The sequence below is a fragment of the Lepeophtheirus salmonis genome, chromosome 6, assembly GCF_016086655.4.
Source record: "Lepeophtheirus salmonis chromosome 6, UVic_Lsal_1.4, whole genome shotgun sequence".
Classification (NCBI taxonomy): domain Eukaryota; kingdom Metazoa; phylum Arthropoda; class Copepoda; order Siphonostomatoida; family Caligidae; genus Lepeophtheirus; species Lepeophtheirus salmonis.
Genome location: NC_052136.2, coordinates 7727266 through 7871444, shown reverse-complemented (window position 1 = coordinate 7871444; position 144179 = coordinate 7727266). Strand labels below are relative to the sequence as shown.

Sequence of the window (144179 nt, the reverse complement as noted above, 5' to 3'; positions counted from 1 at the left end):
TAACGCTAAAGATTTGTTGTTGAGTTATATGTCGTGATGAAAATCGTCTGCATTTTTTAACTCGCCTCTTTGTTTTTTTTGAATTTTTGATCTGAAACGTATAAAAATGAGCTGTTGTTATAAATATTTAACTCTTGAGTCGTGACCTAAATTCATTTATATTCAAAAGCTGATGAAAAATTCGTGCGAACTCATAAAAGACTTTGGCGATTTGTTGCAGAGTTAATATTGTAATCTCTGTTAGACTCTGTGTAGAATTGATGATCGATATTGGAGTAATTAATTAATCCTTGTTTATTTTCTTCTCTCCCTCTTCTCTTGTCACAGAGAAGTTGTAAGTGATCTCATGAAACGTCTTGACCTTTATTCTTTCTCTCCTACAAATATTCTTCAAATTGTCAGGGTTACCATGTTAATTTTACCTTGTTTCTTTTTAATAGCCCAAAATACACTAAATTTTCATCATTAGTTATAAGTGCAATTTCCTAATAAACTAACAGTAGATTTTGGGTCTATTTTTATTTTTCATACCGGCCACTCTTTTCACCGTAAAAATTGTTTGATTCCTTTTTATAAGGTTTCCTCAACTAATAATGCCTGCAACGTATGATATACAATCTGGGTTTTTATGAATTTTTGTTCATGTACAGCTAGGTAATACATATAAGTATGTAAGCCGATTAATAGAACTTGATTATCCTCATAGAACAACAAAATAAATTACTTATTTTACATGCAACCTTTTTTTTTATTAGTTCTCACGTCAATATTTAATTATATTAAGAAAAAACAGGTTTGAATAATATATTTATGGGAATTTATGTCCAATATGAGTATTTGATAGATTAGGTCAGATATGAAATAGGAAGATAGTCTAGGTGGTTGGTGCACTTTTGAATTTTTGGAATATTAGTCAGCTTGTATATTAGGGTGGGTAGTTTTGAGGAGGTATTGATGAACTTTTCGAATTTTGAAATCAGAGTATGGGCAAATGCTGCGCGTATGGGTACAAAAATAGTTTTTGTGAAACATAATCTTGAGAGAGTTGGTTCAGAGCCCCCCCCCCCTAACTTTATATATGCATTTTAAAATGTATATAGTTTAATATAGTTGATTTTTGTTAAGGATGACTAATTCACTCGATCATAAAGATCAGATTAATCTACTCATTTTTATGAGAAGTAACTATTTTATGGGGATAGATAATTAAATAATTATTATGTTAGAAAAAATAGACTATTATTGTTTCACTCTAGATGAATAAGTGAAAAAATAAAACAATATTTACAAAAAATACAAAAACCCCCAAAAAAAAACCAACCCCATTTATACTTATGGTTTAAAAATCGCTGTCAAATTTCTCCAAGAATACCATATCTAACCATAATTGGTAATAATGAAAAAAATATTAAACAAATCCACTAAATATGTATAAATAAGATATAAACTCCCCCTCCTATTTAAAAAAAAAATCATTATATAGATTGTAACATCTATTTAGCAACCAATACGGTTTCTAAAAAAATAGATTTAATCTAGATTGATCATCTGGTTAGACTAAATACCAATTCCAAAGGAAACTTAATATAAATTTTTTTATCATTTCCCCCTTTTAGCAAAATAACGACCTCGCATTGACCACAGAAAAGGAGAGCAGGTCTTGATGACAGTCTCCTGTGGTATTTTCAGGAACTCCTCCTGGATTCCAGTCGTCACATAGGATTTTTATTGCAGGAGGATCACTTGTTGTGTGGCACCCTACACAAAGAAGTGCAAAACACTCAGTCTCAAACACTGTGTCCAACAAAGTAAAAAAAAAAAAAAGAACTCATTTTGTGATCAGAACGCTTTGCTATTGATACATAATCTTCTTCCAGCTCCTTCCTGACTATCCAGACAAAGGACTTGTCCAGGTTTAAGAAGTGTGTCTGTTCTGGCGCAGATCAAAACAAGGATAATCAGCCTATTCCAATTGATCGCTGCCAATTAATTTTTAACTGCCGTTAAACACTTGTGTTTAGCTGGTAAAATAACAAAAAACATCATACTAACGCATATGCAGCTGTCGCAGGCGCTCAAAGTTCGTTGTTAAACAACGGCCTCACGCTCTATAAATATTTTTTGAACCTATTTATACTATTGTGTTTTATTATTTTTGGGGCTAAACCTCCCCTCCCCAATGATGAAAACTAGCAACACCCCTATTATTTTTAGCTATACAAAGACGTAATGTTGGGATCTGGGTTGTTGTTTGTTCTTGCAAAATTTAAAACAATTTGTAACTTTTGCACCAATTACATACTTCAGCTTATATATCAATTTTAATGTTGGCAACTCTAGTGATTATCGATAAATAATATTGGAAATCAATAGTGTTATGATTAATAGATTGCTATGAAGAGGAAGGGTTATAAATATAACAAGTAGAGAAAGGGGCAAACAAGTAAGGTTGATAACCACTGTTCTACTTACGTATATGGTCCGTCAACACAAAGGTAAGATAGAATGCTTTTTCCCAAAATAGAGTGTGGATTATACATGTATTCTTCTTCGAATACGCGTTAAATTATATTCACAAAGTAATCTTATTAATTCTTTGGAGTCGTTACAAAAATAGAATGAGAAATGAACCGATTTTATTTGAAAGACCATACTGGGGACAAATTAAGTATCTTTAATCAAACAAAGGTTTGAAACTATAGATAAAATTCTTGAGTATCCTAACGCATCCGACATATTTAAATATATATTGGCCATAACTGACACACATATGTTTATGAAACATTGGGATGAAGTAATACGGACAGTTGGCACAAGAAATGCAGTTGAGTGACGTCATCAAGGACCGAACTTACTCAGTTTTAGGACGGATATGCATGACTAAACTGGACTGGAGTGAGACTAAACTGGACTGCAGTCTTCAGTCCTAAATAAGGACTGACACATCACTAGATGTATGAATATTTTATAGAACGTGCCAACTGTGATTATTTACCAGTTTTAACACAATACATTTTCTGTCAAAAGTCGACTTTTTCCTGAAGTCTAACTTTCAGGTGGTTGACGGACACAGATGGTTTTCTACCAGCTCCTGAAGAGTGACTGATGACCTTTCCCACTTTTAACTGGATGGTGACATTATAAATCGTCCTCTTCGATACCCCAGTCGGCTCTCAGATGGCCGTCTCGGACAATCCAGCTCGGAAGAGCGCTGCAATTCCAATCTCTTTCTCGTAGTGGATGCTCATGGTGGCGACTATGATAATGTTTTTCTTTGCAATCGACAGCTAATTATGTGTTCTACAACATAGCTCATAGAAACATTGTAGAAAAGTGAATCTTAAACGTTCAAAATTTGCATAATAGAGATGAGTACATAATAACCATTGGCCCGATATATATTTATCGCAGGTAAACACTTAAATCCATTTATTTGTCAGTTTCATTTTGTCATCCAAATAAACGAAAATAATTGAGGATTTTTCATAATCAAAATGAATAAGAGCTTTTATTCCTGGAAATATTGGGTTATTATTACATTCGAAATCAATGATTTCAGAATGATGACACTTGAAAACACTCTAAATTGATAATAAATACACTTGTATATAAAAAAAAAAAAAAAAAAAAACAGTACTCGGCTGTAGACAAAGAAAAAAGCCAAGTTATTGCATACATAACAACATATTATATTTACTATTGGTGAGGGACTATTAGCAATCTCTTTGCATAGAACATTCAATTCTTTAATGGTTCAGTTAAGTCTTTATTGGAATGTTTTATTTTTTTTTAAAACTTGATCATAAATTCCAAATAATAGGTTGAATCTGCTTAAATATATATATTTTTTATTGCATATCTTAAATGCGGGTATATATACCTCTGTACATTGGTTCACTAACAAATTAATTAGTTCTCATTTCTGTTAACTATATATTAACAAATTCAATTTGCATAAAACAAAGAATACAAACGCACCTCGAATACATTGGTCCCGAAGGATTCGGATTTTTAAGTGACTAAGTTGATTTTTTTGGGTCATTAATCTATTAATAAATGATTAATTAGTCGATTTTTATTTTAAAAATATTTTTAAAGTCTCATAAAAATAAGGAAAGAAAAGTTTGAGCATGCCATTTGAACCATTCTATAGGAACCTTGACCTCGCCAGATACCCGTTGAGTACATCCAGTCGATCCGTTTGTTTTTATTTTGAGTTAGCTGTCGAGATGGAGAAGCTTAGAGAAAACACGATCGCCTAATTATTACACACGGGCCACAAAAATAAGCTCCTCCATCAGCAAGGCTATCAAAAGCATGGGTTGTACTCATAAAAGAGGTCCAAGGCCCACCTCTTGATATCGGCTATAAAGCATTTAAAAAAGGATATTGAAAAGCTTAAAGTCGATTTCAAAGCCAAATCTAAAATTCTTCGCAGATGAGAATTTTTTTATTGTTGATGGTTCCAGTAATCGACAAAATGACTGTTGGCTGGCCAATAAGAAGGAAAACGTCCCAGCAATCCGTAGGACCTTACACAACAGCGTGAATTCCCTCAAGGCCGCCATCAAGCGCGTAGCTACAATGCTTTCCTCTCCACATATCATCAAAGCCTGCATTATGTGGGAGAATTGAAAAATTAATTGAGGCCATTGGAGGTCATATTGCAAATTAATGTGCTTTTACCATCTATGCTTTTCAAAAAAAAAAAAAAAAAATCAAATGTCCCAATGCTTTTGTTCAGGATCAACTCTAGACAAATAGAACAATCACGCATGTAGCTTAGCTTGTTACTTCCACTCTTGAAGGAATAAAGTAAACAATAGGCTGACTCTTTTTTTTCAACCAATCACCACTCCCTTTATACTCTCCCTATGTGTGGGAGTTAAAAAATCTTCAGGATTATTATAGGTCTTCAATTCAAAACTGTAAAGGTAATACGTGAAAATAAGTCCAAAATTATTCTATTGATAATTTTGAAACTGTGGGTTAACCCGTCTTCCCTTAGAACATAAATTATCATTTGGTCTCGCATTGAGCAACACATTTCCTCATGTGGATTGGTTCTTTTTCTGTGCACCATTTTTGTTATACTTTTAAGCCTTTTAAACTTTGTACATAACATCATTTTGAAATAGAGCCAGTCTCGTATTTTATGTCTCCCACTCAATAACATAATTAATTTATAGTGATTTTAAAAAGTGACTGCCATAAAAAAATCTTTTTATTTTTAATTAAGTTTGAGATAGTCTTCTAATATTATAATATACATAGAGATAAAAATCAAAAATTGTTATTAAAGATCAATACGATTTTGTAAGTTTAAGCTCATCCATTTTCTAGCCTTAGTGACTACTTTAGCGTTTAAAGAAGTCCGATTATCCTCTATTCCTCCATTTGTTCCATACTCAATCCCAATCACTACAACCTTGTTGTTTACAGGGAAACTGACAATGGCCATACAATCAATAGGAAACCATACCCCAATAGGCAGTCCAGTAGTCTTTTTAACGTTTAAGCTGATCCCTGATTTCATCGTAAACTTGCTGAAATAGGACAAGCTGCAATTACGAATTAGCCTCTTTATACAGTGTGCCATCATCTGCATAAAAATTGGTTAAATGTTTAGACTCAATAAAATTAATCCTAAATTCACAATATTTAAGGGTCATTTGGTAAATTTGGAGATTGAAGCTCTCTCAAAAAATATCTAAACTATCAATAACATAACTGATAGCTCTGTTTTCAATTGTGTCGGTTTTTATTTCCTCCGACAAAGTATTCGTGTTCTTATATATTGCCAATGGCCTGGCACTTGAAAATGGAATATCTGGCAGCAGACGTTGATGAGGCGAGGAAATTTGCAACAGATTTTTAGATGCACTTGTGCTAATGGAGTCTTGGCAAGTCGAATTTATAGCAGATGGTAAGAAGTTCACGGACGAATTTCAAATATCTTCTAGGTGTATTTATTTCATATAAACGTGGGGGTAATTAGGAGGAATTCTCATTTCTACAGCTGCTTGCTATACTGTTTTTACAGTTAAAATTTCACAATGATAATATATCAGCTTGGAAGTTTGCTGGAGATCTAATAAAATTACATCCATCTTTCTTAGTAAGATACTTGGTGGTTTTTGTGTTACATCATTTGTAATTTTAAAAAGTTAAAATCTTTTAGTTTCAATCCCCGCGTTATTTTAGTCATTTTTTGTTAATTTTATCGTTGTTTTTTCAACTTTCAAAAACTTGTTCTTGGCTTAAGTCGAAGTAGTTAGTCTAAGTTTTAAACGTGTGTTGGAGTGCATTGATGTATTTTGTATTTCGTTGTTCTTTTTTTCTAGGAAAGTAATTTTAAACTGGAAATGTTTATTTATATCTGTATGATGCAACTTTTCTAGATGAATAAAAAAAATAGTTATTTACAGTTTTGATTATCTTTTCACAATCCAACTTTTGCTACTCATATTATAGTCGGGTAATTTATTTTTAGAAAGGAAATTTTAGATCATTTTTGAGTTATAATTTACAAATAATTTCCTGGCACGGAACTTTCTGTTAATACAAAAGTATTGTTATAATTTTTAAGAAAATGCTATGAATAGCTTACAATTTCTATTTAACATTATAATTTTTTGTATTTTTTATATTTGATGAGGGGAGTTTTATTTTTTTTTAGGTTTTGGCATTTTACAATGAATGATGATGCGTGAATAGATGGGTCTACGCGATTACTTCCTTTTATTCTTAAATACAGTCAGTTTATGCAATACAAGTGAGAAAAAATGGTTTTTAAAAGAAAACCAAGGGAAAATAACATAATCAATCTTCATCCCGATTCTTTTTTTATTTAGATTTAGTGAACATAGATCCCCATATATACAATATACCTATATACTTAATTTGAAAGGAAGGGAGATGAATATGATTATAAAGAGATATGGGTAAAGAATGGATTAGAATGGAAATAATTATAATCTAACCACAAATGCTTTAAAAAAACTTTTTAAATTTTATGTATAAAAATGTGGATTGACGAAATTAACAGCCACATAGCTCTGGCTTTTTAATGACTGAAATGGCAAATGATAAATTTTGGTTAAAAGGAAGTATCAATTCCCTCATATACTTTATTTTTTGTAAACGAATTTATGCTAAAAGCAATTGTCAAAAGGGAAAACTCATAACTCAAAGTCTTTCGTAAAAAAAATTCAATACGTAACTACTTCAATAATGATTTGGCTATAATTTGCTTTCTCTTGTTTTCATGAGTTGACTTTACTACGATTTAAAGCAGCTGGTTCTACTTATTATGAGCTCAAAAATGGCATTATATATTTATTTATTTCGACCTGCAAGGTTAGTAAAATTTTATAATGGGCGATTTATTGTTAGTATGAGTAAAATCTTATAATGTTCGACTTATTATTAGTGAAAGAAATACATATATATAAGGTAAGAATATAAAGATTCATAACAACCCAGTAAAAGTATAAAAACAATATAATAATATCAATAATATACCCGTATAAAAGAGTATAAATATGTCAAATAAAAAAGAATTAACAAGAAATCGCTTCAGGTCAGCCACACTTCCCTGACAAAAGTATAGAGGTATGGAGTTTCAGAGACTAGCCAAATCTATTATACAAGCTTTGCTTGAAAATGGCTTTATTTGTTTTTGTTTTTTGGGAGGTAGATGGTGTTGGGATTAAAGAGTCTTGTTATGTGGAAGAAGTTGCCTTTGTTTAGGATAGAGCAGTGATGTCTATGCACCGAATTGCTACTGGAAATATTTCAATGGCTGGAAAACCTATTAAATTAAATCTAATGATAAAGTAAAGTAGCTTGGTCCGGCGTTACCCTGGATATTAAACAATTAAAATTAATAAAGAATTCTTCCACTCTATATAAAAACAAAAAATAAACACCGACAAATTTAAATAATTATTCTCGCTACATTTTGGTATTGTTATGTATCTTTGTTTAATTTTTTTATAAGAAGATAGATTAGGTTTGCCTGGTGTTGTCCGGTACATTAAGAAATTAAGAACTTGAAATTTCATTAATTATTCTCGCTGTATGTTTTTTTTTTCTTCTTGATAAGACAGTGTCATCGGTGCTTCTCTGTCTCCATGGCACTCAATGAGGAAGGGGTTGCTCTGTTCTGAGTCAGACGCCGACCACGCAGTCTCGTGCCGCTTCAAGCCCGTGTCAATTTAATTTTCTCCCCCGTCACTTCCCTTAGCATCAAAGAACCCTTCTAATACCCCAATATACAACCCGAGCACCAAGTTGTGCAGGTGAAGTACTGAACCTCAAAAAATTATTACCAAAACTGTTTCTGGACCCTTAAGAACCAACATACAAAATTTCAGTAAAATCCCTCGATTAGTTTTTATTGCAAACTTGTACATTATCAGAATAATCTGAGAGGATTTTGGGATATTATTAGGGTTTCTTGTTGATCAGGTAGGGGCAGCAAATAAATTTAACTTGCTTTGGGCCCAGCAGTTGACCTGCACAAACCGTGGGTGGGGGGTGTATTATAGAATATTAGAAAGGTTCCTTGGTGCCTACAAAAACAGCAGTGGTAGAGTTATTACTTTATTTTGGCCCAGCACTTCACCTGTACAACAATATTGACGGTGTTTATTTTGGATGTTGGAAGTGTACTTTGATGCTCAGGAAACGGCGGTAGAAGAATTTCACCTCTCCCAGGAAAAGCAATTGGTTCTATGAGCATGAGTATACTAATATCCAAAATATATCCCGACCCTCAGGTTGTATAGGTGAAGTACTGGACCAAAATAAAGTTTAAACTCTACCGCCGCTGCATTTTAAGTTTTCAAACCTTCTCGACCTTGAATATCAATCAGCTCAGGTTAGTATTTGTCTGGCGCTTTATCACACTGAAATGAAAATGAATCACTGAATAATTTTAACACAATTTCTATCTTTTGGAATTCGGAAAATGTAAATGTAAAAGCTTAAAGCAAATCTTTACATAACTTACTGTACAGAACATTTTTGCTCTCTTATTTTTTTAATGGGCAATTTGCCAAACAGACATTTCGCCGATGGACCATTTGGCTGAAAAATGATATTTAAAATGATATTATGATAAATAATTAGTGTTTATTTTCTATAAATGTCATATAAGGTAAATTAATGAGTTGTATTTTGCAGAAAAATATTTTTTTTACTAATGATCCTTACATAAGGACAATAATATGGTATGTGGTTCAAATGTAGTTCAAATATTTACCATTGTAGTACTTAAAATAAATTTATTAATAGACACATGAAAGCGGTTCGAATGGAAGGAGTATTCATCACTTTTCTGTTATCAATGAACTATCATGCAACATAATGGATTTCCATATTGGAAAATAATCATGGATTGACGAAGAAGCATGATGAAGTGAAGATATTATGATTGTTTGTCAATCCAGGATAATGAAATCACTAAAAAAATATTTTTCTGCAAAAGTACACTCATAAATTTACTTTACATGACATATGCCTACAGTTTATGAACATTGAACAATATCTATTTATCATAATATCTTTTTAAGTTGAATTTACAATCGTATATATCAATATTTTAAATCTCTTTTTTCAGCCAAATGTATCAAATTTTCCTCTGGCAAAATGCCCGTTCGCCAAATTGTCCTTCGCAATTTTTTTTTCTGCCAATTGTCCTAAAATCCAAATTAACATTGCAAATTCCCTTCTGTAACTTTGCTGGGATAAGTGTATATATTTAAAAGAAGACTATGTTGAAAAATAAAAAATAAGTTGTAATGACCGCACATAGATAAGTAGTCTTTCAGTTACCCCTCAATATCCTCAACCAAATCATTAATTTTTCTACCAATTGTCTGATGTGATGGACTCGTTTCTTTCAATAAATTCACCTTCTCTGGACAATATTATTTAGAAGTAATAATAATATATTCTTATATTATTTTCCCAATCAACAAGTGGCTTTCCTTCCTTGGATAATGTCTCAGCTTTGAGGTAACTGACTCTTGTACAATAATCAGTTAACAAGATGTTTTTAAGATAGGCTTGTTGTTTTCTAATTAACTTCGTTAATTCTTTTATTTCAGTTTTTCTTATGTCTTCACTTAATTTGTTTATATTCTGACTCATGTTTCTAACCATAATGAGTATTGTATTCCTTGAATACGGCAATTATCGTATAATTCAATTACAAAATACTTTTCTGTCCATTGACAGAAAATTTTCTATTTTCTTCTGCTTTGTAACTCCATGTCCAACACACACTAACCATTCTCACTTAAAGCTGGTGGCTGCACAGTGTACAATCTTTCTTTTGGAGCAGCACTTAAAAGTCCAGGATCGCCCCACAAGTCTAAATCTATATAGCCAAACCTTTACAATAAAAAATCAAAATACAAATAAAAGACACATAAATAAGAGCAAATGAAGAATATTTTTAAATAAAAATTGGGGGATAAAATAATAATCAGACAAAATAATAACATTTATTCAATCAGAACGGTAATACAAAGCTGTGTGATGAAGATTACTATTCTGTTGATAAAGTGAATTGAACGACCACGCAACAAAATTAGATCGTATTAGGAACGGAAGAAACCCCCTTGAATACAATAATTATTTGAATGAGTCTAAAATTATTTAAATATCACATTTATTATGCTATATATTAACAAATATATAATATATCTGTACAAAATCTAAAAAATCCAAACATTAGGTTAAATATAAAAAAGACTAAATCTAATTTTCCGATCCCAAATTATTGTTAGAGTCTCAGAAAATACAAGATGTAGTCAACTACTGATAAATGTCTGTACATTGCAGAGTTTTATGTTCATTCTACACGTTTTGATGAAATTGTGAAAGTTTTGCAAAAATACTACTTAAATTCAGAATGAGTAGTGGGCCGCAATGCAGGCCACGTTTTAGAAATCCCTGGTATAGAGGAATGAGGCCAAGTCTTTGGATTTTGAATGGTTAGTCATCGTTATTTTTTCATGAAGAAAATATATACACACACCTGCCTTATACCTTTTCGAGGGACATAATCAAATAATTCTGGAAGGATTCCGGATCTCAGATTAGTACATTACGATTTTAGTATATAAATATTCCCCATGATTGAAGCGTAAGGGATATGATTTTTATAATAATTTATATAAATCACGGACCTTCATTTAGAATTCGTGTCATTTGTTACTCAGTCATTTTCAGTATATTGATAAATTTGTTAGTGATGTGCCGCGACCTGAATTTTACTTCTCGAATATATCTGAGTTATGTAAAATTTTATTATACAAATAATATAGAGCGTTTAAAAAAGGTTATCGATCTATCTAGCTTTGTTATGAACACGGCCCCCTAGTCTTGGATAAGGTATTCTTTAACAGTATTTGGTATATTTAAGCTTGTTGAACTCATCTTGCTTGAAAAAATAATTATTTTATTTTTTTCTTAAATGAAAAATAACTGTGATTACATTTTGAAAAGATTTGTTTAAACATGTAAAGAGTTAAAGTCTACACATGGACATGTTAAGTTGCATGTAAGTCAACTTGTACTTGATTGTATCTATTAGCTTTGTAGTAAGGGGTTTCAATGATCGTAACTTGATTTGAGAGACAGTCAATAGAGTTGTTAGACTTCAAAGTCTCATAATTCTTGTTAAAGAGAGAATAGTGATTAAAAATATATATATGCTAAACAATTATCCATATAGGACTTTTGAAAAAAAAAACAATCTATAATATTGCATTAGCACAAATTGAAGGAAACCCACTTAATATAAAACCTTAACTAATTTAGTCGTTAGAGGGAGGATGCATCGCTTTCCATCTTTGTTTCTATAGTTTGTGCTTTCTCAACTATCATTAAAATACAAAATGGAGAAAAAAAAAGAAAATTAGTTTGCACATTGTTCATCCACTTTGAGTCATGATACAGTTATGAGATTTTCCTCGTCGAAAGGGGTTTTCTTTTCAAGATACCTCTTTGAAAATTCGAATGAAGAATGGTATTCAAATAGTTTATAGCCCAATGTACACTATTCAATAGCACACTTATTTGCTTATATAAAAAACTTTATTGATATGGGACTTAATGTCTCTTAGACATTTTCGTGTTATACTAAGATTCTATAATCACTCGTTAAAACTATACATCTAATATAGATTATTACTTATTCAATCATGAGAAAAATAATGTTCAATATGCTTTAACAATATTTATTTACAGTATATAAATATGAAATGTAATTCCTTTCCCTTCATTTATGTTGTAATTGAATTATTTATAAACCATAGATCTTCATATTTAGCTCACACTATCAAATTATTTTTTTTAATACAAGTCTATATTCAATCGTATTCAAAACTATTGGTCGGCTATTACTAAAAAAACTGTTATGTATGTACTTAATGAATATTTAAATAATTAATAATATTTCCAGTAGATTAGATTCGAAAAAAGAAAGATTTTTTAAAAGACTTGGCAGTAAGTAGTTTACATAGTGTTTATTTATGTTTTTTAATAATTATATACTTAAAGGCCTTTCTCGTTAAGTTATCACTTTTTTTACTAAGTATATTTTTCACATCTACATGTATGTAATATTTATTTTAGATAAATAGAAAAAAGTAATCCTATTTCGTTAGTGTTGGTAAATCCAAAACTGCATTATACATTTGTAATTTGACTTGTGAAGTTGGAATATTTGCAAATAAAAAACGAAGCTTTAAAATTAAAAAAAGAAAAACGGTTATTGAGTTTGATTTTTTAGTCCTTTTGGTTCACTAATTAATGGGTCGTGGTAATGTTAACTTATTCATCTGCAATGAGCATTCTCCCCTATTTTTGGTGTAAATTGTTTTGAAATGCATAATAGAATAAATATTTATGACTTAAAATATAATTGTAATATTTTCCATGCCCTAATGTTACTTTCAATGTGATAGTAACATCCTCTTTATAGCAGTAATGAATTTTCTCTTCTAGAAACCATATATCAGGGAGCTGATATTTAAAAGTTTCTTCATTCATTAATATGATAAGTTTTGCTGCTTTCTTTCTCCCTGCACTTATTAATGTACAATTATGCCCTTGAGAGCGGGAGGTGCAATTTGTAGTTGGCAATCTGAACGGAATTTTCTATTTTCCAAAGGTATTATAATTTTATTCTTTAGGAGGGAACACCTAAGTATAAGTAGGAAATAGTACCTGTGATGATCAAAGACGGAGAGTAAAAGTGAGTGTTAGCTAGGAAATTCTATGTTTAAATCCTTGTTGAACTCAGAGTAGAATTAATATCTTGGAGTCCTGACCAACCTCTTAAGGCTGAGGTAGTCATCCTGCCCTCCTGATCGTCCATGTTGAACTCATCAGCCAAGCAGCGCATTGATACTGTTGTATTTTCCTTGATATTGGCCTCCAGAGACTTGATAAATGTTTCATCTCGCTTCAAACCATTTCTACAATATCTGAAACTATTGTTGGATTAACATCCGCGTTAAAAAGATCCGAAACCCTTTGCCTTTTTGATTCCTGTTCACTCATTTTTTGTCCGGTTTTGATCAAATCAAAAAAATGGGCAAGAAAAACAACACATATATTGAAACATTGCTTTAGATGTCACCTGAAACCTTAATAATTGCCAAAAAAAAATATTTCAATGACTCAGAAAATTTCCCTGTCACACTTTATATTGTAAACAAAATTGGTGTCAACAGATCCAGTGTCATACAAAAATTCTAACTATAACAAATTTCCAAATCGAGTAATTGGAAATGATTTTTATTGGAAACCCCAATAACTTTAAGACCTTTGCAGAATCGTTCATTACTAATTACCTAATCAATTAATCATTCACAATTATATAGTAAACTATATTACTAATTACAATTAGCATATTTCTGTAAAGAAATACTCCGCTAAAAAACCTCCGTAAAAAAAGTTATTTATAGAGAAACTGTCTAAAACCGAACTTTGAATGTGTACTCTCATTATGAGATAGAAATCTAAAAAATCATATAATACTTGTTTTATATGATTTTGAAGTTACATTGTTGCAAAACAGTAATAGTAAAATGAAATTAATTTATTCATATTAAAAAAAATAGACAATTTTTTTAAAGGGCCTTAACCTAAACATAATTAACTGTAACATAAATGTAAGAATAAGATAATTTAGATGAAGATAATGTTAAAAAAAAATAGTTATGTACTCAAAAAAATATTAAAGATAGAAGTCTTGGATCTGAATCTGAAGACCATATATACCATATAGGTACATTTGTAGTATCTGAGATCTGGGGATCGAACAGGCTTGGAGAAATCGAACTTTCGGAGATCTTTAAAAAGATTCTAGGGATTTTTCAGAAAAGCTGAGAGTACTGTGGAATACAAAAACCTTAGTTTAAAAAAAGAAGAATAAATTATCTATGTCGATCTTAGGATCTCTATTGATCTTGATTAGTACTCGGAGCTACATCTACATAAATAGTTGTATCATTTGGCTATTACAATGTTATTATACATTATTTCTTATAATAATTAATAATTATGTTCTAATTTAAATAACATTGGGTAATTCATTGTATTAGCAACAGTAATCAGTAAAAATGTAAGCTTGATCCGGATCCAATTTTACTAAGATCTGTACTTAAGGTTAAAATTCTCATAAAACTTGAAATAAGTATGTTTCTGATTTTGGTTACGTTTTTTGTTGCAAAAGTTTGGGTAGCCAATTTTATTCAAATATACATTTTTAAAGATTTGCAACAACCCAGATCTGAGAAGATGTAGAACCGATCTATTTTTAGTCCCCATACAACGGGTTATAACCAATAATTCACTCACTATAATTTCTTTTCGCTTTTTATCATTATCAAAAGGGAGAAAGGATTAATGAGTTACTTTTAAAATTTATGTTTGCTCTACATACATAGTTTTTGCCTCTCAAGAAGTAATATAATTTATGTACATATCTTTTTTCTTCTTCTTATCTTAACAACTTTTAGAGTTGTACTAATTTCGTGTTCCTCTCTAAATATTAAAATATGCAAATATTCGTAATTTGAACTTAATTCTTTTCTTATCTATAAAATAATGAAAGGATATAAATGATGACGTCTGCTGAATCAGTTTTGGATCTAAATGACTTTGGGAGCTTTCATATATGTACAGGGTGTCTGGACAAAATCTGCCGCATTTTAAAGACGACATTACTCCGTCAGCTGATGTCTGATATGTATGTTTTTGGTGTTAACATTTTTCCCCAGTCATAGGCTTCAGTTATTGTTCAGCACTTGTAGTGATAGCATCATTTTAAGTGCGCAAGAAAAGTCATTATGTTCAATGAGACAGATCATAGGTGCGCTGCTATTCAGATTATGCCTTGTGATCACATGAAATTAAGCAATGCTGACATCTCTGCCCTTCTGTCAATGCCAGTTAGAACGGTCAGAAGTCTCACGAAGCAGCTGGAGGAGTCATCGGACCCGATGGACGTTGTTGACAGGAAGAAGAAGGAGGATAAGAGCACCAGGATTGTCCGGGACGCCACCTACATCAACAAGGTCAGGGACATCATCGACGAGGACCCCCAGCGTTCCATGAGAGCCATGGCAAGTATGTTGTCATCAACAGGCCGTGGATGTAGCAGCAGGACTCGGCTCCGGCCCCCAAAGCTAAGCGGACGCAAGAATGGCTGAAAAGCAATGCTTTTGCGTTCGTACCCTTCTCCTCTTGGCCTCCCTCATCACCGGATTTGAACCCGTTGGACTACTTTTTCTGGTCTTACGTGGAAAACATGACCAAGCGCTCTTCCCATAACACCAAGCAGTCTCTCATCATCTCCATCAAGGATAAATTCAGTGAGATAGAACAGCGCAGATCCAAAATGTACCGAGATATATCATATGTATAGCCTTATAAAGTCATAGGGATTGTCCGGTGGGCCAACAGGATGGTTTCCTTCACCCCAAATGAAATAAGCCTGTCAATGACTCCTCCTGAGTTATTTTTCTTACACCATTTAGTTTATATCTTACTTTTATAATTATTTTCATAATTAAAGGTTAACAGATTATGGTACTTATGAGCTCCTTAATTTGAAGTATTTTATTAAGATCATTATTACATTTTAGATTTAGTGTTTCTATAATCTTCATCTAAAATAATAGAAACTGTGATTGGTCAATTAAGTTGCTTACTCAAACTTTATATACCTATATAGAAACTTACAATGGCTTTCCTTAATCATTATTTCAAGCAAGTTAGAAATCGATTCAGAATCCAACTACTTTGAAATTTGAATACCTATAATAAACGATCGGAACAACAGGATAGAGTCATGAAGCGTATTGTCATTTCAAAACGTTAATATTATCTAAAAATATTAGAAAAATAAATGGGTGAGGTATTTTAAGGTGTATTTAAAAGAATATTCGTAAAATATAGTTTTTAAATAATTTTCCAAAAGCAAATAATTTGTTTCCAACTTCAAAGTCAAATACAAATTTATTAAAGTTATTATGTGTTTTGAATTTTTAGTGTAGTGGTTTCAAGTAAATTTAGTTTTTTAAGTAAAATTCGATTCTATATTTGAGTGTAATTCTGTTTATTACAAAATTAAGAGAAGTATCATAGTATAATTAATAAGGATCTAAGTTGGAGGTATGATAGATCTCCGTTTTTCTAAAAGACCTTGATTTTTGCTAGGAAATCGATGCAAAGAAGCTTCTTCATGCTCTTAACCATATTTCCTAGTACTTTTTCAAATTTTACTTTTTGGTCCTTATAGAAGGTAAAATCGATCCTTTTGTGAAATATCACAAGGACCGTTCCTATGATTGAACACAACCAAATAAATAAGGACGAAACAACATTAACAACAACTAGACTTCTGTTCAACTAGACTCTCTAATTTGCATATGTGTGAATTTAATTAACATAATATGTATTTGAAATATTGTATATACGTACAATGAAACAGCTAATTAGACTCAGAGCCTTCATCATACAATGACGATCATAATTATCCGTCTAAAGATGATGAAAAGGGGAAAAGAGATCAACAGATGTTACGCATTTATTTATTTATTTCTCAATTTGTTGAGGAATCTTTATTCTTGTTTAGACTTTGCATGGAAATATACATAAATTTGAAGAAGGGGGTATGTCTGAAGATACAAACATATAATATAATATATATTATGTATGTATATAATCAAAATATATATATATATTTTTTTTTGTTGTTTGAAGGGAAAGACGAAAAAGGAGGGAAGGGAATTTGCTCTTTGAATTGAAAGGTAAATAAGATCCAATTTTTTAATCTAATTTGATAAATAAAGGAATATTTTCCTACTTCAAGAGGAAATGAGGAAAAATGTAAAATTGAGGAAGATGGAAATATATCATGAATGCATATTATGTATGTTATATAAAATAAGTAAATGTTCCTTCATTTTTTCGGACCCTCACGTAGATGAGTTCATACTTATAAAAGTACTGTAGACTAACGAGAATTCACAATGTTTAAGAAAAAAAAAAGAACACAAAATTACTTTTTTTTTCCATTTTATTTTTAAACAAACACTTGTGCACTTGGTCCTCGTGCCTTTACGAAATTAAAGTTAACACGCTTACTTATTATATATCTTCTTTTATTCACTCGCTCTTCCGATCAGGAGTGCCACCATCAATGTATAAACATAGTTACAATATACCATGTTTTTATAAAAAAAGAAGCCTATGACAGAATTAAATAATTTCATAAAAACTATGATTCTTGACTTTTATTTACCTCTTTTATATATATATTTAGGTATAAATTTAGCTATTTCAATCTCAATAATAGTTTTTGTTCATTAAAATAGGGCAAATGGTTGACAAATAGCCTTCTAAACTTATTTTATGCCGTTGTAGTGATTTACAGTTTTACACGCATGATATACGTGCCAACCCGCCTTTATTCATGAATTAAAGACATAAGATGATTAATTGGTTTTAGCACTATTTCTGAGTTTTCAGGAGGCATTCTAGAAGAAAAAAAACAACTTATATTGTCGTCCCGAAGCAATGTACTATGTGAAATTCCTAAGAGATATATTTTATAAGTGTATACACTTTTTAAATTTGACCAATGATTTCCAAAAAAAAAAGTGTCGACTTCTTTCCTGTAAACTCTGAAATATGCCAATTATTTCATTGTCTCTTCTGCCCCTCCCTAACATTTCGAATGAAAAAATTTAAGATTTCGTATATTTTTAATATTCATATATATATATAATTACTTAAATCTCACATAAACTCATTTAATTATAAATGTAATTAAAGAACATTACCCGTAAAATATTTGTATGTCAATTGAATGTCATAAAAAGACCTCTTGTCATGACCAATCCTGACTTGTTATACAATGGTTACAAAAAATCATTAATACTAATAGTGTTGATGAAATATTAATGAAATCGGTCAAGGATAGTAAATACTTTGTATACTCTGTTGTGGTCGTAATGTTTGTATTTAGTAGGTTGACGAACAGCTGATAAATCTACGTATATCCATATAACCAATATTTAATCATTAATAAGATATGCACACGTGGTTCTTTATGAGTCCTGTAAATTAATTTGAATAAATATATGTTAGCAGGCGTAAGAAAAAATATATATAGGAGTAAAATTGATTTTTGTGACGTTAACGTAAATTTTTGTTAGGACTTTAGTAAAATGTCATAGATGACACAATAAGGTAAACATTTTGTTTCAAAATTGTCAGGAGATCTTGGAAAATACGTATATAAACATTTATCCAGGCTGGAACTACTCCTACAAAGATCACGATGTGATTAGGAACATTCAACGACCGTTTACAATATCAAAAGGAGAAAGAAAAGTGGCGAATTGCAAAGAAATCATCTCAATTATTGATACCCTGAAGAACAAAGTCAATCAGCAATGATGCCCAAGGCCTATATTAAAACTGTCTCCGAGAACTTTCAAATTCGAAGAAAATCTGTCCTTGCGTTGATATTGACTGAAAACTATTCCTTTTTGTCTCATATTTGTATAAAAATGATCAATTATATATAAAAGAAAAAAATCACTTAAAACAAAATCAAAACTCTAATTTAAAAAGAACACAATAGATTAAAGAAGTTTAAAAATTACAAAAAAGATACAATGTCAAGCATTTTCTAAAATTATTCCTTTGTTTGAAGCCATAGATGGAAGATAATGGATGCCTTTGCTACTGCTTGATGTGGACCATAAACTCAGTTCCTTTGTAAATTATTTGTCAAACCAGCATCGAGCAAAACCTTATCCAATAATTTTTGTACCTATTGTAGCTTGAGTTTGATGATGGGATACCGAGGGGATTTCACATGATACGTCATTGGACAGCTATTAACATGGTTGGTCTTAGACCACGTCAACCACTGGTCCTCTGTGGGCCATTCATTAGGCTCAATGCTTTAATGGAAAAAATCATAAAGGAAAGAGAGAAAAGTGCCCGCTCATGATAAAACATGTCCTTCTCACTGTGATTAGTTATTATCCCTACCCAGATTAAGATTTGGGCCCCATGCAATCCGTTTCGTGTAGAGTACCACGATATCTCGGGCCAGCCTTGGCTATTAAAATGGGCGGTCCCCTGTAGTTTTACCTTAAACTATGTTACCTTAAACCATTTGACCTTGAAGCCATTTTGCCTCACGGACATTTAGCCTTCCTATATGAGCAAATGAAGTTTATGCATTGTTATTGTTTATTTTCGGTATAAATCTTATTCATTTATATTGTTGGGTAAAATATCCTTGAGGCAAAATGGCTTTAAGTCTGTATGTCCTTAGGAAACATTACCTGGGATCAATATGGGCTATAAAATTTACACCGTGAATATGTAACATTTATTAAAGCTATGGTTAGCCAAAGAAAATTCGCCTCAGGATTAAATTAATTGGTACATCATTTTTCTATTTTTGTGGAATAAGGTTTTTATATTTATATAAAATACCGAATTAAATTGTTTAAATGATATTTGAAGCTTCAAATTGCAGTCAAACTGTATGAATACAACGTATATAACATATTTTTATAGTCCATAAATCATTGTTTTTATAGGCTCTCTAGTACATCATAAAATTATACAAAAAGTAATAATCAACACAATTTCCACTGGTTGCTTTATTTTTACTACATGTAAGTAGGAATATAATTTAATTGGACCTTAAAAATAGAAATGGGTAATAGGTAAGGGTCAGAGAAGTAACTGAAATCCAAATCCCATCTAACTAAAACAGATAACTTGCTCATAGACTTCATCATCAATGTTCTATATGTTTTGTAATTGCTTGTAAATTTGTATAAACATATTTCAAAATATAAAGTCTCTACCAATTTTCTCCCGATGAAAATTTATATTTTACTCTATAAACAAAATTAGTTTAAGGTTAGAAGAGGTAAATATTGGTTTCTTAAGCTACAAGAAGTTTTTTAGACTCTTGAGAAAGGGGAGTAGAGTTATAGGTTGGATAAATTGATTTTTTTGACATCAATATTGATTATATTATAAGGATTTATGAAGAATATCGATGATGTATGTATTTATTAGGCCACCATATAGGCTAAACTGCTCTCCTTCGTACATAGATAGAAAAAAATCCCCCTTTAGGAAAGAAACTAATTACACTCCATGAAGAAATCCATTATATAAACAGGGTGGGTCAGAATTAGATTCTCATTGAAAATTTTAATCACTCACAAGTTATTTGTAGTATTACTTTTTACGTATTTGATATTGTCTTTTAATTGTCCAATACATAATGCTTGCCCGTGTTTTGAACAAATTGGCGAACACACACACGTCGTTAATGACTTGCACCTTGTATGTATACCAAACGTTTTCCTTTGCGATCAACAAATCTTTCGGAGCCTAGGAAATAAATTGCCATCTCCTACATTGCAAAGTCAAGGAGGTTAAGATCAGTTAAAGAATGAAGTAAAAAGGTTTTGACCCAAAAATGAACTTGCAGGATAACTAACTTTGGTAACAAATCTATCTCTACACACAATTAATTTAATTACATTAAAGTTTATGTAATTCTATAGATGGACCATTCGGTACATTCAGGGTTATCACGGGAACAAAAAAAAAAGAAGAAACTATCACAAGTTTATGCTTCTAAAAATTTACGAAATTGAAATAGAAATGCTTGCATTAAAATGAATTTTCCCAGAACCACTACCTGACCCCCCTATCTGCCCGGAAAGGTTTATTAAAAAATATATTTTTTGTTTTTATGTGTTGTAGTCCTAAAGTGAAAGTCCGTCACTTCTAGAGCACGATAAATATTGTGCCCCCCATGTATTTAGTAAGAAAATAGACGAGAATAGATTAAGATCACTTATGATAAGGAGATAATTCAGGTAATATGTTTTTTTTTCATTCTATATAAGTGTGTGTATAATAATGTGGATAGCATCAATATTAATAATATTTCCTAAATATATAATTATTATTAATTTTTAATCTATAGAGAAACCTTTCTGGACAAAAAGGGGGAAGTAGAAGTCCCGGGCAAATTCAATTTAATGCAGAGGTTTTAATTTATTAGTAGCAACTTATGAGATGTGTAAACCCATGATAGCTCATTTATGTTTCCCGTGATACGCCCTAATGTACAATGTGTCTCTGCAAATCGTGAACAAGTTTTCCTTAAATAAACTAAATCAAGTTTTTCAAAAACTACTTTTATATTTATTTTACTTAATATGAACAATTAACTCTCAAAGCGGCCACTATTGGACACCACCATGGCCTCGATCCTACGAATAAAAGGCTTGCAAGTCTTCATCAAATATTCCTCCGACATGTCAGTCCACTCCTTCTCTACTTCAGCCTTTAAAACTTCCACATTCATTCACATGGGAGGTGGCACAGACCTTCCTCTTCCTCACATCTATAGTCTCGAGGGCTGTAGTCTGGTTAGGACAGAGACCACATTGATTAGGACCAGAAATTTGCTAAGTTGATTTGAAACTTTTAAGTTTTTTTGTCTCGTGGCCTATAAAGGCTCTTGTTGTCCTCCTTCAAGCTTTTTAATATTGGTAATGAGACCCTTGGCGCAGGGACATGCGAGAGATCTGATTATAACTGATTCCTGCATCAAGAAGCGCTGAATATGAAGTCTTTTGCCCTACATCTCAGTTGCCCTGGATCCGAGGAAGAAATCCATCAGCTGATATTACGAGAAAATTGGTAAATTATTTAATGAGTCATTGAAACCTTTTCCAAAGTGTCATTTACGATTCGCTGAGACACGCTGTACATATAATTGAGACCCATAATTTATTTCTATTTGCTTATTCAAAGGCTTCAGCTTTTATTTAGAGAGAGAGCCAGTTCCACCCTTTATAGTTTTAAAAAGCTGGTTATTATTTAATGATCCGTAAAAATAAATAAATAAATAATGGCTCTCCTAGCCAAAAAGGAAAGCTTCAAAAGATGCTTACCAGAATAAATATATAAATAAATAAAACAATGTATACAACTCGATGGAAGAACTTTGCTCTCGTCTTTTTTTAAACAAATGTAAATAAAAAGTTGGTAAATTGTGAAAAAATTTCAGATAAACTTTTTTTTTGTAAGAGTAATAATAAAAACAATTTTTTTTGTATGGATGTACATAAACATGAGCGGAACTTGTAAATTCATCATGCTCCGAGTTGTTTAATTACATACACTTGGACTTGCTTTGTCCTTTTTTTAATGAATTTATGGTGCTGCAGGTATAAATAGTATATATTGTACATATATACAAAGGAACGAGTAAGCTCCGGGGATTTAGAAAGGTCGAGGAATTTATAAAGTACATTAGTAATATTTATGTATTTTGTAAATGGAAAATGACATTTATGTTATGTTGTTGAAATATAAAGGCATATTAATGAGCAAATAATATTTTTTGGGGGAGCTTTTGAGTCTGTTTAAATTGGCTTATTTGCATCTGACTGTCACATTCTTCAAAGATATAATGTACACTATTTTTTTAAAATCTATTAGTGTCCTAATTGACCACATATGGACGAAATAAAGATACAGTATGGATCTGTTGTATATCAACGAACTTTGTTTGCATGTGCACGTAGAACGTTGTTAGTTGTTTCGGCAACTAGCCAGAAGTATATCGTGTCAGTTATCAAAATGGCATAAATAAATAAAGTATTTATTCCACAATAGAGGACAGGCTGAGTGTCCTTGTTGGATCCTCGCCGCCAGACAAAATAATGTTAAGATTATAAACTTCATAAACATAGGCATGTTTTTTGTCTTGAGAGTCAACAAGGAACTGGGAAGTCATTTGTCTTAGTTGTTTTTTTACACCTATCTATAATTATATCGATGTAGTTCTTCTACCCCTTTTATAGCGGGTACCATTAAGCCTACGCTGACAGGTCTTTATTATATTATGTAGACCTGCAAATATTGAATCTTTTTTTACGTGCAATTTTGTTTTTTTGCTCTTAGCAACCTGAATAGTGCTTTGAGTTTTTAAAGCTATTCTCAATATTTTTACATTTTAAGGAGGGAAGATCTACATATAAAGTGTAACCACGAGTGTATATCCGGTTCCTTGTTGAACTCGGAGTATAATTGCAGTTCGAAAACGGAGTAATCCCTTCCTATGTTCCTGCTAGATTCAAAACGGGACTTATAGCCTTCATCACACAGCTAATGTAATGAAACACCATGAAAGCCACGCTACTTTTCCCTTAAATATTCTTCAATTTGTCAGGGTTACCATTTTAACTTTTGGTTTCCTTTTTTTACATTTTGAAAATGCTTTCAGTTTACAGTTTTAATTATATGTTTGAATATATGTACGGCTCAAATTCTATATATTATCTTTGTTTTTACCAACAGGAACATCTTTGGGCTTTGTTCCCCTTAACGGCCCTATAAAATACATTTAAGTACCATTCTAATATACAAGCAAATGACATCATAATATAACAATAAGATAAAGGCATGTTCTTCAAACATGTAGAGTTTCATCCATTCATAATTACTTCTTAATCTCTTTGGAACAAACTAGATACACACATAAATAGGGAGAGGATTATTTCAATTCATCGATATCCACTCGACTTGAACAAACAAAAAAATTCTTTTAAGCCCTTTTTAATTGAATTTCTGTTTTTTTTTTGTTTTCATTTCTTCATCGTCAGGGAAAAAGAGTTTGTTTAGTGTTGAAAGAAACTTATAAAAACGTAAATAATTGCACAAATGATACATATTTATTAGTGTTGAGACTTGCTCCAGCACCGAATTTTTTTCTATTTTCGGTGTTAAGTGATTTTTTCTAGACCAATTTGGACCGATTTTTCGGCCCAGACGGCGGTCTCAGACCGGGGACCATTTATTTTTGGTCTCACTTAATGGCCAATTTTTTTGCCGTCACAATTAATGTTCCAATTTTTTTTCGGTCTCATATATTATGAGAGACCATTTTTTTTTGAGATCAACTAACATTGATTTTTGTCAAACTAATCTCAAAAGTACAAGATAAGTTCCAGAAAAAATACTGTATACATATAAAAGACGGCCGAATCAAAATTAATCCAAGCTATCTCAGTTTCAATTTCATATAACGTCATTGCACTTAAAAAACATATGATGTCATGTTATAAACAATTTATCCGTAAAATCGGTTTGGACCGATTTTTTTGGTACCGAACTGGATCGAATTTTTCATTCGGACAGATCAAAGCCAAACTTTTATATGTGACCGGTCCAGACCGAGCTTTTATGTTGGACAGAATTAGTTTGGTCACAAAAAATATAACGGTTTGAGACCGGTCTAGGATTTTCAGACCGATACCCAACACTAATATTTATATACATACAAATATTGATTTGGCAAACTCTTGCGTTGAAAAAACGCTTCTTATATAAATTTTATTTTAATTATATTGCGAGAATATTTTTACAGAATTTATTTTTTAAATATTATAATTTTGTTAATGCATTAAAGGGAAAGGTTGAGTGGAGGACTTATTTTTATTGAGAGCAGGAAAAAATAATTGTCAATGCACACTTGTTTTATGTTTTTTCTTAATTAATTAATTACATTAATTAGGAGCTCTAATTTAACAATAAGAAAAAGGGGGAAAAAATACTTTTCCAACTTTTTTTTTTAGATTTTAAGGGATTTTTAGAAAAAAAAGTTTAGGATTTTTGTTGTAGGTTTTTTTTTCGCCCCATGTCTCTTATATCTCTTTCTTTCTTTTTTCTATTCCTGCCCTCATCAATTATGTAAGAGGTAATCCCTTTTCCAAATAAATCTAACTAAAAGGATCTTTTAAAGAGAAAGAGAGAGTGAAAATCTGAATTAAATCATACACAAAGTAAGCAAATAACGAATGGAAAGAATATCAATTAATTTATTTATAATGTTTCAGTGGAATAGGAAATGGTTGTTGACAGGAGGAGGAGAGATGGGGGGGATTCCAAAATGGAAGTGCTGATAGAGAGAAAGTTTATATGTTTGTATACATTAACAAATGATTCTTTAATGACGAGACGAAGTAGTCAGGTTACAAAATATAATAAGGATTATCAAAGATCAAATTTATATTTATAGTTGTAGAAAATATGACCTCCCAGTATGTTAAAAAGAAATCAAATGAAACGATGTAGCTTGATGTGCAAGGCACTTGGGAAAAATTATTCACTGGATCTCAATTTGCGGAGGTTTGAATCTTGGTAGTTCCAAGAGGAGCAAATATACTTTAGTATATGAACTTCAAAGATAATTCCTAGGTCCGATGGATTAATTGTTTAATTATACTTAATAAGGGGCAACTCCATCTCCCCCAATAAAAAGGGGGGGGGAAGTAACCGAAAATGGGTATGGTAACCCTGAAAATTTAATCAATTTTTGGTAGAAGAAAAGATTACCTGCTATGATGTTTCATTATATTAGTTACAAGCAACAAACGTAAATAGCAAGGATATACGAGTAGACAGGAAATGCTCCAAAGTTGAACCTTAATTATACTCCGTGTCTAACAAGGACACCCACTCAAGGACCGCACATAAGTGTTGGTCCTTGTTGGAAACTTACCAACAAATCCTTAGTGTCACTCTCCATCATTTATGATCACACACACTTTACATTTCGATAATATCTTCTTAATAATTAAAGAATAATTATATTAGCTGCTTTGGAAAAATTGAACCCACTCTTTGGAGTGCAAATAAAAATGAATATTACATATATTTTAGGTGCTATTTTCTACAATTATAAAAGTTTATTTGTATAAATATATATATTTAAATGATTCTTTAATAAATAAAGGTTCTCAAAGATCAGAATTATGTCTAGAGTTGTTGAAAATATTGCCTGTTGGTATGCTAAAATATTTATAGAAAAGTGGTTACCCCACCAATTTGAAGAATATTTGGTTGGAAAGCCCTTTACCTGTCATGAAGTTTCATAAGATTAGTTTCAAGCAAAAAAAAAAAAAAAAAGATAACAAAATAACGGACTTCCTATCTATGAAGGACAAAGGCAGAAAATACTCCAATATTTAAATTCAATTCTACTCTTTGTCCAACAATACACATATAACTTACTCTCCATCATTCTCTTTATACTTAATTATTATCTCCTCAATAATTAATAAAATAATGGGAACATAATTGGAAAATAAAAAGTAAACATTGTTCATATTGTCTACTACAAAAAAAAATAATAATCTTACATACACTTTAGGTGATATTTTTTACTACTCAATTGATAGCTAGAAATGTGAAAAGGGTCGAAATCCCGACAAGCTTAAATTAAAAAAAGTATATGTTGGTAAACTACTAAATAATTGAACTTTTATTCATTTATCATTCCATACTATTTTGAACATTCAGACGTATTAGCAAACAGTGAGCCCTATAATTTATAGATTGATCTCAGACAACAGATATTCTGATTCTCAAAGTTAACATATTTTTTATGACATTCACTAAGGCCTGTTTTTATGCTCATCGCAATTTAGATCCTTCACCCATTACTATTTATCTCTGATCGTCATTTATTAAAAAAAATCTTACACGGGGATGATTGGCACTGTTATTTAATGAAGAAAAAAAAGGAGTGCCCATATTGAGAAATTAACTTGAAGTGTCTGACAAAATACTCTAATTTTTCTCGCTAACATAAAAAATTACTATGTATTTTGTTGTCAGCTGTCGATTTTTCAGATTATTTTACTTATATCAGGGAACGTTGGTTGTTGGTACTTGAATTGCCTCTGGTTACTCTATGAACATTTCCCAAAAATTAACAAATAGTCATTCAATATTTTGAAAGAACTGATTAACAACTACCAACTGATTTTGGTTCTTTTTTAGTTTCTTTTTGTAGGAAAGGTTAAGAGATACCATAAAGAATGTGAATGATATCACATTTACTCTTAGGCGTGTGGCTTGAAAAGAAATATAAATGTGCAAATCTGTTGATTGTATTCAGCACAGAAAACGGGATTCTATCGAGATTTATATAAGACAGTTAAATAACTTTTTTTTCCTTATTTACAAAATTCATATTTCATACTTAGCACTTCAAGGCCAACAATCTACATAAATACATTTTTATCTCCCTTTGGGGCTTTCTTAGAGAGAATCAATATATTATTGAAGCTCATTTAAATCAAAGAGTAAGTTGGGCTAACATAGAATAATTTAAGATTGTTCTTAAACGTCCCAAATAAATTTCAAGCATATTTTTATCTTGAGTTTTCTTATTCTTTCAATACAATTTTTTTCCGTACAAAAATTCCATTTACAAGTTTTTTGTTTCGTCTCAACTTTATATATATTTGTTTATTATTTGAATTATTATTTTTATAAATTGTGATATGTTCACAGTTAATGACTGAAGTTGAGTAAATTATCATTTAAAGCACTTATAAGTATTAATGGATTTGCGTTAAAAATTTTGAGTTCAGTGGAGTTTGCGTTTGAATCCAACTCCATTTATAAGGGTCATAAATAATAAAATATACCTACATGAAAGTGGGATATATTAACATCTGAAAGGAGCTGTTGATACTCATACTTCTTCGACCCATTTTTACTTCGATATTTGTATTTATATTCCTTTCCATTTGAGTGGGCAGCATATTTGAATCAACAAATCTCTTTCCCAAACCATAGTATATTTATATTACGTATAGATACATTTAGTTAATGAATTCATTTCCTTATCTCTGAAGAATAGAAAAATAAAGTTGGTAGTCCTTTTGGTGGTTATTGATCCCTTTTCTTATTTGTACACGTTGTAACGTGTTTGAACAAACTGTACAAGTTAAAACCTTTACATCTTATAAGGCCTTAATTTGGCAACTTTGATAGACAATATATCTGCTGACAGAGATCATTATATAAACTACAGTGCTCCTTGCCAGCTAATACATTTGAATTTTTGAAATGGAGAGACATATTGCATAAGAGCAATAATGTTATATTGCTGACAGAAATCACTAATATTTTGTGTCAGACCTTATTCATTCTGTCCACTCCCGTCTTAGAACTGCTCCCATCAGTCGTTGGGAAATGTCCTTAATACTGTATTTCCTTCGAACCCTCAGTACTCGAACTGATTAAAAAAAGAAGAAATCAACCTGAGTGACGTCATCAAGGACTAACATCTGTAGAAGTTTTAGGATTGATATGCTAGACTGAACTGGACTGTGACTAAACTGGAATGAGAGTGAACTAAAATGAGACTGAACTGGACTGAAATTGAACTGGACTGAGACTGAACTGGATGAGACTTAAGTCTTGAGTCCTAAATAAAGGTTTGTACATCACAAGACATCAGTGTAAAAACTATAGTGCTCTTTGCTAGTTAATTCGTTAGAATTTTCAAAAAAGAGATTAATAATAAATAAGAGAACTAAAATCTTTTTATATTACATGCATATACTTTTTTTTTAAAATTTATGTTCATTCGAATTTAAACAATTTTTTTATCCCTGTCTTTTTTACTGTATACATATGGACCATTTTACGATAAATTTTCACGAGAAAACAGATTTGACTCAAATTTCGTTTGTTGTATCAAAATAATTCTAATAAAATATTGAATCAGTATCCCAATCTATTTTTGATGTCTCCAATATGGAGAAATTAGCATACTCTGGAATATCTTATCGTAAATCAAAGGAATTATAGGCATATACACTGTAGTACATCTTGGGGGAGCTATTAAATAGGTGAAATAAACGTATGTAATAATTTTTGAAAATGTTCGTTGTGAAAAAAAAAATATATATATTATGAAGGACCTTATGTTTAAACCATAAATATTGTAAGGTTTGGGGTCTTTGCTTGTTTTGTTTAAGTTTTAACCATATTTAAAAAAAAAGAAGATTTTTAAGTCGAATGACTCATATATTTACAAATGATGGAAATATGGACTCTTGGATTATCTTAGATGTCACAAAATCTTTATCAATCAACAATTTTTGTCGAATAAGTCACAAATCACATCCTTAATATAGCAACCATCTAAGACAGCGGTTATCAAACTGTGATAAAGTTGTTTTTTAAAGTACGCTCAGTAGCATTCATCATAACAAGCATCTATAACAATTTACATGGTCAGCCCTAAATACTATAAAATAAATAATCACATATAACTTTTTTTCCTATAATTAGTAAAATAAAATTTTGCATGAACACTACTGGATATCATATCAATAATTTGCAAAAAAAAAAAATGAAAATGCTTCCTCTTTTGCAGAAACTACAGCTATGAGTCCGTTAGGTAAGATATCTCACTAGACACGGACCATATCCATGGGAAGGTTGTTCAATCATTATTAGAAAGGGTTTCAGTTTAGACCCTTTCCTCCAAAATACACTAGATTCTAAAATCCTTCATATTCAAATTTTATGAAAAGATAGATGTCAATCAACTCCACTTTTCATTCTTATAACAAACATGGTTCATGACTCATCACAAAATAAGTATATCATTATTTTCTAAGCTCACATGTATATAGTCTTATACCTATGTACAATCTAAATATGCCCTTACTAATAATGAGGATGGATAAGTAATGAACCAAACTACACCTTCATCCCAGAAAAAAAAATCACGTTTCTTCATATCAAACAACTTATATAACTTATTAATGAATATAAGATTAAAGTCCTTAAAATACTTTTCCTTGTGAAGGACATTACTAATCCTCTCAGTCATTGAAGAAGCTATGGTTCAAAGAGGTTGTTGAATCATAATCGTTTTTTATATAAAAAAAGAAGAAGAAATAAGTAGATGATAGATTGAGAAATCTCATCTTTCATAGTAAGAAGGGAGAGTAGTCACAGTCGTCATTATTTGTTCAAATATTGAACTTTGTTTCAAATATTATATATAAGAAAGGGGACAATTCTTTTTTTTTCTTCCTTTTATGTTTGGTATTTACCAAGTGGCTTTAAACCTTTTTTTTTTTTTTTTTTTGTCCTTCCTATCATTGTATCCCTGTTATATCCTTTATACTTTTAAACACAAAAAAAAAATCGTTATAAAACAGATGAAATGATTAATTTTTTGATCTTTTTGCAAAGATCCGTTTATTCACATCAAAGAGTATATATATTTGGCCAATAGTAATTAACAAGGTTGTTCCATTATAGGTCTAACAGTTCAAGTGGTTCCGATTCTTGAACCAATATAACCAGAACTGATAAAGTCGAACCGACACCGCAATATATTGCTTATCAGTCTGGGTTCTTGTACCTTTGTTTCTACATCAATAAGTCAATTTTCTGAGTTATTTTTGTTTTGTTTGTGTCATGGTAACATTTTCTAATGATTTTTTTACGTTGTCAGGGTGATATAATTTTATCTGAATTTCAAATGGCTAAGGTCTTCTTACAGATCCAGAAAATAGGTCTAAAATAGTGGGTTAGATTATGGATCCAGCTACGCGACTAAGCTTTTCCGGGCCCTATAATATGATAAAAATAATATTTCGTAAGCCAGGGTTTCCCAAACTTTACTATGCCAAGGCCCCTTACACAAATGCATTTTTAGCTGAGGCCCCCTTTATACGAAACATTTGAACTATGTATGAAAGTAATCCTCAATTACCCATCTTCCTGCAATAATAATATATATAAAAAACATTATTCATAAATGGTTCTATTTTAGTTTAGTATCTTTTTTGGCATTCAATGGTGTGTTTATCTATACTTTTTGTCCATATACTACGCAAAATAATAAAAAAAAGGCATTTTGAAAAACTGTAAGACCAAGGAGGAAGGATATAAGACATACTGAGATCCTCAAAACATGATTTTTGAGCTTCTCAGATCTTAAAGTATGAGAAAAATGTGGAGACATATCAAAATTCAAAAAAAGTATATTTTTAAATAGGTTTAATGAATATATTATATTTTTATTAAGTTATTTAATTGTGCTACATCATAATTTATAAAAAAACTCCATCCCCCTCCCCAATGGCGTCACAAGAGATCGATTTTACCTTCTCTAAGGATCTAAGAGTGGGACTTGACTATAGTGTAATACAATAGTGCCTCGGATTACGAATCATTATCAAAAGAATCTTGAGCACCATTTTCTATAAAAATGAAGATCAACTTCATCATAAATAATTTTCATAAACTTCTCATTCTTAATAATACTAGGTATACCATAAACATTACATTTTTTATCAAATTTTGCCAAAAAAAAATTCATTATTTATTGACATGTTAACTCACTTTTTTTTTTATTCATTTAATATTTTTAATTGACAATTTAAAGGTCATTTAAAGAAAAGCATGTAGTTGCTAGTTATAATATTTGTGCATATAAAGAAAAAAGGAACGTAAAATTTTCTTACAATTTTTCATTAATATATAAAACTTGCCCATAATACATTTTTTCCAAACAATAATGTCCTACACCCGCTACTCAAAAACTGGTAATTATGTCTTGTTATCCTGTATGTCATTAAAAAAAGGAGGAAATTTATTTTGAAAGAATTCATATAATTCAAATGTTAAAGAATCAATCGATGTACAAATAAATTATGACGTTTAAAAAAATATTTTTTTCCGACAAATTTATGTTGTTTGCTTTTGAAAGTTATAGAAATGACACAACTTCCAAACACCATATCATTTTGTTTAAAAAAGTTATTGATTTTTTTTATATCTCAAAAGTTAAGATTGTCAAATTTGTAAGATTAAAATACAGAAATTTTTCCCCTATATCCATGACTTGTACTTTTATGTAATATGAGAACTAAAACTACAAAATGTATAATCAGCAAAGCATCAAACGGACAAATGTCAAATATACAAAAAGTCAAAATAGTAATAAACTTTATTTATAATTGTAAGATAAAATAATTTAATCGTCATTAATCGTATTTCATAAAATATGAAATTATAGCCATTGTAGATTCTGAAAGAATAAATAATTGATTAAACGCATGTTGAGTTGAAATTAATATTAAGTTATACCTTGTAACAAGAATTAATAATATTTTATCAATTATTTGATTGTATGACATCCTAAGAAATTTACTAACTTTTGGCGTTAAATTTTGAAGCGTTTATAGATCATATGAATTATTGATGAAGTGCACTTAACAATTAACTTAATGGATTATCATGCTTACATATATTAAAGATAAGAAATGGTTAAAAAAACAATTACTTAACATAAATTAGTCAAAACTCAAAAGTAAGGGAATAAAATAATATTTAAAGGATGTTGGCATCATTTTGAAAAGAAAATAATTATAAACATAATTGGAAATGTCTTTGTGAAAAACATTTATAAAACCATGAGGTCTTCTTTAAAATAGCCCAAGAGCATATCTAGAGTTGTATAAAATATGCCCTAGAAAGCAGTCTAGATGTAAATCTGAACAATCTGTTCAACAGCTGTTGTTATTATTATTTTTATTTTATTTAAATACATAATAAGTAGTATGTGTGCTCATAGACAACCCAAGAAGGCTATCTTTGAAGTTAAATGTGTGGAAGTTCCCGTTGGACTCAGAGTAGAATTGAGGATCTACAGCGGATTAATTCCTGCCTATACGTCCTTGCTAGTAATTGGAGGGGAATTTGTATATATTCCGTTCCTCCCATGGCTGCTTGCAGCTGATATAATCAAATGTCATGACAACAAGGCTGCTCTCCTCCCACACAGTATTTCAGTTCTCAGGGTTACCATGTTCATATTTAGCTTCTTTTATTTCAATATACCGGCAGGAAATATGTTATACATCACTACTAATTTGCTTCCGCACGCATATCTTTTCCCGCTTTTATTACCCTTATGTAATAACTTTACAATTTTTCAAAATTTTCTTTGAAGTGAAGTCCAATAATAATAACAAAAGAGGAGAAAATATGTCTGAGTAAGCAATTTAGTGAACCCACCTTAAGCCATATCCTTAACTTCGATGAATTTTCATCTGCCTTTATTAAAAAATAACAAGTGATACTTCAATGAAAGCCACAGGGAAATTAACTCATTAAAAATTTGTGTGTAGAACATAGGCAAAGGAGCCAGAACCCCACAAGTGCAAGAGTTTTTATATATATTGCAAACATAACAAAGTCTTTATTTTCATAAGCTGTTAATATTATTCTTGAAAAAAATACAACCTAAATATAAAGCGTGTTTGTGATCCTGAACAATGTATTTTAAATATCAAATGGACAAGAGTTTGCCTAGGTTGAATACTTATTCAGGTCCTTTAACCCTTTTGGCACAATAAGGACATGCACGTCCCACCAATTTAATTGGCTATAACTTTTCTAATAATCATTCAAAAATGTTTCTGTTTTACTTTCAAAAGACCTTCTAAATCTGTTATTTATTTTATTGTCATATGAATCTTTTTGAAACAAATATCGTATTTAAGCTCATTTTAGTTATAAATTTTTTTGATAATTTGTATTATCAAGTTAAATTATTTATAATTAGACAGTTTTTATAATTTAAAAGTTATAATACATTTTTTATATTGCATTATGTCTGTTTTGTTCTACTATTTCAAGTTCATATGTATATATTTTATTAAAACAAAGAGACTTGGGTGCCCCTATTGTCCTGAAGGGTAAATTACGTTAGGGGTCCCAATAACATATATATTAATTACATTTTATTTCTTTGTAGAAACGTAGTGGATATTTTTTTTATTACTAATATCATATGATCATTGCCAAACTAGTGAAGGTGTAAAGGAGTGCGGGAAGCAACCATCAATCTGGATTGCAACATAAATCAAGATGAACATCAGGAAAATACGGGAAAACTTCAAAAACTGTAATGAAAAGCGTAGTCAGACCAAAATTTGACCAACAAAAAGGTTATAACATGAAGGTTCAAGTTTTGCTTGATTTTCCTGAAGAACCAAACACATTCCTCATTTAAGAATCCCCAATAATTATCTAGCTCTTTTGGATTATATCTGACAACAAACCATCATTTATCCTTTCCAAAATGGTAGATAGTTTGTAACAAATGTAAAAGAAATCCACACCTTTCAGATAATTCATCTCATGACCTCAGTGATGAGGCTTCCTAATTTGGAATCTTATTGGAGCGTTGAAGATTATATTTCATCTGAGGGTATCAAAAATACAATCACCAGAACTCGATTTATGTCCCATCTTCAAAACCTTCCATTCACTAATAACTTAGAAGAAAATAAATTGCACAAAGCTTACAAAATATGAGCAATTACAGATCATTTAAATGAAGCATTTCAATCTGCCAAGTCCCATGCTCCAGAACAGTCGATTGACGAGCAATGACTAAATAAAAGGAAAAATGTCTTACAGGCAATACATTTTCATTTCTTGGATATTTGTGTTGTTAATTCGCACATTGTTTACAAAAAAAAAAAAAAAGAATGTAATTATTGAATTTCAAAATTATTTTACCAAAATCCCTTATAGGTAAGGTAGTCGAATGCGAAGTTTACAAAGCAGTTATGCATACAGACGAGAAATAATTCCTCAATCTATTTCACTCTAACTACGAACAATTATACCGATGTAGAAATTGCAACAATACTAAAATAGAGGATAAAACACATATTCAATTTAATACATGCAAATTATTTTTATGTATTTTTCTTGACAAAAATGAAGAAATTGTTTTGATCATACTTATGCTTAAAAAGAATAATTACTTATTGTATAATACTTTTTGTGTATAATTATTTATTCGTCTTTTTGCCCTTCAGGAAAATGAGGACAATAGTGTCCCCAAAAATATCGTGAAACCTATATATGCAATCTTTGCAAATTTAAAAAAAAAATCCCAACAGGATTGAAATGTTTTTTGAAGATTGGTTAAAGCGTCATTTGTGCTCATTTTAATAAAACATCCAAAAAACAATATTTAACTGCAAAGCTCATCTGAGTAAGGTAATCACAGGCCTATAAAAAATTAGACAATAGTAAAAATCTGCCCTAGCAAAATATAGTCTCCTTCAATTCAAGTGAGAAGGAAAAAAATTCTGATAAAGGATCAAAATATAGATATATATATAATATTGATAGATATTTTTTTGGACACTTATTGTTTTAATTTCTTCTTAGACTCGTAAGAGAATTAAGGATTGAAATTGGAGTAAGTTCAACTTAAACGTCCTTTTGTGTTGATTTTCCTTCCATTCAAAGCTTCCTGTAGCAAATTTAATGAATCCTGTTTGCAGCTAAGCTCCACTCCTCCGAAACGTTCATAAAATTGTCGGCGGTAACAGGTTAATTTTTGGTTCCATTTTTTAAGTATCAATAGTGCTGTATCAGTCCTAAGAAGACTAAACTCCCGTCCAGTTTAGTCTCGGTCTGCTCTGCATATCAGTCTTTAAAAACTTATAAGGTTTGGTCCTTGGTGACTTCACTCCACTTTATTATTTTGTTTTATATCAATTCTAAGTCCTAAGGCCATTAAGATCGGTCTTTAGACTGAACTAAACCAAATAAATAAAAACTCATCAAAACAATAATTGCTCATTAGTTTTTACAATTCGACCCGTGATACTCAAAATATAGTATATAACCATATATATTTTATCGTGACTGTTCAATTTAGCAACGTTAACTTCATTGATTAACATCTTAGCAACATGACTGAGACTAGTTATTTATTTGGAAGAGCTTTTTTCAGCGAATGTCATAGAGTGCACAATACAAAATGAATGATTTCATTGATTAAGAGCCATTTCTCAGCAGAGCAATGTTACAAATAAAATGGAAGAAATTTTGAATAAGCAGCTAAGGCTCTTATTGGATTGCGCCTCACCTATGTAAGCTTCTCTGGATGGCATTCAAATACTTCAATTTATACTTGTGGAGTAGGATCTTTAAAAAAGGATGAGCATTCTCCATTCATTTTCCTTGTCAAATGTTATTATAGTAAACCTTTGATTCATGATCAATTTTTGACTTTATTCAAACCATATGTATTTTGTTCCTTTTAGGACAAGGCGTCAAGGGAGTTGGGACGGATCTTTTTGGATGCTCTTGTATCACTCTTTTAGATTCATTGAATGAATACATATTAAGACATTCTTATGTACAAAATAAACGATAGATAGTCCCTATCTATCTATAGTCTATAGCTACTCTTGGTTCACTATATGAAAATGTCACTGAAAAGTTGCTTGTCCAAATAAATACTTGTTCAAATGAACAAAGCCATATTTTATATTTCGAGTTTAAAATTATTATTTTATTCTTAGAATATAAAATAAATTACTTATTATCTAATCAATCATCCCAGAATTTTCTGAGATACTGAAATTTGAATATTCGTTTCCAAGAATCGATCTTAGGGACATTGTTTGAGAAAATGATACACCCTATTACCTAGAATTAACAAGCAATTGTAATTTTCTAAATATATAACGATGTTTGTAATCCTCGCAGTCTGAGCTATTACTGTAAATAGATAAAACATGTATCATCTATGTGTATACAAATAAATAATGGCCTCAAGAAGAGGTAGAAAACAAAAACAAGAGAGAAAAACAAAGATAGTGGATCAAGAAACAATATATACCACATACGTATAAGGTATGATAATGATAAGATGAAAACCCCTTAACTCTTTTCCCTTCCTTCTTCCGAGTCCTACAAATTAACAAGAACTTACAAACAAAAAAAAAAAAAAGGAAAGGGTTCTTAAGAGTTAATGAGGGGTAAAAAGAACTTGTAAATCCTTCACCCCCCTTCTTCATTCACTATGACGAATAGCTCCAAGGGGAGGAGAGATTTATTAAGCCTTACTTAGACGGGTAGCTCAAGTTCGTTATAGTTCAATCTTTAAAACAAAGCTGAAAAATGCAACTTTCATCTAGAGTAGGTTCCTTATCATATTAGTTCATTTTTCAAACAAGATATCGCCTTTTAGGATACCCCAGATGAAGTCACTTTATCATTTTATCTAATGACGAATAAAACTTTTCTTCACTTTGCAAAAATCAACTAGTTAATTAAATTAAAAGGGTTAATTCATTGATGCAACGTAGTTAGAAATATATAGAGCAAAGATTTGTGGTGTAGAAAAAATACAGTTTACAGATTAGAAAAGGAAAAACGATTGGTGCTGCTGTTCTCTTTTCTTTTTTGTTCACTCCTTAGAAGATTGATGTGGTGTTAACTTCTCTCTCTGAATGATGAACTCCTGCTTAATTTGAGTTTCATTTCCAAAAAGTATAATAAAATAAATATACAATATGTATTCAAATATAATTCTTATATATTTCTTACACTAATACAAATTTAAATGTAGAAGGTCCTCCTTTTTATAATACTAATACATTTTATTCCCCAAAAACCATATGAAAGGCAGTTGATATTAATAAAGTTCTTAATTCAGTCATACCATATGTCTCACTTCCGCCTTCTCCTCGTACTTTTACACAAATCTCATCTCTAGTAGTGCCATATGTTTCCCTCCTGCCTTATCCTTGCACTCTAAAATGTCAACTTTAGTCATAAACTCTGCAGAAGCGCAGTTAGAATCTTTACTCTAGGGAAAGGGACTATTCTATGGTATCACTATATAAATGATCTAAAAAATTTGGCACAGGGGGGATAAATTATAGGGTTGCAGAAAATTTGCAATCTGCACCCCCTGAAATTACCATCTTAAATACTCTATTCAAATCGCCATAACAGATTTTTTACAGCTCCACCATTGAAATAATTAAATATGTCATTTTAATAATGAAAAAGATAACTTTGGAACCTAGAAAAGGAAAATCAGTTAAAGATATTTTATGTTGTTTTTGTTCATCATTTAACAGATCGTCGTTTTGTTTACTTCTCCCTCTGAAGTGAGCATCCTCGACTTTCTTTGGAGTAAATTGATTTAAAAATGAAGAAAATAAATATATATGAATTAAAATATAATAATACTAATGTTAAAAAAATGGTTTAAATATTCTCCTCTTTTTGCCAACAATTAATTTCCTGTCCCAAAATAATATAAAAGGCAGTTGATAGTTATTGAAGGCTGGTATTATCATATGCCCTCCTCTCTTGTTCTCCACAAAAGTCCCTTATCTAGGTATATATTAATAATTATCAGTTATACTCAGCGATCACAGAGTCTTCATTTATTCACTTGGTTTATAGTTTTGCTTATAGTCAAATTAATTTTCTATGAAACACCTTGTACATAAACAAGAGGAAAATAAATCCCTGTCAAAATGTTTATGAAATATTACATTTATTTTCTGTGAGTCTTTTTGTATTTAAATAAAGTTGTAATTAATTAAAGTTCATAGCACTTATGTAAATGTTATATCTGATAATAATTAATGAACTCTGCCTTAAAATGTTTATACATAAATATATATGCATATATTATTTCATCTCCTTCGTCATCAATCATAAGGAAAATTTAAATAAAATATCATCTAAAAGAATACTAATATTAAGGAAGAAAGATTTGTATTCAAAGCCCTTTTTCTAAGATTTTGAATATTAATAGCACATTTACCTAAACATGTACTCATGGTTGAGAGAAAATATGACTTAATATTAAGAAATATTTTCCTATAGGTCAGGGCAGGTTTTAGTTTGAGTAAAGTGGAGTAAAGATACAGGTCAGGTGGTACAGATCATTTTCTTTTCTAAAAAATAGCTTTTTTAGAAAAAAAGGATTAGACCCCTTTTTTTTCCTAACTGACCTTTCTTTAAATGTATAAATGAACAATCTTGTCGTACTTTTGAATAAGTAAAATGCATATTTCATCGACTTTAAAAAAAAAAAATAAAAATTTGAACGACCTTTTTTTAACTTTTTATCCCCTTTTTTCATAGATTATTTGCATATTTATTTTATTAAATCACAATTTTTATATAATCTTGACTTAATAATAAGGTCAACACTTATTTTTTGGGTGGGTGGGGACCTCTTTTTCGACATTCCAAATTTCTAATAATCAATTTCAAATATATGTCAAAATGGGACCAACTAATAAAATAAAGTTAAAATATTATCGCCTATCAAAAGTCTGTTCATCTAATGCCTAATTTTATTATTTTTCATACCTTAATGTGAATAAAAAATAAAATGTTCAATTCTTATAAAATCTTATTTCCATATTGCAGACAATAAATTAAATCAATTAAGATGCAATTGATGAGTGTCTGAGAAGACACTGAATAAAAACATTTGGAAATTACTTTTATAGAAATATACTATAAGATAATATTCTGGATTTAACTAATAAAAACCCTCAGAAAGTATTCATCATATCTATAAACAATATACATACTGAATACCAAATTCCATAGAGGAACTTTTGAAGAGTTTGCTTCATTTTGAAAATGATTCCATTTTTTTTTATTCTGTGGGGGACTGCAATGTTATTACTTTACCCTTATTTGACCTACAAAACAAACTATGTACATGGAAAGAGACTCAGTTCATCTATGTATATATAGGCTATACATATTCAAACTTTGAGTCAACACTTGTTATAGAACAATATTAGAACAAAACAAAGTTATATACCAAAGGGTTTTGGTACGTTCAAATGTGACTGACAAATATCATATTAAATCATGTTTCTATGTTAAATTACGAGTGGGGACATTTGGAGCATTTTTTATTTTTTGATGTAGTACATTATGAATAGATTTTGGGTCTTAGTTTTAGACCCAGGTAGTTTCGGCTCTTTTTCAAAAGTTATTCGTGTCATTTGTATAACTTTTTGGGTCTCAGTGCTAGAACAGATAAAAATAGTATTTTTATTATTATTTTGGGTTATATTCTAAAGTTCCCTTCTCAAATTGTCTTGTGTCAAAAAGTCAGGAATAGACTTGAGGTTGTCATTTATGACTCACGAGTCACGACTCGCTATAGAAGAATTGGATTAAACAAGAATATCAAAAAGGAGAAAGTGCAGCTCTTCCTTTTTCCTTTTCATTTTTCTACAAACTTTGATGAAAAGTAAATTATTGTCTATTGGTTTTTTTGTTTCTTTGTGTATTATAATGTTTCATGGAGTGTTTGAGAAGTGCGTGGGTATTATTATTAAACATTATGTGCTGCAAAATTGGGAGGTAACCCCAATTTGACTGATTAAAGATGAATTCGCTTCTAGTATATTTCACTGATTTCTATTGACCAACATTCCGATTGCACGTAAGAAGACGAAGGAGTCTTTCTTCATGTGTCAATATATTTAATTCTGTCACCAAATGAGCAAGGGGAAAAGGGGAGAGGGCTCAAGGCCACCTCCCCCAAAAAAGAAACAAATATATCATTTTTATTCATAAAATAAAATTATTTATATTACGGTGTTATTAACTTTTTGGGATTACACCAAACCTCCTCAAAACCACAAGACATGTAATCCATGTAATTAATGGTTCATTAAGCGAGTCAAACAATTTAAGGCTCGTTCACTGACTCTTGATGTTGTTACATTGAAAAATAAATAGGAATATATTTAACCTCTACCAACCCTTATTTCTACTTCAAACCATTGCCTTGTTATAACACAATTGAGCATAAGAGTCGAATGAATATTCCAAGGATTATGTTCAAAGTTTAAGCAGTTGCCGAACAGTTCGTTCACATTGAAGTTGTGAGCTGTGTGATCTGTTAAGACAAATTCAACTTTCTCAAACAGTAATTTGATTAGTTATTTTTAGTAGCTAAATGTACATAAGAGAATACAAGAGCTGTAGACCTCCCTGTCACAATCATGTGGACGCCCCTTAGTTGAAGGAGGGAGGGAAATATATCCAAAATGGTACAAATAAATTAAATGTAATTTAAAAAGGATTGGGGAGATACAAAACTTTGGAGGGTATGTCCAGAGGTGTAAATGTTGATCGATCAATATATATTTTAAAGGGCCCCAGCTGTTAAACTCAAATTTCGTAAAATAATACCCTTCCCCCGCCCCCCCTAATCGGAATATAATTCAAAGTCAAAAGAAAGATTGAAGATATTAAATCACTCAATGTGCTTTGCTCCAAATGACATGGCACAACAATCGCATTTTATATATATATCTATTAGTTAAAACAGTGATATAAGTCATTTTTTCTGGGAGACAAGTGATTTTATAATTTATTATTAATATCTGGTTACATAAATTCAGTAGGTACAAACAAGGTTTGAGTTCTTTGTTGGCTCCAAGTTAAAATAAAAATATTTATACAATTGCGATTTTCTTTTTTATTTAGTTTATACTTGGATATAAAGTTACGTGGGCTAGCCAGCCAGAACATGAAACTGTTTTAACTTAAAATTACATTATAAAAAGTAATATATTTATAAGTATGGTTTATCTTTATTTTTGCATTGTAAATCAAGTTAAAAATATTTCTTTCTCAGAACTACATGAATATTTCTTTGAGTAAATTAAGTCATTTTGAAAAATTATAGGATATAAAAAGCTATATCGTGAATCGTTTTTACGATAATCGAGAAAGAATTCACTTTTTTTTGAAGAAATTGGTAGTTTTCACAACTTTGAAGTCGTTGAGCTACCTCCAAATATTGTTCAATTTTACTCCAACTTTGGCTATTGTATTTTTATCAAAAGGAACGGATTTTAATCTGGCAATCCGTTCATTTCAACAAATAAAAAGCAAGAAACACCAGACTCAGTATTGGGTGAACTCCTCATCCTCAATGGTCCGTAGTTAATGCAGCACTAATAGAGGGTTGTTCCATTAAAGTGCTGGAGAAAAGCTACAAAAAACTTGTTAGAAATTGCCCCATGTGCCAGGTATCCCAACTTTCTTTTATATATATCTAATAGGCTATTAGGATTCAATCTCTGACATATCATTAAAAAGATAGGAGAGCTGTGAATCCGGTTAAATATTAAAACATTTGATAATAGTTATATAATTTATTTACGAATGATTAATTATACATATATTACATCATGGCTGGTCTACTTTGAAATATAATAACTTTATATCAGTAGCTGATAACCGTGGATTTATAAAAAGTGTACTCTATCACACAAGATCATTCGTGGCTCTTAGTAAATTTGAAGGCCCATGTATATTTCACTCATTTTAATTGTAAAATAATTAAATCTTCATTCTGCACTTTTGGAATCCAAGTCAAATCCCCTGACATCTAGTAATGGAAGTTTCATTTAACATAAGATTGAATGAATTGGCAACCTTAGGTAGTAACGTAGAATTATTAATATATTACGTCAATTTGTAACTTGATAAATTACACTTTAAATATAATTACGTTATTTATAGTAATAAAAAAATATGAAACTTGAAACATAGTAGAATCTTATTAAAAAGTTATTTCAATAGTTTTTTTAATTATTTTTCTTAAAAATGTATTAGGCTATTATAAAACATTATTATTAAAAAAATAACTTACTTTCAATATATACTTTGTCAACGTTAATGAGAAGTTCAATAGCTCCCTCGTCTCTCAAATGACCTATTAAAAGTTATTATTATATATTTGCTACTAACGTGTACATGAATTATCCATCAATTTTTCTCACTCTATAAATACTCATATATTTATTTACTTCATCAATTTAATGATTTAAAAAAATATATTAAGTACTTGTCCTTCAGAGTTTTTTCAATTAATCAATAGCAATGACGACTACAGGAATCATTAATCTAATTCCGTCGTTGATAATTTAAATCGCCATCTTTCCATGCAGATGCTTCAATGATCTGGACATCAGGTTATATATACATACTCGGTGAAGAGAGTATTTCCCTTTGAAAATACATTTATACGGGGTGCAAATATTGAAACGTAAAACTTTAATTTATAATGTTTTATAACATATTAAAGGAAAAAATTGAAATTTTATAACTAACAGATTCAGCCTACAATTTTATGATTCAAAAACAAGATGGACTTTGTTTAAGTAAGAACTAAAAAAGCTTAAGGGTTTGAGAGCAAAAAAACAGACAAATCCCTGAAAACAACCCCTTTAGTTATGAAGATACCACAAAGATAAAAAATGTCGATGGACAAAAAATAATCCAACTTCCTTTATATCTTTTGTCTCTTGTCTGGTATATTGATCCAATCATGTAGCTCTTCTAGTTTACTATAAGGAAAGGCTGAGCTTTGAGTTCTAGGTTTATCTTAACATATATGAATTACTAATCATAAATGAATATTGAAAATTGACAAAAAACCTCTTAAGGATTAGATTAGATTATGAACTATTGATGAAATAATTTATACGTATAAACTAGAGCATATATATATTTTTTTCTTAGAGGGCTTTAATCATGGGAGATTATGTTCGTTGGCTTTTTAGAATGCTGATACCACTTAAAATTAATTCAGAAGTTTTGATGAATTGCGTGACAAATAGCTTTTATTATTATTGCTGCTCTAAACCGGATAAATCGGATGGGATTCATGAGGTATATGTTCATGTAGAAATTAATAGTTAGATACGTATTTATTTTAGTCGATTCAGAATCGAATCCATCATTTCATAATTTAAAGTTCGTAGTATGCTTTGTTTATTAATGCCTCGTCTAAATAAAAAGGACATCTGCGTTTAGAATATACTGTTAATCATATCTTACACTAGATGGCCTTGAGATTTTATGTACTCTTGAAAGGTAGCCTTAGTGAAAAAAGTTAGAAAACTCTAGTTTTGGTTTAGTCTATACAAAAAACTGGAATCCGATTCCATGTAGTTATTTTTACTACAGCTCTGGAATAGGATAATTTACACCAATAATAAGTTACAACGGCAAAGAAATAATAAAAAAAGTATTTAAGAAAAGGTGATTGAAAAAGGAATTGATTTAATATATGACTTTTTACTTTAACTTTGTTGAAGCGTTACACTTAAAAAAAAAAATAGTTCATATGAAAGGAAAAAAAAAAAAAATCTGCACCCTGTATGTTCGAATGTTTTTTTATTTAAATTGGAATGCACTTTCATATTCCAAATTATATAGACATACATATTTAAATTTCCGCTCCAAAAATATCAATGTATTTGTGTATTATAGTGCAATAATGCTGATATTATTTGGGAGCTTTTTATTATTTTTTTTGCATGGTCTTGTATTTTTATCCACATGGATATTTTTATTCGGACAAAAGGACCTCAAATATAGAAAGACTTTTTATGTAGATTTATTACACTTTTTTAAATATATCCACATTTGATACATTTAGTTATTCTACGAATGACTTTGGTACACAATCAATCAATAGCATATGTAAATATACATGGGGTTATGAGACACTTTTACCTTCCATAATGTTATAACAATATTCAAATCCCTTTTTCCAAAAATAATGTTACAATATGGTAAAATAATAGCTACTGTAATGAGTGCCACAATTATTATCATTGTTTCAAAAATCTCGTGTGCCGGCTTAGGCAAAACGTATAGAAAAGTAACCGTTTTGTGATCAGAAAAGGAAAAACGGATTATACAATCCATAGATAATATATAGAGCAGCGTTGTTTTTCTTGAGGAGATTATTGCAACTAGAGTAGAGCAGTTTGTAATGAAAAAACTACAAAATAATAAAAAGAGAAATAGTTATTGCTTGTATTTTTTTTCTTCTTTCTTTATTCAATAGGTCGTTAACTTCTTGAAGTAAGCCTTTTTGACTATCTTTGGTATAAATTGTAATTAAATGCATAGTAAACTAAATATGTATATATACAAACAATGTTTTCCTTGCACGAATGTTATTTTTAATGCTGAAGGTTCTGGTCTTTATAACTCTAACTATTTTCTCCCTCTAAAATCAGATAACGTATAGCTTATATTAACAAGGCTCTTTATTTAATAGCACTATAGCTCTTGCTTCCGCCTTCTTCTCGCACTCTTTTTTTCTTACCAAAAATTTCAACTTTAGTTATTACATAAGTTATTGTTAGCTGTTGTTGGAGACTTCATCCAATACTGTTTTTCTCATTTGTATTTTTTTTGTCTTTGTTTTCAAGATTATAAATTTATACTGTATGTACCAAAAGCCTGTGCCAATTATTTCAAGCAGTAATAAAGTAATTACGTTTGAAATTGTTTATTTCTCATGAAAAAAACTAAGTCAAGTGAACGTAAGAGATTTCATTTGCGACCCATAGTGTCTTCCTTTCTTAATATACAAACAAACTTTGAAATCATGAAGGAGCTAAAAACACGCATTGACGCAGGAGACAAGATCAAGGGCATTGCTGAACCTTTCTGTCTCCCCACCGGACTGGTCAATAAAGTCAAGAGCAATTACAATGTCACTAAAAGCTTTTCTGATTGCCCTCAGAATGGGAGGTCACGTTCTACACTCACAGAAGACAACATCAGAGCAGTTAAATTCCCAGAAATGGCTCTCCTGACTCTGCTGATGCTCAATGTTGACAGAGAAATACTAATCAGCGTGAAGGGTCCCAATTTGGGTAGTCCCGATGTGTGTCACGTCGTTGCTTACACTCACGACCTCTATTAGTGTAGGAAATTTACATACCCAAAAAATATATAAATAAACATTATAGCGGCTATGGGAAAAATAAAGAATTCAATTCTGCGTGTCTGGAGGAACATGTAGCACTTTCTAATTTTAAGCTAATCACAATTGAAAATTACTCAATCCTACCCTCCTTGTCTGGAGTATCCACTCTTTGCCTAGAGTCCTTTAGTGTGACCTACATTAATATTTGGATGCGGGTCATTGTGCTTTAGTCTATACATTTTGAAAAAGAAAGTTACAAGTGAGTAGTTCTTAAGCTTTTTGCCTCTGTTATTAATAAAGTCATTTCCCATAGATTGAATTTAAAAAAAGTCACATTTACACAAGTCAACAGAATTTTACATTTTCAAAAAATCTACATCCAATAACAGTAGAACTTGACGTATTGATTACGAATCTGTAATTAGTTTTTTTATCTCATCTGGTTTTTGATATTTTTTCATTTGAATTTTTTAAGTGTTCTTACCCTTAGTTAACTTTTGACTTACAAAAAAGCAATACCCTGGAAAAAAGGATTCCATTCTTGGCAAAATATTATGCTGATTTGAAATATGTCCTTATATTATATATGCAATAATCCAATACTGAAAAAATGTAATTCAAAAGTTAAAAATACACCATATTTTATGGATTTTCTTTGACAAGAAATAACACCTTAGTTTTTCAATTATTTTTATGCCAAAATAATTAATGGACACATGAATAATTAAAATATATTTATAAAAGTATATTTAGTTCTAGGAGGTTTAGTTCAGCATCAATATTGATTTTTTTTTTAATCTTCGTTAATCAACAAGGAATTTTTACACCCCAAACTTGATAAAATTCACTTTTTTCTGAAAAATGTATTTTTTTGAGTTATTTGCAATTTTTAAACTAGGTTTGGAGAACTTTATTAACTATGTTATATTTTAAGTCGTTCTTTTGCTTTATCTATTTACTTTCTTTCAGTTTATGATATACACGTTGCTACAAATGTAATACCAGCTGTTATCCCATATATTGCACTCAATTTAATCAAAGTTAATGATGTCATTTTCTGTTAAAAAGTCTGTTAAAAAAAATTAATATTTCATATACATATTTATTGAAAATGAAATTATACATAATATTTGAAGTAAAATAATCACAAGTTATAACTTGTTGATGCCCAAATCTAATTTTGTTATGATTAATTAGCCTAATTTGGAGTATATATTGACTTTATATCAAGAAATATATCATAAATTGCAAAAAAAAAAAAAAAAAAAAAAAAAAAAAAAAATGTTCACCAACAAGCAGAAATAATTAATTATTTTTTGGCAATAATTAATTATAAAAAAGGAAACATGTAAATCAATCTATCCTATTAATAAATATCTATGTTATGGGGGTTATATATATTTTATTAATTTCTTATTAATTATTTCCTCAATATAATTGAAAACACTTCAATATTGAAGTGGAAACATACCTTCTTCAACCGAATACTCTTTTGTAAATGTAACTCTTATTATTCATACCTGAAATCAACTCTTTTTTGGTTAAAATAATTAAAAAACCACAGTATGTTTTAAGCCTTTAACCTGCATTTTCTCAGGATGGGATGATCCCATATAAAATATAAGTACGTATTTTAAATGTGCATGAAATTTGAGAAAGATGTCCTGTGGGTTACTGATTTTGTTTTTTTTTAAATCTACATTGGTCTTACACCCATAAAAAGGGTAGTTTTATCCAAATTATTCAAATCGGAAAATTTTAGAAAACCAGATTGGATTTAAAAAAAAAAAAAAATTACAGATTCGTGACCAAATAATATTATAAATAAATGGTCAATTTAAAGGATTTTAATTTTGTTAACTTGTGAAATTGACTTTTTTTTAGAAAATAAATTATTCAGCGGACTAGGATTGTTGCCTTTCAAAGACTTTTTGAAAATTTTGTTATATAAAAGGTGCAGGGGAATTTTCAAGAGAGAGTCTGTATTGACTAAAATAGCAAGAGAACAAAGGTTTTAGGAAAAAAATGGTATGATATTAGAAGACCAGAAAGGAAATGGACTGAAGATAATTCATAAGTTATAAGGATTAATGAGTACATTATGGAGGGGTACAATGTGTTTAATCCTGATACTATAACAGCTAATCACTCGAAATTTTGGTTGAATCATATCGTTACGCTAATATATCTGGATCTATATTCATAAAAAGTTATGGACCGGATTGCTTAAAAAACAGAGGATTTGGTTCAAGTTCGAATGGAAGGCTCGCAAATATTTCAGTCAACCAACCCACAAGTAATAATTTTTTATATCAATTCAAGAGAAAAAAAGAAGTCTTTGATATAATAAAAGGGTTGTTCACTAAGAAGCTCGATAACTTTTTATTTTGGTACAAGCACAGAGAACATTCTTTCCTAAGGTAATGTGCATAGGAAGATATGATTTGTGGGTTTTTTTCTGTGGAATATCAAAGGAGACATCGAAACATTTTTACCTAAGTGTCTGCCTATAGTACAAGGATGCTTATACATGCACAAATCAAGATGACGTGTTAATAAATTCAATTCATTATCTACTAGCAAAGGGTATCCAGCCTTGCTCAGGACAAGGAGGGAGCGGAAAATCACATGGACAATGTTCATTGCAATTTAAATTTTTATTTAGACCCATCGGTGCGGCTGAGCAATATTATTATGAATTTATAAAAAAAAAAGTATTTAAAATTTCAAATAACATAGCAAATATATACAAAATTTGTATAGATGAGAGGTTCATCTTTCATTTCTGTCAAAAAATTGCTAAATCGAAATTTGTTAAGAAAATGCAAAAAGACTGTTTTGTACTAATTTTGCAAAAATAAGTACTAAAAAAAATTATTGGCATTGTAAAGAAAAACAGAAACATACCAAAAACATTTTCGCATTTCGTTTGCTTGAAATATATTCTCTGAAACGGCATTTTACTTTCATAGGGAAGAATTGCTCATCAATAGCAATACAGTCATTTGGAATATAGTTAGCTTGGCAGTTCTCGATAAATCGGTCCCAAATGGTAAAAAATAAGGGATATTTGTCATTTTTGAGGTGATTAGATCTAGTTGACTTTTTATCAAATCTTATTTATCTCTATGTATCATATTATTTATCTCGTGACATCCTCTTTTGAATAATAGGGTAGCCCCAATTTTGAGACCATATTGTTTAAGCTGGCGTGCCCTTTCCATAATTACTCAGGCGAAAGAAATAGCAAATATAGCCAGGTTTTGCATTGTGTGAAGTTGCACGGCATGTGTATAAGTGAGAGGCTGACAATATTATCCAAAACATTTTCATGATTTGAAACGAATATATGTTCATGTGTATATAAGCAAAAGTAGCCCAGCATCGACTAGGTAATTTGAAATATAATAAACTTATACAAATAATAATTCAGGATATCAATACGTAATTTGTAACACATTGGTAGAATATAAATAAATTATTGAGATCTAACCTAGAAGGAGATTGTTATTTGATGTTACATTTTCATCATCCTCAATTAAATAATCTTGGGTATCACTATCACTTAGTTTCATTCAGAAAAAAAAATTACAAAAGATCCTTCACTATCTATCCCAAATCCTCCCTCGTAATCAGATAAGATAAAAAGGTCATCTAATTTTTCCTCCAACAAATTTTCTTTGCTGGACATGTAGATATTTCAAGGGTACTCCAACAACTGATAATAATTACACAGTCACTTTACAATGCAAAGATTATTGTTCCTTGTCGCACTTTGTATTGAAAAACAAAAAAACTTCAATAGTATGGACGTCATTTTGACGTCTCACAGGCTTCTAATTAGTTTTTTTATAGTTGCTGAAGTAATGATCCAAAAAGCTTAAAATTTTATACAGTCGTAGGTTGGAACAAAAAAATAAAAGGTCAGTCGTATCAGACAAACATTCTTAGAGTTGTTCTAGTTTCAAAAATGTAATGGATGCCATTTTGATGTCCCCGTACTTCTAGTGATAACAGGCAGCTGATTTTGCCTCACTCGCGCCTTCTTATTGGGCTCTCCAAATGGCTAGGATTACATATGTGTATTTTTTATAGTAACAAGCGTTCTTCACATACTTTGCTCTTGGTAAAAGTTATGACTGTAATTGTATGTATATACAGTTACCTCGTATAATAAAAACGGTCATATAAAGGGCTCTTTGAAGGGGGGGTGAGAATTGAGCAACAAAGGAAAGTTATTTTGATGTTTATACCCTTTTGTATATGAATAAACTTTTTGTTGGTAAAGTTTTAGGATGAACAAATATTCAGAAGAAAAAAGTCTGTTTGCAAGTTTTCTCCGAATTTAATATTGGTTTTTGTTTTGGTTGTACTACTTGTATTTTTTTTTTGAAGAAGAGTATAATACCCCTGGAATTGCTAGCAAATTCCTTTACTTTAGTCACTACAAAAGAACAAACAATTCATTTCATATTAAATACTGATTCGAATAAATATTTGTCTTGTGACTACATAGACACATTTATAACATTTTATTTAAATGTCGGTATTACAGTTATAATATGAATTTTTCGTACTGATTTCAAATAATATCACCAAAAAAAAAAAAGATCCGTAGGATAATAATGGAAAAATTGTAACTTTTCTAAGACCAATCCTCACATTTTTTCATCTCTCTATTAATACAATGTAGATGGTACCATAGTTGTATTGTGTATGTACATTAAACAAATATGAGCAATTCTCTCATAATTTGACAGAAAATTTATTATATAAAAAATATATATTTTTATTTTTAATATTTATTGCTTCACTCATCAATGATGGGTTTTTTAAAAATATAAATTTAGAAAAAAAAACTCACTTAATAGTCCATATAATTTAATGAAACTTTAAAATATGATTCGAAAATAAAAGTTTAATTGAAAATCAGACTGATAATATTATATAAAGCTTCAACTAGGAGTAATGTGTAATAAATTAAACCCTATAATTTTAAATGGTGATGTAGATGTTTCAAAATTTTAAAGATTTCAAATTTATTAAACTATAGAGTCCCAAAAAAATATATCCATTTGAAATTGAGTAAAGAAAAATTGACTATAGTTGTATCAGACCTAGTACTGATTAAATAATCAGTTTTTTTATTATCAGTTCGACCTTTTTTATCATTTAATGGTCCTTACATTGGTCCTACGTCGGCTTTACAGTAGTATTTTCCATGTAAGTCACGAATTTGTATTTTTTATTTTTTTATGATAATTTCTGATTTGGAGTAATTTTTTTAGGTTTAAGCCAACTTTTGAATAGGTAGAAAATCAATAATTAACATACAAAATAGTTTATTCTGTGTAAAATGTTATCTTGATCTCAAATATATTTTTATAAGATCATCCAATTTTGTGAAAATGCAACTTAAAGGTATAAAAATTACCGTATGTAAAGGGTTTTGTTCGGAGAAAAATAAGATCCGGATTTTGAATTTATTCTTAAGCAAAATGAATTTTGCAGCATAAATAATTTGTTGTTCATGTACTGAATATTATTTGATAATAAAAAAACAAGTTCAACCCCAATATTGTATTCAATATTGTTTAAAACCATATTTGGTACGTAAAAACTCATCACAGATTCGTTATCAGTATCAAGTATTACTAGAACTCTAATATATATTGGATTTAAAAGATTCTAGAACAAGTAAACTTGTTTGACTTGTATAATTAATCATCATGGAATTGATATTAAGCAAAGAGTACTCAATGAATTAAAAAGTTTAGTAAAAAAAAACGAAAACTAACTTAATTAATTATAATTTTCTGTCAATTCAAGAGAGTAGAAAAGTATAAGCTTATCATATGTCACAAACAACCGTATATTTAGGTATATAATTTTGTACGCCATTTATTTCAAAAACTAGTACAACACAAGAAATAAAACAAAGGTTTGAGCACTCAAAATTAATTTGTTGCCCATCAAACTTTTGGGCTTCTTCATTCAAGTACTTATGTATTTACATTCATGTAGCAAAGAGATAAACTACTTTTGACGTGAAGGGAAACAACATCAAACTCTTTAGAGGATCCATGTAGAAAAACAACGTTTAAAAGCTTACATTCAACTTCAGTGTTTGTTCCATTTATAAATATTGCTTAGAGACTCTGAGGAATAAGTAGGTTCTATTCAAGTTAGTATGTACTCGGTAAATTTAAAAAAGAAAAGTTCAAAATAATTTAATAAATACTGTAGAAAAGTCAGAGAAAAAGTGTTAAGGACCGATCTCTGAATATCTGAAAAAACATCTCTAAAAAGAAAGCACTATAAATAAAGCGTTATTTTATATAAATAAGTTTAAAAAGCTACAAACCTTAGAATAGATATATCAGTTTCCCTGCAAGTCATATTTTCTCCTTCTATCTCCCAATGGGAGATAGCAACAGCAGATAGTTGAAATTCAAATATTGCAACCGTTTAATAATAAGGAAATAACAACGTTTCAAAGCGAAAAATGTAATATTGCGTATGAAGAAAAGAATATTAGATTGGTTCAAAAAAAGTATGTTTGGACAATTAGCACTTGGAGTCGGAGCGTGGACTGAGGGATGACTCCGGAGGAGATTACGTCTCATTAAGTAAAATACTACGAATTTTTATTGTATCTACCATGAATCATTACAATATAACTACAGGATGAACGTCATAGGTATTATGGAGAGGAATTTCTATGTTATCAAATCCATTAACTCCTGATCAAGAAAAAATACTATAAATATACCGTATAAACTCCAATGATTGTTTAATCCTACCTGGAAACTTATTTGATCAATTGTGGTCCATACAAGATTCAAAAATATATTCATGGCTTGTCAAATTTATTTCCTTGCTATTAAATGGATGCAATAATTGAATTTCAACTACTCACCTTTGCTGTTTCTAATTTTGAGATAGATAGAGGAAGCATGAAGTACAGACAAACTAATACAATATACTCCAAACCTTATAAAGCGTGACCCTTTTTTCACTGATAACCCGCACAATTTACAAAAACCTCTATGAGGATTATCATTCTTGCTCTTGTGTATAAATGAACAAAAATTCCAAATTTAGAATATATTTTTCAAAGTGATTACAAAAAAGTTCTATTTTCCAGAATTCTAAAACTCTGGAAATGAACACTTAAATAACACAAATGAAGCTATTAAGTTTGTCGTAAAAAAAAGGATAATTGAAACATTCGATCCACCATTTCCCTATTTGTGACTTAAAAAACGGATTATGAACTACTTTGAGTCTCTAACTATTTATATTTACTGTTACAAAAACATTACAGCTTATTTTTTCATAATCCTCTGAACTTTTATAGGAGAGTACACTCGATGTAAACTATTTTCTTGGAAAGTTGCATCAAGATATGAGTTGTCGAGGCTGTAGAGTTCTTTGTAAACTTAAAAAGGTACAAACCTAATAAAAAGTGACCTATTCTTATAATATAGGGATTTATAAGGTGTACAGTTTTGTCAGAATAGTTATATAATATAACTTTATATTTAAGAAACAAATTATGCTTATGTACATAAATAAGGACTTTATGTTTTTTTACAACAAGAAGTACAAAGCAATTAAAAGTTGTAAAAAACAAAAGTTTAATACTGGGTTTGTCAGATAATTTTGGTCACAACTTCAGAAAATTAAGCTGACCAACAAAAAGTAATAAAGTTAAAGCTTCAGTAGATTGGTATACCCCTCCTGAAACAGTAAGGACTGGAGTGTATATAAGAAGTATTTACATTGTACAAAGTATGTATTCAATTTCTTGGGATTTTTTGCCCCCCTCTTATTTGTAATGGTAGAAAATTTTTAACTCATTCTGCTATATAAAGTACGTACATTATAACTCGTGTTTGCAATTTTAAAAATCATATCTGCATACGAACTTTACATACAGCCTCATGGGTTAAATGAACACATATAGAGTTGTAAATCACCTGCGAGTATATTATAAAAAGAAACTTAAGAGAAACACAAAAATCTTGACAATTCCAAGAATTATTGGGAAATGAACAACTTTGCTGTCAAAGCGTTTTATAACGCAATTTGCAAAAACTATAAGTCGTATATTTACTCACTGTAACGATTATAATCTACTTTTTTTAACTTTCTGCTCAAAGTCAATCAAAACCTCGACTTAAAAATAAAGACACTATTTAACGAATAAATTACGTAACTATGTGAAGTTATTAGATGTTAAGTTATCCTTAGGCAAAGGAATCCTTTTGGCTTTATAAATATATAAAATCATCTTTTTTAAATCAGACAAAGTCAACTGACGAAAACAAGTGAAGAAAAAATATACTGTATCTTTGTTAATCACAAAATGCAAGTCTAAGCCTTTCTTTCAAAATGAGAAACAAATATTCTGATTGACGGCATTTTATTACCAACTGTTGAATTATTCTCTATTTAATATTAGCGATATTTATATTTTAACAATATTCAGTATTCTAATTCGGAGGAAGAGTAAATAAATCAACAGCTGATATAATCACAATATATATTGTTAATGTGAAGAAATGGCACAATTTACTCTTATATTTTTAATTATTAACACTTTTTACTATATTGCTGAGAATCATATTGTATTAATTATAACCTCTTATAAATTTCATTAATTTATCGTAAATCATTCTTGAACTATTCTCAAAAGCAAGAAATCTGTATGAATTAGGATAAAAACAGGATTTTTTTTTAATGAAAAATACCTATTGACTTAAAATAATAGCTGGTTATATAACATAAAATCTAGATCCGTATTTCCGAAGCTTTTAACACTGTGCATAACCAGATAAAATAAGAAGCTCTTCAAGTGAACTGGATCATTAAGGTGTATAGTTCTTAGTAGATAGATAATGATCTACATTATTCTTAATATGAACTTCAAACAAAGCCTACCCATATATTATTACATTGCATTGAGATAATATGACCATATTGTCATAAGTGCATTGAGTTAAATGACTTGCTATTAGATAATAATGCATCTCGTATAAATCAATCACTCAACATTTGGGGATCAATCCATTATATATTTATTTGTAATAGTATTTCATCAACCGCTATTTATTCCATAGAGAAAAAGATTTATAAAATATATATAAATGAGAAATTGTTGGATATTTTTGTTCCTCAACAAAAGGAAATAAAAAAATTATTGTGAATGAAGTTGGTATTTAGAATGATACTTCTGTATTGTACAATATGTAAGTCTCATTAATCATTGCTCTACACATCAATAGATTAAATATTACTGGTATATATGACTACATTCATCATGGACGCAAACAAATAGTATTTTTGGGTAGTAGTTCTTTAACTCTCTTTTAATGATACAGAATGTATGTACATCATATATTTTATAGTTTTTATGGTTCAATATTTGCCTTAATCCTTATTTAAGCGCATTAAAATAAATACGAGTAAAAGTAAATGCAATATATTGATGAAGGAAAGGGCTTTAAAAAAAAGAGATAAAGTCAATATTTATGAGCTTAATCTAAATAATATTTTATTTGAATAGATTTATAATATGTAGGAATTTATATACCAATCGGCCTCATTTCCAGATGGGTTTGACCAGTCTAAGGATCCGTTAAGAGTTTTCCCGCGTGGAGATGTGTGACAACAACATAACCTTCCTACATCCCCCATGCATAATATACTGGGCATTGAGATAGGTTAAAAAAATATGATAACTATGTGAAGCTTTGTGTCAAGTTATATATAACAAATTACAAATTAAAAACTATTCTAGCCCCTAATTATAAAGTAACATTTTACTTTTAGTCAATATTTTGCAACTTATACTGACTCGAATTGAATTTTTCCACTCTATCAGGTATTCTTAAAAAAACATTTTATATCCAGTCAAAAAATAAAAATGATTTTGAGAAAATATCCAAGAAAAATGGTGTGACTGGAGTAACATATCGAACCATGCTTCAAGTCTTTGATATTGAGCTCAAATCAAGTTTCAAGTCTGAAAATGTATTTTATTGTATTATATAATAATTTGAGTTCCATTTAACTCTCAAATCAGCGATAGCATGCCCTTATTTCAGCTAGTAACTAAACTTTGGTGCGTCAAATAGAAAGAAAATCTCGTAAAAATATCAAGAATAGGATTTTTAATTTTTAAGTTCAATTTTTTTTTTGGTCTGAAAATAAATTTATCAAGATAAAAAATGTTTCTACGAAGAATAACATCAAAAACTAAGTGAATTTTGAATTTTTGTTTTTCCAATTTATAATTCCTACTCAGTCTATATAATGATGCAAAATTATTGAACAATCCAATTGCACTTAACAACAGGGTTGTTTAGATGTAAAAGATGTTGGAATTGGACAAATTTTTCTTAAGTATTATATAAAAATGTGTTTCTTTCTATGTGGCATATCTTTTCAGAGTTAAGCTTATATATATATGCAGACAGCCCAATATTATTTTATGAATAAATTTTGGTCAAATGTCAGCTTTATAATCAAACACTTACTAATTCAATAATTAATGAAGTTTGAGAAATTGAAATTAATTCTTATTATGATATATTAAAGCATAAATAATTAGGTACAAAACAAAACAACCCTGAGCTCCTTAGCTTGTGTTCAATTAGAGAAAAGGACACTTGAACGTACTCGACGAATTTACATTCTTACTCTTCAAGAAGTTAGGCGTCTCTACACGTCAGCAAGTTTGAAACATTGGAGAGGGAAAATGCTCTGCCGAGAAGGCCAAACATGACCCGGAGATCAAGAAAATAGTCCACTAAGGTCCATGAGGGAGCATAAAAGAGATCTCAGGGTGTCACACCATACTGTCCAAAGAGCTATCCAAAGTATAGTGGGCAGAATTAGCCTTGTGAGGGTGGAGAAGCCACTTTTGACACCAACAATGAAAGAAACTCATTTTTTTGTTGTAATGCGCTTTTTAATGAGTCTTCTTTTGAACTCATTTTCGACACTTTTGGCTTTTCTATAGCCCTGACGCCAACCTCATCGACTATAACCTTTTGGTGCATGTCGAGGGGAAAACCTGCCGTGTCCTTTATCCAAACACTGAGGCCCTCAAATCCACTTTTACCCAGCACTGGGAGGCCATGACAGAGGACTACATCTGCAGTGGGTGTCAGGCCTTCCACCCCGCCTCCTGGAAGCCATCATTGCGGCTAAGGACGCTAAATTAATACTTAAGAGAGCTCAGACCTACATCTATTTATAGTATTAATTTTAATGAAATTTTATTGTTAATTATGAAATATGAAATTATATCTTGTTGAAGCTTAAAATTCTGAATGTTCAGATTTTAATGGACCACTCAGTATATTATACTATTTTTCTTTACATAATAATGACAGGGTTCTTGATCAAATTTAAGCATAGTTTTCAGCACACCCCAAGAATGACTGAGATTATCTTTTAAACGAAAAGCAAAAATAATTTTTATGACGATTACAAATTTAATTCAGACTCAATTTTGTGGGAAATTATGAAAGCTCACGTTATTGTCGGTGACCACACAATTGATTCATTTGAAAATTTAACACTTTATTAACAATTGCAAGAAGTTGGAGGCCTGCTAATGAGAAGTAATAATTTAAAAAAAAGAAAAACAGAATAAAACACGGGATAAAGTTGTATTGAGTCTCTTTCCTATTCAAAACCTCTAGAATGCTCCCTTGAGGGATATATTGGAAGGGAGCTGAGGGTTGTAAACCAACCATTTGCATACCGATACAATTTTATCAAAAAATCCTACATTGTATCTGTCTCTTTCAGTAGATGTAGCTACTTATAAAAGTTTGAAACACTATTATAACCCTCAAAGTAGGATTTGTCAGGGGAATTGAGATATGTATACTCGCATTGTATACATATGTACATATTACCTACTTTCAATGTTTGTGTGTGGAAGCACAAACAATTCAATGATTAAATCTTGTCTCACAACATCACGATTCATTTTTATATTCACATCAAAATAAATATGTACATGTAAAAGTCCCTTGAGTTTAGCTCCTAAGTTTGTGAGATCAATCTATATAGATAAAAAGGCATAGAGTTCTGAAGCTGTGCAATTGCAAGCGACCGCTGATAAGTTAAAGACTCATAACGATTCAGCATTTTCACTGATGTCAGAAATTAAATCATAGTAGAAGATGATCCCATCTCGGGAGATCATAGTTGATATTGTTAATTCATAAAATCTACAATATAAAAAAAAAAATCATAACATGACTTTAAAATAAAAAATGAATGACCAACTTTATAGAATACTACTTGATGGCAAAGAAAATTAGTGATATTTGAATAAAATAAAATATTTAGGTACTAAAAATCCTTATGACATGATTAGATTTTTACAATTAATTTTGTTTTTGATCCATTATGAACGAGAAAATAAGGATCATTCGCGAAAAATATCTAATCATTTCAGAATGTAATTTTCTAGTTCTAAAACAGCATTTTCAATACATATTCAGATCTGATATATTTCTAAAATGATTCACATTAGAGGGAAAGATGTTGATAGACGGTAAAGGTTTCATACCTTTATTTCTCTTTCTCTTTTGAAAGCCATAAATCCACGCCCATAGTTAACAATTAAATAAAATACTTTTTAAACTTATAAAAAATGGATTGTTCTGTTCTGTCCACTGGAAGGTCTTTATATAAATAAATAAATACAAACAGGAAATTTGCGTAGTATATCCATACATAAATAAGCATTATTGTTTAAAATTAATTTCCTATTTAAAAAATTAAAATTCTTGGCATTGCCTATCATGAATTAATCATTTAATCATATTTCATATTTAGAAAAAAAGTTCCAAACAAAAAAAATAAATTAAAATATTCAAGTAAATAATCAAATAAAATAAACTATTCCAGGACAACCGACTTCTTGTAATAGTTGATAATACGTTTTAACAATTTCAAATGCCTAGCATAAGTTGATGGGAAGTATTTTATTAATCCAAACGTGTACCTCCATGATGAATCGTTCGTTAGGTTCGGTATCTTCAGTTTAAGTGCAGTATACCTTGCTTCAGCAGATATCATAATTGCTCTAATGTGCTCGGGGTATTTTTTATTCCTTGATTGCAATTTCACATACAATGGAGAGAGAGGAACATGTTTTAGAGCTGATCCTTTCAGAAAATAAACCTTCAGGTATTAAAAATAGAATTTCTATGAGTGTCATGAATAGTTAAAGTATTATTTTTGATGGCAGTATTTTTAAGGAAGTGTCTCTTTTTTGAGTTTTTATGCACTATATAAACGATATTATTAGAATCATAAAGAGGTGACAATTTCCATATGATGTTCTGGATCGCTTCCCCCATTCTTAATAATATCATTCCAGATCTGTACCAAACATAAAAACCTAAGAAAAACGCGATTCATCAATAAAATTCCTCCATTTCACACTAGGTTTAGTAATTGTATCAACAAAAACTTTTATATATATTCTAGGTAGAATACTTTTCAATAGGACAAGCCTCCACCTAACTGTGAACAAGGTCTTTTCAGCACTGTAAGATACTTACGATTAAGTAAAGTGTTAAGTCAGTTTTTTTCTTCCACGATAGCTCTCTCCCCGATCGATGGGATTCCAGCTGTGATATATATCATTTCAGATAATTAGTTTAGTATTGTATAGGTCTACCTTTTGATGAAGCCTTAGCGTTCTTCAGGTTTTACACCATTTTCGTGCATGCCAGAGCAGAATGTTCCAATTTTTATCTGAAGCTCCATTACTCTGTCACTCAATGTCCAATATATTAATCCTCACCACGATGCTACAACCGTTTATTTTAGTTGAAGGAATCAAAGGAAACCAAAGACCTAAGGGTAAAATAAACGTTTTCTCTAAATTAATTTTTATTCCAGAAATTTTATGGAGTCTGTTAAAAAAGATTAGTAGAGTCTCAATTCTCTTATTTATCTGACCAACTGAATTTCCTTCCACCATAAGAGTGATGTCGTCAGCATATAGCTCCAACAGGTGTTTCTTGCCAGCAAAACAAATGCCAAAGCCCCCATACTTCCGTAACAGTACACGACTCATTTGCTCCATATCAGCAACAAAAAGTAATGGAGAAACAGGCATCCCTGTCGGCAACTTTTCCCCAACAAGATGGGGTCACTATTAAGTCCGTCTATGGAAAGAGTGGAGGATCCGTTATAAAGAAGAGCTCAAATTGGGTTAAAGAATCGTCTTGGGAGATATTTCTTGACGGGATTTAAGATAAAATTGTGATGGATAGAGTCAAATGTTTTGCAGAAATCCACTGCTATTATAGCTCCAAACTTCTTCCTTTTCTTAGTTGACTCTATTGCAGTCTGAATATTCCTAGAAATATCTGAGATACGTCTCCCTCTTAACAAACGTTTTTGCTCCGTACATAAACGTTTATTTTATTTATTTTTTCTAAATATAAACTTTATTTTACATAAAATACAAATTGGTACAAAAGTAGGAAATAAGTCTCACTAATGACTACATAGAGCCTGATAGATTGAAAGTTAAATATATCATACCAGTTGTCATAGAAAAAAGAAAAAAAAACCGTAACAACTCCTGGATTTTTTTTTCTCTTCCCAGGCGTGTAAGATATAATTTACTCTCCAGTACTAAAGTACTCCTTGTCTTAATAATGAATATTTATACAATTGATAAGGAATTATTATGATTATTATTTTTTTTAAACATTTATTTAAAATCGATTCTATGCTTTATTATCTATATAAAAGAGGTTTCTGTAATGTAATATCTTTTCATACGAGAACATACAGCAAGATTCTACTTTTTTAGATCTAGGAAAATCGTTTCTGTTGCATCCTTCAAAAAATTATTATAAAATAGTTTCAGAATGGATTTGGATTCTGTTATACTTTTGCCGTCAATAATAAGTTTATTTATTCTTTTAGCCGATTTGACGTTCCTGGGCAACAAATTTTTAATCGCTTCATTTTTTCTTCTGAAATCTCTGAAATTGCCAAGTCTTTGGCAATGTCCGATGTCAAATGGTGATTCAACAAAGAACCTTTTTTCTTTATTTTTTGTATGTCATTATGTATTTGGCTAATCATCGCTTTTTTTAATAAAAAGAATAGTAGTGTCACAAATGGTTGAGACTAAAATTTGATATAATTTTTTACACGAAAAGGAAGGATCAAAAGATATTTTTAATCCATCTTTCAGACAGGCTATAAAAGTTTCCTGTTGGATGACCAAGTAAGGTATTTTAAAACTCTTCTTAGTGAAGCAGGTAAAAAAATCTTAAAATAGCTAACTTATGATCAGAAAAAGGTGTGAATTAATAAAATACTTTTTTGTACTAGAGTATAAACCTGGAGATACTAAAACATGATCGATTTTAAACGATTTATGACCAACACGCCAAGAATAATCTAGGTCCAAGTCAAACTTTTTAAATATATCGATTATATTGAGTTGACGTATCACTGTAAATATAATAGAAGCATTCGGATAAGATTCGATTTTGGTATTGAGACTAACATTAAGATCTCCAAATAACATTATTGGATTTGAATCACTTTTTAGAGAGTTAATGATCGATTGATAAAACGCAGAAGACTTTACGTTTGGACCGTAGGCGTGACTATTGAACGCACGCCCTGTAGACAAATAATATCAGGTTTCATGGTTATTTATCTCAAATATTAATGCCATACCATCAGTTTATTAGAACAATCTCTTGTAAAATGACAACCTTGATAACATCTAGTGCAGTATTTACCTTGACCTAGATAAGAAACTCTTGTGTTCAATTCCTTAATAGGAAGAAAACCTGGGATATATACTGTTTCCCAAGATGGTCAATAAAGTAAAGCATCGTTTTAAATGCTTCAAAGTATCATTGAACTACTATAGTACCGGCATACAGAGCAATACTTACGTCTTATTCCCTATATAATTATGGTCTTTTCTGGAATAACTACAAAACTATACATATTGAAAATGATTTTTAAGCTTTTTGATCGAAAAAAAAAAAAAAAAATGCCAACAACCTTATTTTGATCGAATGGGTTTAAAATCAAATAATACTGTTTTTTTACTTTGAAAGAAAGAAATCACAAAACTTCAATCATATCCAAAATACGCTTATGAGAATATACGTAGACTTTTAATTACGAGCAAGGGACTTACTCTTATTTTTCATGGGATGATATGAGTTTTTTCTTAGAAAATGACTGAATTTTTATCGCGTCAGTGTCTTAATCTAAGATGAAATGAGTTTTTGGGTTAGAAGGATGTGTATGTTTCATACTTTGATCTTCCCTAAATCTGTTGCACCAAAATTTTTCTTTATATATATAATTTTTTTTAGACATACTCTATTTTTATCTTATTTACTATTAAAAAATAGTCAAGGAACACATGTACAAATTTTTGAGAATTATAAATCAATTTTTGGAACAAAAAAATCATCATTTCTATAGAAAGAAGTGTTGATTTACATCCCTAAATTTATGTACTCCTCCTTTCTTTCTTTTTTTAACATGAGCACTGAGCTTTCTCAAACAATCAAATAACTAAACAGACAGACAAACTTTGTTTTACAGATAAGGATATCCAATTTGTTTTATAGGTTGGTTTGTAATCCTCTGTTAGTTTGGTCAGTAAGCTGGATAAAAAAGAAACCTCCAAAATAAAACGTGTCTAATTACATATAAAATAGTTAAACGATTATAATATTAAGTTCATTTAAACTTTTTAATCTCAATTTAAAAAACAAACAAACTTTATTAATTTAATTTTGATAAAAATAAATATGTAGTATACAATATATATAAATTTATGCAAATTAGTGCCCCTACCTCTTAATAAGGTTGCTGTGTATTATATATATGATAATTGCTAGAAAAGGATTATTTGCAAAAAATCTCAAAGAAATCCAAAGGAATAACAAAGAAACGACTTTTAAGCAAACCATTTAATAAAATTAACTAAAACTCGATTAAACATTGCTAGATATAAGAATAAATCCTAGGCAAGGTATAATCGAGATAAATAAAGACTTGCATGTAGTCTGAATTAGTGCTTCAGGAAGCATACAGAAACGTATTTGCGAAAAAATGTAGATTGAAAGGAATAAGAAGCCCTTCTTTTCAATCTTGGGGTGTATAATATCCCAGTTTGCAGACGGAGGCTTAATTACATCTTTACTCAAACTTTAAACAATAAGGTTAGTCATTTTTATTCGTTATACATCATTTTTTACGCCCACTTATCCTTGGAGAGAACTCAAAACTTAGTCTATTATATTTACACTCTAAAAGAGCTTAAAAATGATTGAATCATATTAACTAAAGAGTGAAAATTATCTAGCAATAAGTGAATTTTGCTTTCTTTTTGTTCATGGGCGTTTTGCTAATCAATGAAAGTCCTTGTTATCCAAATTAAAAAGTAGGATTTAGTGTTCTACAGGATCCTTTGTCAAGTATAACCAAGAAATTTTAAGAAATACTATAAATAACCAATATATAAATTGATATTCGATTAAATCTGTTATATCCTAGTTTCAAAAACAATTTATAAAGATAAGAAAATAAGGGAAAAAGTTTTACTATATTTTTATGATTCATAATATTTTGATCCATAAATATAATTGAATTAGATAATTGAGTTTTTTTTAGAGACAAAAAGTTTGGGCGAAAACCTAAAGGTTCTGACATTATAGTCCATTGAGATAACTTTTTCCTCCTTTAAACAATACTCTTTTTCAATTAACTTTATTATTATTCTACATAAAGTATATAAGAAGAAAATTTTAATTAACGGATAAGAGGAACAGTGTTCTTTGATCCCCCTTTTTAAGAATTTTGCACAATAACGAACAAATTTATCAAATATTTCTTAGATTTAATAGATTTCTTCTCATGTCATGTCATCAAAAAAAAAAAAATTACTTAAAACTATACAATTTTTTTATGTATTTTTTGAAAAGAAGGGACCCAATTTTTTTACTAATTTTATTTTGATTTTTTAAAGGATAAGGATATTTATTGTCCACAATCCTAGAGTTTGAGAAGTACTATTTTTTAAAACACATATTACATCATTAAAAAATGATATCAGTTCATAATCCAAGACAGAAAACTTATAATGTCCAAAAGAAAAAAAAAAGAAAAACCGGTAGATAACTAATCAGATCAAGAAGTGAGGTTCTCAGACGTGTTCTGACAAGTAAACGTTAGTAAACAATTTATATTACAATATTCATATTGTGTATAGTATTATTAGTATTACTGATTAGTAAGGTTGATAATTTTGGTAAGGATACAAAAGCGTGCGAGGAGAAGGGAAGAAAGAAATACTTATGGTAAAATTGTAAACATCTTCCTCTATCAAGAACGTCAATTCCCGCCTTTATTATTCAATATGAATATAATAGTAGATACTGATAGTCGATAGAGAACTGAATAAAATGCATAAAATAATGTCTCCTTCTGTCTGGATTTCTGGAAATGGAGGCCCAGGAATTTGAAAATACTTACTGGACGTGAAACAGATGGATTCTCGGATTTTTTAAAATATAAATGTGCCTTTAGTCCCCCTTCTAGAATTAAACGCCACTCATTATCCTCATCTCATATCAAGAGCATGGCTATTCATCTATAAAATCAAGTTAATGATGAATACATCAAGTCAGACTTTAACTCTGATCTCACAAAGATGCTTATTACATTTAATATACCCTTAACCCTTGCTAATTATCCTACGTTTAAAAAAAATTATGGAGAAATATACGGGTAATCCCATCCCTTCCCGAAGATCCATTATTAAATTTATGGAGTATGTTGGTAATGATGTCATTTATAGAAATGCCTCCATTGTAAATTGTGAAGTTGAGATAATTTTAAGCATGTTTTGAGTCATCCACACCAAATTACGATCTAAGTTATCAGTAAAAAGGATAGGATATTTACTAATTTCGAAATAGAACTCTGAATTTTGTACTATCTAACAGTAAGTATTCATTTTTTTTAAATCTAACCCTAAAATATGATTATATTTCAGCCAAAATTATCAAGAATTATGATACACAACTCATTAAATGGCAAAAACAACTACTTAAATGGTCACAACAACGGTGGTAGTAGCTTTGGATGGTTTGCAACTAGTTTGTCTGAGACTAGTTTCTTCACTTAAAGACTTGGGTATGATCATTAGGTTTTCCAATATTACATAGTCAACAAATATTACTTTTTTATCACTTAAGGATAAGCTATGGCTTATAAGCCCCAAGAATTGGTGTTCAGAAAACTCATAAAAGGCAAAAACAATTGCTTAAATAATGTAAATTATTCTAATCTACTGTAACGGATAAAAAACGTCTAAGTCAATTATTCGTAGTATATCTTCATTAAAGATTTTGCAAATAAATACTTTCGTTATACCCTCAAAAATCATAAAGAAGCAGGCAGCTGATAATCTCATCAGTATTATAAACAATGATACCATAAGTCTTTCTCCCCCCTCCTTGCACGCGTGTTTCTCTACAGGATTATCAACTTTGCTTTTTAGTTTTTAGTATTTCCCTTCGATTGAGAGGGAGCCGAGTAGTAATATCACTTCAGAGACGTAATCAAAAAGCTCAGAAGGGATTTTTTTTTGTCATAATCTAGGATAATTTTGATCATTTCTTTCAGTTCTTAAATTATCCTAATTTTGAATTAACAAGGGTTTCCATTTTGTTCGATCTTTCAAAATCCTCCTGTTCAAACAGAAGTCAATTCTCTGTTCTACTATCAGACCGAACAACTATATAATTTGGAATAAAATCTGCACGTTTCTGTGGATGTTTTCTCCGGATACTCCAATATTTCACCAGAGACAAGTTTTATGGAAGTAATTTTTTCTCCAGGAAGCAATTCTTCCATATGTTTGAAGGAAGATTTCCATTTCACATTCAACTCCATTATTTTAGTCCTTACTCTTATGAGTGTTCGCTATGTTTTTATATTCTATAATCTCTTATAATTTTATATTCGTGGTAATATTATCAACTCTCATTTCTTCCAAAAGCTTTTTCGATTTTTTTCTTACGAAGGCGACCTTTTTACATTTATGAATGAATATTTTCTTTACTGAATTTCCGATATTTCTAAGGCAACACATGAAGAGATTTTACCAGCATCTAATAACATTCTTGTTTCCTTTTAATGATTTCAGATATCTCGTTACAACTTCCTTCTGCTTCTAGGAGAGACACATTTAGTCTTCACAAGGATCTTCGAAGCTTCATGGATTATTGAATGCTGCAAAAACTTGGCAATGGTTAGAAATGTATGGTGGAAACACCATAAAGTCTACCAATCTACTTGAAGACATAACATAATGAAGTCGACTTCGTATTTTGTTACAGATCTTGTAATCCCTGTAAACACAAACCCCAAGGTCCACTAAATTGTTTTAATTAATAACCTTTTCTATATCTTTGGCATTATTTTTCTTACAAGAACCTCCAAGCGTCACGTGACGTGTAGGAGTTAATATTGAGGTACCAACTATTAGACACTTATTCTCCGATTTCGGGTCAAATTTTGTCATCACGTAAAATAACCAAAGCTTGGATTCGAAGTTTGGACCATATAACGCATATAGTGTTGTTTCTAATTAAAGAGAATCCATTTCTATTACTAAATAATTTTGAATCTCTCATCTGATGAATAAGCAAGCTTTTTATAAGATCAATTATTCCTGTCGATAGCTGGCTTGTCTTTCTCGTTGCCTTTGTGAAGAAAAAAGAATGTGTTTTTGGGAAAAAGTGGACAATGTCATTTATGTCTTCATCCCTCGTGTCTATGTCTTGAAACGAAACTCCTGAGAATCACTACTTAAATGACTCTTAGAAAGATGTAAAAATACAAAAATATTTTTGCAAATAATGGTTTTTATTGTGTATATTTTTGAAAAAAGGAAGAAATGAGTGTATATTTTTGCAAAAGAAATAATATAGTACACTGTACAAGCGTCTTGGATTACTGAATTTCTGGACACGCCTTGTATGATAATATCATCTAGATAAATACTACATGATATATTTGAAATTGATCTTAAGTATTGAACTACGTTTCTCATTAATTTTATGAAAAATCTGGGGGCACTGCTTAGGAACTTGTTGGAACATAAAAAAATAACCCCTTTGAATCCAAAGTTTCAATTTTTTGAGGTGTTTTAATTTTGAACTTTGAGTGGACTATAAAAACGATTTACAGGTTTAAGGTTAATAATCACCCTCCATTGTATTTTGTCTTTTCGTTTGATAGCAAAGATGCTGGAATAAACCTTGGGATATAAGGATGAAATATCATGGGCAGGGGAAATTGCATCTCGTTCAAAAAGAGATGAAACCTCTTATTAATTTCTAAAGTCATATCCTTATCTGGAATGGGGTTTCCGATAATAATGCTTTTTTAGGTCCAGTTATTTGAAGAAAATAATAGCTTCAAAAATATTAATCGGGTTTAGGTTGTCACAAAAGATTGAAAAGCTTTGATCACACCTAAGATGGAGCAAATCAACAAATCTTTCAGGGAGAGAGCCAGATTGAGAATGTAAGAAAGAAAACCATGGGCTATAAAAATTATTTAACCCACCTCTTTGGTTATAATTAAAGCTCGAGTAATTCGATTAAATCTAAGGCTAAGGAATCATTAGAGGTTTATATGATGTCAGAAGACATTTTACTGCCCTTTTTCAGCTCCTCATATAGGGCAATGAAAAGTTATCAGAGCGGTCCTCCAGGTTTTATGGATGATGGTCCAACTGGTTAGGTTGGCCTCAGCTCCATATTGTAAAAAATCCAAATTAGCCTCCGGGATCTCTAATTTTTCATAATTTAATGAGCTAAGGCCAAAATTTCCGTTCATAAATTCTTTAAATTCGGAAGCGTTCATTCGCGCTTCCGTTGAAAAAAGCTCTTTTTTAAAGAGTTCTAAAATTTTATCTTAAGGTGAGAAACTTAGCAGTTTCTCACCCACCCTTTCTCCAGTCTTTATCTCATTTTTTTATGTTGGTGGTGGTGGTGGAGCTGTGTTTTCTTGAGATGAAAAAGCCTTCATCATCCCAGCATAATACTTGAATTTTTTTTCTTGTTCCAGTCCATGTTTGGTGGAGCGAATGGAAACATTGGGGAAAACATCCCTACTGATGGAGTAGTTCGTACCTGTTTTGATGACCCTGATGTTGATAGATTTGGGTCAGCACTTGTATTGTTCGGCTTAGTCTCTGTTAATGTTCTTGGAGATACTGATTCCTGCGTAGGAGGATCCCTGATCCCAGTAGAGATCTTGTCAATGGAGCCATCGGAATTCATAGTAAAAAACGTTGAAAATTAAAAATGCTTTTTTTGGAGCGTTATTGGACGTGACTATTCCCTACGGCGTAGAGAACGGAAGGGTAAGTTTAAACAGAGTGGTACATAGAAATTAAGAACCAAAAAGGCGGGTACAGGGGTACCAAACGCCTTTATTGTTTATACCACCGTTCTTTATTGGGGGAAAGAAGGGAATACAATTGTATACCTACGGAGGTGAAATGGAATAACACATTATAAGTTTGCTTAATATTATTTATTATCTAAACATATTTGTTTGTTGCATCCCCCAAGGGAGTATCTTCAAGTGTAAGTAATATTATTGCATTACAATTTCCTTGCAATTTCTTTAAATCAATCCAATCTTTTAGGAAATTGATCTAGAGGATTGGTAAGAAGGGGGGTGTAATAAATAAAAGGACAGTTACTGAGGTAATGCCAGAGGCATCTTATGGATTCTAAAAAATACAATTACAAATTCATCCAATACATCCAAGGAGCCAAAATATAGTTCCAATCACTTGAGTTACACGGGATACTTGGGGTACCCACGGATCCTCAAAGACTACCACCAATTCATCCAAAGAACCCCTCTTAAACCACAGACTAGTGCCCTCGGATTAGTCGGGCTACTGGGGGTAGTGTGGGGTAGGTAAAAACCACTGTCAAAGCATCATATATAGCCAAGAAACCCTACTAATATGAAAAAAAAATAGTTTCTAGGTCTCGTGTTCGGTCGGGTACTTGAGGGTACAGCTGGATCCTTAAAAGTTACCGCCAAAGTGTCAAATACATGCAAGGAACACTTTTAATGCAAAAAAAATAGTAATAATGTGCTGATTTTTCATCATGAAGTTTGAACAAAGTACGGGCGATTTTCCTAACTGCCAATTTTCCTACATGGCAATTTTGTCGAGGGCAATCTTCCCCAGGGTAGTTTTCCTAGTACACACAATGACATATTTAGGACCTAGTATACGTACCTTAATCAACTTTGAATTATTCGCTTTAGAACTTCATAAACCAATTTTTTCTTACACTTAGCACATGAGGCTTTAACAAATCATGTTTCGATCATCATAGTTGTTTTTTTTTACAATTTTACAAAAACAAAAACTTATATATGATATGTTTATGAATGTTTTTTTAAAATTTTATATACCCTTCTATAACAGCAATTCTTATTCCCAATACTTCATGAAGGCAGAACACGTCTTAGTTATTTAGCCAGAAACATCTGGTGCCTGCATTTGTTGTTGTAGTCCTTGAGAGTGTTGATAATAAGGGTGTTGTACATAAATACCCATGTATATCGATATCAAGCCTATGTCATATTCCTATGGGTTAACAACTTTACAATAGCCAAATCTACGTTTTCTACAAGTCAATGTTTACCTTGAGGAGGAATTGGGTCCTGTTACATATGTAGGAGGTACACAATTCTCTTTGAGAGCCACGTTGCATTAAGGAAAGTTTGTCTTATACCATAGATTTAAATAAGTGGAATTGAGTCCTTAACCAGTGAAAATCAAATCAATTAACTTTAAGACCTGGAAATCAGATCAAGCAGATCACTTGGTCTTTCTAACACTGCCATAATTTTTTTGTATGTTGTCATTCTTTAAAAAAATGTTAACAATAAATTTGGACATCCCTAATCCCCTAAAAATATTTGATGGTGTCTTGCCTACCTCCAAATGCGCTATGATTTGAATTTGTTTATGAAATTAGATAGCCATGCATTGGTTCATTTACAGAAACATATCAAATACTCTACCCTTCTGACACATTTATGGAAAAACTGGAGATGAAAACAATGTTTTTTTAAAAAAAAAAAAATTGAAAAGAATACCCCGTTACCTTTTTTTTTCTCTCAAAATGTCAAAGTACTGAAGGGATAAGGAATCAAGTTCCAGATATATTGTATACGATAAGTACAGGGACTCCCATTACCAGGTAATACGCCAAATAAAGTAGACCTTTCCTCGTTATAAAATTGTCCATTCTTTTAATATTTTGCCTATTTGTATATTTAGTTTATCACAATAAATATTTTGTAATTTGTTAAAATTTCAATAATAAAAAAAAAAAAATTATCCCTTCATCCAGTAAATGTATTTTGAATTTTTAACTGTAATAAAGTTTACTTAACATAGAGGTCTACATGATTTGATTGCTTCATTTCCTGTGGTTTTTTATTATTGCAAACTAGTAGTGTGGTCATTTTAATATATGTACATATTCTTATGTATGTACAAAATCAAAACATGCTCTAAAAATACCCCGAATTAAAAAAAAACAGTTTCTTTATACAATTGAAATTCTATATTTTAGTTTTTCTCATTTGATATTTGAATATAAAGTATGAATTGAATAATATATAACAACGATAATAATAGCTTATTCCTATATATGTCATATTAATAAATTAATTATAACATGATTGATACATTTATTAAATAAAGGAGAGTAAAGAATAATTATAAATTATTAGTAGTAAATGTAGGGCCTAAGGGTAAATAGGTCACAAAATGTGAGATTTGACTTAGACATATTTGTTAAGGGTTGGGTGAGGGGTTAAAATCTGACAATTTAATCTATAGTTTTGAGTTTCTTTAAAATAAAGGAAAAGAAATACACTTGAAAAATAATAATAATAATACATATGAATCATGCAAGGCCTGAATTCCACTTTTAAACGAATTAGTCGACTGAAAGACATGAGAGGAATAAACGAATGAATAACACAAAAAGAAAAAGGGACACATCGAATTACGGGAAGGGATTCATTTTACTCCTTGATAAAGACATTGATTTAACATTCAAATACATACAATTATATAAACTCAGTTTTTCCATCCGATATTTTAAAATAAAAGTGATCACTCGGAGGACGAGCATAGAGCTCCGTGGAGCCAGCTGTCACAACAGCATAGTACTCTGGATAAGAAGGTTCCCTTAAATGCAAGAAGCGTTTGGACTCAATAGAGGTTGATGCAAGGGAGTTGCTTCCCTTCTCATTCCCTTTGGGTATGGAATAACCCCCATTCAACAGAGGAGAATGCTGTCGCTGCTCTGTAGATGTGTTTGAGGGATAGAGAATATCCGGCGTGGTGTGATGATGTATATAAACGTCCCCATAGGCCCAGTGTACTGGGGTTTGATTCGCCTTATTCGTGACTTCTACCCATTTCTCACTAGATGAGTCGGAGGAACTGGTTTTCTTCCACATGGTAGAGCCCGGGTTTGAAGAGAACCATTCCTCATTGGAAGATAAGTTGATTTTTCCCATATGAGGGGAGGTTTCGGATAGATGGGGAAGTAGGATTTGACGAGAGTTCATGAGGGCAGTGGATGATGAGGGTTCGTGTGGAGTGGAGGGACTGTTACTGTTTCTTCCGTTGGGATGCGTGTGTTTCCGGAGTATGAACACGGATACAAAGAGCAGGAACACGATGATGACACTCAAAATGGGTACGATGATGATGAACGAAAGGGGAAAGGGATTTGGCTCGGCTTTGCTGGTCCAATTGGAGTCTGAAAGGAAGATTTTAAATGAATTACTTTTGAAAGAAATATATCTATATATAAATATATAATCCATTAAATAAATAACCAGAGGAGTTAATTATATTTTTTAGTATATATTTGTATGTGGACTATAATAGGAACACAATACAGTTAATCACATGAGAGAGGGGAAGAGGGGGGTTAGAAGTGGAATCTTCGTGTCAAAGGTTCATAAAGAAAAAAATTAGAGCTTTCCTCGGGTCTCAAATAAAGTGATTGATCAAAAAAAAAAAAAAATATATATATATATATACAAGCGAAAAGAAAAACAAAGTATGTAATCGACTATTCCTCTAAAAAGCCATAATTCTTCATATTACACAATATATATTATTATTTGTATATTCAAAGCAGTATGAATACGTAATTAAAAAAAGAAAGGTTATCAAATAATTAACATTAAATCTCACATATTCCTTACTAAAGGATGTATATAATTAGGTACAGAATGGAAAAATAGTTTTCTCTTCATATATAAAGAGGGCCACGACACTTCAGGTGTCCAATATATCTTGAAAAAAATTGCAAGTCAAAAATGATTTTAACAATTTTAAATGAAGAATTTGCATTATTTCTGAGAAGGATAATTGAATATTCTATGGATTATCTATATATGTAGGTATATATGACTATTGATGTAATTTTTGAATTTATGGAACAAAACTAATAATTAATAAGTGTTTCGAAGAACATTATAGAGTTAAAATGTTCCCAGTTACAATATTAATGGGGAATACATAATAAATATAGAATATTTATTGATAAAAATGAAATCACAAAAATTATTAATCGCACTGTTCAGCAGCCAAAAAGAACTCTCAAGATCAAATTATAGTAAACCTAATGGAATTTGATCTCCTAATTCCAAATTTGGCCATGGTTTTTCTTTATCGCCCTCAGGGCTGTAATAAAAATGCCTTAAAGTTTTTGGTCTGTTTAAGATTCAAATCCTTTTTTGTAATTGGTCACAAGGATAGGCATAACATATATTAATGAAAAGACCTATTGTTAAAAATTTTATAACCATATTTTTAAATATCTTTATCCGAGATCTCTAATCGAGTTCTAAACATGATTGATAGATTTTAAAAAGTTTTAATATCTTTTATATCCTTAAAAACTTTATCAATAGCTAATATATATTAATAAAGGAGGGGTTGTCTTGGGAGAACTCATTTTTAACAACGAGTGCGTGTAGCTAAAGGTCATATAAAAAAAATGAATACATTTATAAAATACGAATAATGTATTTTAATTTAAATAGGTTTTATCAATGAGGTTGTGTAGCTAAAACTCAGCACGTCGTATTTCTTAAAAAAAAGGGCATGTATTTATAGTTGTAAATCCTAAGCAATTGTTAGCGAGAGAGCTTTTTGTTATTGGGAACCTGAACAATGTTTGTTTTTTTCTGGAGCTGTTATCATAACTCTTTCATTCTCTTAAAAAACAGAGAGTCAACACAAAGGAATTTTTTCAAATTATATTCTATGTATATTAATAAAGCAAATCTATATTATTCGACCAAAGTTTGTCTGCTCGTGTACTAACGTCATTTCTTCAATATATTACTCTTTATGTAACTTGTACAATCTACAAATACAAGTTACAACTTATACATAATTGTAACATGAAGAGTAACCTATGAACATTGAAGACATCCAACAAAATAAAATGGAGGAGACAAAAGAAACATCAAAGGAGTACATTTCTTAGAATGGAGTAAATACATATTATATATATGTTGTATGAACATTGAACAGTCAAATCATTGTACATGCTATGTATATATATACAAAGCAGGATTCTCAATATCTTCTTCCTTTTTTTTATAAATAAAAGTGTATCACTTTGACGAAGAAAATAAATAATTAAATTCCTTTGAACGTGGAAAAATAACTAAAATAGTTTTTTTCTTAGATCGAAAAGGCTATTGTGCGTGGCTCATAATAAAATGCGGGGAAAAATAGCAATGCCTATTATTATCATGCCATCAATGATCACATAAAACTATTTGAGCAAATTTTATATCTTTTTATGCACATTCAACAACAGTAGATTGATATTATTTTAGGATGTGTTTCGGATATTTCTTTTGCAACTGGGTAGAAAAGGGGAAATACACTTCGCTTTCGGGTATAACCGTGTATTTTAATACCAACATGCCGATAAAATAATTCGTAAGCTTTTACGACCTTTATTTTTTGTTTTATATGAAGTAGAAGAGTTCAGAATTAATTTCAATTTCTGAATGTCCTGGGCAAACCTACACTAGTATAGCTTAATTACTAAGAACTTTCATATATAGACAATAATGCACTAACGTAATTAAGTAACTGACATGTAATTAATATATACACCACAGCAGGGTACGGGCATTTGCCCCTCACTTTTTGAAAGATACTAACAATAAAATATTGTGTGATTATGTTCTCATCCATATTAAACATAATTTTCAGGAAACAGCTCCCCCTCTTTCCACTTTTTATTTGGTTCTGTGCAGCTTGGCGATGAGTGAAAGGGCAGGAACCAAGCAGTAGAACATTTTCTTTGACGTCATAAATAGCATCATAATTGAAGGAGACTCCATCTTGCAGGCTCAAAGTTGATATTTTTACTACAAAAAATGGTCAAATTACCAATATATCTTAATAAAAATCCTTCAAATGGCTTTATGAATAAATAAACTTAAAACCTGCATGGAATACTACTTGATGCCAATGATGAATAGTTATATTTGAATCAAATTAAAGTAATGTGTACAAAAAAAAACCCCTAAAAATGACTAGATTAGCATAATTTTTGTATTTTTTGATCAAAGATGAAAATTGAAAGACAAAAGTTGTTCGATATAAGTGTCTGTTTTTATACATAACACGGAAATAAGATGGTAGAGCGATGTAATAATATATTTTTAATACATTTTAGGCCCAGATATATATATATATATAACTAGGTAATAGTAGGATAAAAAATTTATAGAAAGTAAAGTTTAAGTCCTTCTATTTGTTAATCCCATTTTTATATCAAATATTTCACTAATTTTCTTAATATTAATGATAAAACGGGTTTCATTGTTATTTTTGGTTGAGTACACCCACAAAATGAACAACATCAAAATTTTGACGTCACATAAAAGTATAATTATAAATATATCTGAAATGGTCGTAAACATTCCTTGATAAGTCTTGGAGACAGATAATGCCGTTCTAAAAAGCTGTAAATTAATTTTTTTGCTAATATATTACTCTGGTACATAACTCATCATTATGTAAATGTAAAATTTGTAATAACCCATCAATAGTGATGGCAAAACCCATCAATAAATATGGACCTAAATACATTTTTTGTGGTTAATATACGGCTATTCACATGATTCATACCTTCCATCATGATCATACACGTAAGGGCGTAATACTTTTGACAAAAAAGTAAATTGGATTTTTTTCTGCAAAGGAAAAAGAAAAAAAGCTAAGCATATTCTTTGACCCCTCTCTTAACTAAATGAACCCTCATGCCAAAAATCCAATATGTATTATAATAATCGTATCAGATCTCTCTATATGTGAGATCCGAAAGGAGGATTTATTTCTCATAAATATGTATGTAACATAATAGACACACTCAAATAAGTATGAACTGAATTAAGTAACAACATTTATAATAATAAGATTGCTGAAACGTCAATATGGAAGCTTTCTGAGAGTGTAGTACATAGTATGATTCATATGTATTGTATATAGATTCGTATAATTCCATATATAAGGAAGGAAAAAGAAAATGCAATAGAGTCGTATTATAAGAAAACGTATTTAAACAAATACAGTTTGACGAATGACATAAATATATATTTATGAATATGTATGAGGGATAGAAAAGCTATTTAAGGTTGTTAAACAATTATTAAAAAAATAATCCAAGATGTATATTATTGGGATACGTTAACTTTTTTCTGACTTTTTATGTATGTAAAAAAGGGGTTCCGTTTTTCTTTTTTCCCTCTGAGGTTGCATTATATTCTAACAATTATTTGCAATTGTGTTTAATTATACATTTTGACTTTATCTTCAAAGAAAATTGAGGCCAAAATAGTTTTTCTTCTGGAAATGCTCACGGGCCAGAATACCCCAACTTAGATTGCCAATGACCACAGGATTGGCTGAATGGCCGTGTATGACATTAAAGAGCAATTTGAAACCCAAGAAAAGGTTGCCAGACTTTATGGGGAAAGTTGGAAACGAAAAGTAAGGAAGGCCATAATTATACGTGTCAAAACCATCTTGCTAGAGATCCAGTGAGGACAATTATTGTTATATCCAAAAATATGAATATGAGCAAAAATCATTAGCAAGGAAAAAAACACATCTCATAACGATGGCTACATAGGAGAAAATGTTGTCTTTAGCCATGCATCTTTTGAATGTGTCCAACAACCAGTGGCTTCCAAGATCCATCCATCTTTATCCTTTGGATTATTCCATTTAAGTAAAGGTCTAGTGAGCTACCTTCAATAATCCTAAAAGATCTTTGAGATCTTTAGAGTTGCCATCAAGCCCACATGGACTGATTTGTTTATGCAGCTTTCAATAAGAGGGTGGAAGCTGTCATTGAATCTGAAAGAGGCCATATTGGATAAAAAGTGTCCATTTTAGTTGTAATTCCCTGGAAATAAATTTAATCTTGTTCTCACTATATTTACAAAATGGTTTTCTATAAAGTTGGAAAAAAACATCTTCAGTGTAAACTTAAATATGATGCATGGGTTATAGTTGACTACGCGGAAATTTTTTAGTGCCCAAGAGCATTGAGTATACTTCATAACTAATAATGCAACCTCCATGAATTCCCCCTTTTAATTGAATTAAAAGGGGGAATTATTTGAAGAGAAGAAAAAGTTACATACATCAGGAAGGAATAACATAAAGTTAACTCATGAGTCGTATCATAAAAAGTGGCACCCATCATTGAAAAAAAAAAAGATTTTACGTAAACCATGAATCATCCCAAGCTAATAGACACGTTTTGCCTTCATGTTTATGGCTTAGAGATAGAGCAGGACTATTTGGCACATGGAGCAAGTTCCTGTTCTTCAATTTCCAACAGGCTGTTCTCCAGTACTTGAATGGAGTAACCATCTTTAAGTGCTGCATTATAGAGGAATATTTAAGTATATTTGGAAAAATATTGAGCACCTGGACTTATTTTGCTACTTCTCTTAAAGCTTTGCCCGGACCCATATTTAGTTGTTACCCATTTTTTAAGAGTAAAAAATGCAAGAAACCTTTCCCAAAATAGCTCTAGATGTCGTCGTCCAAAATAAAACAGGGATTTGTAATACCCCTCTTCCGAAATATTACTTTATTCATTAATTCCAATTTGGACCTCATTTGTCATAATTGATATATATGAGTAATTGATAATTAATTAATAGTACTATTAATATGCTTGCTTATAGAACTTTCAACGTATGTACACATGAACGCATACGTAAACTAAAAGGTTTCAAATTCAGAGAGAGAAAAAGAAAGTAATTCATCATATCTCAGTATATGTAGAGGCAACAGCTCTATCTTCATTCATTCTTTCTTTATTTCTTAGCCAATTATACAAACATACATTTAAGAAAGACAATTTATTTTTGTTATGGAGATGGTAGAACTATGTTTTATATATACATAACATACAATGAACAAGATGGATGGACATATATTATTTATTGTATAACCATATCCCCAGGAAAGCAGAAATGGGTAATCTGAAACGTTCTTGGGATTTCTTCTTCTTTCATTAATTAATATATAAATATATCATATACAAACAGGGAAAATTGTGAATAATTTGTGGCACTTTAGAGCCACATATTACTAAGCTTATTCTATGCTCTGTAGTAATTCATATTCTGCATATTTTAAATTATAATTACGCCGTTGGAATATATTATAAAACATGTAAATGCCCATTTAAATCTTTAACAAATATATGTAAGTTTGATTTTCAGAGCCTTTTGTTAAAATATCAAGTTTTCAATGTATAATTACGATTCAGTGCCATTCAGTGACTCAAATTGTATGTATATGAGTTCATCGCCTCGATGAAGCTGCATGCGAGAATGAGGCACTGGTTAGAGAGGAATGAGTACAAAATTAAATCAACCTATACTTCTAATGTAACCATTTACAATAACTTGCTAAAAAAGTGTGTATTTTTGATGGACAGCTCAGTGTATCACTAAATAAAAACAATAACAAGGAAAAAAACGAAGAATATAACCTCTTTTATGCTGATTGAGTACTCTTCGATTCCCTTACCTATCTTAGTTACTATCAGAAAACGAACTGCGTACAGACAATTAAGGCAGAAAACCACTTTAATTGCATTGATATCGAGCAAGACTCCAAAAGCAATATGGAATCACACTCTCAAAATGCATCGTCTGACTCATTATCTATTAATCTAGCAGGACAGTAGGCTTATAAATTTTTTGAAAACCCCATTGTGTCACCTACTTATATTATCATAGATAATCTTGTTCATTTAAACACTAGCATAGATAATCAAAAATTAAAGAAATTAGGCTCTCGCCATCATACATAGACACTGTCAAGTCTATTCTTCAAGTGGTTAAAAAAAAGAGGACTTTACACAATACACACTCCATCTTAATAAATAATAGATCAATATCACTAGTTATGTATATATAAAGTAAAAAAAAAGTAAATGGGATTTCCTCCACTTTTAGGATTTTCTTTAAGATTATTTTTATGTTGCTGCATCCCATATGAAATCTCCTTTTTTTTTTTTTTTTTAATATGACGCACTGAGCTTTAGGTAGACACGCTCGTTGCTCAAATGAGTCCTCCAGAGACTTTGCTTGATTAATTTGAACATTGTTTCTCCTTCCCCCTAAGAATGAGAAAAGATTCTGCGTCTGTTTAGACATTTATGATTTATGATTCCATTTGTATTGTTTTTTTATTATTTATGAAAGCTTTAAAAATCTGAGTTTTTTAATTGTGTTACATTTAATAATTTTTTCTTAAAATGTTTGTTCATAAGCAAACCTATCCAGTAGAATATTTAGGATTAATAAAGAGCACACACAGTTTTGAAACATGATCCTAAACCCACATGGATTCGGGACTTCATAACTGGTTTTAATTGAAGCGTTCACATATATGGGAATAACTTATTTTATCCATTTTTTTGAACTTTCTAGAATAAAACTTCATTGATTTCACATACTTGACGATAAAATGTGTTCAGAATCATCTTTCAAAATTAAATCTACTCTTCTTTTATTCTAAACCTTATTCAGGTCTAGTCTGTTGAAAAAGCTTGTTCAAATTAAAATTATTGAAATAAATTAGTTGTTACATTTCCGTTTTATCTTTTCTATTGGGCATGCTCAAACTGAAAAAATATATATTACCCCCAAGGTGGTGTGACATTATGTTGTTTTTGGGCGCAATATAAAACAATTAAAAAGGTTTTTAATTAATTTTTCTTGCACTGCAACACATCATTTTGAATTTGAATTTTTTTTTTGCAAATAGTCAATATTTATTTAATAATATTATCAAACAGTGAGTTGTATTATTTTTCTGCTAGACAGCGCTACTTTCGCCTGTTTTGTAAACAAACTAATATAAGTTAACAATGTTCATGTCCCATGGGAAAAGTTTTGATACGGAACTGGTAGACAAATCTTGGCATCGGAACCATAATAAAATAATCTATAGATTAATACCTGAATCACTTTCTTAATTCCTTTCTTCTAATGGGGAATTAACAACTTTCTTGTTGATTTAGAGAGAGGATAAAAGCTTATTGTATCATTTTTTAAATATACCTACAGTGTCATGTATATTAAAAACATTTTAATCTATAAATTTAATGGTGTTTTTTTTTTTTAATGATTTTATCATCAGTATATATATATTTTTTTTTTTTTGCACAAGAGTTAATGTATGTTATAATAACTATTTTAACGAGAGTAAGTAAGTATAAAACGAAAAATTAAAAACGAAGGTATTATGTTAAAAAAAAAAAAAAATAATAGGAGAGTTCAACTTTCTTAAGGGTTTTTCTCTTTACAAAAGTAATTTGCTGCTATACTCACTCAAAGGGGTTTTATAGTTTTATAATATAAAATTGAACTGTGAAATCCATAATAAAAGCTATTAGTCTGAATAGTTCATTTAGCTTCATTTCAGGTACTTGTATAAAAATAAAATACTTTTTTTAAACAAAACCACTTTAAAAAATTCTTATCAAAGAATATATTTTTCAAACTTTTGAAGGTTTTGTTCGACATCATTTATGCAAATTGTTTTTAAGACATTAATATGAGTATGCTTATGAAAGTAAGCCAGCAAAATAATCCCCTCTAATTGATACTAACCTCAGGAATTAACAAAAAATAAGAAATAAAACTACTTTGGAACTGAGTATCTAAATAACCTATCCCAAAAAACTTTATGTAAATAAAATCAAATAGTTTTTGAGCATTCAAAATAATATGTCAATTTTTTGGCGTTATTTTTTCTTACATAACTTTGATATTTCGAAGCCTTGCAAAGTGGTTTTACACTATAACCCATTTGTAAAACATGTTATAAGTTTACTTCGATATTTTATTAAAAATACGTTTGAAAAGTTTTTTGAAGGCTCATGTACTTAAAAGTTTTTGTAATCGTACAATAGCTGTACATATACGAGGGTGGTCTGAAAAGTTTCAAACCTCAACGATCACATCTATCTAGCATCTGTTGACAGTTACTCACCAAGGTTTCAGCCATTTTTTACGTGCAGTTGTTATGTAACAGTGATTTGAGTGAATTAATGTGAGTGTTTTTTGGTAAATAGAAAAAAAGTATTTTTACACATGGGTATGTAATGGGACTATTTTTTGGGATATTTATAGCGTTATTTTAATCTATTATCTTCAACAAGGAAATAAAGACCATTATAGGAATATACAACGCACCATAACTTGACAAGCTGAAGGCATATTTTCCTCAAATTCGTGAACAATTATTTCTCAGAAAACAAACGTCTAGTACTTTTTGGACGGGTTACACAAATTGAAGTATAGCTGGGAATAGTATGTAGAGTTACGATGAAACAATTTAAAAAAAAATTTTTTTTTATAAAATCCTAAAAAAAATGTCTTGTATTTCTGGTAGTTTGAAACTTTTTAGATCACCCTTGTACATCAATATATTCTATTTCTAAAAAGTTCCAGACAATAATGTTGATATTCTCATAACTGGAAGTGGATCCAGATAATACTCGTACCTAGAACAATAACGTAAAATTTACGAGCATATTACCGGAAAAAATGAAGGGGTAACCTTCAATTAATTACTAGCTGGCTGATAATTTTTTTTAAAAATCTTTATTAATTGGCGAGTATCCCTTAATTTCCCAAGTATTTTTCATATTATTTTCATCAATATTGACACATAATTTCAAGTATGTTCTTTTTATTTATGTGCAACTGATAACTCAGCAAACAAAAAACTTATAATTTTTGAGACGTCATTATTTGTCTTGAAAACTTAGTAATAAATACTAATGATTACATCACATACAGCTATAAATGGTTTATTTCCCATGCTCTTACTCATCTCCAGAGGTGTCAGAACCAGGTCAAAAAGTGACGTCATATACGCAAATTTTCATTGTTAGTGTCTTTCAAGGGGGGTGGGGGCAACTTTAGGATTAGTGATCTTATGAATTATTTCCCCCCAATTGGAAAAATCTAGCGTATTACAGAACTAGGAGCACTATAGTCTTTTTAGTGTCAGTAAATAGGTCGTGAGGTGAGCCATCCAGAAATGACGCTTGAGTAAAATGCAAGTTCTTGAGAAATCCCCTTTTATTTATTTACTCAATAAATATGAACGGCCACCAAGTTACTTGACATATTTGATCCATTATGAGATGTATGTTCAAAATTGAGGAACTGAATGATATACTCAAGAATATTACCGATAATTTAGAGCCTTCCATTAATTAATGTGGTTCTAATTAGGTATGTTATGACCTTTTAAATATAATTGGTCGTATTCATAGCCTCATATATTTGTTAATATTTAATAAAACGGAGATGTCATAAAAATAAAACGAGTTGATCAGATCTAGGTTTAGTCTGAAAGGAACAATATTCTTATTATCTCTACATTATAGACTATTATACGATTAGACCCCATTATTGTTAAGTTTCCAAACGTTGTAAATTATGTCCAACATCCATTTTTCTGCCTCTTATTTCGATAATCTACCTTTTAATCATGATGTGACACTTCGTTGTGTTGACAAAGAAGCTGGTTCTTAATTTTTGGCAAAATAGGATATATTTGGGTCTAAAGAATCCTTTGAAAAGAGAAGTTCATGCTCTAAATGGGCTTCTCCACAACAAGTTATATTTCCGAGGAATCATTACTTGAAAATGGTGACCATTTTCATAGATTATCTCGAAATGTGTGTTCTTGGGCATTTATTTAGATTAAATGAAAAAGACGTTCGGTTGAAGCTTTTTTACTCAAAGGAAGCATTTCAAACATATGTGCCAAATCACTTTTTCTCTATGGAAATGTTCAAAAGTACCCTTGGTCGTTTACATACTCATTATCTGGAAAATTGCCTTACTTTGAGGACAAATATATCAAACAAACCTTACAACGGGGAGGTATCAAGATATTTTTTGAAAACCTCATGAATGAGCATTGTGTTTTTATTCCCAGAAGATTATCTTCTCTTTCGGAAACTTTAATCTCCTTGTTTAGAGAGACCATCACAAAAAAATCATTTAAATGATATATTAAAAATTGATAGTTCCATAAAATGTCATTTGGAATGTGTTCAAATGGAAAGAAAAGACTACAATACACGATTCAGTTATGCTAAATATAATTGGGAGGAAGTTCTATGGTTGAAAATTGAATTTTCGGAGCATAAGTTCATTCCGTATTCATCTATTCTTATGTTTATATAAAATCAATTAATTTGATGTTGAAGATGAAGGAGCATTCATAGTTGAGTCAATGTTATCTTGATACCGATATTTATTTTTTCAAAAAAAAAAATCTTATATGTTCAAGAATTAAAAAAAAAAACCCGTATAAGATGAAAGTTATGTACACAAAAACCGAAATCTCCGAATAATGATCCTATTGCTCAGGTTTAACGAATCCCTTTGAACACTTTGTTGGATAAGCAAATTTGAATACTCAATAATCATAAACTATATTTCATATTAATTTTTTTCTTTGATTAAGCAAAGATCGATGACTTACAACTTATATATATATTTAGTTGAGTTTATAGTAAAGAAGGCAAAGCATCAAAGGGATGAATAATGATAACGTAGAAATATTACCCAATAAGATCCAAAGTATTGTCATTCACTTCTTAAAATTACTAAAATAAAGTAACTCAAAAGGGAACTTTTGCACATCCCATCCATTAAATTTAACTCCGTTTTGTTACTTCATTCCGTCCTTAGTGGTGATAGTTTTGTTTAATTTATATCATACATGAGTGAAGATTTATATATTTTCGTCAAAAATAAAAATCTGATATAATAAAATGGTTCTACATTGATAACATCAAGGAAATTATGAATTTAGAAATATCCTCTGGATTGCTTAAATAAACACTTATTACATGCTTAGAACCAAGGAATAACCGTCCTCCTCATCTTCCAAAGAGAAATTTGTGGTATGGATCCTAACTCTTATTTGATATTCCTCTCAATAATAATACAATTTTATTTGTCAAAGCCTAAAACAGAAGTTGAAGTGAAGGGATTCAGAGGATTCCAATTGAAATATTGGGAGGCATTTGGGGAAAGAGGGAAGAAAAGAGTCAAGACTTTTGTTTTATTATTTGTATTTCAAGTTGTGAGTTGAAGTATACAATAGTCAAAAGAGTTTCTCAGTCTTTAATGTCGACTACGAACCTCAAATAATATAAAGAGAATGAGTTCATTTAATATAGATCCCCAAATTAGGTGTTTCATTGAAGATAACCGGCTCAAATACTCACTTCATTATTAAATCCTAGTATGGACTCGCAATGACAGTATAATTACTTTATCAAAAATTATCGTAAATTAAATTAAAAAAAAAAAAAAAAAATGGGATTTTTTCCTTTACTTCATTTATGCTCAATATTGCTTCTAATTGATGCATCCCATACGTCAAAAGAAATTGAATTAGGGACACTATATATTTATTTTATTTTATTGTGACTCTAAATTTTTGTAATCTTTATGTAGGAATTAGAATAATTTATTAAAAGAAATGAAAGATAATTAGTTGAAGAATACCAATCTATCCCACACTTTTTGAGAAAAAATCCTTATATTATCATTTCTATTTGATTCACCAAAGTTGCTAACATGTACTTTTCTTTTTGATTTACACTCACAAATATTTAGACCATTTTCACATCCCAACATATTACTCGCGGGTATTAAAGTTCAATTACCCGTGTCTACTTGGCTCGAAAAAAGAAAAGAAAAAAAATACGTGGATCACAGGACTTGATCACATGAGTTAGCAACATAAAAAAACACCATTACTCGAATAAGGATTCTAAAATAAATTTGCATTATGTATATGCTACGTCTCTACAAATCTTTTCATTTCTTAATTTTATTTAAAGTAAAGTAAAAATTTATTGAGGGCCATTTAGATAAATCTATTTAAAGCCTCCAACTTTCCCTATATCTCCTTATTCATCTAATTCACCGTCTTAGGGATAAAAGAAATAAAACTGTTTAAGGATTAGAGGAAAGAAACTGTGAAATGCAAAGTGGAAAAAGTATATATGAGTATATAATTTAAAGTCAGTTTCATGATTACATATAATTTATGAATTATTTTACTAGACTCCCATTTCTTATCATTTAACTACATAATGGGCTTGTCAACTGACGATTTTCTACTTCTTTTCCTCCTATAAATGTTCTTCTGAACGTTAATTGGTTGAATTCAAACGAGCCCTTGTTGTTAAGTTGTAAATAATAATTGAGTATTAATACAAAATGTTGGGAAAAATTGGCTAACTGTTACCAACCAGTAGTGGAATGGAACGATTTTCAGAGGGATGCCATGTGAAAAAAAATTGTGGTCCTTTGCTACAGATTTAAGAAATTATTTAACCAAAATATCAATTTTCCACCTTCTTAATATTTAAAACTAAATATATCGGGAGTGTTTTCTTCAGGGCCATTAATTTTAGCAGACAGTCCCAACTTCCATTTAAGACTAAATCTACACCCTTACTTTAGTACCAAAACTTAACAAAATAATAGTGTTTAATAGGCAAATCTGTCAAGCCTAATAATACACAATGATGGTCACTGTTCTCCTTCGTTTTCAGCTCTAACTACAAGCCTTCAATTAAAATACCCTCAAAAAATTTAAAAAAAGAATGAAATCATTGATTTTTTTCTAGAAAAAGTCAATCCTATTTTATATATATATTTTTTAAAGGATATGTCTTAAATGACTTCCTTATATAAGATATTTCGAGATAACCCCTCTTTTAGAAAGAAAAAGGTTTCAATTTTTTTCTTAATTGACCTGTATAATAATTGTTTTTCTTAGTTTGTCGCCTTCTAACTCTTAGTTTTCTATAAAATGTTCATTGCCGGGGAAGAGCATGGGTTCTGTTTCCTCTAATACTGTTACCAATTGATTCTGTACTAATTGTGGGTGAATTTTTTCTGTTTTTTTTTCTTACAGGAGGAAAAGTTGTGAGATACAGTAAGCGAAATGACGTGACAGACGGTGTGCAGTCGTTATTTAATAATGAACTTTGAGTCCTCTGCGACAGCTGTATAAGAGTACGTACGACATTGTTTGTTGCTTATGCGGCTAGCCAGAAGTGTTTGGCGTCAATTAAAAAACCATTGATCAACGACGTATATATTCTACAATCGTGGAAAAGGCAGTGTCCTTGTTGCGATCAACACTGGACAGAACAATGTTGAGATGGAAAACTTCTTAAGCCTGGACAGGTCTTATGTCTGGAGAGTGAGGAAGGAATTAAAAGACTCTGTAGGTTATTATGAATTAACAGCAAAGAGGGCTGATCACAAGATGAGATTAGACCGCCAGAGGAATCAGGGTTTCATTATAAATTTACAAAAAATTGTCGATGAGCCATCCAAGTGGAAGTGGACCATTGCTAGGGAACTCAACTCTAAACGGACTAGGAAGTTTGCAGGAGATGATTTGCGATACAAATAATACAACATGCAACGAATTCAACTTCTGACAGAAAATACAAACGGTGTCCTGGTTGTCACTGTTTTTCCCCACTTTGTTGACCCAATCTGATGTCCAGGATCTGAGAGAACCTCTCAAATCTTCAAAATGAGACGGTCATTAAGCCCTGCTCTCGTTTCTGATGTCTAGTCAAGGAAGTTATTGACACCAAAGGCGATTATATTGAATTATATCTTTTTATTTGAGCTTTCATTTAGCATTTGTTTTGATTGAAATTGCATTATTAGTTTAGAAGAAAGTCAATTGAAAAAAAATTGTATTGGTTATTCAATAAAAGTCCCTCCCTGTACATATATACTGTCATACCTTGTCTCCTTATCGAACAAATACCAGATGCGTGTCTAACCCCTCAAAACGAAGTTTTGTCTATCTTTCTCACTCTCTCTCTCAAAGAATCAATGACAGAGGACTTAAGTTAAATTAAGTTAACCAACCAAGGAATAGGTTTAATAATAATCATAATAAGTTATTGAATGGAAAAAAAGTCTAGACCTCTCATCTAAATGATATTATTATTTTATTTCAAACTATTATTTGATAACTTTTTTCCCCATTTGTCAGGATTAAGGCGTCATTCTCCAAAACTTTGTCTTTTTGTCTGTTTGAAGAAAGATAAGGTGAGGCAAGTAAAGTAAAATAAGAAAGAAAGGGGATTCCTAAATCGGAGTACATAACCATTTATATTTATGGTTATATATTATGGTTGTGTTCATATGTATGAGAACATTCCTGGTGATATCTTAACAACAGCAACTCCCTTAAAAAAACTGTATTTTTCGCAAGAAGCTGTAAAATATAAAACATAAAATACAAAAAAAGGATTTGTCCTTTTCATTCTTTCTGTATTCTTTATCAAACCATCTATTCCATACCATTACAAGGAGAATGAGTGTAAAGTAAAAAACTATTCAGATATCTAAATGGAAAATCTGTATGATCTTATTGCATACGAACATATTTGTAAACATGGAATAATACCAACAAAAACTCGGGAAATAAATTATAAGAAATGACTTTTCCCTTTGGTTCTCCTCCCCTTCGAATCTATAATTGACAAATGATGGTTTTTTTATATACAGGGTGGTGACACTTTGAAATTCTCCACTAACCACTCTTAAAGAGAAAATCAAAATAGTTATAATTTTTCTTCATTTTTTTTTTAAATAATGTGTAATTATTCAAATGTTGAGGTTCAGGCGATGACACATTTCTTTCATCAGAGTTAAAAGCTCAAATATTCCCATACAATGAATTTCTGATTAATAAACCCCCACTTATAATCAATAAGCCCTTTGAGAGCGTCAATATTTGGATGACGAGTATGACAAGCCTTCCTCTCAATTACGCCTCTAAAATATTAATATAAAAGACTGATATGTGAAACTTGTTTGAACTTTCTTAAGCCACAATTTCTCAAAATTGCCTACAAAATATTTTTGACTTTTTTTGTGAGATGTGTGCTCTGTAACGTGTTGTTTTCAAAGAACCCCTCCATCCACATAATTAATTTTATTCTATCCAGGTTAGGACGACGTTCTAGAGCAGTGGTTTCAAAACTTTTTGAGTTCGACCCTTAAAATATGTGATTACACAATGTGCGACCCTTACATAAAATTTGGAGTACATTTTATACAAATAGATTACTTAAAGGGAAAATAACACCTATAATATTCATCCCAAAGGCAAAAGATATTAGTCTTTTGATTATGTTGATGATAAATAAAGTTTTTAATTCTACATGTATGTATTGAAAAATATAAAAAATACAACAACCAAATAATTGAATATATTATAAATATAAAATTAGTGACATGGCACATGGCCCAAGCCTTCAAAAATAAATGGCACTACGTTATTTTTATTCGCCTCATTTTCATTTACAACCAACCCTCAAAAGACAGCTGTCAAAATTTCATGACCATCTATTCCTTAGTTTATGAGTTATTGTACTAATTGTGACGTTACTTTTCTTATTTCCGAAACAATGGATCAAAAACAATTTCGTGTTTTAATTTTACTCTATTTCTTGATGGGAAAAAATAATGTTCAAGATAATTAATAGGTTTTGTTTTAAATTTTTTACTCAGCAACTCGAAGATCCTCCTCTACGTGTAGTCAAGATATGTATTTATTTTTTATCAAAGTTCATACGAAAAGGTAAATAAGTTGAACCAAATGGTATAAATAAATCTAAAGCTGTTTTATCTTTTTTCACCCCAAAACTTCTGTTATATCCTTTACCACCTCTTTGAGTTGATTATTATTGTTCGAAAGCTGGAAACCATGATCCTCTTTTGTGAAATGAACAAAGAGGCAGTGAGTGAATCATTGACTCATCTTGAGGTAGAATTAACTCCTATATCAAAAGCTTAAAGTTTCAGCTACATGAAGTCATCTTTTTTAATTACGTTTGGTGTTATTGGGGCTTTTGTATAGCAACAACCCAATGGTTATATTTCATAGCCTCACCCTGTATGTAATGTTTATTTAATTTCAGTCTTTGAATCATTTTGAAATAGAAAATATGTACGAATATAATATGTAAATGACATAACGCTAATCCACTGAATCGGAAATAGTTCCTATTAGAATTATTTCAAAGGGGTTAATAAAACACCCCTCAAAAGGTAAAGGAAGGAACAGCAGCCTTAGGATAGTATAACAAAGGATGGATTACTTACTCTTCCCCTTTGGAGATTTTATTACAGATATTTCATGTACATACTACATACAAACGAATTGCAGAGGCATTTGCAAGTGGTATTATATTTTTGTGAAAAAATTTGCATCATACTGACTATATGTATGGTTCATATCACTTGAGAGTGAGAAAAAATGCGAAAAGTTACGATTCTATAGTTTTGCTTCTTTTTTTTTTTTTGCATTTTACTGCTCAACTTTTATATAGTACATACATTTTTTATAAGTTTTTTTTTATATTTATGATTTTTATTTTATATCTTTTGACTCACTTATTTTAAGAAATACACTTAAGAGGCATATTCTCTTTGTGTTACACTTTAAAAAATATACTATATATTTTAAAAATAGATTTTTACTCCAAAATAGGACAAAGTTTTGACGTCTGAAGTTTGAATCAACGAGTAACTCGATAGCTTTATAAATATTTTATTTCAATAAACATTTGTAACGTTACCTTGTGCTCCTCCCTCCTTCCCAGGTGCTGGACGATTGATATGAAGGAATATTTCTTTATGTGTATGTCCCACTTGATTGTTGACCAAACAAATGTAACGGCCTTTAGAGTAAGGCATTGTCGACTCTACTAGAAGGGTAGAGTTGTAGTAGCCACCGGAGCTTGTCGTTTTAGATTGAGGATGTAAGATCTGTAAGATAAAATATAGATAAGAGAGACCGGGGATAGTTGCAACACGTTTAGTTTTTGGCTCAATTACTCGATGTTGGTTTGAGTCAGACACGCCAAAATTTAAAAAAAAAAAATATATATGTATAAGTAATGTAAGAGGAAAACTAAAAAATATATATTTTCCGTAGGGTGGTATGACAGTCTGTAGCTTTTGTTTTTAAAAAACGGCACATGCTGTTAATGATTTTGAAAGAGCCTCTATATGAGTAACATCCATCTATTATCTAAAGTATTATCATTCAGGGAGTTGGATTATTTTGTCGAAAAACGGCACCACTATATGACACTTTATGTACAAATTAGTGTAAGTTAAAAACGTTCATGCCCTGTTAAGGTTTCATTAATATAAGAGTATTGATAAAGGTCTATTTCAGTCACAAATGTTGATTAATTTTCATTTTTATTGAGAAAAGAGTTGTATAATAATAATAGTTGTAGTAAAAATAAATCCCTTATTTTTTTGAACAAATGTCTTTAGTATTGTGTATCTCGCGTCTAAAAAGTACAATCGGATTACACTATATAGCGTGTGAACGATAAGATTTTATACTAAAGAAAACTTTCAAAAAGTTTTAATTGTTTAACTTAGTACTGTTTGAGCACGCGTCAAAGATGGAAACCAGCAAAGAGAAAATGCGCTATATTTTACAGCTTTTTTTCGACAAAGGCGAAAACACGAGCCAGTGGCTGAAAATGTTGAAAGAATTAATGGTATTGATACTTTAAATCAACATTTTCAGCCCCTTGGCTGGCAATTTCCCCTCTGTCGGAGAAAAACTGTAAAATATGGCGTATTTTCTCTTTTAAAATTATCTGAATGGAATCAACGTAACCAAAATTGTACGTGATTTTTGATGTTAAATATACACCAGGCTCTGGAAGGCCGATTTTCGAAAATGTGGATAAAATCATGGAAATTTTCCAGTTTGACCGTCATTTAAGCCCTGTTTTGATTGCTAAAAAGGGAAATAAATAATAACAATTAAATTATTTTGGATTTCTTTTTTCTATACCTAATATGTAAAAACTTCATTGTTTACCTATTTATTTTTGGATTTATTTATTTCCTTTTTTTTTATATATAAAATAATATTCAATTATCACAGACTTTTAAAAAATGTACCAATTAATCTTTAGAAATTTATGTTCAAAACAAAAAACAAAAAAATACTCAAATCGACATTGCTGCTGAACTAGAGAGATTAAAAACAAATCATCATATGCAATCTTAATTATTTACGCTTCAAATTTATTCCTTTGGCGTAAAAACAATTCAATACCCGTTACATTATTCATTTTCAAACAAAAAAGTATTCCCTATTTAAATGACATTATCTCATAATTGGATCATTGTATATAAAATATAAGCACATATTTGAAATAAAAATAATATTTTGTAAAAAATAAAATAACTATTATGGGGAGAATCGATTTTTATCTTAGTCAAAAGTAGTCTTAAACCTATAAAAAAAGTTAAAATACTCAAATTAAGTTTCAAAAACTTGATTTGATTCCGAAAATGTAAAGAAAGACTCGTTATCGGCTCGACAAGAAGTATTGAAATCGATTATGAATCTAAAAGGTTTTTGAAAACTAAAATGTTGTTGACTTTTGTAATTTAAATGATATAAGTTAAACAAAAATTTATGTTAAAAACTGACTCCATTTATATAATAATATTACTTTTACCCCTCAAAATGATTTCTTATCCAATTATTTTAAAGAAATTATCACAAAAAAAATATAGTTTATTCTACAATAATCTGCAGTATATTACAAAAGCAATGTTTTGTAAATTTTGTGACAATTGATTTCTTGATAATTAAGTAAAGGGTCTGTTTCTCTTATAGAAGAATTTGTGATAAGGAGCTTTCACCTGTTTTGCTAAAATAGCTTCTTTATATTGCAATTATGAACAGACGTTGCGTCTTATAAGTACTTATAATATTGATCAATTTAACTATCGTTAGAAAAACAAAACAAAAAATACTACAAATAAAATAAGTAGACATAATAAACTTTCTTTTACATTGAAAAATAGTCATCTGCAAAAAACGGACATTTCAAATGAAATGACTCAAATTTTAACGAGGAAGGGACCCGAATATATATTTTTATTCTTGCAAAGATTGAATAGAATAAATGTGCAGACATATATCGTGTATATATATGCAAACTGAATTAATAAGATAATAGGGGAAAATAACAATGAACAAATTATATCAACATAAACCTATGTATAAAATATTCATAATGAAAGTGGTTGAAGAAAACCCCATCTCCCACTTTATAAATGCACCCACATTTACAAAATAAACTTACTTCAAAGACATAGTCAAAGACAACAATGGTCTTATTCTTATTTTTCGGTTCTTGATGTTTATGCAACTGCTTCAACCACTGGATCTGCGTTGGTCCCAAACTCTGGACTTGGCACGCAAAGAGTATACTTTGTCCATACTCAGCAGTGACATTACTGGTACCGATCCCATCCAGCATATGTGGAGGTCCAACTTTTTCTGTAAATAAATAAGTAAATGGGTTATTTTCAATAATATTATTTGTATAGGCTTAGGAAATTAGGCAAATTTGGAGAATTAATTTGGTATGGTCGGGTAATTACTTAAACCGATATTTTAATTTAAAATTGAAAAAAGAATTAAAAAGACCGTCTATTTTTAAAGAAATGCATCGCAAAACTGTATTTTTATAAAAAAATAAAAACGTAATTCAATTAAACTTGTTTGATAGAAAAAGATCATTTCATAAAAAAGTTATAAAAATATATATTTCATAAAATAAGATAGAAAATGTCAAAAAACAAATGTATTTTATAATTAAAGATATCCCTGATATTTTATTGATTTGGACCAGCGGCGATTGTAATTATAAGTAGACCTTTAATGGTCTACTTATAATTAGCATTTTTAAAATATAAAAATTATTATTGTTATTGTAAAAGTAATATGTAAGTGTAAGGTAATAATATTTAAGTTTCAATAATATGTTGTCCTTCTAAAAAAGTATTCTCTCATACATCCTTGATTATTTTTAATCACTAAAAATATTGGAAAAGTCTCTTCATATCCCTTTCATTGTTCTATTGAACATTTTGTGTAAAAACAATAGAGTTTAGGCTCAGTTCTGATACACAAAAGGGTGACATACATACGCTAAAATGATTTACCATAAACATTCTTACAAGAGCTAAAGTAATGGTGTTTCTTTTATGTGTGAATGTGTTGTTGATATGTTGAATGAATCCTTTTTTCTTAGTCAAAAGAATCTTTTTTTTTTTTAAAGAATGAGAGGATATTATTTTTTTGGTTTCAATAGATATTCCTAATTATAAAAAAAGTTGATTATTTTTCATGTATTTTCCAATCTCTTAACACTAATGAGAGATTATAGCCCCTTCTTGAAAGCAAAGTCTTTTGAGGTACGCTCCTTTAATTTGTCACTTTCTATTGAGAAATAGGAAACACTCATATAATGGTCAAAATGACTTCGAAATTATTTTCAAAATAATTTTTTTAGATTTTTTACGAAGCTGGAATTCAAATGATTTACTTAGTTATTTTTTTGAATAAATCTATTAAATAAATGATAATGATGTAAAAATTGCTACAATCCTAGCGAGCGGATAATTGAAATAAAGTATAGCTGGTAAACTACAAAAGTTTGTTATCTTATTAGTTATTCCTTCCTTTTTTTTTTTATAATTCAAGCCTTATAAGCAGGCAATGAGTACAATAATGATATCTACCAACATGTATGTCCACTCTAATAATTAAAATATTTTTATGGCATTCCCCAGATCTGTGGTACTTGCATCCGGATATAGACTCGAAATGTAAGCGATCACTTCAGTTTGTAAATATTTATACGTTATATTTACATCTTTTATTCCCCTATTTGACAGAGAGTTGTTGGAGGATCGAAAAGTTCTATATCCTATTTTAAAAAAATGTTAAATTATGTAGCTCTATGCATACCTAGCGAGGTATGCATAGAGCAAGGTTCTTTGAAGTGAGTCATTACGTCTGCAATCGTTATCAAATTCCTCTGTTTCATTGTATTAGTGGCAACTAATAGAATGAAATAATATTAAAAGTTTTAGTACTAACTGTGCTTTTTTTTCTTAAACCCAACCCTTTTTCAACATTCCTCACAACTCTAGGTTGGCCAGCAGGGAGGTTGCAATATCCTCCTAACTTTGATGATCTCTATCAGAAGGTGGCATGGGATTCTTTTGTAGGAGAACAATCCAAAGTCAACCTTAACGGCCCTCCTGATGGTCCCAGCAGCCACGGAAAAGTAGCTGGTGAGGTGATTCATCTATTTGGTTGGTCCGTTTTGATCTTCTTTTCCAATCTGTACAGGAACTCCGTATCTCCACTTTGGCTTTCATGTAGAAGTATTATCCACCATTCTTCATCTTAACCACCTTGAAAGCTAGTCTTCTAGAGCACTTCACAATGTCCATAATCATAACCCTCCTCAACTACAGCATCTAAGGGATCTGATATGCTCTGCTGTTTGGATTATTCATGATGACGAAATGCTTATTATAGTTTGTTTATGTACAAAAAAAATGGCTGAACCAGAACGGAAAAAATAATAATTAAGCCTTCCTATATGAATGAGAACATTAACAGTCCACGTATGGCTGCCCAGACTTGTATATCTATGTAGTAGCAAAATACCATATAGACCGGCTTTGGTTCAAAGTACCATTTTCCAGACGAATACCCCTAACTGGTTAGTTAACATGAAGAAATGAAGTTTACTGTATTTAAGTTGAAAGAGGGGTCGAAGTCAAAACTCCTACTAATTGAAAACATAATTAAACCTTTCTTGCTACTTGATTGATTGAATGATAAGGAATGAATAAAAGGTACCTTGTTTGTGTTTTCCAATTATTTTTAATTATTATACCTATGAGTAGGTACATGTACAAGGTAACTCAGAATATGTACTAAACAAGCAGGTTGACATTTTTTCATGACTTATAATTTTTAATTAAGAGTAGCAGTGTTATGATGGTTAAAAAATAAGATCATACAAGGAAATTTTGATGGCCGTTTTAGGGGGAGGGAATGGATGGCAAGTGCCAGGCTCTACAGTAGAAAGTAACACGTTATTGCTTTTGTAGAAAAACAAAAAGCAATACTTTTTAATATTCAGATTAAGTGTGTCTTTTTAAAAAATACCGCTCATATTTGTCTGTGTCTCAGACACACGAATGATTTATTGACGGATTCCCGTCAAATCTCGAATTAATGCTGTGTCTTACTTCAAAAGACAGCTCTCCAAATTTCATGACAATCTGTTCTTCGGTTTTTGAGTTATTGTTCTAAATTTGACCCTACTTTTGTTAGTTCTAAAACAATGGATTAAAAACAATTTTGTGTTTTAATTATACAAAGTTTATAGATGGGGAAAAATACCGTTCGAGATTCAAAAGTGTTTTGGAGACTCTGCTCTATCAAGGAAATTAAAAAAATAATAATTTAAAAAAAAATTCTAATAATTTTAAAAATAGACAATTTTGACGCGAAAAAAATAATTTTTCTTTATTAAGCCCAGCACTATTCAGTGCATCTATTACTTAGGTATGTAAGCTATATGCAGCTAGGCAAATGCTTTTATACATTGTATATCTCCGACACGTATAATTTTTCAAAAATTCTGCTTTGGTACACTCTAAAAATAATGACTTTTTTTTTAACAACAGCCACAATCCCTTAGTCTTATGTGACCGCACTCGTATATACATATATGTAATTATAGCCCTTTATCGCCACATATTTTAAAACCATCACAGGAGTGCTCCTATATCCATTTTTTGAGCCACCCTTCTATAAAAACATGTTATGGAATGCTATTACTAAAAAAAGAACATGTTTTAACGAAATGAGAAAAAATTTGAACATTGTAAGGAGAAACCAAAAGAGTTAACTGTATATGTCAATCATTATAGGGAAGAATGGGAAATCAATAACAAGGAGTATTCTTCAAATAACATGTTTGGAGCGTCAACATACAAACAATATTGAACAAAAATCACGAAAAGGATAAAATCCCACTGAATATATCATATATAAATAGACTCAATATTTCCCAGACATATTTTAGACTATTATCAGGGTTGCATTCAAATTTCTGTGATAACTTGAGATAATTAAATAACATGAATTATAGCCTTTATTTTATTTATGAGATATATCTTGGCCCTACATGGTCTTTTAAATATAATCAGTCAATTTATCATTCTCTCTGACGATCAATTTTTGCTACTTTAAGTGCAATTCCCTGTTCCTTTAAATGCTTAATAATATTAATTTCTTGATAGAAATAAGAATATCAACATAATCCAGACTCAATTATAAAAAAAAATCGTTCTAGCTAGCTTTTGTGTTGATTGTACAATGAAATCAACATGCGTAAAAATATTTTTTCTTTATCTACAAATAATATCGCCTACAACATAGGTTAATAAAAATATTTGAATGTCTTCGACATTTCAAACAAGGAAAAATTTATAAAATAATAAAAAAAAGATTTAAAGAAGAAATGTGTGAATTTTGTATGTATTTCTGTTTTTTAATTTCCATATGTCAATCATTTTAAGTTAGACTGTCTCGTTTTTGGCTTAATATGGTTTTCCCCTTCACAAATACCTTTTTGCTAGGGGCAATACAAAAACTGGCTTTAGTAAAGTTTGAGACCTCTCAGGCCATTTTAATTATAGAAAATTTAGATTTTTTTTTTCAAATAGAAATTGTCCACTTTTGAGCACATCTTAGACCCCTTAAATTATTGAAAGTTAAAAATACACAATATTTTTATCTCATAAACCAAATATTAATTAATATAAATGATATAATTTTGGACTCAAATCATGATTGTCTTAAATAGACGATAAAAGAGGCCCAAGTCTGGCCAAATTCGACAAAAAAATAAGAACTTTTTTCAAATCAAAATAGTGTGTCACTCCAAAGATAAACATTTCAAAATTCAGTTTTTAATTGTCTCCAACAACAAAAAAAAAAAAAAAAAGATTGGAAAATTAGTTACCCAAAAACAAAATGGTATAATATATCTAATATGTAATCAGGGGTACAACTAGAGCTATATAAAGAAATACTTCAGTAGGTGCACAATCTGAACAGTTTGTTTTTTCCAAAGCCTTATTCTTTAATTATTGAAGAGATAACATAAAAGAATAAAATGCTTGTGCACACGCTTATGTGCTGACTACTGATGTGAATGACTACTGATTTGTTGAGGGGGGGGGTATACAGATTGCGACAGGGAAATTTACCGCAATCAAGAAGCAAAATCAAACCCAAAATCTTCCATTTCTATGGTTGAAAAACTGGTCGACTGTATAGATCTTCTTCTTTGAGACATCTGATTCTTCAAGTAGTTAAGGACTTTTTTTGCATGTCTCAAGCGTTAAGGTCTTCTTCCTGTCGATGAGGATATGTCTTGGAGTCCTGACAAAGCTCTTAAGGTCGATGTCATTATGAACTGCCTTACTGATGGTGATCACGTCCATGTTGAACTTTTCAGTAAAGCGGTGCATTGCTACTGTTGGATCTTCCTTGATCTTGGCCTCCAGGGACTTGAAAAATGTTTCATCTCACTTCAACCCATTTTCTCCATTCCTGCCTTCCTTTCCCATTCTCCTTGACCACACTGATTTTCAGACTGTTCTCATGGTCACACTGACAATATCTGATAATCTTTTTTGATCAACATCCGCGTGGAGTAGATCCAAAATCCCTTTGCCTTTTTGATTCCTGTTCACTCATTTGTCGTCCCATTTTGATCAAATCAAAACAAAGTGCAAGAGAGACAGCACATGTATCGGAACATGTCTTGAAATCCCAACTGAAACCTTAATTAACCTAAAACAAACTAATTTTAATGACACGTAAAAATTCCGAGTCGCACTTTGTACATAAGTGTAAGCCCTTCTTGGACATAGAGTTGACTTGAGGATCGACAATATTATCAATGCTATTTCTAGATAGAGAGTGGGATTTGTATTATTTCCTTCATGTCATAGTTACTTGCAGCTAATCCAATAAGACGTTATAAAAGCTATGCTGCTCCTTTCTAAAATTTAAATTGTTTTGTTTTTTTAATTAACGTTCCGTCAAGTCATATATTTTACAACACTAGCTACATTATTCATTTTACGAAACCCAGGAGATCTTATAAGTATTTACCTATCAACCACCAACCAACCAACCGTACTTGAGGAAACCCTATTCCATATTCTTTTGTTAGAATAATACCAATATGAAGATGTATAAATGAAAGTTACAAAATACGTAGAAAGAAAGAAAAATATCCATAATCGATAGCGTTTTTTATTCCCTTTTAATATTGTAGTTCTTGGATGGAAATAAAATTAACTTTTTATTTTAAAAGCAAATAAAAACCTTTTTTTTTCTCCATTAAATAATAATAACAATATCATATAAAAAAGTAAATAAAAATATCAAAAGACTCTTAATGTTGAAAATGACTCATTCATCAACCTTTGAATAAATAAAAAATAAGTTTGATATCTTTTTACTAATAACTAGAGTTGTATATTATAAGCACTTCCGGTATTTAAAAATAAAAGAGACAAAAAATGAAAAAATAGTAACCCAAACAATTTGAAGTCTTTTCGGAGAAGCTAACAGCTTAACTTTCGTGACCTTATCAGCACCAAGAAGTTGGAAAAAGCAATAATTCTACTCCGTATTTAGCAAAGAAATTACTCCGTTTTCGACCCTCAATTCCAACAAGGACTTACACTTGCAAATCCCAAGTCCCTCATTATTACTCTCCGTAATTTATAGGAACCCACAAAAATTGAATTTAGGTGTTATTTCTTAAATAATAATTTTTGGAAGATCCACTTTTTGGTTGCAACAACAAAAATTATCACAGTCGGCTTATGTTATATTTTATACAACTATTGGATTTGTATAGACTGGGTAAAAAGACTTATGGCACTACACTACATAATTCAATGAACTTTGGTTTGCAGTTTATTCTTTGTACAAATGAAAAAGTTTTTTGTAACCTTATCCTCATTAACAGCACTAATTTTATATACTAAATATATCAACTAAATTTTTAATCTATTTAATTGAATTTTTCCTCAATGTTTTCAAAAAGCAAAGAACCATTGATGAAATAAACAATAAATCTTTTTAAACCAATTTGTAATGGTTTAATACTAATATTCACTTTTGACCTTGTATTTGCATGTGTTGACCTATCTAAATTAAGCCATTTTTTCGTTCTTTAAGTTTTTGGTACTCCTTCCTACTTATTCACGTCATAATTAAAATGAGATCTTGATGATAATAACAGTTTAATATTCAGAGTTTTGAAAAATACGTTTTTTATGAGAATTAATGTCCTAACATACTTTATGCAAAAACTTTTTAATTTTCAAAAAAAAGTTAAAAAAAATATGAAATGAAGTGCAATAATAATAAAGAAAGGGATAAGTTATGCTTTCGAAATGTGTGCATAAGTAAAAAATTATTCTAATCAAAAATTATCAAGACTAGTACAAAAGTTACTTTTAATATACAATTTTTTTTTACACCAACTCGAAAATCTCAATATACAAATATCTTAAAATGTGTACCAATTTTCACAAACAACTACAGAATTTTTCTTTTAAAAATGGATAAAGATTCTAAATTGAAAAAAATGTGAATAAATTCTTATTCACTTTGTGGGCGTTATTTCTTTAGGTATGTTTCGTACAATCAAGGGACTTTTTTATGATAAAGTAATGAAAATCTTAGAAATATCCGGTTATTTAATATGAGTTATCTGTTCATCTCCTTCGCACCCTTTGAACAGATGATTAATGGAACGGGTTTTATATTGCGTACTATGTGCTGGGAGAGGGGGATTACTATGTATCTACAAACACATATCAATATTTGAAGCATCCTCAACTTACAAAAAAGATACCCTCTACCCTCAGTAGATGGATTACAGCCTCTTCTACTTTCTAACCTCTGTTCATCAAATATTTATCTAATATAAGGAAAGATCTCTCTGTACAAAAATTAACAATAAATATTTGTATAATTTCCTAACTAAATATTATATGACTACCATTCTGGCCTTCACTCAATCAAACCATGTCAAACCTTACAACTTTAATTTGAAGAAAAAAATATAATAAAATGATTACGTCTTAATGAAAAGAATAAGTTTAAAAAAAAATAAAATAAAATAAAAAACCTGGGAGAAAGCGCGTAATGAAGTTGACATACATTAAAATGCTTTTTTTTTTTTTTTTTTTTTTTTTTTAACTTATAAATGAAATTGTAAAGAGTCATTAAGAGTAAGAGAAAAGGGGTCACCTGGACTTCTTATTTTTTTTAAAGAAATGTTCTAAGTAAGTAAAAATTATGCGTCTCTTTTTTTGAAGTAGGATTATATATATTTTTTGTGTTTCTTTTTAGACTGTTTTGACAGGGTATATTAAGTACATATATAAGTTGAGTTGTAAATTATAAGCGCTTGCCAACATTTAAAAAAATCCCCGAAAAATGACATGGTAAACTCGACAGTTTGAAAAACGTAGAGGGTGCTACCAACTTAGCTGTCATGACTTTTTATGAAATAAGCAGAGAAAGAAAGTAAACGTAAATCCCACTCCATATCTAGCAAGGATATATACATAAATTACACGGTTTTTGATCCTATACAGCAATTCAGGCTGAGGTCAAAGGTCGAAGTGACTGTGTCCAGACGCTGGGATTTGTGTTCAGAATCCAGCTAATCGTCAATGATTTCATGTGTTCCCCTAAGGGCTCAGGCTGAAAATTAATGATAACCAGGACGTTCTATAGACCATCTTGTAACCCTGGATCGATATGACTGCCAATGGGAGGCCTTGCATGTGACAGGAAGACTTGGCTCCATGCTACACCTCAAAAAAAAGTTTCAAATGGCTTCAAGAATATTTGGACGACTTTATCTTGCCGTATTTTTGACCTTTTGAAAAACAAACCAGATCTTAATCCGATGGATTTTTTTAAGGGAAGTGGCTCGTTCGCTCTTTCGGCTTTTATTATGAATCAATTTCCTTGCTATAAATTATTTTTCATACCAGCTATTGATGAAACTTCAACAGATGTAATTATGCAGTACTACAAACCCCATAGAAATCAGTCTTAGACCTGACAAAATTAATCAGAAACGTACTTTTCTAAACAGATTAATCATTAACAGAGATATATCTATACATAAAGAAAAAATAATAATTATACCAGCTTTTGGAATTAAAATAAAAACTTGCACGCAAGAAAATGCTTCGAATTTAAAGCTTCATATATAAGTCTATAAAACAACTACTCAACAAATATAAAGAGAAAAGGGCAATTGTATTATGTAGTCTCCAAAAATAGTAATAATTTATTGCCAAATTTTGAAGTGAAAAGAATTTACTGAGTAACATAAATTATTATCACAAGTTTCAATAACTCACATATATGTATATATTTTTTCAAGAAATATATATGTAAGTAGATATTACATAAAATACAAGGATAAATTATTATTATCTAACATAGAGTCAGTTTATATAGACAGATAGACAGCCAAAAGGATATTTCCCCCCTTTTAAATACATGAACATTATATAGATTCAACATAAATACGACTATATTATTTAATAAAATCCTTTTGTGAGGATTCTATATATGAATGTATTTGGTCAATGATTTCAATTGTATTTATATACCATGATAGTAAGACGGGTAGATAAAGAATATTATTATATACAGACCTACTTATAAAGCCCCTTTTAGAAGCCCTGTACTTTTTGACAAAATTTAGTTCTCATAAAATAAATTTATGAGAACTAATGCCAGGAGTTACGAAAAACCTTCCAACGTGATGCATCAGCACAAAATCTATCTGGAATAAATATCTAGAAAATGAGATTTATATATTTTTTTTTACTTCATAACCTAATATTTAATGAACAAATTTGGCCCATTTATGTGTTTTATATTCAAATTTCTGGGGCAATATAAAATCCCAAATAATGTGAACTATCGTTTAAAACATTTATTTGATAAATAAGACTCAATTTGGCCTTTTAAAAAGAACTTATTATCTCTTAATTAGGACAATGAATTTTGGGTCACACTTTAAGTTTAGTTTCCAATGTTCTCATAGGTTGTAGAACAATTGGCAAAATACATTTTTGCTGAAGGTCTAACGGACATTTAGCCAACGGACAATTTGGGACATTTGGCCTAAAAATAATATTTATTATATTGATTATTTTAATTCATTTTTAAATAATAATAGGATAAATAGGTATTGTTCATATGCTTATTATGTCATATCGGAAAATTAGTTAGTGTTATTTTGCCGAATAGTATTTTTTTATTAATTATACTCTTTCCTGATCATTATATAAACACAAAATACACCGAATGTAGTTCAAATCTTTACTGTTGTACACTTTAAGTAAATTAAATAATAAACAAACACGAGAGCAACACAATGATTATTAAATATTATAATTTATCATTTTAATTTAATTAAGATATACAATCGTATACATCAATATATTAAATATCATATTTTGGCAAATGTCCCAAATGCAAATTGTCCTTCGGTAAAAATGTTTTCTTCTAATACTTTGATTATGGTACTTTTAGAGTTAATCAAAATATTATATTACTATAAATAAAATACATTTACTTAAAGCATACAAATTTTAAACATTATCAATGTTGGGATAATTATTTTAACTTGCTTTAGTGTTGACTGGTCAGATATTCTCTAAGAAAAATTTTAATAACCTAAATTTAAAAATATGCTTTACCAGAGCTATTGAAAAGGCAATAGCCAACGTATCTAGTGATAAAAAGATGAGTTATTAATATAACAACCTTTTTCATCTGAAATTTACCATTTTTATTACATATTTGAACTAATAAGAGATGTCAATAATATGATTTTAAGGGCGCATATGAGCCTGTGGGTTATTAAATTGTCAGTTGATTTGTCACTCTTGCTCTAGAACCTTGTATACATTAAACACGTGTACGTTCTATGTTGGTATATACGTATGTACAGTATATACATACATACCTCTGTACATGTTTAAGTGTTTACCGTCTACATTATGTACATCTAAAGTGAAGGTAGATTATACAAATAGAACAAAATTTATAACGGAAGCCACGTGACATAGATTGTCAATATTTGTAGAAAGTGATTGTATTCAGAGGATATTCATCCTATGTTCAAATATATACTCGTCGTTGAAAATGTCTTTAGAAATCCGGGGTTTTTAATACATACATATACTTGGTATATATTCCTTCAACAGTAATTGAAGGAGTAATGACTCATCATTATACCTTTAGGAGGGTTCTATGGCGTGGAAGGAGGCATGGAGGGGTGTGTTGATAGGGGTAATATCCAATGCGAGAGAGAGTGAGTTGAAGGAAGAAAAATCATGTGTATTTTCTCTTTAGTTAGACATTACCTGGGCAACATTATGAGTACGAAAATAATGAGTAGTAAACACTCCCTAAAATAGATTATATAATCTAGAAAGCTTTCAAAATGTATAATCTCTACATATATCCTATAATAAAAAACTTATCACTCTTTGACATGACAAATCTTTGTTTTAGTGTAACTTTTTGCAAAAAAAATTATCTATCTCATTAACAATGACTTTGTATAATAAGAGAAAAATTGAGTACAACTTTAAATATCCTCCTTTTCATTTATTCTAAAGATATCCACAATAATTAAGTCTTCATTCTTCAGGTTTTTAAAAACATGAAGGCGGAAAGAACTACCGCCTTGTCTTCTTCGTTAATGCTAAGCCCTGAATATACTAATCTTTCGAGGAAATGCGTAATTTACTAGTACTGTGCTTGTTCATTTTGCAAAAAAATTATCTGCAGTTAGATTCTGTGAAACATATTTCTAAATTTTGGAATCCTCTGATGCAATATTAAGAACCAAATATAATAAATCTATTTAATAAGGATTTCCCAATAAGAGGTGATATTTTGATATTCAAAGAAAAATGGGTTTTTTTTTTTAGATAAATGAGCAAATGTTTATTTCAATGTAAAGAAAAAGATATACCATTAATATTGGAAAGCAATATCAGACAAATCGTCGCCACAGCTACGCTTTCAAGACTGTATCCTTTTTTATGAAATTTTATAATGTGATCTCAAATTAATCTTATACACATCACATAGCATGGGATTTTAAAAGCATTTATACATTTTTGTTGCAATTATACACCAAAGATGCAACAAACAGGAAATTTTCAACGTACACTGTGTGAATTTTCTAAATAAAGACAATAATAACGCTTTAAATTTCATTTCTAACGAATTAACATAAGGAATATTAACAAGAATTATCATTCGAACTAATGGTGTAATTTATTAAAAAATCGATGGTTACCTCTGTTTTTTCATCACGACTTAAGAGGGTTAAAAAATCTATTTCGAACCGAGGCTCAACTCTAGTATATATTATTTTCTATGCTGCATATAAATATGTGACCCGTCAACACAAAAAAAACTATAATGATTTTTTCTGAAAATTGAGAAGGAATTTCATTTGTATTCTTTGGCTAATTATTGTCCATTTCTTTTGAAAAATTATTCTGATTAAACTTTTGGAGAGTCTGCAATTACTCCTTAAAGTAACTAAAACTGATTTTCACAATATTAAAAAAAAACATAAATTGATTGATTTTATTAGAAAGAGGTACTATCAGGAAATTATAAGTTTCTTCAATCAAATAACGGTTTTAAACTATATTTAAAGTTCTAGGATATCTTAACTTATCCCAGAAATTTGAATATATTGTCTATAATGGACTCTAATACGTCTATAAAATATCCGGCTGTATGCATGGTATGAAGTAAAAGAAAAATAGGATTTTCATCTTCTACTTGAGTTTTGTTTAAGATTGTTTTTATGTTGACGGACTACATATCAACATCACCTTTAGATATGTAAGTAAGAAATATTTGTATGTATACAGAAAATTTATGGATATTCTAAAGTTGTTTATCCTTTTTGATCATTCTATCATATATCTTTTTTCACACTTTTATTTGTATATTGTGTATAAAAACATAGAGGCAAATAAATTATGTACCCACATTGTGTAAAGGTTATTTTCTAGGTAGTCTTTTGATGCTTAAAATAATATTGTGACAAAAAAATGAAGAAGAGATCAAAAACTTGGAGGAAAAGTTTGTCTCGATATTGGTTGTTACTTTCATAGTATATTTTATTCTGACACTACTTATATTTCTCTAAACTTTGAACTTTCTACTTTCATGAGAGACAAACTACTTCTAACAAATTAGACGTGATGTTCTTTTTTAGAGGTTCGGTTTATATATGTACAGAGCAAGGCCTTGAAATTTTTCGATTTATAAATGAGTAAATCAATTAATCAAGAGTCATTATTCAAACATTGAAACCTCTGACGGTGACATATCATTTATATACCCGACTACAAAAACTGGAAAACTAAATTATTTCATTATGAATATTGATTTTTTCCAATTTTTGCAATTAACTGGATCTGAGAAATTCATTTCTATAGTCTGAATTTTTCTGTTTTTAAATATTAAGATGTTTTTTATCTTATAGAACACATTTGGATAATAACACAGAGAATTGTAATGTTTACTGTTTGACAATTTGCCACTCAACACTTAAAACCTTCCTTTCGATTACACGCCCAAAAATAATTATTAAGGGAATGGAAATATGGAGATGAGAGCGATTAATTATCTTTGAAACATAATAACTTAAAAATGTCAAAAAATAATGTATAACTTTTTTTTCGCCTGGAAAGTATGAGGCCCCGTTTTTCAGAACAGCATACAAAGAATCCAAGTAGGTTTCGTTGATCTGAGCTACGACACTCTCCTTAACTAGTCTTATATATAGGTCTAAGTTCACTTCGAACCAATTGATTAAGAAGAAATGGAACATTCTCCCTTATCTTCAAACCACAATCTTAATACAACTGTTTCCTTAAATCGTTTACTGATGTTTCCAGACTGTTTTAGGACTCGCATTCATGATCTTTTAAGTAAATCAACGATTTCTCATCTATGAAGCTCTTGTTTTTCATCTAATTGTCGAGCTCAGAAATGCACATCCCTATCAAACGATACCATTTTCAATTACTTGTGACTATTATAAAGAGTTTAACAATAGCAATAAAGCAAGGGGGAAATTTCATGGTATTATCTTGTAAATAAAATTTACAGACATTATGCATAAAATGCCTAACGGTGCTATATAATAATTCAAAAAAGAACAAGGGGAGAAATTAAAATAACTTGCATGCATAATATTCGAGACATTTTCTTTCCCCTGCCTTTAGTCTTACATCCATGGAATGCATCCATTAGGTTCTTTTTAATTAATAGTAAATACTTTTTAAATAAGCACCTATTTATTAAGCTTTTACATTCATTATTCATGAAATAGTATACATAATAGAGGGTCCATAACAAATATTGAGATAGCAAAGGTTAACCATTGCAAAATTTGTGTCTTGACAAAAAATTAGCGTAGATAAATAGATTTTAGGGGACCCCCGACCCACCCAATTACAAATTGCGCTGCCACTGACTGCTGTATAAGACAGTATAAATCTGACAGTCATGATTATAAAATTTATTTTTGCTATCAAATTATATAAGTCCTACTTTCTTTATCAGACGGTGTGCGTGCAAGACTTTATTGCTCTTTGTAATTCCTTACAATTTTTTTAAAATTAAATAAGGTATTAATTTGATGACAATACACATATTTAAAAAAAATTAATTTTTCCATGACGCATAATAAAACAGTTTTACTTATACGGAAACTTATGAGCGCAAATTTGGGGGAGAGGGAGGGTTTTGGGGAGGAAAAATTTATTAATCTACGTGGATTTATAGTGTTAAGGCGCGACTTTTTCGATGGTTAATCCTTTGCTATCTCAATTTTCGTTTTGAATTCTACCCGTTAAATGTATAATAAATATGGAAGGCTGAATAAAATGATTATACCTTACTTATTACAATAGGTAATAGTTTTAATTGTACTGTTAATTCAAAAGAAGTAAGTTAAAGGATTGATGGCTAATAGTGCTGTCACGATACTAAAACCGGTACCAAAAATGTATCGGTATTTCGTTACTTTTCGACTAAAAATATGGATAGGAGGGGAGGGGGACTTGCTCAAAAATTTGATTACTTCCTTTGATCTTTTAACAAAAATGGCTTAGTGTATCCTATTCACACTTACACGAGCAATGCCATTCAATGAATGGAAATTTGTTAGATTATACAAATTACACTTTTAATGCATTTCTACAACATGAGGATTTAGATCTAGAATTGATCACAGATTGTTGGCTGTTATTTCTACGGGTTCATATCGAAATGAGTGAATGCCTGACTTCGTATGATGTCATCGAAGCAATGTTTTTTGCTCTTTCGAAATCACAATTTGTCCTCAGAATATTTTTAAGGCTGTGAACTGGTCCAGAACTTCCAAACTTAATCTCAACACTATAATATACCCTTGATTTGATAAATGTACCAAATAATTTATTAGGGAAGGACAATTATGTAATAAAAATAATATATTTCTCTAGAAACAGACAGACAAAAGCTCTCATTGTTTATTCAAAAGCCGATACTAATATACATACTCATGGGTTCTTATGTAGTCATAAAAGGACATAATTGTTATTGGCCCATTAGTGTACTAAGTGCATCGTTCTATGCTTTTGTTTTTATTTACAAACGCTCTATGTATATTTTATATATATTATATTTACATATATAATTATTCAAATTAAATGATCCATCTCATTATAAAATATAAATGGACAACTACAAACTAGCAAAATTGCCATTTATTGTTTGTAGGAACTTTATATAAATTGAATTATTATAAAGGAAAAGGGTGTAAGTTATTAGCAAAAATTTTCGTTTTAAAATTTTACAAGATATCTCAGTACTTCGGTGAAATAACTATAGCACTACGTGTAGTAAAAAAAAGTCCATTATTTTTCCAACATATGACTTTAGGAATGCGTATCTCGCGTTGTATGAGTCCAATTGGTTTTACACTAGATGACGTTAGAAAGACATGATTTTTTATCATAAAAACGACAGTTTTAAGATTGTTTGACTCATTATTGTTTGAATGTGTTTCAAAGATGGACATCAACAATGAGAAAATACGCCCTATTTGACAGCTTTTCTTTGATAAAAGGCGAAAGCACAAGCCAGGTGGTTAAAATGGGAAAATCATTGACCGTCTTGATACTGTAACAGCCAATGCCCTGCAGTTTTGGTTTTGTCAATTCCCTTTCGCTAATTTTGACATCAAAGATGCACCAGGCTCTGCAAAAAAATTATCGGAAACGTAGATAAAACAATGGATATCTTTTTACTTAATGTTATATTTGTACCACATTCGTTACAGCTCTTTGTGATGGAAGAGTACACCCAATCCTGAGCTGTGGATCATTTTCGGAATTTAGAAATCTTGGAGTACAGTGAGTCCTCACTCATTTGCAGGTTTATTTTTTGGCATATAAATTCATACTATTTGCGGGTTTTCATTGCGTACCTATTATCAATTGGGTTGGTATACTTCTGTATTAATATATATTTTTTTGGCTGTTATGTTGGTTAGGGCAGCAAAATGTGGAGTGTAAATTAATATTTATTTTCTCATTACTTTGAAAAAATTTTATGATTATTTTTGACATTTTGTTTCCGCTGTTCTTTTTACATAAAAAAGTTATAGTAATCATTTCGTCATATCATCATCATGAACGAGCAACAAGCAAGAAGGCAGCGCATCTCAGATCTCCTAAATGCTGGAGTTTGATGTGATGAAATTAACAGACATTTTTAATTGTTCTATTTTGCACGATATGTAATTTTTTGCTAAAGTCAAATCCCTTACTTCAACAGCGAGATAAACGTTGTGCGCCCCCACATTTCGTGCAAAAATAGATCAAAATTACTTATGGAAAAGAGAAAATACTGCCAATATTATTTATTTTATTTATTCTATATAAGTTAGTATATAACAATGATGATAATTATCCTTAATATTTGCTGAATTCTATTTTTAAATTTATAAAATGTAAATATATCAAACGGGGTACTGACACTTAGTTTTAAATTTTCTTAGATTATCTCTTGATTTTAAAGTTGACAAAATGTATTTGAATCCTTGGTTATATCTGTAAACCTTACAGGAGGGCCTTTGAAACAACTTTCACTGCCCTTTGCACTGATTGAGAATGGTATAGATATTTCTCTAATTTCAAAGGGTCATTCGTTGCTTTCATAAGTTCTTTATCTGAGCAATATTGTATGATTAGAGTAACTGAAATTACTATCTTAGACCAATCAATCATATTCATGGAATGATTTGTTTCATAGTTTATTTTATAAGGAATAATGAATTGCCTATGGGTGTCATATGAAATTTTTACATTCAAGACTTTGTTTAATGCAAATTTACGAACTTCTGAATCTTCATCTACCAATGCTGCTTATAATATATTTTCATAATGAGTGAAGAAAGAATTTTGGGATATTTTTTTTACAATAGGGGATCTTGATCAATACCTCTTGATAGTGAAATGGCAAGCTGAAAATGCTTCGAACAATCATAGCAATTCGGTTGACATTTAATTGCAAACCACATTGGAGTATAATAGTATAAGATAAATGCTACCAGTTTTAAGAGGTTTTTGCTAGGCTTTTTATTCGATATATAATATCTCAAAATGTGACTAGCTTTGGTAAGCAATTTAGCCTTGTGCAAGGTTCCTGGTGATTTAAGAAGTAAGTTAGAACCAGGAGGAGTTGCTCCAGACTGAATTGCCAAAACAATGTCGTAAAGGTAGTGTTGGTCATTTCTTAAATCTGCCAAAATATCTTCATTAATTACTTTAACTTTTCCTACAACAGGCCTGAAATTGACGACTGGTATTTTTTGTAAATTTTCATTTATTGATTTTCCAATTGAGCCCCTATAAATACTTGGTCCTTGTTGACAACCATCAATTTGTTTGAATGCCTCCTTCAATGTCAATTCATTCATGGAAAGTTGACACATCAGTGACTGACGAGTTCTTTGGCGGGAAAGTTCAAGTCTCCTTACAATGCAAGACCAAATCCTACATTTGTGTTGCAACAATCACATATGATAGAATCAATGGATTCTAAGCTTTCATGATCTTCTAGAACAAATAGTAATTATCTAGCTTGATCCTCCGCCTTCCCACTTCTTGGTAAAACATGGACAATATATTCATGTTGGGGTTCTTAAATGGGGCAAATACCAGCAATAACTAGTTTGTATAATTTTAAATTTCAAAAAGGAATAAGAAAATTTATTCTAGTTAATTTAAATTTTTAGTTTCAAATCATGAAAGATACAATTTCCCACCCCTCTATATTTTATATGAATAAAAATTAAAACAATTTCATGTAAGACTACCTTTAAAGATGACTATATGCTCTTCTTTTTCTGTGCAAAATATTTATTTTTGGTAGGAAGCAGCAATTGCTTCTCTCTTGATGTTCAACACTTTTAACCATTTTGGCAAGGTGGATGTTGCCATCAAAACCAATGTATTTTATTTTCATGGATTCTTCTTTCGAAGATTTTGTATGAATTTTCCTTTACTTTTGTTTTTCCCTTTTAACTTTTTGCCTATCTAGAATATTTGAAGACGCAATTACTTCCATATCTTCTAAAACAGAATTACATATAGCAGATACTGCTGTATCTGACAACCGAAATATGTTCGCCATTATTACAAGATTAGGGTAACTCCCCTTATTATGGTCAGACTTTTTGAATTGCCTCACAGATTCTTCTTCAAAGTCCAAGTTCTCATCAGCATTTTCAGGGATAGGGATATCTTCCACATCTGAAATATTGGTTAGGGACTGCTTACAAGAATTTTGGTCCATTAGCCGTTTCTCTTCGTTATTTTCACACTCAATTTTACATTCCCTCCTGCTGCCAGTATCCAAATTCTTTCTGGTAGTAACACGATCAATAGGTCCTAACATCCCTATACTATTTTTTTGATCAATATATGCCTCCAACTCTTGAAGGGGTATCTTTCTTTGACATTTATCTCTTGGAGTTTCATTACCATAGCATTTACATGACATCGAAGCAGCGGCATTAAACATTTCGCCACATTCATTAACGAACTTTTTGACAAAAGTATTATCAGGTTCGACCCATATTTAGAAATTCTGACAATTTTTTCGGCGATTTTTTGGATTTATCCGGCAACAAAGTATTTGTTCATTAAAGGAATGCTGAATTACTCCCATATTGACAAAACTAACTCAGCAGTTATTAAATAAGCCTGTCTTTTAAACCATTTAGCCGGACGAGTTTGATTTAAGCCTTGCTTCACAATTAAAAGGGATATAATGACGTTATTTATATACGGAAGAATTGCTGTATTTAGATCACTGGGCTGACCAAAAAGGAAAAGCTTGTAGCAATTGTTGTTTCTGTTTGAATACTACTTTCTGAAAAATCACTTGCATTGCATTTATATTTAAGTACTTTTGAACAATTGATCGATTTGAAGTTGTTGTAGAAAAGAAACATGTTAAGAAGTCTATTTTTCAAAATACAAGGGGTAATAATAAAGAATGTTAAATTTTTATTTCTTTGTTCCAAATGTACAAAGTAAATTCACTTTACAAACTTTTAGCATTTATGCTATCCACATTATTATATACTAACTTATATAAAATAAAAAAAATTATGTATTGGCAGAATTGTCTCCTTTTCATAAGAAACTTTTATCTTGTTCGTCTATTTTCCCACTAAATCCGGGGCGCACAACGACTATCTCGCTGCAGAAGTAAGGGATTTAACTTTTGCAAAAAAATAACATATAGTGCAATACCATTTTTAAGCACACAAAGCTTTTTTTAAATCAGAAAAAAAAGTTTATTTTATAATTTTTTTTTACTTCATACAGAAACCTTTCCGGACAAGAAGGGGAGTAAAACGGATTTTGTATTTAACCTTTAATAGTGATTTCATCAATTGTCCTTGATATCATTTTTGGGAAGATAAAAAAAAATACAGATACATACATAATAAATGAATTATTTGAATACAATCATAGTGTTCAAACAACATAAAAACTCGTTCATGAGTACTTATAATGAGGGGTTTAGTCATTTGCAGCATGTTGTATCAATTGCAAATAAAGAGGGTTAAATGTTAAAAGAAAATAATTTAATTAATTTTCTTCAAAACTCAAGTATTAGCTGTACCATTATTAAACCCTTTTCATTTAATTAAATGTAAATATTTGTGGTTAATTTTTGCGTTAAATGGAATTAATAAGTTAACTATTAATAGGAATATTAGTGTTTGAAGTTAAAATTTAATTGAGAGGCTAGTTGACAGATGTTTCGTGGGCGAACTGGAGAACAGTCTATACAAAAAGAAGAAAAATGCAGAAATATTTTATTTCTTTAATTTGTTGTGAATAGAGAACCTAATCTATACCTTAAATGCTAAAACCGCTGTTAATTATAAAAGGATTACAAATCCAACAATATACATTAAATTTTGTTTCAATTATACCGATAACTACTATTATTAGTTAGCAAAAATTACTAAAATTTTAAAAGATATTAAAAAAGTTGATATTACAGCTAAAATACAAATAAATATACTATAAAATTAATGCCGAAACTGACTTATTTTTTGGAGAAAATAAATAACGTCTTGACATCACATTTACTAACTGAGATAAAGGCCAAATAAATAAAAAATCGAGTCAACTAGCCCTGGCCTTCTCTACATAACATAGTGAAATATATGTTGCTAAATTTCCTCATTTTTATTGTGCAAATGGCATATGAATATATAACGACCATTTTTGACCTATTTTCTAAAGCACAGTTGTTGTTTTTTTTATTTACCAGTATCGGAAAAATTATACTAAACTGCCATTATGTCAAAAAAAAAAAAAAAAAAAAAGGCAAAAAATCATAAAGACAGATGAATCCCCTCCAAAGGAATTAGAATAAAAAAGTTAACAGTTTCCATTAATTACAAATAGTTTTATTTTTTTGTCATTGTTCAAACTTTATGTATTATATTTTATTAACACTATTGCAAAATACTATTTTATTCGTTATGAGCACTAAAAAAATGTTTGTTTTTTTCATTTTCGTTCATTTTATTTTATTTTTCAAAATTGTCTGCATTAAAAAAGCTTTTTCTTATCTATTAAAATAAATTAGTAAATTATATATTTGTGTTATCTTTTGAAACTAAAAAGGATCAAAAACTATGGAAATTATCATATTAATAGTGGTATCAGAGTTTATTATTATCGTGACAACACTAAATACTACAGCAATAACAATACTGAATTACAATTATAAATCTGAATAAATTCATGCATTCCCACAGTTTGAATCATAACCGCCATTTCAAGGAATGATTTACATCTGGCTGATCAACAGGAAAGTAGGCTAGAATGAACATTCGTAAAATTGAGTTTAAATTAAATTTCTATTCCTTAACGAATTATAGTTTTCTTCCATGAACAAATTATTCTAATTAACATTATGAGACGATGCTATTGCACTGAATGTAGCACAAATTCGTAATTATATTATAAAGTGACTGAATATTTGAAAGGCCAATTTGGCATATATGCTGAATTTCTTGATTTTTGATCAAGATTGTTTATATGTTAACTCCTCAGTCATCACATATGTACATGAAATGCGTACTATCATTTTTTTATTGTAATAGATTCGCACTTTAATAGGGAGACGCAGTTTAATAAAAATTCAATTACCTTTTTAGGTCAAGGACAAATTGAAAGAACAAAAACAATTTAGAATTCTGATCAAGAAGGGATGAAGAAGTATGTGGGCTTCTTCATTCATCATTTGAAAGCATAACAAAGTGTTTCACCATCAATGTTATTGACAGAAAGAGAGAGGGAGATGTGGGGGAGAGAATCGATTTGAATAAACAAAAATATTCAAATTAAAATTCCAACCATTCCTTGGTAAACCCATAAGACTTTTAATTCTCCCCTTTTCCAAAAAAATAATAAGTATTTTCAAATATGTGTAAAAATATAGTGTTTGCTCATGTACATATTATACAAATTTCTTTTGAAAATAGAAACACTATTAAGTCAAATCTATCAATCTTACCTCAAAAAAGTGTGTTTATATATATATATATGTGTAGATTTTCAAAGAATATGTAAATAATTCAAAGCTTTCAGTACAATAATAAATATATACGTGTGTTTGTCGTTTTTAATACATTGATTACTTATTTTAATACATATATTTAATGGCTACCATATTGATTTATCATTAAAATATTTTAACCCTATGTAATATTGAGGCAGCGCTCAAAGTATTTACGGACATATTTCATAACAATGCATTACTATTAAAAATAGAGGTGGCAATGGGCATTTGAAAAGTTTTTGTGTGGAATGCAAAAAAATTGCACTTTCGTTTTTTTTTTTTTTTCAATTACAAAAAATTGGACTTCCAATGAAAAATTGATTTGTAGATAAAATAAGGATGTCAGAAATTTGCTTGTAAGTTTGTTGAACTATAAATTTGACCCATAAAAATTGGTGTTTTATAGAATTATCTGTGGTTTTCTGAATAAACTTGTCATTTTTTGTCTTTTTTTCATCATACGTTAATTTTCGATTTTTACGAAGAAATGTCTAAAAACGATGCATTTTGTACATAAAATTAGACTCTAACAATACAATATATATTTTCAATTTCCAGAACATTTTATTACATAATGTTTGTAATATTTGCAAAAATTATAAAGTTCTTGAGGGTTATTTTTTCAATGATATTATTTTCCTGAACTTTTTTTTTTAAAAGTACGAAAAAAAATATTGGTATGTTTGTGCTACTCTTTATAATCGCAATAAATGTCTTTGTTCTTTTTTTTTATGCAGAACAATGTTTTGCAATATTATTCGCAACTTTCAATTTGGCATTTTTTTGTTATTTGAAGTTTATATCACTTTTTTTTTTCTATTAAATCCATAATAATACAAATATATAATATATATATAGCGCCTCTATAATTTATTAGATTGGCTCTATCTTATAAATTGGAATTTTCACCTGCACCGAAGGGGTCTAAACATTAAGAAGAAATAACCTCGACCATTGTCAATGTGATTTCCCGCTGCTTCCTTGGCCTGAGCAACGCCGAGTAACCCTTTGCTAGTACTATATAGTAAAGTACCTCCGTTAACCTCTAAAAAACTTTGAGTATCTTTTATGCAAGATAATACGTCTCCATTATTCTTCATTAAGAAGTAATTCAAGTAATTATTATTTCTATAAGGTATGGGGAAGATTGATTGATGACATCGTCACATGTAGATATCTATGATGTCATCATTTATCAAAATATTGTTATATGAGAGAGACACGTTTTTAGAGTTTTGAAAAGTTTATTAGCCAACTCATATTTTCGAGATGTTTTTGTACATCTTAAACAATTGCATACACTTCTTGAGTAGATTAAAAGTCATAAAAGATGAAAACCAAATTGTTATTTTTTATAATTACTATGAGATCCCATTGTCCACTTCCTTGTTTTACAAATTCGTGTTGAACAATATAATAAGTATATACTTAATATTCTTTGGGAAGATTATTAGCAAATATATTCTGAATATACTCCCCCCTTCAGCCTCATAATAAAAGCAAAGAGAAAATAAACGCAGTATCACTAATGGGATAGTTTATTTTCGACTACTACTAAGACTACGTAATTCAATGGATATTTAGGTCAAATAAAACTCCTTTCGTAACATTTTTTATTCTGTCTTTTCTTTATATAGTAGTAAAATAAGCTCTTAGATTACGAGGAACATCCACAGGGAAGAAGTGCACCTAATCCAAAATGAACGTACAACTTTATTTTAACAAATTGGTAAAAGTTTCGTCTCTACTTATTTAATCATCTCGAACCTAATTATAATACGTTGATCTACAAAGTCACACTATACCAAAAAAGGAAGGAATTTCGTCCACTGGAAGCCTCGACTTTTGAAAAAAAAGGGACAACATTTAATTAAAACTTTTGTAGCCCTTGAAGATTTGTCATGATAAGGTATTTTCAGGCAACCAAAGTTGTTAGACAAGGGCTGATATTTTATAAATAATCAGATATAGTTTTCTCCCTGAAAGCATTTTTTTTTTGTTTTCCAACGGATTCATATCTTAAGTATACAATATTTAAAAAATATATATATATTTATTAGTAGCTTTTCAGATAAAAGATTTATAGTTGGCTTTGGAACCTGACAAGTCATTTTGGAGTTGAAATCATTTAAGAAGATGTTGTTCATTCATATTTTTTTATGCATTATTAGTTAATATTTTACTTGATTGTCGCAGCGGAGCTGTAAAAAACACAAATTATATTTGTATAAAATTTATTTGAGTTATAAAATACGGATTCATTAGTTTGATTCCGGTTAATTAATGTTAGCAAATTGACCTTTTTAAAAAAAGGAGAACGATTTTTATGGCAGACAAATATCACAATCCTTGGTAATGAATCAATTTTATTTTGGATTTTCTACCAAATGTTATGACCAGGAGGCAAACATTGTGTTGCAAACTTTTTAAGAAGTACATAAGTAATAACATATGCATTCATTCATTGATCTAGGGTGGAATACTCTATGTAGTAAGCAATCCCTGCCTAAAATATTGAACAGTTTTTCTTTTATTATCTCATTTTTTCTGATTGCATCATTTAAAATATTCAAGTAAATGTCATAATTTCTAAGAATATTCTTCGATAAAAATAGGATGCAGATATTGGATTTATCGGTTTTCCGTATGGATCTAATATACCAACCCACGTTTCATGAATACTCTTTATAATTCAAATATTTGTGGAGTTAGATGATAAAAAAGTCAGAAGGAATCAACTATAGAAACCACCTGAAGAGCGATTATATAGTTTTTTTATATATTCCAAAAAGCGATCCGTGTACAACAGCAATATTTTTCCACAAAGAATTAAGTTTTACTATCAATAATCTTTTTATGTATGACACGAATCAATATTTGATTTATGATTCCTAAAATTATGACCCCAGAATAAATAGTTGTAAAAAATAAATTTAGTTGTATAAAGCTACATCTAATATCTTTGAAGATAAATAAAATAAAGTGTTTCTCTTATAGATTCGGTACCTTCTAGAATGAAAATGCCAAGCGAAAATGCTCTAATGATATAATCTTGCACCCCCCTTTACACCCATTTTTATGTATAATAATTAATCATAAATACAACACTCCATATTCATCAACTGCTTTCTCTAACCCCTCACCACCCTGTTTTAAGGGGAAGAAGGAAGTAAAAGAATGTTTCAACTCTCTTTTATTTTCTTAAGAAACTTTACGTTGAAATGTCAAAGAAATAATTAAAATTGATTGGTAAACTAAATAAATTATTTCATTTTACAGAAAATAAAATAATTTTATAAAAATAATAATGTATCTTTCCATGAATTCATTTATTTACTTAACTCGAGGAACTTCTCATTAATTTTATTTATCTTAGGATTTTTCTATCTTAAAACATACATATACACACAAAGTTTTTTTTTCCAAGACGACAAAGTGTTAATATTCATTTCTTTTTTATAAAAAAATCTTAAATCCTTTCATTTATCTTTCATTAATTTTATCAAAAGAAAAGGAATTAAAAACTTTTTTTATTTTGTTAAATGAGGGATTTTGTATATATTTATACATTCATTCTTATAAATCATTATCATTATGTATGGGTAGGTATGTCAGGACTCTTACCATGTACTTTGACAGGAAATGTGCTGTTGACTTCACCCCAGGCATTTCGTGCCTTACATTTGTACAACCCCGAATCATCTATTTGTAGATTTGGTATAAGGAGTGCTGTTTGTGAGCGGTCGTCTTGAAGGTTGGGTGTTATGAGTATATCTCCATCCTATTTGAGAAAAATATAGAAGAAAGGTTGGGTTGAATTAGATATATCGATTTTCCGTTAAAATCTTCTTTTTTCTTAGAAAGTTTGTTACTTTTTTTAAAAAGAAACAGTAACGTATAGATACAAAAAAAACTAATTAAGTTTATATTATGTTAAATAACCCCATTTTATGTGTGTTTATAAAAGATGGAGGAACAGAAAGAAATCCGATATGTATCTTTCCTCCAACAAAACCACCCCAATAGAAACTATACAACACCATTTATGTAGAACTGATTTTCCATTATGATAGCTCATAAACATATAGAGGTTCCTCCCATTTCAACAATACAATAACCCTCTATCTATGCGACCCACTTATTATTTAATATTCTTAAACGAGTCCCATCATTACAAAAGATATGGAGGACCACTCAAATATAACTAATTCATCAGTAGTATTTTATGGAAGGGCTAATAAAATAAAATAATGATAGCTACATTATACGAGCTCTATACAGTTTACATATATAATTACTCTAATGACTTCTCTCTTTTATTAACAATTGGGAGAGGATGATGTACACTGTTGCCAAATCAGGGCTGATTTCAAGGAAGTACAGGCAGCAATATTTTAAGCTACATAATGGATATATTTTAATACAATTAAATATATATACTGGGAAGAAAATAATTTATTTTTTGTTTGAAAAAAAAAAAAAAAACCTTTACAAATAGTAAAATTAAATTAACCTTTTCTCAAAAAAATCTGATTTGAAAAATCAACTAAGATCATATTGTTTTGTACAAAACTAGTTAAAAGTATTTTTTATAAAGAATCTGAACTTCTTTAAGTTACACTTGAAAGAAAGAAAAGAAACCCACGACATATATTTTTCCCCAGGCTCCATGCATCCTAAAAGCAACCTTGTCTTAAATAAGTACTCACCTTAAACCAAACGATCGTCGGAGGAGGACTCCCTTCTACCAGGCATTCCAACTTTAGAAGTTCTCCTGTTTGGAAATGTAGACCATAGTCTGGATGATATTTTGTGAAGCGTATCCATTTGGGAGGAACTCCGTCCAGTGAGGAAGGGATCATTGTGGGGGGTGGCGATGGAGTTCGGATTTCTAAATTGGGAATTTGATTGTTATCTATAAAAGTAATTCCATTCTGGATATTTTTTCGCATCATGACTTCATTATCAGGCTCAGAGGAATGAAAATGGATCTCTTCTGAATTGGACGAAATGCCATAGAGTTCCTTTCGTCCCTTGACAATCACATTGATTTGAACGGATTTACTTCCAAAACCGTTCACACCTTTACAGATGTAGACTCCAGAGTCTCCAGTTAAGACGGATTTTATTTTGAGGTAGCGACGATTGAATCGAAAACGGTCCCATGTGGATGTAATGAGATGCTCATCCTGAAAAAAAAAGTATTGGATCATTTTGTGAAAAATGTATGTAGATTAGTGTTGTTACGATATCAATATTTTTTTACAGGTTCAGGGACCAAAATAAGAATCTTATTTCGATATTTGTATGCTAAAAATACAAAATATTATCTTTAAGAATAATTCACCTACACTTACAAGAGCTTATTTTAGATTTTTTTTGTATGTAGTAGTAGCAAAGCAAGTTTTAAGGGGAAGAGACAATTGTCTAAGTCCCTGCATTTTAAGACGTAAGAAATAGTACTTTGATAATTGTCTTTTATAAAAAGTTTGTCTAATTAATATCTTATAAATAATCACTAATAATGTCAATTTCATTGTTTGTTTTTGGTGTAATGGACAATTTTTTGTATGAGATGGAGTGTAAAAAAGTTTAGGATGTTACATCATGTTACTGACATAGTGTTGGGCATGTACCAGGTTCAATACCAATTTAGTATAATACTCTTTTAAGAGTGATAGTACCGCTATAGTTCTGGTATTCCAAGCAAAACTAGTGTTGATAGTTTAGAAAAAATATTTTTTGTTAAGTTAATGGTTGGCGGATGATGCTTTTATTATATACAGCTCTACCATATGCGTCATAAGGCCTTGTACACTTTTTATACTGATAATAACGTTTAAACTTTCTGCGTTCCATAAAAAAAGAGAAATAACAAAAACCAGTTTCCTTTTAGGTGTTCATTGAAAAAATGAATTCAGGCGTAGGTATTTCAGGAGTTCCAAAATACAGAAATGGAAAAGCTTCGGTAAAAAATCGTTGTACGACTCAAAGCCGGTGACAATTCCTCCGTGATTGCACGTAATTTCGGGATCAGTAGGACCACCGTATACAACGCCAAGAAGCTCTACACAGAAACTAAATCCTTTATTGATCGTCACAGGTCGGAAAGACAAAAAAAGGTCGCACAGAGAGCCTCACTAAGAGTGGGAAGGCGAAGATAGAGCCAAACCATCTTGACAACATCTGTAAATGTCCAGGGACCTCAGTGTTCACAAAATGGCTGTCTGGCGCATCATTAAGGAAAATTTGGTCTTCAAGCCTAGGGCTATCACAAAAGTTCAAGGTTTGACGGCTTATACGGACATAAGTGGCAGGAACGATCGAAGATCCTGCTTAATATATTGAAGAAACCCAATATGAAAGTCCTCATTTCTTCGGATGAAAAAATTTATACAATTTACCCAGTCAGCAACTCCTGCAGCCTTCGGTACATCGCCAAGACCCCAAAGACGGCTTTCCCGCGGTAAAATTCACCGGCTGTTCGAAACGCCGAGCCAATGCCATAATGGTCGGCGTCATTGTCTCAGATGGTAAGGCGTTTCCACCGGTTTGGATAAGAGGAACCTTAGAGGCCAACAAATTTGAGGCGGATTGATTTTGGTAGGTGGAGATGTAGCCGTCAAACTCCCCAACCTGAACCCACTTGACTACTACGCGTGGAGCGCCGTAGAGAGGAAGGCCAACACCCATTAACACAGCAGCCTGAAGATCATGAATGCCAAGGTGGAAGAGGAATGGGCCAACATTCCGGCAAATACCCTTAAGAATGTATGTCGTAAAGTTTGAACCCGGCTGGAATTCCTTATTGCGGGAAAGGCCGGAATTTTTGAAAAATAATATAAATTTTAATATCCTGCATCGCCTTTTCAATAAATTTTTTTTGTATCATTAATATTAAGCCTATTTTTCTGTTTCTTTCTAATAAAGTTAAAAGTGTAAAAGGACTTATGGTGCATACAATATGCCTTATGCAATTCTATCCATGAATATAGGTAGATGCAAAAAGTCATTTTCAAGTTAATCTGTAGGTAGTTTTTGTTTCTTTTATTAAAAAAATAATATTTTTAATAAAAAAACTATTTTTATTATACTTATACCTTTTTTCTTAATTAGAAAATGGCTTTCTTACTCCCCCTTCTTTCCCGTGATGGCTTCACATCATCATATCATAGTAATATCTCCTCGCATGATTGAATATACCATTCATCATATGAGTTATGACATTATGAAGAGAGTTTTTTTTTTGTTTTTTTTTTGTGTGTGTAGGTCTAATGTAATTAGAATAAAATATGACCTTTTGTCATGAGAAATGAGGGGAATTTGAATCTAAAAAGCAAGAAGGCAACTTATATCGAAATACAATAATCAATTACAAAAAATTTTCTAAATGGTGAGGCTGGGGCCTAACATTTTGATAAAAATTTAGAAAATAACACTGATTGTTTGGGGGGACTGTTGGTACATTTTTAGTACATCATGATCATATCTGTGTTATTTCATTAAAATATAATAATATTTACATTGACCACAAGGACGATAAAATTTTCGAAAAATTCACAGAGACATTTTTGGGTTTTTTATAATTTTTTTGGAAAAAATATATATTTTAGATCAACGGTTAGAAAATATAATCATCATTTTTTGAAAATTACTATTTACCAACAAAACATTGATGAGAGTGTCAAAAAATTAAAATATAGGTATATAATTGCCTGCGTCCAATCCAAACTGAAGTCAGCTGTTTTGAATAGACTACATACTCTTAAGTTGAATATGGAAACAGTTTTCTTCTTAATATCCTGTTTTCCCAGGATTTATTAAGGGTTTTATATTGATCATTTTCCTTGTTAATAGTAAGTGAAGGATTTTTTATAATTGAAGAAAATGACTCTATTTCCATAAGATAATTGAGAATGCGTTTATAGAGCAGGAGATGTGTATTTTTTTGGAATTGACTAAGCAAAAGGTTTCTTCTCAAGACTTGTGGACTTACCATTATCATTTTTTACGATTCTTGACACTTTAAACTTGGCAATGGTTTTTTTCTTGGCCAATTCAGTCATTTTTATTCTAGGATTGACTTCAAAAGACTCTCAGGTTAGCTTTTGGAGTAAGTTTGTTTAGTCACTCATTTTTAGGCGTGTCTCCAATGTAATTTCCAGCTTCATGTTGTTTCTTGAACCTCCAGATCGTCTGGTTGCAGACTTAGAGCAAGTTCATGATGTAGGTGTGAGCTGTACGAACTAGAAAGGGAACTTCCTTTCTTTTGGCTTCCATTTTTTTACTTATGGGTATTTTATCTGACCTAAACAGCTGACCTTACTTTTAAGGCTATGTATCCAAAAAGTTCGAGCAGGATGGTTATAAAAAAATGCTTAATAAACCATTTAAATTTTCATTTGAATAACATTCCAAGACTTTTGACCACCCAGTATTATAAAATGTTTTTCTTTTTTTTTTTCTTAATACTGTTTAAAGTGCGAGTTTTAAACTTTCATTTTAATTAAACATCATATCAAAAACATAAAAATGTAATTTTTATGTTTTATTTTTTCAATTTTTACAAAAAATTTATCGTCTTGCTTCTCAAATTAAATATTTATATATTTACTTAAACTGTGTAATTTCATTGTGTTTATTAGGGCCTTAAACAATACCAAAAAAAGGTACAGCTTGTTTGGACAAAGCATGGAAAGCTTCACCCTAATGTATGTACATTCAACATATATAGGTCATTGGGTTAATAAAATCATTGTCAGTGACTATATTACTGTTGTACATAGAGTAATGAATATTCCAAATAATGTAACTTTATCACGAGGAGTGAGCCATTGTAACTTGTAACATAGAATGAAAAACAATTCATTCTTTTATTTTATAAACTGAACACATTTTCTTGATTAAACGAAGGTGATATCAATTTAAGTATGTACTATGGTCTGACCATTGGTCCTACTCTACATAATATGTGTGAAAGCATTTCTTTGCATCGCTGCCCATGTGTGACAAAGACTAATGATTGTATGTATGTGTACTATCATTTGATTCAAAAACCATGTTTGTAACTCATTTATGGCCCTAAATACAAAATGTATGTGTTTAAGAAAGAAAAAAGAGTCCAATCAAGGTCCCATGAGAGAGAGAAGGACATTGGGATACAAAAATAGATCCACATTTATTTTGAAAAAAAAAAAACCCGCACATTTTCATTCGTAAATTCATGTATTTTGTACTGAATGGAGCTCATTAAGGTTTAAATTGATTTTTTGATAATTTTATAATCCTAAGCTTTTCATCATAGGACAGTTTTACAAGTTGAGGGAAAGGTATAAAGCAGTGATTTTCAAAGCTGGGAGGTGCACCTCCCTAGGGGATGGGAGTAAAAGTTTTTCAAAGGAGTTGTAAAAACTGGAAAGATAATTGTCAGGGGTGTTGGAACAATTCAAAAGTGGAGGTGGTAGTTTCATATTAATCACAAATGGTGTTATATGGATGACAACATCATCAGTAATCACGCAACTTTCATTGCTGTTATATTTATTATAAAAAGCTGGGACACAGCTATTCATTTATTATTTGGGAGGGGCACTCTGAAAACTACTGGTTTAAAGAGTTTATTGAGTATTCAAGTCCGTTCTGACTTCAAACCAACGTTACGTCACACGGGAAATGAGCTAATTTTGGAGTGGAGCAATGAATAGTTTAATTATAATAAATGTGAGTTTCCACATCTTTGGTTTGCTCATAATCATCTTGAAACATTCTCTAATCATTCTTTGGAAAATAAAGAGGTTTTTTGATTTAAATGGTTCATTATTTGGACCAAAGAAAAAAAATAATAAAAGATATGTGTCAGCAGGGTAAAAATTTTCGTGCTTACAAAGTTTGATTTATATATATTGCCATTTTTATTTCTATCAATAATAATCATTCTAAATCATATAACTTCTTCAAAGTTCTAACAAACTAATTTTTATGTTCCCAGATTATACTTCTTAGATACGTATACACATATTATGGATGTGGACACACCCTAAGAATTCTGCATTTCCGTATCTTATAGGTAAAAGTAATATATATTTACAGTCACAAATCTCTTAATTTGCAAAAGTTAATTTTCTGAGGTGTAAAGATTCTAATATACAGAATTCTTAGAGATTACAGTGTCCATTACTTTTTTCTAAAAGTAACACATTCAGATGTGTGATGTTCGTATGATGTGAGAATTACCTTTAACACAAACAATAATGTGTTAACTTTAGAATGGAGCAATGACCAATATAATTCTTTTTTAAATCTGCATATTAGTATACTCTATAACACACAAATTAAACATATTTGAGTCACGGAATCTCTTGATTGTGAATAAAAAACTTTTGAAGCTCAAATATTCTTAGTTCTTAAAAATAAGTTATCCAAACTTATGAGCTTCGAACATGTGACAACCGTGTCTTGTGCCAATTTACTTTAATATGAACGGGAAATGCCCATATCAGGGATTTTTCAATGCATAAATGTAGGCATATAGCTGTTATAAGACATACCTGATACCACTCAATGATGGGACGTGGGAATCCGGATATAGGGCAGTTGAGCTTCAATGTATCCCCTTCTTTTGCTACATAACGATCCAAATAGTCTGTTGATACTTCGGGAGGACCTGTAAAGGGAAATGGAAAAATATGTAGGAAGTGCATTACACAATTAAGTACTCGAAGCATCCTTAATTGAATTATGTGAATACATACATTTATCTATTATCTTTTTCTGATTCTCTACCCTGGTACTAGAACTACTCTTGATGCATTTGATGAGAAAGAATGGATCTTAGAAAGGGAATCCCCCTATTTCTTGTAGGATAATAAGACAATATAAACATATAAATTAGTGTGTATCATTCTTTCCTAATGTAATTATTATCATTGAATATATATATATGCATATACAACCAACGCTTCAACTAACGTGTTGATGGAGGGAAGAAAAGATCACAAATCACGTGATACGATGTTACCCTCTTCTTCAGAGTTAAATAAGTGATGTGTTCGATCTGTTATAGACTGCACTCTTCATAAGTCTCACTTTTTTCAGTCTTTTTTGTCCTATTTTTTTCATATTTCAATGGTTCTAAGTACTTATTAGTCGGTCCTGTATGAGTTGAGCCTCTATGTTAAACTGGAAACGGATACTTGTGACTTGGACTTAAATCGTACGTAATATGTCTTAATAAATTACAACTTTAGAAGTTAAAAGATATTAGACAAAACTTTTTTTTTCATGGGGACTAAATTATATATGTATAAAAATACATTTGTCAAATATAGATATCATCATGAAATAATAAGAAATTAAAAGAAAATGCGAAAATAAATATTCTAGTTTAAGATTATCCCTCTCAATTATAGCCTACCTTCCCCTTTGTATTCCTTTGAAGCATATAACCAAAAGAGCATAAACAAACAAGTCAAGGTTATAATCATTTTCAAAAATAAACAAATATACACATACAAAACAGAAATATACACAACTAAATCACAGCTTCAATTCGAATACTAAGACTTGTACTCGTAAAAATTATGCATGAAGAGTACTGAGATGGGAATTAAACTTAAATATCCCTAAATTACGACATCAAACTTGACTCTGACTCGTCGTAAAAAGTATTGTAGTACAACAAGGATTCATACTCTTAAGAATTACTCGTAAACATCTCTGAGTTTAACATACCTATGTGGCTCGTCAACACAAAACAAGCGAGATCAATTTTTCTCATAATCTAGTCCGGATTATATTTCTATTATTTGACAAATTATTCTCACTTTCTATCAACAAATTATTTTGTTGCAAATGGCTCTTAAAGTAACAAAATGTAATTATCACTATAAAACAGTTGATTAAACTTATTTGAAAAAAAACATTTTGTAGGCAAATTAAGTCTAATAAATCAAATGAAGGTTTTACACTTTAGCCAACATTGTTGGGTATCTCAAAAAAATGAGCACACAGTCTATAATTCACTAAAATAAGTCCATATGTATTGAATAAGAATTAAGTAGAGAATTTCTCCTTTAAATGATTTTTGTTCAGGATTGTTTATATATGAAAGTAGCACATTTCGTACATGGATTTGTGGACTAAATTTGATTAATGGTATGGTATGTTTGTATCTGACTAAAAAATGTAGCAAAGGGTGAATGCCTTCTAAATGTGTATATGATAATATGATTACATATTATATTTGCACATCTTTTTACATATATTTTTGCAAAATTATTACACAAATACTTTGTTTTTATACATAAATTAGTCGTTCATCAGTTTAATTAAGTTGGAAGTAATGATAAATAGTTATTATGTATTATGAGCATGAACAAAAAAGTTGTTGCATCTTGTAGAATAACTACAACAACCTACAATGTACATAATTATAATCAAATTTGATCAAAATTGAAAGGTATATATATATTATTTATGCTTGTTCTAAGAAGTTTTTGCTAATTAACTGTTTGCTAGGGAAAATTCATGAAATCCTTGCACGGGATGTATATATATAATATCTTCAAAGAAACATTTAAATATACTACGTAACTTTTATTATGGGAATAGAAGATACTAAATTATCTGGGAAAAATAATAAATTGAATGTTCCGAATGGGGACACAAAAATTGCAGTAGCATGACTCAATTACAAAAAACGTAGTTTTGAAAGAATCAGGAAAAGAAACTCAAAAACCAATTTTTGATATGTTTAAATACTTCATTTAGCAATATTGTTTATTCAATATGCTTTTAATTATGGTGGTCCAATCATAAAATGGTCGAATTTCTTTATATTCTACAGGTTTTGGCTTATAAAGGGACAGAAAATATATAATCTTGGCTTTTAGATTATATATTGGTCACACATAAAAAAAATTCCCTAAGCGAGGCATTTTTTCTAGAGCAGTCCATATAGGTGTGACAATATTTCGTTGCTGTAGAGATGTCGATGCTACAATATCAATGACAAAGAGTTGTTGATTTACTCCTCGAACATATCGATTTTAAGACTATGAAGGAGGTCGTTGGCGTCACTGAAAACACAACTTTTCAGATCCAACCGGATTTCCAGGCTTGAAAATGGGAGAATGAGATTGTTAAACGTACTCTTGGGGGAAATTGTAGTCATCTCAGGGGTAATTTAGGTAGAGTTATATGTACAATGAGTATTCCATACGGTCAATGGGGCGAGAACTTGGAGTACATAAGAAGACAATTTGCTACCCTGTTGCCAATCTTACTGTTATAAATGGATAATAAATAATATTTTATACAATTTATTGTAATTTGTATTCTAGGGCATTTATGAATCAATTTTGATGTGACGGTAATGCATAACAACTCTGTATGTATTGTTACAATAAGTCAAATAATTGATGTCATAAGATTTAAGTGGCTATAAAGATTGCAAAATTATCTCAGAATCAATCATTTTATTTTCCAAAGTAATCAACATTTAATAGGATACATTTTTTTTCTTTTTTAAGGCCTTATTGGTAATAAAAGTTTCTAAGACATTCGTTTTTTTTCATCAGTTATAGAAAAAGATTCTTGATTGAACTTGGGGATTAATTTTTTTAAATTTCTATTGGTCATTGAAATTGTATAGAATTATACATTTTTGTACTAAAATTAATTAATCTGACCTAGGAAATTGTAGTCAATACATACAGGGGTGTCCAAAAGTCTTTAACCTTTTAGATTTGCTGGGGATAAGGGAGGTAGTCGATATTGGAGGCAGTAATATTGAATAATTGATAAAATATGGAAAACTAATTCTAAAATAATTTATAAAATATTTAATTAGATTGTTTATATCTACGATCAATCTGTCACTCAATATATAAAATTTAAAAAAGTTTAAAATGAATGGTCACCCCTGTATATATATATATTCGTATATGATTCTCTAGGAGCGACTGAGTATTGAACTTACACACATTGTGTTATAGAGTATAACTTCTCCTAATCACATTGTCTACTGAGCTACATTGCTCAATTTTCTTGACGCATTTGTTGACAGATTTACTCTTGGTTAAAAATAGAAACTATTTTCTGATCTAATATTCTTCAAACAAAATCATTGCAGGTGAACAAAAAAACCACTCTTGGATAATTAATTTGTAAATGAAAAAAATATTTTATAAGCTTCATATTTAACTTTTCAAAAATCAGATTTGATACTAAAAAACTAATTAAATATTCGTGTTAAATGCATCAAGTACTTCTACATAGAATTTGATTTGTAAGTTAAAATATTTTAGAAAATTTAAAGTTATCAAAGGGAAACTTATAATTATAAAGTTTTAATTTATAGGTATAGCCTTAGCACCACCACGTCTCGTTAAAAACCTCTAATACTACAAAAATAAGCTCAAACCATATTAAAAAAATTTATATTCCGTGAATGAACCAAATAAAAGTATTTTGCGAAACAATTGAAATAATATGTAATACGCAAATTAATTTGTTAATGTTGGAATAGATTATTAGTCAAACTAAAAAAATCGACTTTACTAAAGCAGAAATTACTTGAACTTGGGTTAAATATTTTTCTGGAAAATAAAATTTGACTCAACTCGAATAATCTAAACTAAAAACTTTGCAGTAATCACTAGAGCCAAATTATTATTTTCACTCGAAAGGACAGTAAAAAATACAAGTAGTTCTTTCGTATTCATGGAAGAGTATGAAATTAATTATTATTATGGATTGAATGACATGAAAAATGACATTTTTTTACAAAAAAAATTTCAAAAAAAAATGACCAAGTCCACAGATATTCATAAAAAAATACATTTTTTGGAAAAAAAACTTCAAAAATTAACATTAAAAATTCAGAGATGTTCTCAAAAAAAATTCAAAAATCCATACCTGCTCAAAAAAAATTAAATTTTTAAGAAAAACATTTGAAAAATTAAGTTCTCTGATTTTTTTTAGAGTTAAACAATTTTTTCGGGAAATTTGAATCTTGGGGGGGATAAAACCCCTTCAGCCCTTTCCCCACGGATGCCCCTGATTATGTTTGTGGAAATTCTCAAAATCAAAAACGCGACAGAATTTGAAAATAAATATATTGTAATAACAAGAACTCAATTTTATGCAGAACTCTAACTCGAAAATTTTGAATTGAATTCAACACTATTTATAATAAATAAAAAGATTATCCATTTAAAGGGGAAAAGTATGAAAAATCCTTCGAAATCCCTTACCTTTAATAAGTGCAATGATGGGTTTAATGGTGATATAGAGAAGCAAAACACTTGGAATAATCTTGGAGTTCATGTTTTACTCCACTCCAAAAATTTGAGAGCGTAATTCACTTGTCTTCTTCAATCTGAAATATATCTGACAATAATGAAATCTATTTATAATGACTTTGTTGTTCTCAAAACAAAACAAAAATATTATACAATTTGTTTTGGAAAACATCAAGGTAAAACAAATAGTGAAATAAATAGCTGTAATAATATGTATAGGTAGGTGTGAATGATATTTAATGAAACCCATGCTTTCAAAAAAAATATATATATTCTTAAACAAACAAGTTTGTGAAAAGGGCATTGTTTTTTAGTTGAAATCTCTGAAAATAAGACATTGTTGCTTTCAAATTATTTTTTTAGTGAGTTTTTAAAAAATTATCGTTATGGGTGATTAAACATAAAATGATTTCAAAAAACTTCCATTTCCCAATTTTTACATTCTAACTCTTTTTCAAAAAAAAAAAAAAAATTCTACAGAAAATATAAATAATAATTAAAGCACTTGTGTAACATTAGATGTAGATGGCATGTTTCTCAATAATTTTGCCTTGATATGTATGAAAATGACCATTATAACTCAATTTTTCAGCTTTGTGGCCTATAGGCATCAAGTATCAATAAACTAGATAGCTAAATGAATATACAAAAAAAAAAAAAAATTAAGCAATAAATCTTAAATAAAGTATTAATTTTTTAAGGTAATTTTTGCTTTATTTTGAAGATGTATGTCTTCACTTTACGACACACTATTATATATATTGTTGTGATCAAAAATCAAAGAAAGTTTTATTTTTCGTGATTTTGCGTAGATAAAAAGCTTTTTCATCGATTCAAAAGAAGATACAAAAATAATTAAAATACTTTTTTAATCTGGAAACATCTACCTCAAAACTATTTTTGTCCTTTATTAAAATCTTTCAAGAAGATAAATAATAGTAAAACGAAAAGATGTGTGATAAAAAATATATTTGAAAAATCACTTGTTTGTCAACCAAAGTTGAAGTTTCTGCTTTTAAAGGACATTTTAATGTTTTTCAAGGAGATCAACATCACAATCCAAGGTCAAATAAATGAGAAATATTGTTGACGAGTATAATTTGTCTATTTACATAAGTATGAAAATCTTCGACTTTTTAATCATTAGGGGTATCAAACTCTCATGGAAGCTTTTTACCTTGAAAATTCATGTATTTTTATCCGCTATTTAGTAGAGGTGAGTCACGATCCGATCCAATGCATCGTTGTTACTATATACATATGTACAAATCACTCTATTTCACTTTATGCAAAAATATGTACAAAAATTGTTTATACTCGTACTATTATTGATAACCTTCACACCGTCCAACAAATTCTAAAAAACTGGTTTCCTATCTATGAAATAAAACTCTTTCCCCCGTGTATTTTTTTTTTTTTTTTTTTTTTCTCGTTCGCTTTCTCGCGTTTGTCGATGTCGGAGAAATCCCTCTTGCTCCTTTTTCCTATTTAAAAAGCGTTAAGTTCAATATGTGTGTAGTTTTTTAGTTCTTTTTTCTTAGTTTTACCTTATATCATAGAACCAGTAAACATGAAAGGATCTCAAGACCTTTGCTTGATATACATTTAATAAATCTTTACTGGGTTTCTTACCAATAAGAATGATTTGCTTAAATAGTTGTGTTTAAGCAGTATGTTATATAGGTACATTATATTTTAAGATTTATAGTGTGTGTTTACAAAACATTAACCTATTAATTATTTTTGGTAAGTAAAGTTACCGATGATGAAATGATAGTTATTTAACTCAATTTTATGGGGATTTTTTTGTTCTCAGTAAAATCTTGTAAAAGTACTCTCAAAAATATTAGCATCAAATTTTGATCTTGCAAATCGCTCCAATTGGAGTTTAAGTGAAAAAAGTAGACGTACATTTTAGAATGGTCTATTCCAAGAAATGGAAAATCTTAAATATTAAAATATGATTTATAAAGTGGAAACTATTGTTGATTCCCGGGAATGATTGATTCGATCATTCCTAAGAATTTTGAGAAAATTCTTTTATTGATTCCCGAATTTTTCTTGGCAATTTTCAGAAAATTTATCAACTCTAGTATTTTAGTTATTCTGAATCTGTAAACAGTCTCTAAAAATTGATTATAGCCTAATGCATATTGTGTTAAATGTAAGCTCAACCAGTTTCATTTTGCTTCTATTATTATTGATCTCATTGGTGCTCAGTTCCAAACAAAATGTCGGACATTGTGGATATGCACAATTCTCATGTAGCAAAGTTTGTGATAATTTTACACTGAATAGAAAAACATGGAAGGGTAAATGAAATTATTCTGGCAAAATTTTAATGGTAATACACAGTTGAATATTGAGACAGGAAGCACAATTAAAAGCAAAGAGATTTCTAAATTTTGAACGGATGATATGGCCGTTTTGAATAAAATTAGAAAAAATGGAAGGTTTTCAACGAGAGCCTTGTTAAAAATACTATAAATTTACAAAACTAAATAGTTTTGAGTTATGAAAAGAAGATCAACCTTTTTTTAGATCAAAATACTTGCACCAATGATGAGGAGCTTCCTGGAAGTTAGAAAAACCATCTAAGTTGGATTGATTGAAATAGAAAAAAACTTTGATTTTGCTCCAAAGAAATCATATTACCTGAATAACTGTTGGAAGTTTTGGTTCTATTGAAAGAAGCTATTTTGATTTTTAAGTAAGAGATTCTTACAATGGCTTTACAAGTTAATACACTTTCAAAAAATTTAAGTTTGAAACAATATTTAAGCCTTTAAATAAGAATTTAACAAGTTTTTTGTGCTTAAATCTCCGTATATTTGATAATAAAATTTGTAAAAAAAAGTTTGACTGGTGTGTAAAGTAAAGTTTTCTTAGTGATGTCAAAAAACGATATGCTACTATTGAAAACTGCGTGTCTGCTTATAACATTTGAATCTTTAATAGTTACAAAAGACAATAGATGCTCAGGTATTTCCATTTCCCTTCGACAAATACAAATTCATTTATTGGAGGTTAACAACAGGTAAATTTAACCAAGATCAACTTTTCTTGGGAATTCCTCTACCATGGTGACATAAGCGAACATTTATTTAGAAAAGGTATTTGGAGACTCCTGTCTGGTTCTCGAAAATATTCTATTTCTATTTCCAAGGCATTCTTATAAAGTTTTTTCAAAGGTTAAGCTAAATTTTAAAACAAAGAAAAATCGTAAATCTTCATAAAAATAAAATCATTTAAAATAAAAGTTACAATTAATTTTCAAAAGGCATTAGATTGTATATTTAAAATGATCTGTTTCAGAGAAAAAGCATCGCAAATAAAAAAATGATATTTCTATAGATGAATAAAATAAACGCTTTATATTTGTTTAGAAGCTAAAGAAAGTCATTTGAAGCGTGAGTAATTGATTTTTAATAATAAAAGAGTATTTGCTTATTCAAATTCTGTTTGAGTAGCAAAATTAATTCAATTTCAATTTTATAAAGGCAAATATCAATCGATGTCAATTGTTGAAATTTTATATTTTCTGTGATTATAATTAATGATTTTGCGTTAAATAAATAAATAAGTAAATTCAATATTTGTATGTAGTTGAATAAATATAAAACTTTTTTACATTAAAATTTTGTAATGGAAAGTGTCTTTTGTCTCAATATAGTTCAAATCAAATATATGTCGTATTAGTTTATTTATTTGGTCGGATAAGATGCAAAATTTTCAAATATACTTACTCTTATATTTTTATTTCTTTTTATATTGGGCTCGAATTAAAATTATCAATATAATAGATAGAACAAAATAATGATTGAAATATTAATAACATAGTACATAAAATAAGGTTTGTAGAAATTTGTCTGGAGATTCCTTGCCATGAAATATAATTCAATTTTGTGGATATTTTTTTTTTCTCTTTTTTTCATCAAACGTTAATTTTCAATTTTTAAGAAGAAATGCCCTAAAACGATGCATTTTGAAATAAATTACAATGTAGTATTTTTAATTCCGGAACATTTTATTACATAATTTTTACAAGTTTATCTCAAATGATCCAGTTATCGAGGGATATTTTTTCGAAATACCTTATTCTCCATTCCTTTTTTTGTATTTGCAAGTATGAAAAAAAGATCGGCAGGCTTGTGTTTCTCTTTAAAATCCTAAAAAAATTCAATTTTCTACTTGTTTGGCAAAATTAGTGAATTTTTTTTTTTTTGCAATTTTCTTTCCGAATTTCGAGTTGGCAATTTTTTATGAAACATAAAAGTTGGACTTCTCACAAGAGAAATCTTTTCGTGAATATATGTTTGTATGTTATTTGAAGTTTATAACATTTTTTTTTTTAATTCATAATAATTCATTTCATTTATATACAGGCGCAAAATTATAAAGCTCACCCACCCATATGGTCTAATTATTAAGAAGAAATAACATTGACCATTGTAATGTGATCAATTGACCATTTGATGTCCTAAATATTTTGAAAATATTTGAAGCCCTTCTTGAAATCCACACCAGGAGCGACAATATAAAAAATTATCAAACTCTGGGACTCAATGAGACGTTTTTTGCAAAGTTAAGAAGGGACTTTAGGCCTCTAAAGGTAATTTTGAGACAACATATATACAAAAAAAGTATCAAATTGCTCGAAAATAATTTAACAACTCTACTTCGCCGGACCGTTAGCCTCCAAACTCCCCGAATCTAAATCCAATGGGGTTTTTGTGTGGGGCATGATCAGACGACAAACCAACCGAATGCCCTTATCAGTTTGATCAAAGGAGTTCATGATTTGCCAAGGGACCAAGTGGTGAAGGCCTTCTCGCACTTTTGGCATCGTATTGAGACTGTAGTTGAGGCTGGAGGTGTATATTTTTTGAATAAAATAAATTAGAATCCTTCAAGCTTTCATAATCTGGTCATAAAAGACAAAGAGTACCTATGGTGATGTGTTGTGGAGTTGTCAAAATCGTAGCTCCTTTTTTATCGGAGTAAAATTGAGGATCAACTCCATTGATAAATACGGAGTGAGGCTTTCATCTTATAGATTTTTGCAGCTAATTTAATGAAACGTTATGACTGCGAATCTGCTCTTCTTCCAAACGTTCTTTTAGTTGTCAAGGATACAAAATCAATTTTCGATTTTTTATATTTTTACATATGGAGTTTATATTGTTTGAGTATCTTTATATTAATGTATGTGTTGTCATCACAGAGAAAATAACATACGAGTACATATAGAGTTGACGAGGCAAAATCAGCCATAAATTTCATAAGCTGATTTTCCCACTCTGAATTTTAACCTAATATATACTACGAAACACAAAAGCTCCCTTAAACCTCTTAAGATCAGAATGTATATTCACTGTGTGCCTCACTTTTCTAAGTTGTCAAGTACAAATCCTTATCACATTTATATTTTTTTTAATCAATGACATTAATGATTAAACAAGTTTAGCAGTAACTACATTTTGAGAAATGAATCTGATCTAACAGGAAGAGATAATAACTTTTGCTAAATTTCTAACTGTTGGAATCTCATAAGGAGAATGAGATTCTTCATAAACTTGATCAAAGTTATGCAATGCAGTTATTTTACAGCCTGGTCAGTCCCAAAAGTTGGTTTGATTACTTTCCCTGTTTGGGGATACTGCTTTCTATTTTCATTGTATCCCCACTTTAAGAAGAAATAAGATATCTTCAAGAAAAGTAGAGCAAGTATTCACCAAAGACAGTTACTAAAACAGGGAAGAAGCTCTTGAATCTGAAAAGAAATTTTTTAAATATATATGCAGTGACTCACACAAAGAAGGGAGTGAGTGTTTGGTAACTATTCCTGGAACATTGACAGTCATTGGAGACATTTTTGAAGTGTCTTAAATCCCAAGAAGAAGCCTAACTAAATGATGCTTCTAAAAATACAAAGTGCTCTGAAAAGTTTCCGACCTAAAAAAGATAGGAGAGATTTTTTCTGAATAAATTTTTTTATAGTATCATTGTAACTTTATCCCCTTCTGCCATCAATGCTTCCATCTTTGAACTGCCCAAGTACTACTCGGCAGTTTTTCTCAGCAAAATAATTGTTCATCAGACACTTTTTGTCTTAGGGTCAATTACTCGGATTTGGATTGATTTAGACTCGTCAAATGTTAACACAACCAAGCTTTATATGTTTGATATTGTTAAATCTATTTACAGGTTTCACATTCAAAAACAAATATTTAAAGACAGCTCCATTTCCACAGAAATTCTCAAATCAACTAACTCAAACAACTTTTACATAACAATGGTACGTCCAAAATGGTTGAAACTTTGGTTAGTAACTTTCAACAGATACTAGATAGATAAACTAACTTTTACTTACTGGTGCTACCATATTCACTTTAAGGTTGAAAACTTTTCAGAACACCCTCATAAGACAATTTGTCAGATATTTGGTCGACAATCTTTTCCATTGAGAGAAAACTGGAGTGAAGATGACCAAAAATTGATTTTGTGGACAGAAAAAAAAATTGAATTGATTTACGAGCAGTACAAAATGAAGTTCTTGAAATCATAGCACTTCATTTTTACGTGATATTATTAGTAATCTTAAATCAGCAGTATTCTTCATCGTCTTAGTAGATGAAACAAATGACGTTTCCATCACTGACGACGGATCGTTTGAATTAGAAAGGTTGATGATACCTTATGGGGACATGAGGAATTCATTAGGTTGCACTCGTTACCAAACTCACCCTCTGTACAAATTGTGTTTATTATAATTTTCCAACAAATTAATTTAAGATTAGAATAGCGCTACATCTATGTCTGGTCATAAGTTTGGAGTTGCTACTAAAATCAATCCATTAAATATCAAGTGTTTATATACACACTGTCATGGGCATTGGACATGTTTTAAATTTAGCTATTGTTAATGTGGTAAAAATATTTACAGTCTCTCGGAAACTTTTGGTACAGCTTATTAAATATGCAAACTTTTAAAAAAAAATCCCCCATAAGAAACGCTAAGTTAAATGCTATCAGGGGCTCTACGGGAAATAAAAAGGTGCTCATCAATTTATATTAACAGGTGCATAGTCCATGTGAAATTTTAGAATCATTGTTAGAAAAATTATATATGGTTTATAAGTTAAAAAAGAGGTTTTGTGAGAACAAAAGCATTATAACATAGGACAATTATGTACATTATATTTTTCAATACAAAGATATTAAAGTTTATGATACATTTTACAATTTAGATTTATACTTTATTTTTGTCAATAAAGAAAATGAATTTAATAAAACTTTGTATATACAGTAATTTTCCTGCTTTTGATTCCACACAGAAACTATGATTTGATATGTTTTGCTGAATATTTTGAATATATTTCTATTATGATTTTTTTAGTTTTAGTTTTATTTAAAAGTTTTATTTATTTTAAATTTCATGATTTACCCATTTAATGCCCTAACTTTTTTTTTTTTACTTTTTCTTCAAAAGTCGTTCTCATTAGAGCTTTAACACAAAATGGTGAGATCAATTTTTAGTTTGTGTAGATTCCTGGTCGTATTTATATATCTTTCCCTGCGCAAGATCTCACTTTTTACGATGACTTCCGTACATCCTTTTCTGGCATTTCCTCTCATTATATAATCAACATTTTCATCCCTTTGCAAAATTAACCTTATTTATTAAGTTAAAAGGATAAATTCATGGAGGCTCCGTAATTAGCTATAGAGTAATATTTAAGTATACTCAACTTTCCTAGCAGCCTAAAAAAGTGTCGCTACAACTACTATTTTGTACAAATATTGATGACATGGTCTTCGTTTTCCACTTAGTGTATGGCTTTGATTCTCCAAACAGACAAAAAGCAGAAAAATACGCAGTTATAGTCTAGATCCAATAAAAGGATAAGAGGATAAAGTTGTTGGTGAACATTTTAAACATAATTAAAAATTATATTTGATAAATTAAGTAATTGAAATTAATTTAGATTTATCATATTTAATATGTTTATCGATACTAACCTCCAAATTTGATTCAAGAATATTTATGTATGTATTATTTATATATATTCGTGACCGGTACATTCATTCGCAGCAAAATACATCACCGAACATTTCAATCCCATTTTAATAAGGAAAATCAATGACAGGGGTTCTACCTCCTAATGTACTTATAAATAATAATATCTAAGGATTCCATTTCAACTCACTATTAAAGATTTATAATAAATGTCCAGAGGGGAATTTTGCTTGGAATGCAATTACTAGGAATAAGAAAACAGATAATCTATTTGCCAAGCAACGTATGTATATACAGGGTCTAATAGATCGATCTGGACAAAGTTTGACATCATCAAGATCAATAACGAGAGTATTATTTTTAGGGTTTACGCCCTTTAGTTAACATAAAAGCATACAATTATAATTTTGTTTCCAATTTGAAAATTGAATCACTGTTATAGTCTATTCGAAAAACCATCACATCAAGTCGAGTCGAAACAAATTCATAAAATTTCAAGGTCAACACTGTAGTGAGTTTTTCCTAGAAAATATATTTTTTTGAGTATAATTAATTTAAATAGCCATAACTAAGACCGTATCAGCGGCCCTGAAATGCAAATTTAATTTTATGAACATGGCAATGTCGTATTAAATTATCTTTTAGTTAGCCTACACAGAAGTAATTTTTAAAAATAAGATATATTTTGACTGATAATAAATAAAAAAATGAAAATTCAAATGTTCTTCATTTTCTTTTACCTAATCGGTCACGAACAGATGAATAGGAACCTTGGAGTTAAATTTAATTTTTAATGATATTTGAGCAACAAATATTTGGAAAATTGCAGTCAGTGTAAATGAAAAAAAAAAAAAAAAGACTATGAATGCTCTTAGTAATGATTCCTCTTTATTTTGAAAGTTATGGCGTATCAGTGGGAAAGGAGTACTGTATATAGTGATGCTAATCAGTGGTATTTTGGGCATGTTAAAAAAGAAACCAAAAATCAACATAGTAACCATGAAAAAATGGTGAATATTTTAAAGGAGATCAACTTAACTGACATGACATTTCATTGTACAGGCAGCTGTTATATGGGATAACGGGAAAAGAAAATAAGCAAGGCCATAGGTAAAAATTACTATGATATGAATCTTCAATTCTTAACCAAGTCCAACAAGAACTTACAATTATAACTAGGCAAAAAATCATTAGAGTTACCATTTGTCTTTTATGAGCGCACGCAAATTTTTAATCAGGGTTCGTATATATCAATAATAGTTTATATGTAGTAGAAAACAATAGTATACTCCTAAAGAATTAAATAATAATGATATCAGTTTAAGAAATGAAAATTTACCCTTCTGGCTACCAGTTTAAAAAAAATAATCGCTGCTGAGCTAAAAATTGCACAGATTATCATCACCGGTGATTTTTGTCTGTAGAAATCTTACACCACGTTACTTATCATATTCTCTCAGTCGTAATTTTAATGTCATCACAATTTTGTTATTTCCAAATCTCTACTCGTATTAACGACATATCTATATATATAAAAAAATAGAAAAATCTGAAATCTTTCCAAATATAAAATAGCTATCAATCAGTATCTCAAAGTACAAGACCATCATATTGGTAAATTAAGATAAACGAGCTGGACTGACATACAATAGGATTTTTAACACATTTTCAATAGAAAATATAGAGATAATAAAGGAGTTACTTCATCAATCATAAAAATGAGCATACGCAGAAATAAAAGCGTTATCAGCAAAAACTAAAGAAGGTTAAATAAATTATATAATAATGATTATAATTGAATAAAATACATATTGAGTTTGTTCAAAGTGCTAAGTTTGAAAAAAATAAAAATAAAATACAAGTATAAATTCTGTTAAGGATTCCTTAGTAATTAGAAACATCTTAATTAGACACTAGCGGTAAAGCTCAGTGTTGTCCGGAGTTATTAGATGTTGACAAACAGAGAACATTTGAGTTAATATTATAGAGTATAATTCTAGGGGTATCCCTAGGGGGTGCTAGAGGACTATAACCCCCTTATATTAAAGATTTTTGTAATTTAATTTAATTTTTCAAACTTTTTTTCTAAAAAAGTTTTATATTAGAAATATTTAAAAAAATTATATTTAAAATTTAATTTTTCAAAGTTTTTCGTGAACAGCGGAGGATTCATGAATTTTTTCCCCAAAATTTATTTTCAAAAAATTTAATTTAATTTTTCAATTTTTTTTTCACAAAATTAAATTTTTTATTAATAGCTAGAAATATTTTTTTATATTCCAAAAAAATTAATATTTGAAAGTATATTCCAAAAAAATTAATATTTGAAAGTATATTCCAAAAAAATTATTTTTGTGAACAGCAGTGGATTTTTTACATATTATGGAAAAATATAATTTTCCAGATTAACTTTGGATTTTTGAAATTTTTCGAAAAATTCCATAAACCAAGCTCCACAAAAATATATCTAATCCTGCAGACACCCCAGAGATCCCTAACAAATACTTAGTATTACTCTCCATGTTTCATGGGCACTCTTAGATGTATTTGCCCAATACATAGATATTCTCACCTCAAGAATGAAAGAATCACAATAACAACTTCAAGAATTAAAAAACATTGTTATGATGCCAACAACAAAAAGAATTGTACACTGAAAAATGCTAAGTATTTATAACTCTAAATATTTGTACTCCCGTATTTTTTTTTTCTTTATTTAATCTAATGCACTCAGCAAGGACTACAAAACCTCGTTCTTACATTGTTATTTCTTAGATCAAGTAGTAACACTAAAAATGAGGTATTTGGAAACATCCAGACAAACTTTGCATATCTTTGATAAATTAAGAAGTTTTAGTTAATTTAGATTTATCATAGTTGAATATTTTTCATTGTTGTATCGATTTTACAACCCTCCAAATCAGACACAAGAATATTTTTGTATATATTGTTGTTTCTATGTTGTTATACATATACTTGTGATCAGTACATTCATTCGCAGCAAATACATCACCGGACATTTCAATGGCATTCCCATTTTAAAAGGGGAAGAGCAATGATAGGGTATACTTCTACCTCCTAAGGTACTAATAACTAATAATATTAAAGGATCACTATTAAAGATTTATGATGACGTCATTTCTAATCCATAAACACTAAAAGACCGGATCACCCAAAAATCATATCTGTCTCCCATAAATCAGTAGTCATTTCTTGAGCTGACTTCCTATTGAAAGGGGCCAATGATCCTCAGGAAGCAGTGGGTAACGATTAGGGCTGGACATCGAGCGAGTGCGAGTAAAATGCGGGAGCGAGATTAATGGTGCTATTAATTAGAGTTATGGTTTAGGAGGGAAGAATATCACGTGATTCTGCTATAGAAATGAAAATTTTCTATATTTTAAGTAACACTAGAACATTTAATATTAAAAATAGTATAAATTTTCCAATTCAGCAATATTTGATTTACTTCGAAAACTCATCGAAAAAAACGTTCATACTTCTATCCTATAGATCTATTAATATTGAGATCTCTTAAATTTCTTCCTTTAAAGTCGCTAATATGATATATTATACAATGAGTAATCAAAACTAACGGCTAGCACTTTAGTTGTAGCAGTAAATTACTAGTAAATTGATAAGTTAAAGTATTATAATGTACTTTTGTGATATTAAGTTAAAATAAAATGAAGAACTGAAAAAAAAATTAACCATTACAAAACTATTAATTAGAAATTTCAATAGAAATTAATTATGACATATGATACAACATCGAATTAAAAATATTAAATATTACAAATATATTCAACAAATTATTAACGACAAATGTAAATTATATATATGTATACAAAATATAATGAGGCATTTTTACACAGAAATAAATTTATTAATTATTAATAGTGTAATACCATGTTCAAATCCATGAAAAATACAGAAACTCTTGAGATATGTTCTCCAAGAGATAGGACCGAAGCCAGATTGAGAAAATCGAAGAACGATACTTATAACATAATCATTCATCTCAAGAGAGCAGATTCGACTCCTCTCTTGCAAAGGAGATTCCAAGATTGCAACATTGAAGAGATCTATTCACGATGACTAGGGAATTTCAATATTTCAAATATAATTAGTATTAACTTTATTTGAATTTGTATGAAGTACGGCATTATATAGTGATATTAATTATTATTATTTGATTCCAAAGTATGGCGTCTTTATCGTTACATTGAAATAGTGAACATTATAAAGATAATTTATCAAAGTATTAAAACGTGTGTTTCTATTAGTAACTTAAATAAGTATGGGTAATTTTTTTAAAAATGCAACGAAAAAAACAATTATATTAATTATAAATTTTTATAGAGGTCATAAACAGAGAATCAGACAAATTTAAAATGACAAATGATACGATATAGAAGTTATTAATATAAAATGTAGGATAAAGTAGATTCTACATATTATCAGTGGCATTATACAACACAAAATGAAATGAGACATTTTTATACATAAATAAATATACTTATTAGCAGAATAGGATATGCATTGACAATGCAGACAAAACTATCAAGAAAAAAGAGGCCCATTATCTTTAGGAGTCAATAATTATCTACTCATTTAGCTTATGGCTGTGTACTATTATTCCGTAGAAGATTTGGAGGAATTTATGAGCATAGGGGCAATGATTCACGAGGTCAGAAGTCACTATCACAGACCTTGAAAGGGAAGGGGCATCTGCACAATGAACGATTTTTCCATTAAGAAGATGAGATCCATTGAGTGAGGCACTCATAGACGAGATCCCTTGAACAAAATATGAAAAGAGGATCTTAAGATGTGTTGCTAGGATATAAAAATGGAAAAATATGAACTCTGAGGGAAAATATATAGATGGAGATTCAATTAAATGTAACCCAGGCGAAAGGGGAACTTTTTTAAGGTATTTGGCTAAAAAAATAAATTATATTCAACATTGCACTAAGGTAAGTGGCAAATTTTAATATTTATTAGAGGGAGATGTTGTACTAGAATTATTAATAAATAATAATAGTAAAAAAGAACAAAAAAGAAAACGTAACAACCGTTTTCCTTTTCTAACCTTAAAAAAGTAATTTCTTTAAACAAATGCGCACATACTTAGTAGTGATCCACTTCGTGAGCCTGCAGCTATTTTGTACAACCCGTGGATGGGGTGTATTATAGTATATCAAAAGGGATCCATGATCTTCAAGGAAGCGGTGGGTATTGATCCACCTTATGGACTAGTGGTTCTCTTACACAACCCGTGGGCCGGAGTGTATTATAATATATTAAAAGGATTCCTTGGTACTCACGATAGTGGTTGCTATAGGTTTTGATCCCCCTTAGGGACCAGCTGTCCACCTGCAAAATCTATAGGCCGAGGTACATTTTGCAAACTAGAATTGAGTCTCTCGTGAAATTTATTATCATACAATAGTTTGATAGTATGAATACAATATAAATTTCAATGGAAATAAAGTTGATTATCAAATTGCATGCAATGAAATTGTTGAACAATCAACTTACCCACAATCATTTCACCTGACAATGGAAATGAAGTTAAAATGACCATTGATCACTCTATTAAAAAAATTTAATTCCCCGGGCATTTTGCAAAAAGCCCGATTTTCTACATTGACCGTAACATATATATATATAAAATATACTTTGTTTCTGTATGTGGATCCTGTTATAGCTTCCCACACTGTTAGACCTCGGAGGCTTAAATTTTGTATAGGTCCCTCTATTGAACCTGGTCAGGCTAAGGCTAAGAGTACCGATTTTCTAGGGCACTGATATAAGGGGAAGGGGCTTATTCCATACCTGAAACACAAAACTGATTTTTAAGCTCCAGGAGACTAGATAAAGTGTCAAGTTATAAGCCCAAAAGTAACAAGCATTTCAAAAAACAACTATACAATTAATGATATTTTCTAAATTTATTCAAAATCAAAATAGTAATTGGCAAAATAAAAACTTGGTGAAAATTGCAATTTACTTTTTTTTTTTTTTTTTTTTTTTCAAAAAAATATATTTCCAATGGAATATTAGATTCGTAAATAGTACAAAGATTGGTAGAAATTTGTCTGGAAATTCGTTTGTATATAAATATGACACATAATAATTGATGTTTATCTAAAATATCTGACATTTTCTGAATATTTTTTCATTTTTTTCTTTTTTTTTCATCAACCGTCAATTTTCAAGAAGAAATGCCTCAAACAATGTATTTTGTAGATACAACTGGACTCTAACAATAAAATAAGTATTTGCAATTTCCAAAACATTTTATCAATATTTTTTGGAATATTTGAAAAAAAAATGAGCCAGTTATCGAATGTTACTTTATTCGACGATATTATTCTCCATAATTTTATTCTTTTTTCTAAGAAAGAAAAAATCTTGGTATATTTGTCTTTACATTTTCAATAAATGCTATTTACTACCTTTTTTGCAAAATTAGTGTAAAATGTTTTTTGTCATTTCCTTTGCGAATTTAGATTTGGTCATTTTTTGAGAAAAATATAGAATTAACTTCTCATTTAGACAATTATCTTATACACATATATTGGTATGTTATTTGAAGTTGTTTATAACATATTTTTTTAAACTTTCATAACAATTAATTTCATATATAAATATATATATAGTATACAAGCGCTCTATTTTAGTGCTCGCCCGGACTGAAGGGTTCTAAGTATTAAGAGCAAATTGACGTAGTTCAATGGGCAACACTCTCGGAAGAAAATATTTACT

At 30.0% G+C, this 144179-nt stretch overlaps 1 protein-coding gene across 1 annotated transcript; it reads right to left on the bottom strand.

The window, feature by feature from the left end:
* Positions 1-70753: 70753 nt before the first annotated feature.
* Positions 70754-130786, bottom strand: LOC121120685 (fibroblast growth factor receptor-like 1). The gene is made up of 8 exons (XM_040715551.2): positions 130563-130786; positions 129338-129462; positions 124631-124746; positions 118793-119272; positions 117708-117864; positions 92032-92228; positions 89479-89668; positions 70754-71988 (listed from the first exon to the last, which is right to left on the bottom strand). Exons 2-8 carry the CDS (start codon positions 129408-129410, stop codon positions 71288-71290), a joined length of 1914 nt encoding a protein of 637 aa, XP_040571485.1. The 5' UTR covers positions 129411-129462; positions 130563-130786; the 3' UTR covers positions 70754-71287.
* Positions 130787-144179: the final 13393 nt, after the last annotated feature.

Excerpts from the sequence above, each read along its gene's own strand:
- LOC121120685 (XM_040715551.2), bottom strand. The coding sequence starts at position 129,410 with ATGAACTCCAAGATTATTCCAAGTGTTTTGCTTCTCTATATCACCATT. Across the intron at positions 119,273-124,630 it reads CCATCATTGAGTGGTATCAG|GATGAGCATCTCATTACATC; the intron begins GTATGTCTTATA and ends TTTTTTTTTCAG. Across the intron at positions 71,989-89,478 it reads GAAGGAGGGAGGAGCACAAG|ACTCCAATTGGACCAGCAAA; the intron begins GTAACGTTACAA and ends TCTTCCTTTCAG.